Source organism: Pelodiscus sinensis, chromosome 22, assembly GCF_049634645.1.
Source record: "Pelodiscus sinensis isolate JC-2024 chromosome 22, ASM4963464v1, whole genome shotgun sequence".
Lineage (NCBI taxonomy): Eukaryota > Metazoa > Chordata > Testudines > Trionychidae > Pelodiscus > Pelodiscus sinensis.
In genome coordinates, this window is record NC_134732.1 from 3,461,021 (window position 1) to 3,602,632 (window position 141,612).

The 141,612-nt window shown below is 50.3% G+C and overlaps 2 protein-coding genes across 9 annotated transcripts in view; both read left to right on the top strand.

The window, feature by feature from the left end:
* The first annotated feature begins 4,562 nt into the window (after nucleotides 1-4,562).
* ARRDC1 (arrestin domain containing 1) lies at nucleotides 4,563-64,526 on the top strand. 2 transcript variants are annotated; one of them, XM_075906000.1, is made up of 8 exons: nucleotides 4,563-4,799; nucleotides 36,168-36,278; nucleotides 55,053-55,103; nucleotides 56,346-56,500; nucleotides 57,382-57,564; nucleotides 58,154-58,330; nucleotides 59,256-59,667; nucleotides 62,703-64,526. In XM_075906000.1, the coding sequence occupies exons 1-8, from the start codon at nucleotides 4,682-4,684 to the stop codon at nucleotides 62,765-62,767; spliced, it is 1,272 nt and encodes a 423-aa protein (XP_075762115.1). In that variant the 5' UTR covers nucleotides 4,563-4,681; the 3' UTR covers nucleotides 62,768-64,526. The 2 variants fall into 2 exon arrangements, with proteins under 2 accessions (XP_075762115.1, XP_075762116.1); XM_075906001.1 differs by lacking the exon at nucleotides 4,563-4,799 and adding an exon at nucleotides 15,861-15,885.
* Nucleotides 64,527-87,938: 23,412 nt separating this feature from the next.
* The window catches only part of EHMT1 (euchromatic histone lysine methyltransferase 1), a 179,104-nt gene continuing 125,430 nt past the window's right edge, over nucleotides 87,939-141,612 (top strand). For 3 of the 7 annotated variants that reach the window (XM_075905437.1, XM_075905436.1, XM_075905438.1), the window contains exons 1-2: nucleotides 87,939-88,017; nucleotides 96,191-96,275. Coding sequence is in view for 1 of the 7 variants with exons in the window: in XM_075905435.1 (XP_075761550.1) it covers nucleotides 87,997-88,017 (21 nt within the window). In the remaining 6 variants the exon portion in view is untranslated. Of the gene's footprint in view, nucleotides 88,018-96,190; nucleotides 96,276-117,795; nucleotides 118,894-134,462; nucleotides 134,559-141,612 lie in introns of those variants that run through there. The other 4 variants (XM_075905435.1, XM_075905439.1, XM_025178510.2 and 1 more) reach the window with 4 other exon arrangements.

Sequence of the window (141,612 nt, forward strand, 5' to 3'; positions counted from 1 at the left end):
GAATGATGTCCAGTGCTCATCAGTATATGAAATCCACAGAGCGTGCCAAAGCTCCCCCATCACATCTCTAGATCCACACATCATCTGGAAATGGCCCTGTGATTTGCAATTGCACTACAAAGAAAGAGCACCTGGATGGGCTCACATAACTGGCCTATGTGTATGTACTTGTCAGGCATGACGGAGTTATTTAGGGACATTTTTACAGCGTTTCTCACTGAGGTCGCTGGTTGCCTCACAAATTCAGCCTCACAGCCTCCCTTGGTAAGGTACAACACTCCTCCGCTTGTAGGTGGAGAAACTGAAGCGCAGAGAAGTGACTGACACAACTGGCCCAAGTCACACAGGAAGAGATGACTAAGGAATGGCACTTAGATCTGATTCAGAAGAAAACTCCTGAGCTTTAGCTATTACACCTTCCCCCTAGCTCCTATACCTGGCATAGCTCAGATCCCTAAAGGCGTGGGGATCTTGGGGGTGCAGGAGTGAGGAGGGACTCTGGGCAGTGGACTGGGTGTGTGGAGAGGAGAGGACCAAAGTCCCCACCCCCTGTCAAGATTTGTACCAGGTCTGCTTGCTCTTCCCCGTCCTGGCCCTGTCAGGAAGTTAGAGCAAAGTACACAGCTTGTCTGCCCCCTGCACTCCCAGCTGGAGTGAGGACTGTGGACTTTCCCCTTGCTCCCTAATGTAGGGGAACAGCCAGCAATGTCCCTGTATGAATCTGGGGGAGAGCTTCAGCCCCCACCTCTCCGAAAGGGCATTTGGGGGTGGAAGGCTCAGAGCTGGGGCAGTCCTATATTGGAGGGGGGTTGCATCCCCAGCCAGCCCCTTTCACGTACTTGGTGATTGTACCTCTTTTCTGTTTGGTTTTCTGAGAAGCAATCCCATTCCAGGCACATCCCACTTTTCTGGCACAACCAAACCCTTACGTTGCTGTAAGTTTGGTAAGAGGAAACTGTATACCAAATTTGGTGGTCCTAGCTCTTATAGTGTAAGAGGATTTCTTGAACAAACAGACAAACACTCTGGGGTAGATAGTAGATATACTAATAATATTTCACACTTATGACTCATCTTTGCACGTGTACATTGGTTTCCTCATCTTATAAGTACAGCTACTCTTTGCTCCCCAGGTAGAAGAAGGTGTGCTTGGGACCAAAAATTGTAAACAGATGTGGTTATTTGTTTTTTTAATCTGGGATTCTGACAAATTACATTTCTCCAGGAAAAATTTCATATTCCTTGGCATGTTTAGTTTTTCAATTAACTTTCCAAATAAAAACTTTGTTTTAGAATTCTTCCTCATATTTTTTTACATTTCTCTTTTTTTCCAGTGGGAAAAAAGCGGGGAGGGAGATGTTTTTAAAAAGAAGAGAAAGTGGGATTTAGACATACACAATCGCATGAAAACATTTCAGAACAATTTTAAAAAACATAATTTTCTGTAGACATTTTTGCCCCCAAAATGAGTAAAAATTCAAATTAAACAGAAAATATGTAATTAAAAACAGTGAACAAAACATCCTTTTGTTCACCAGCTCACTCTGAAAATATTATTCCTCATGCTTCTTTATGTGCTGTTAGATAAGCATTGAGCTTTCAGGGCATTCATGTAGCTGCAGATAAGCAGAGCAGATTTAGATTAAATCTCAAGGGAAAACTTCCTAACTGTAAGACCAGTAGGACAATGGAACAGAGGCCTCACTGGAAGTTTTGAAAGAGGAAACTGGATAGACCACTGTTTTGGGTGGTTTAGACTCATCAAGCCTGTGTCTTGGCACTAGGGGTACGTCTAAATTACATGGCTCCATTGATGGAGCCATGTAGATTTGTTTGTTCGGCAAAGGGAAATGAAGCCACGATTTAAATAATCATGGCTTCATTTAAATTTAAATGGCTGCCCCGCTCTGCCGATCAACTGTTTGTCGGCAGATCGGGGCAGTCTGGACGCTCCCCTGCCGACATGAAAGCCCTTTATCGACCTCCCCGGTAAACCTCATCCTACGAGGCATAACGAGGAGGTCGATAAAGGGCTTTCAGGTCGGTGTGGGAGCATCCAGACTAGCACGCTGAGCCAACAAACAGCTGATCAGCTGTTTGTCGGCTCAGAGTGGCAGCCATTTAAATTTAAATGAAGACGCGATTATTTAAATCGCAGCTTCATTTCCCTTTGCCGATCAGCCTAATCTACATGGCTCCATCGAGGGAGCCATGTAGTTTAGACACACCCTGGATGACTTAGTCCCTTCTACTATGGGCGGTGGGTGAGCGTAAGGTTGGGGGAAGCAAGCTCCCAGCTTCACCCCTTCTGCCCAAAGCCTCCCTGGAATGTGTCCCCAGCCTCCCTGGCCCCGGAGCTGCCCCAGCATCCGCAGTCTCAGCATGGCTGAAGCCCGTGGGCAGCAACACTCCACCCCCAGAATGCCTACTGCTTCAGCATGGCTCCACGTTGGCATTCTGGTGGCCCAGTGTGGGTGAGGCCAAGCCTGGTAGTGTGGGAAGGCAACATCTTCCCATGCCTCTTATACCTGCCGGCCCTGCCATCTCGCCCAATCATTCTATGCTTACTGACTTCCAAGAGTCCTGGTGAAGCTTCATGATTAGCCTTGCTAAAATGCCTTGGATGAAAGCCACTGGGGCTGGGATCCTTAATGGGACAGAGCCCTTTCTCTACTACTAGTGGGACTGTGCCAATGCTACTGCAATGGCAGGCGACTACGCAATGTGCCAGAAGAGCCAAGACTTCCATCCGCAGTGTGAATCCCGCCAGGTTGGTGATAATCAACCCAGCTAGTAGCTGCTAAGTGGGGTTTCAAGGCAATTTGTACTGGGGAGCTGCTCTCATCACAGGAAACCACCAGCATGACTCACAGTTCTTGCCTCCCTCCCATCACAGAGAGACCCAGGACAACAAAATAAAGGCTCATAGCGACTTGGAGCCAGGTAAAAGTCTGAGTTGAGGTTTTGAGCAGCCGGGGGAAGCTTGTACTGCGGCTACCTGTGCTGTACCTGTTCGGTGGATGAACAGAGTTTATTTATTCTTCCAGTGTCCACAATCTGCCAGCAAACACAGCAGGGATGGTGCCACAGGACAGGCAGGGAGGGAGGGAGCATACTTGGGGTATCCTATGCTCCCTCCCTCGGACTGGGGACAGAGCATACTTACAACCTGGCTCCTGCCCACCAGGGGGTGAAGCAGAAGGGTAGACACCTGCAGGGGAGGAACCAGCACCAAAGGAGAGAGGCAGGGCAAGTTTGTAGAGGGAGGTGTTAGGAGAGAGGATGAGGCGGGGTAGCTCACGTGATCAGAGTGGGGCTACTGGAGGAGTGGGCACAAGGGGGAGAGAAGGGCTGGTGGAGGGGGGCAGGTTGCAGGAGCGCTGAGGGCAGTGAGAAGGGCAGTGCCACTGTGGCCCCCAAGTTATTAATAAATATTTTTAAACCTTAACCTTTTCTCTCTGCTGCCATGTCTCCTCCCCTTGTTCCATCAGCTCCCCTGGTGCCTGCTACTTCCCACCCCAACTCCTCACCCTCCTCTGCTGTCATCCAAACAAGCCACATGAACTCAGTACTGGTGCACAACACAAAATTCATTCTGCTCATGGGAGGAAACTCTTAGGCTATTTCTACACTGGCGGCTTCTTGCACAAGAACATCTTGCGTAAGGGTTCTAGTGCAAGATCTCTTGTGCAAGCACGTCTACAGTGCCATGTGCGAGCTGTGCCATTTTAGCCATAGGGGTTTCTTGCGCAAGAAATCCCTGCCAAGCATCCACACTGCCCTCTTGCGCAAGAGAGCTTACACTTGTTAGAAAAGAGCATAGCTCTTGCGCAAGACGCCCTCTCTTACCACGCCGTACTGTAAATTTCCTTGCGCAAGAGCAGGCAGGCAGTGTGGCTGCTCTGTGGGTTCTTGCACAAGAACAGCTGTACTTGTGCAAGAAGCCGCGAGCGTAGACAGAGCCTTAGAGGGAACCCTTCCCCCAGCCTCTCTGCCCCGAGTTAATGTCACACACATTGGGTTAATGCAACTGCAGGATAGTTGCATGCGGGCGGTTTGGTGGGGGCCAATCTAATCCCTGTTGGTAGGCGGATGGTGGGAAAAGCTCTTGGAGAGGAGTGACATGACATCTTTTACTTCTGGTCATGTGTCCATCTTGCCCCCTCTGTGTTACCGCCAGAGGCATGGCTAAAAGGGGGGGGGTCAGAGGCGTGGCTAAGGGGGTGTAAGGGGGCGTGGCTAACAGGGCACGGGGGCGTGGCTAATGGGGCACCACCAAAAATTATACAAGCCCATGCATGGCAGGACCTGGGGCATTTGGCTCAGTGCCTTTGCCCCTAGCCACTGGGGCAGTTGGTTTGGTGCTTGGAAACTGGCTTGGTTCCCGGCTGGGTCCCGATCTCAGCCTGCCGGGCTGGGGTCCCTCCTCCTCCGGCCGCAGCGCGGGGATGGGGGGCGCGGTGGGAGGGACCCCGCGTCTGGGGCCACAGCTGCTAGACCCCCCCCCCCCCCCGCGTACCGCCCCGGGGCAGGGCTGGGCGGGGCGGCGCTGGCTCTTTAAGGGGCTGGGCCGTGGCCGGCTGGCGCGTCACTCGCAGCAGGTAGGAGCCTCCCCCGAGCCAGCCAGCGAGCAGCCGCCGCCGCCCGAGCCCTGCGGGGAGCAGCCGCGGGAGGCCCGGCCATGGGGAAGGTGCAGCTCTTCGAGATCCGCCTGAGCGAGAGCCGGGTCGTCTACAGCCCCGGGGAGCCGCTGGCCGGCAGCGTCACCGTGCGCCTCTCCGGGAGCCTGCAGTACCGCGGTGAGCTTCCCCGCCGCAGTGCCGCCCCCCCCCGTATCCCCGGGCAGCGGGCCCCCTCTGCCCCGAACAGCGTGCTCCTAGGGCTGCGAGCTTCCCCGCCGCAGTGCCGCCCCCCCCCCCCTATCCCCGGGCGGCGGGACCCCTCTGCCCCGAACAGCGTGCTCCTAGGGCTGCGAGCTTCCCTGCCGCAGTGCCGCCCCCCCCCCCCCGTATCCCCGGGCAGCGGGCCCCCTCTGCCCCGAACAGCGTGCTCCTGGAGCTGCGAGCTTCCCCGCCGCAGTGCCGCCCCCCCCCGTATCCCCGGGCAGCGGGACCCCTCTGCCCCGAACAGCGTGCTCCTGGAGCTGCGAGCTTCCCTGCCGCAGTGCCGTGCCTTTCTCCTCGCCCATTGCGTTTTTCCGGGTGCAGGACCCTAAGGCTGCGAGCTTGTCCGCCGCGGTACCTGCGCCCCTTACTTGGCCTCCCGGTACCGGAGCCTCACCGCTCGCAGGCTCCCCTGTTGCCCTCCGGGTCCATCCCTGCACTTAAAGGCTGAGCTCAGTGTGAACAGGTTGGGCCTCTGTAAACTGCTTCCCCTCCGCCCCCACGCCGCTTGACTAGAAGCTGCCTGCCTGGTGACTCGCAAGAGATGGATTTTCAGCGAAGTCTGCTGGGGGGGGGGGGGGGCAGTTTTGGAGGCATCCAGCCCATCCCCTCGCTGGTGGGGCTTTGTGTTGTTTCATCCCACCTCCTGTGGCTAGGACTTGGCCGCCCTCCTCCAGCCTCTCCTCCGTTCTCTTGCCTCCCTTTTCGTCTGGGGGTGGGGACGGAGGAGTTTCCCTTCTGCGTGTGGGGGGTTTTTTGTTTGGTTTTTTAAAAAATCTCTCACGGGCAGCACGAAGAGAACTTGCTCTAAGGGTAGGTGCGTGCTGGGACTCAGGATAGCTTTGGGGTGTTTAAGCATAGCCTGCGTTAGCAACAGTTTACTCACTGTCTGTCTCTCTCTGTTATTTCCCCTCCAGTTCATCTGAAGTGGGTTTTGCTGTTGATTCTGTATATTCTGCTTAGTCTCTAAGGTGCCAGGGGACCACATGTTGTTTCCCTGTGTATGTAATTTAATTTCTCTCCCACCTGGGTTTGGTGTGAGCTGTATCTGGACAAAGCAAAGGTGTGTGCGCATGCTCCCCTTTCAGACTTGGGCTGGAGAGCTGTTGCTAGGACCCTTCTCGATTTCAGGTGTTTCTGGCACGACTCTTAACAGCCTTTACTTGGGGGAAGGCACCTCGGATGCTGTAAACCAGGGGTGGGCAAAATGCAGGTCATGTCCAGCTTGCCAAGTCTTTGGATCCAGCCCGCCTGGACTCTCAGGCAGGCTGTCTGCCCGGTGCCTGTAGGCATGGCATCAGCTGGCCAATGGGAGCTGTGGTGAGCGTGCTGGGGGCAGGGGCCGCGCATTATGTCTCTCCTCCCCCATTCCCATATCCCCTCCTGGATCCTGCACCCCAAGTCACAACTCCCCCTCCTTCACCCAAACTTCCTTTCACACCCCACACTCTCTTCTGCTCCCCAGTCCCCTACCCTGGGCTCCCTTCTACACCCAACCTCTGGCCCAGACCTCACGCTCCCTCCATAGAAAAGTGCAGCTCCTTAATCACTTACCAAAATCTTGATGGAGAGCCACTCCAAGAATTCTTGCTCAGCCCTGCTATAAACCCTAAAACAGACATGTAGTGTTGACCCATCATCTAGCTGTGATCTTACTGGAGACGGACCTTGGCACAAGCAGTTAAGATCTGATTCTGAGCTTCCCCATAAAGTGTAGGGAATTCTTGGGGTTTGGAATGTAGGAAGTCCATGTACTCCAGTACTCCAGGGTCCATGTACTCCAGTACTGTCTCCAATATTGGCTGCAAAAAAATCCTACAGTACACTGAGAGAAACTGTCCTCTGCCCATTTCTCCCTCCTTCTCCTCCCCTCCTCCCACCACTAGACCTCTTCCTTTTAGCTAAGATCGGAAGCATGAAGTTTAATATCTGGGTGCTGGCTTGTTTCCAGTTTGTCCCAGCTTGTCGTAAGTCATAGCTAGCTGGGTTGGAGCACATGTTAATACTTGGTCCTAAGGTGGCATCTCTCTGTGTTTAGAGGCCAAACTATTGTGGAAAATACTTGAACTGTGACCAAGTGTTGAACCCTGTTGTCATTGTAGCATGTGTATGGCAGGAGAGGCTAGGTTGTATGGCTATTTGCTCTGATTTCTGTTGTGTGTTTTAATTGTGACTGATTTATGGGTTTGCTTTAAGAGGTTACTGCATCATCCGCATGGAAGATGCTCAGTCAGAACTGTTGGAAGTGTGTGTGTCTTGCTTTACAGCCAATAGTTCTGTTACAGCCCCATGTAAGGGAGTGGGGAAAGAGGCTGTGTATAGGGACCTTGCAGAGAATAGTCTCCTGCTCTCCCCCCCCCCCCCCAAAAAAAAACCCCAACCTAACTGCTTAGTCAAACATGAGATTAAAGAGATGACAAATTGAGTAGCTTAGAGACAAAGCCCATGGCTGGGTCCAGAGGATCCTCGCTCTTCCACTGCCCGTGCTGTTCAGTCTATGTGGCTTCCAAGTTGCAGTGGCCTCTGAAGACCTCTGTAGAAGCAGCTCCCTTGGTGAAGAGCTCATGCTCCAGTGTGCGGTGAAAGTCCCACTTCAGCATCTTCCCTTGGGACCAGTTGGGCTTTGACTAATAAACGAGAATCAGGCCTGTTGCTGTCTGGAGGCTCCTGATGTGTGACTTGGCCTCATTTCTCCCCTCTCCTTTCCCAGACAGCGGTGATGGGGGTAGGCAGCGTGGTGTTTGTGCTAGGCCCACTGGCTATAGTTGAGGAAGAGCCCTGAGTGCAGCTGCACCTCACTAATAAATTAACTACCACAAAACTCTTCTTAGAGTCAGTGAATCCTGTACTGTGTGTGCACTGGATTGCGGCCGATTGTAAGACTTTGACTTAGACTGGTCATTTTCAGAGAAGGATTCCAAACTCTAAGGCCCTGTCTATCCTGGGGGGACTCCTAAAACTTTTTTAAAAAGGAATTTAAACCCCTTCCTGTCATTAATGCTAAGTCAGCTGTGCTGATGTTAGCGACCTGCAGACACCATGGAATGGAACAGTTAGTGATGCAATGTTACCTCGGAGAACTTCCTTAGTATAAAACAGAGCTTCATCCTATAATCTATAGGCTAGAAGGAATGGTTAATTGGATGGGGGTTGGAATATGTGAGCTTGGTTCTTAACTCTGCTACAGGCTTCCTGTGTGACTCTTGTCAGTACCTGTTTCTCCTCTTTGTGAAGTATTAGCATCTCTCCCCCCCCCCCCCTTCATTGTTTGTTTGCAAAGAGCTTTGATCGCCCGCATGATACAGAAATGCAAATTATTCTTTCTTGCTTTTTCCCTTAAGTCTGAGTCTCTTTTCCTCTCCCCCCCCCCCCCCTCTCCCCCTTCCTATTCTCCTGGCTGCTGTCTTTGAATCTTGGGACTGTTTCCAAGTATTTAGATTCTTAGTCCTTCTGGTCAGGGGCCTTGTTCTGTGACCTTGTCTAGAAAACAGAGTTGCTGTAGACTTGAAGCAAGTATGCCTGTCTCATTTTAAAACTCCTCTCCCATTGGACCTTGGTGTTTTTCTTTTTTTCTTTTTCTGGCTTCTGAAAAAGCTATTGTACAGAAATAGTTAGAGGCTCGGTGATGATGTGTTTACATCCACTCTCATTAGGAAATGCTACTTTCAGCATGAGACTTCTAATGCAGTAGCCACTAGGGATGTTAAAATGCATTTCTTTGTGTAAATGTGTATCGCTGACATTTTTCAGCAGATAAGTTTACATGTGAGGTGGGGGCAGCAAAGCCAGCTCCCTTCCTCCCCCTGCTCCATATCGCTTCTGTAATAGAGCTGGGAGGTGGAAGAGGAAGTGCAGAGGGATTTTTGCAGAAGCTGGTTCCCTGCATGTATCGGCTCCCACCTTCCCCCTGCACTTCTGCCTCTGACACAAAGGTGCTATGGGGAAGTGGAGGGAGAGGAGGATTGTGTGTAACCGAGAGGGTTATTGGTTAACCCTGTTCTCAGCTACATGGTCACATCCCCAATAACCTCTGACTGCTCCCCCCTTCTCCCCCATCTTCTCTCTTCCTGAGAACCTACTCCCGCAAACAGGGCAGAGCCGTAGCATCAGGGTTCTGTCGAACTAGTCCAACGAGCCCTGATGCATTATTGGCCAACTGAGGTAACCATGGTTACCCCAGGCTACTGACTCTACTGTCGGCACGTGGAGCCGCCATTAGCAACGAGACTTTCTGCAGAAGTTTTCTCCCTTTGCCTTCCGTCAGGGTTTCCTTTGCCCCATAGAACAGAGCTCAAAGGTTCTATGACCCCTTGTTTGGAAAAAGTGCCCCCCAGCCCCCAGTTGTACTGTTTTTTTTTTTTTAAGGCCTTGAGCATGGGCGGTGGGTGAAGGCACCTCTGGGGGAGGCAAGCCCATAGCCCCTCCTCCAGCCCCACCCCTTCTTCTGAGGCCATGCCCCTTCCCTGCCCCCATGGGGAGCCAGGACAGCACGCTGTGTACGTGCTCCCCTCCCAGTCACAGGAGAGCAGGGCAGGGCCGGCCTTAGGCTGATTCGCCTGATTTCCCCCGAATCGGGCCCCATGTCCTGAACCCAGAAGTGTGCCAGGCGCCAAGCGAGTTACTATTCAGAGCTGGGGCCCTGCTCCAGCAATATTTGGAGCTGGGTCTCTCCCCCGGCTCTGCCTGGAGCGAGCCCGGGCCCCCACCTGCCGGCCCCCCCACGCATGAACCCACCCCACCCCCAGAGCATCCCCCTGAACCCCGTCCCTGCCATGCGCGGCTCTCGGTGCGGCTCCCCTTTGCTGGCGGCAGCTGCTGCTGCCATGTGCAGTGTTCTCAGGTGGACGGGGGGGACGCCCGGGCATGATGTGACATTACGGCCCGGGAATTTAAAAGTGCTCGGCGTGGCGTGGCTTAGCAGCTCTGGGTTTGGAGTGCAGGGCCTGAGTGTAGAGTCCAGGGCCTGCAAAGTGGAAGGCAGAAGGTAGGGGAGAGGGAAAACTAGGGGGAGCGGGGGGGGGGGGAAAGAGGAAGGGACCAAGAGACAGGGTGGAGGAGAAACAAATGCCAGGGGGGCAAGTGCAGGGAAAAGGGCAGGAGGGGAGGTGTCAGTGGGAGGGGGGGGACGACAGGGTGATGCTGGAGAAGGGAAGGGCATTGGGGGCTGGAGAGGGAGTTGCTGGGAGAAGGCTTGAAAGAAGGAGTGGGCATGAGAGGTGGGGATGGAGCAAGTTGTGTATGAGAGCACAGAAGGGCAGGAGGAGAATGGGGGCAGAGAGTGGTGAGGGGGGTGGGCATCAGGGAAAAAGGGGGCAGGATAGTAAGGGAAGGGGGAGGCACCAGGAGGGTGCCAGGCTAAGAGAGAGTGCAGGTGCCAGGGAATTCTGGGGGTGAAGCAGAAGGGCAGACACCTGCAGGGGAGGGACCAGCACCAGAGGAAAGAGGCAGGGCAGGTGTGTGGAGGGAGGTGTTAGAAGAGGGGATGAGTAGGGGTAGCTCCCATGATTAGAGTGGGGCTACTGGAGGAGTGGGCACAGTGGGGAGAGAAGGGCTAGTGGAGGGGGGTAGGTCCAGGAGGGCTGAGGGCAGTGAGAAGGGCAGGAGTCAGGACAGCAGAGGAGGGTGAGGAGTTGAGGGGGCAGCAGGCACCAGGAGAGCTGATGGACCAAGGGGAGGAGACATGGCAGCAGAGAGAAAAGGTTAAGGTTTAAACATATTTATTAACTAGGGTGCCACAGTGGCATATTGAAACAAGCCACATGAACTCAGTACAGGTTCACAACACAAAATCCATTCTGCTCATGGGAGGAAACTTTTAGGCTATTTCTACACTGGCGGCTTCTTGTGAACAAGTCCACTCTGTCATGTGCAAGCTGTGCTTTTTCATAAGAACATCCATGGCAGTGTGGATGCTCTCGTGCCCAAGAAAGCTCCAATGGCCGTTTTAGCCATAGGGGTTTCTTGCGCAAGAAATCCCCGCCAAGCATCCACACTGCCCTCTTGCGCAAGAGAGCTTACACTTGTTAGAAAAGAGCATAGCTCTTGCACAAGACACCCTCTCTTGCCACGCCGTACTGTAAATTTCCTTGCACAAGAGCAGGCAGGCAGTGTGGTTGCTCTGTGGGTTCTTGCACAAGAATGGCTGTACTTGGGCAAAAAGCCGCGAGCGTAGACATAGCCTTAGAGGGAACACTTCCCCCAGCCTCTCTGCCCCGAGTTAATGTCACAGACATTCGGTTAATGCAATTGCAGGATAGTTGCATGAGGGGGAGTTGGTGGGGGCCAAACTAATCTCTGTTAGGAGGAGGATGGTGGGAAAAGTCCTTCGAGAGGGGTGACATGACATCTTTTACTTCTGGTCATGTGTCCATCTTGCCCTGAACATGTCACCTCCAGAGGCCTGGCTAATGGGGGTTAGGGAGTGTGGCTAATGGGGCACCACCAAAAATTATACAAATCTGCTGACTCTGCCAGCCCTGGAAGTGGAGTTCATCGGCTGCCTGCGCCACGGGAGGTGTGAGTTTAGCGCAGGGTTTTCCTGTGTTGGGGGAGGGGGGGATTATTTATTTATTTATTTATTTATTTGCTCAATCAAAATTGCTGCGGGGCCCCGTCGAAATTGTTCGAATTGGGCCCTGCACTTCTGAAAGCCGGCCCTGGAGCAGAGGAGCTCTTACTCTCGCCGGCCCTGGAGAAGGGAGGCGGTTGGAGGGCGCACGGCATGGCCCAGCCCTGCCTCTCCAGCCTGGAGCATTCTGGGGGCAGAGTGTGGCTGGGGCTGTGCCTGGTGGGTTGGCAAGGCAGAGCCTTCCCCCGCTTCGCATACCGGACACCCATGGCCTTGAGCATAGGACGTTTTGGAGTCTTGCACAAACATAGCAACAAAAATAGTTCTGCCCCCCTCGCCACTCCTCCACCACCCTCTGTCCTTTCGGAACTTGAGTGGTGTTTGGTAATACACTGATGAGCAGTGGACTGTAATGGGAATGAAGTAGGGCTTTTGTCAAACTTGCTGGAAAGTGCTAGCTGATGAGGGCTGTTAGACAAGTTTGTTTTTCTTTATTTAAAAAAGAAAAGGGCAGGCAGGGATGGCCTTAGGCATAAGCCTCTGTTCTAGGCAGAAGGGTCCTGGCTGACTCAGCACTGCCTGGAGCACCTGGTCACCCCTCTGGCTGGAAGTGTGGAGGGAGGCTCTGTGGCCCACTTTCCCTTGCAAAGCTGCATGTCTGGCTCTGCTCTCTAGGGCAAGAGTGGAGCAGGCGTCTGTGTATTTTTAGACTCCAGGATTTGGTGTGATCCCATTGCCTGGCTGGTATCTGAATCTGTCCAAATGCAAAGCATGCGTGAAGCGGCAGCTGTCTGCAAAATGCAGGCTGTTCGGATTCATTCCTGCACATCCTCCCTATTGACGTGACTAATATCTTATTTATCAGGCCTGTGGTCAACCAGTGTCTTATCTCTGAGCAGCTGGGTTGGTGGGTGTAGTTTGCCCCTCGAGATTTACAACTTCTTCTGTTTGCCCGTTCTGGCTTCCAGCAAGGAGGTAGCTGTATGCCCACTGTAGGGACGGTGTTCTCAATAGATGTGTATCTAGTTTTTGTACTGCTGTGTCTAGGCCTTTGCTTAAGGCTCCAAGACTTCACCCTCTTCTGCCTTCCCCCCCATACACCAACCTTAGGCTACCTCATTTTGTCTGGCTCTCTGATGCTGTCTGATGCCACAATAAGCACAGAAGTATCTTGGGTCATTCGAGCTTGCCTAGCGCATGGGGAAACTCCAAGCCTGTCTTCTGAAAGAAGAACTTGGATTCCTACACCAGTGCGTTGTTTTGATCTTTAAAACCCCCCCCCCCACAATTTTCTGCTGTGCACACTTTTGGGTGCTAACCCCATAACTGGAGAGATTTGTGCTCATCCAGAGGTCTCCCTAAAGGCTGGTCCTGCAGCAAAGTCCTAAAGACTAACTCTGACTTCCTAGAAACAGGAAGCTGCCATCTTGATAACTGGAGGGTGAGTCAAATTGACAGACTCTGCTTCACGCGCAAGAGAAAATGGCATCAGTTTGAAGGAAAACACTACAAAGGTGTGAGGGTTTTATTTAACCTCTCGCTTCATGTATGGAGCTGTCTTTTGAAACTTACTGATTGAGTGCCATAGCAGACTGAGGATGGAAAGCAAGACTGAAACAGAGTTCCTCCTGAAAATATCATTAAAATAACAGCCCTGCTTCCTACACCATCACCAGGGAAAGACAACAGAATGAAGGAACAAAGTGTTTCTTTCTAAAAGCTGCTTTGAAAACTTCTGTCTCCTCCCCGCCCCTGCCCCCCACACACTTATTTAGCTGTTCAGATTACTGTAGGAATGACTAAGTGAGACTCTTGTATTTGAGTTTTAAAAGGTACAACAGACCTAAAGTGTGTATGTGTGCATCTTAGTCCTTGGATAAAAAGTTTGAATGTATTTTTTTTTTAGCAGTGATTGGGCATCTGATCTGGTATTTATCCTTATTGTAACCCTGTGAGGTGTTGTAGCACCATTTCACAGATGGCAAAACTGAGGTACAGAGATCCAGGACACAGAGGAAGTTGGTATTAGACCTGGGAATTGAAACATGTCCCTCAACTCCAGTGCTAAACACTAAAACCATCTTTCTGCCCGTGGCTTGTCTGCAGCCTTGTATATATTGGGAACAGAGGGAGGGGTTGTCCAACTTAATCTGCACCCATGCTAGGGTCAAAAGTTGCACTAATTCAGAGGTCCTCCCTCTCTCCTATCTATTTGGCCATGATCATCATAAGCATGAGCTGAAGGTCACCTTGCCCAGCTAAATGGGTGACTGATACTAACCGGAATGCACACAATGGAGCAAGTGCTGGCTGGCTGTGCTTAAAATGGCCAAATGATCTTGAAAAGATTGCATTGGAGTCAGGGCAGTATCTAAGACCAGGCCCCCCTCATGCAAATGGCCATTAACTTCTGTTTGTATTCCAAATCCACTCTACACAGCTCCTGTGTTATTGCATATCCTTCTGGATGTGGCAGTCAAGAAGTGGTGTGTTTTTTGCAAAATGGGGAGGGGGACAGAGCAAACCTGTTTCCTGTCCTAGAACAGAACAGTTGCATGCTTGAGTAGCCCAGCTCTGTGGCAGAATCTGTCTGAGACATGGAGCAAAAGGGGATTTCTGCCACTTTGGCTAGTTTACTGGTGGATCAGAAACTCCATGTCAATTATTGTGCCTTAGCTTCGCTGATCTGTTTCCATCAGCCAAGAGGAATTTGAGAACCGGAGCCATTGGTGGTGGTTGGTGCGTCATTGGGCACTTGGAATGTAGACCTGAGAGCTAGTGGCCTGCATCTGGTACGATGCCAAAGAGGTACTGGGGGATGACCGCTCCAGGGGATAAACAGGAGACTAAGCACATAAGAGTGGGCAATACTGTAGCTGATTGACTCTGCAGTGTGAAAGTGTTAGGCAGGGGAGAGGATTTAATGGCTCCCTTGCTTGAAGGAGTAACCTTTCTTACTGTTGGCTATTGCAAGTGCAGCTTTCCTCTCCATTAAAGGGAGTTAATCTTCACGCATCAGAATTGAGGTCCCCAATCTTGGGAATGTTCCTCAGTTTAACTCTCACTTTTCCATTATGGTGGAAAGATTTAAAAGTGGATGGAGGGGAACAGTCCAAATGGAGTTGATGAATTGTAGTGTAATGTCTGTGGCGGAGAGATACCTAGAGTATTTTGCAGGTGGTAGAGAGGATTAACCATTTCTTGGTAGGAAGTGATGTTGGCTTGGAGTTCTCATGGAACCTAGTGTGATTTGGGGAGTGACTGTAGGGAGACACAGGTGAGCAGATGTCATCTTCCAAACTAGGACTATAGTAAAAGGGAAGTGCAGAATGGATCTGATCAGTGACAAGAAAGGAGGCTGGTGGTAAAGGAACAGGAAGACCAGAAAAGTGATCAGATGGCTACTGGAAAGAAAAGTGACACCGGGGCTCTTGGCGTTATACTTCAGCATTCAAGTTTGTATTGTATCTTGCCCTTCAACGTTTAATACGAAACCGTTGCTGTGCGATCCTTGAGAATGGGGAAGAATCCACTTCCCCTCTTCAGTTTAATCTTTCCTTAATACAAATCTGTTGGGCTGTTCCAGGCTGCCTTGCCCTGTTGCAGGATAATCTCTTCATGTGGCTTCTCAAACTTTTGTGTGGAAGTGAAAACTGATGAGAGGAGAAATGTACAAAGGCTTTCTCTGACTGGAGGCAGTTAAGTTTTGTGTGTCTGCACAGGCTTTTCTCACTTCCTATTTGGTTTCTGGGATCTGAAACCAGAGACTAACTGACCTCTGACTACAAAGATGTCCCTTGTTTGCAGACAAAAGCCATTTACTCTGGCCAACTACATAGATGACACTTGAGTGTCAGATGTGATTTGACTTTTGCTGAGTGTCTTTAAAACTTGTCAGAAAGGAGTGCTACAGAATTGAATGGTTTTACTGTAATGGCCTGTGGGATGTTTGTAATGAGTTCTTAGATTGATACCACCTTGGATATTTGCATGCCACCATTATTAGAGTAATTTGTGCATGCACCTGAGTTGATTTGTAGAGCCTGATTGAAGCCATGTATAAAGCCTGTGATGGTGTCCATCCTCTGGAAAGCTGGGTGGCTGTAGAGGAGAGATACTGTATCCCAATGCAGTAAGGAATGTCTTTTTAAAAAAAGACTTTTGCAGGGGAGTGTAGAGGTGTATGATGGATAGGTGTGCTGGCCAGCATTTGACTCAAACATTAAACTCAGGTAGCTAGGAAGTGTTTGCAGGGAGCCAGGAGAGCTAATGGGAGATGGTGTTTGAAATTTGAATTGACAAATTATAGCTGCCTGCTACTTTCCTTTGTGGGAGTTTTGAGCTGGGGAAAGGAGACAAATTGAACCAGTTAGAAGGGCCATGCCTACAAGGAATACAGGACATGGAAATGGACTGGACCTTGAAGCATGGATTGTAAGTAGATAGGAAATGTCTATTTAGTCACAATCAAGTTATTTTCCTTGTTTGGTTAAATGTCTCTTTGCTAAGTCAGTCCATGTACTCCCCCCCCCCCCCCCCATGCACTTTTTAAGTGGTAGCCAGAGATACATTTCTGTGTTTTGATCTGTTCTTGACTCAGTTGCTCAAATACCCAGCAACCAAGTATGCTTCATCAAGTATATCTTTTTGTATTGTTAATAATCTGTGACTTCATCTCATTTGATTCTTGTGTTCTGGGAGGTAACCAAAGGTCTGTGAGCTGACCTCGGTCTTAGGCATGCAATCAGAGTACAGTTTTTCTCCAAGTTCTCTTGTGGTAAAAGAGCTTGGGGTACCCCTACAGAAGAAATTCAAGTGTTGCCTTAGGCTGCCACCACCAAGTGGGGAAAAAAAAAACCTTCTTCCTGGGTCTATTTGCCACAACCAGGGAGTCTTGGGGAGCTTTTAAGCAGAAGCCTATAGAGGCAGAGTATTTTTTTAAGGTCTCTTGTGGGCCCCCACCTTCTGCACTCAGAGTGCCAATGTGGAGAACAGCCTTGACAGAGTGAATTGGCGCTCTCACTTTCAGAGTTTGACTTTCAGCTCAAGAACAAAATCTTGGGCTTATCTATAACCAGCATTTTATGTCCACACTGATTCATACACACTAATTCTGTAAGTGAACAAATACATCGTCTCAACCTTTCACCTTTCACTTTGCTGAAGTGGATGCAGGTTATATCTGTGTCTCCAGCCATTTCTGCCCTTATGACTCAAGTCCTGAGGTGGTTGCTTGCTCACTGAGAACAGAAACTGTGAGAACCTATGGCTCAGAACTGCCCTCCAAGGCTGGCTGTGTGCTACGAGTGTCTGCCGGCAAAACTTTATCCCTCAGAAGTGCAAGGAGGTGGGATTCCCTGACCTGATAGATGCCCCTAGGGTAGAAACAGCTATGTTGTTAATCTGGGCTAGTACCAATATAGTTTGGATTTGCTGGTGGGGGCTCTTTTTGGGTCAGGGGGCACTGACCCACAGAAAAATCAGTTGGGGGGCACATTTAAGTGATGGAGAAACCTCACACGTGTCCTCCAAGTGAGAAGGAAGGGGGCATTCCCTCAGGCACTAGCCCCAAGGGGGCAAGTTTCAGGGCTTGCCTCCAGGGCTGGATTAACTCCTCTGGGGGCCTGAGGCTAGTGGATTTTGTGGGCCCCTCTAGGCTCTGGGGTGGGGTAAAAATGAGAGGCTCGGAGTGCAGCCGGAGGCAAGCAGGGTAGGGGTGCAGGAGCAGAATGGTGACGCTGGCCCTGTGCAAGGCTGTAGGGAAGTGCTCTGTGCGGGCACTAGTCCCGCTGCTCCACTGGCTGCGATTCCCAGTATGCAAGGGGGGGGAGGGAGTGGGGCCTGTAGGGAGTGCTTCGCTGCAGCTCACAGAACCTCTTCCTCCCCAAGCTGGGCAGAGCCCACAAGTTGGATCCAGACTGGGGCTTGTGATGGGTGGGGCCATGAGACTAGTGGGCCAGCCACAGTGCACCCCCCAACGTAGCTGGAGCATCCAGGCCCCAGGCTGTAGGTTCCCCACCCCTGGAATGTGTTACTAGTAACAGTGTCGCTTTGCTGGTATAGCTGTGTCCACACTAGGAATACTTGGTTGCTATGGTTACCACCAGTGAAGTGATCCTAGCATAGACATGGCTCCAGAGAAGGCCCTATTTCTCTGGGACCATCCGAGTCCTTTCATGATGGTGTCCAAGCAGCAGGCCTGATTGAGGCTTAATCTCTTCCGAAGAGGTGTTTAATGTCCTCTCTGCTCTGCATCTCTGTGATTGTTTAACGTTTCGGAGCATGTTAGCGCCTGAGTGTAGTAGCTGTAATGTGGCAGGCTGGAAAAAGGAAGCCATGCAGAAAGGATAGAGCAAGATGTTTGTGCAACTTCCTGGCCTATGATAGCGATTTAAATCTGACACTCCATGGTGCTGCTTTAAAAAAAAAAAAAGGGGGGGGGGGAGGGAGAACTGTGTCCTCACTTAACCGAGTACAGCACATCAGAGATCCAGTCCAACATGAATCCTGGTTAATTTGGATAGAAAAACAAACCCATGAAGTGCAAATCTCCTTTCCTTATTTAAGTCCTTTAAAAGTAGGTGGGCAAGGTAGCCGTCTTGTTTGGCAAATAAAGCCCTCTGGTCCTGTAGTTGTGCACAGAGTCTGTTGGTACCATATGGGGTCACACTCCTTGAACCGATGTCATGGTCTGCACAATGGCTGATGTAAAGGGGCAAGAGTTGATGGTTTTCTTCCCACAGCTTTCCTTACATCACTGTTGGCAGTGGCCAGATTTAAAGGACTTTGCTCCCAGAATGTCTGAGCACAACTTCTCTCTTGGACTTTGACGGGTTATTGCTGATCTCTCTCATTCAGTGAATTGTTGGCTTGTTCTGGCAGCCAGACAGGGTTGGGATGTTTTGCTTTGTGTTTCCAGGAAAAGAATAATACATGGGTAATGTGTTTGGAGGGGCGGCTTATTAGGCTGTAGACTTGACGGGCATTAAAGCACCTTGTGGGGGATGTTTGCCAGGGCTCTAGAGAGTCACTAGTGATCATAATTAACTGAGACTAAGAGCTTTTCTAAACGAGATTTGCACCACAATAATTTAAGGCATGAATTTAAACCAGTGCAAAACATGGTGTGGCTGCTGCTTGCAGGTTTTGCAACCTGTTTTGCTCTAATGAAATCTGACTTTTTTTTTTTTAAAGGACTTGAAGCTAAATCAGAATGAGCTCTTGATAAATCAAACTGAGGAAGCTTGGCTCAGTGGCTAGGATGCTCCCTGTGTGGTTTTGAGTTATGTCACTGTGGCTTTAAAACACCCTCAAACCTGCGGCTGTGAGTGTCAAAACCTGGATCAGCTGATTTAGCTCTAAAATTCAGCGCACAGCTCTTTTGCAACCCCTTAGTAGAGACCTAAGCCAGAACATCTCCATTGCTGTCCCTAGTAGGGATGTGAAAGGTTAATCGGTGAGCCTCACCCTTAATGGGTACAGACATTCCCCTACCCTGAAACCAGGAAATAATAGCAGTGCCTTGGCTCACAGGAGGGTGGAGGTGTTAGTGGGGCTCTGACAACCGCGATAAGGCACATAGATTGATATGGCTTTAACTAGATCTATTTAAACACAGTTCAGCTTATTCTGCTGCAACTTCCTGCTGTAGACAAGCCCTAAGAACCTGTGGGTGGGTACAAGTCTCCCCCCTATCCCCCCCCACAGAGCACTGTCTGCGTCTGGCACGCTCTGCAACCGGACAGCATCGTCCTGTTGAGCCCTGGGTTAACGCATAGGCCTCTAGTGCACAATATGCACCATGATAAATGCCATCAAACTCAGGAGGGCCACCTGAAGTAACAGGCTCTAATGGAACCTGCTCCTGGCACTAACTAAGGTCAGATCTGTGACTGGGCAAATACTGAACTTCTTGTAGAGAGAATCTTGAGCCACAGCTCTTGGATCTGAGCTTTCCCCAAGTTCAGGGGCGGCCTGATGTACAATCTTGGCTCCGGCCTGGCTCTTCTGTTGGTTAGTTTCATAGGGAATTATTTTCCTTTGTGGGGGTTCTGCCAACTTCCACTTCCCTGTAGTTGAGGAAGGCTTTGTTACCAGGGGTGTGATTCTCCACACCTAGCTCTATATGGGGTGGGGGTGGGGGGGAGGCTGTGCACAGGGGATAATCCTTGGGGTAGGCTGGCATTGCATTGTATTCCTACAGAATCTTGGTCCCTGCTCCTGTCCCTTCCACCACTTCTTAGACCAGGGTTGCACAGGAATATTATCCTTTGTAGACTCTCGTCCCAGGTAACTTTGCAGGGGAGGAGGGTAAAGGAAACATGGGCTTTTAGGGTCCAGCACAGAATCTACTTGATTCTCTGGAGTGTTAGAATAAAACCCCAGGAGTCGGGATTATTAGGCAGAAGGGTGGGTCAAAGTACAACCGATAGCATGGCTCTGTAGTTGTGTGAAAATGCCTGCTGTGCATGTCTGTCCGATGAATGGAGATCGCATGGGTCATACCCTTCTTTCAGGCAAAGCAGCTTCTCCACTCTAGGACTTCAAGGGCGTAGGATTTGAGACTACACCCCAGTCTGAGTTGGGGAAATCCTCATCTGTCTGGAGGGTGGAAAATCTTTGAAATCTGACTCGTGAAGAGCAATGCTCCTGTGCAAGTGGAGTGACAGAAGGGGGTTAAAATGAAAGCAAAGCAACTGAATGTCAGTTTCTAGACTCCAGCCCCAGAATGTCCCCTGCTTGCCACTGTAGTTTCTTAGCAACAGGCAGCTTCAGGCAGGCTTTTAAAATCATGAACACACCTTGGTTGTGCTTTTCCTTCCTTTCCTCCCTCCTTCCCCTCCCCCTCCAAGCTACCCAAAAAATCTAAGTGGGATGCACTGGTTCACTTCCCGTTCCCCACCTTGCAGTGTGTGGGAAGGAACAGGCTTGGTAAACATTCTCAACTTGGGTTGGATTTTTTTTTCCAGCTGTTCAAGGTGACTCAGTTTTAATTCCTCCTTGGGCAGCCAGTATGCTGATAAGCCGCACAGTGCTCTAAGTGTGGTGTTTAAGCAGGGAAAAGTGCCTGAGGTTGTAAACACGTGGACTCTTGTTCATAATGAACTCAGCACTTAACTTTTTTTTCTTTCCTGCCCCTGAGATACATGCAGAAGAAATCCTTTATGGGGACAACAGGATCTGTGGTCATGTTCAATTTGTTGGTGATTGAAGAAAATGCTTGGAGATTTGGGGAGGGAGGGAAATCTTCCCCCATGCTATATATGGGTTGAGCTGGACAAGTGACCTCTACTTTCTTCACCATGGGGTCTATTTGTTCAGCCTGCTGTTGGAAAAAGCTGCATTTGCTTCAGTCAAAATGTCTCCTTAGGTAGCATGGAGACGGTTACCCAGAAAAACAAACCAGTGCTCCACCTGAGCAGCTTCTTGGCATTCTGGACTCAGGCAAACCTTTCACAAAGTGCTGAAAGGCCAAAGAAGGAGAAGTGTGGCCCGGGGATGCTCTTCAGGATTCCTTTGAAGTAAAACCCAGGGAGAAGAGAGGCTGGCTCTTGCTAGTGTAGAGACTGCACAGCCCCAGATGGAATAGCCTCCGGGCTGTGCCTGATTGGAATATTCATGTATTCTCCAAACTTACTCTGCTACAGCCTTTGCTCCTATTTCTCTGTTGTGTGGGACAAGCGCAAGCTGCGTAAGCCACAAGCAATACAGCCCTGCAGCTCAACTCGACAGTTGATTTGGACTTTCTGCAGGCCATCGGTAGTACTGAATGCATACAGTCCTACAACTGGATGTAGCCAGCCCCAGCTAGTCCCATTTGTTCTATGTTTACTGGTGGTCTTCGAAGAGTAACAGTCTTCCCCTGTCACCTTCTCAGCTGCAGCTTTCAGCTGACTCTTCCAAACACCTTGCTTGGCCTGGTACATTGTTCACAGGGGTGAATGACAGCCATGCAGAAGTCTTTCCAAAATCCTACTTATTGCCTCAAAGTGGAGGCATAAATGGGGACAAGACCATTGGTGTCTTGTTGGTTTAGCCCTCTGCTTTTGAGTTAGCTTCGCTCAGGGTGGTGGGATAGAGTACAAGATCCTCATCAGAGGAGAATCTCTTCTGCCCCCCCCCCCCCCCCCCAGCTTTGGGTCCCTGCAAACTACTCTGACTGCAGCATTTTCTTCTAGTCACCATCTGCTCAGGTGTCTGTATAGCCGTGTGTGCATGGCCATCAGTGCCTGTCATCCAGAATCTGGTCTACTCCTTCAGCAGGTGGCAAAACAGGCATTTACAGCTGCTTCTCTTGCTCTTAGGGGTGTGGTGTCTGATCGACACAATCATGGTTTGAGGCTATTGTAGAGAAAGGGAGGGGACACTCTGGTCTGCTGCTTAAATTCATCCAGCCTGCAGCAAATCTCACTCCAAGCCGGAAGCCCCAGCATGTCCCTGTGGCCCCTAGGTGTAGGGGCGATCGGGGAGCTCTGTGGGCTGTCCTGACCCCAGCAGCAACTCCAAAGCTCCCATTGGCTGAACTGCTGCCAATGGGAGCTGTGGGGGTAGCTGCCTGGCCCCTCTGCCTGCCTGCATGTGCAGCCCCTAGGCAGACAGGGAGCCTGCCTTAGACCCGATGCACTGCCCATCAGGAGACGCTTCAAGTAAGTGTAGCCAGGTCAGAGCCTGATGCATGTCTGGCTCTTGGAAAGCTTAGGGGGTCTCTAGCCCTGGACTGTCCCTCTGTTGTGCTCTGTACACAGGTGATGGTGCAGCATCTCTTGGGAAGAGCCACGAAGGGCGGTGTAATAGTTCAAGCAAGGGGGGGAATGGGAAGCATAACCGGCTCTGACTACACGTGACCCCGTCAATCAGGAGTGAAAGTAGCCTGCGTCCTAGCCACCGCTTAATGCTGTCGTCCGACGATGTAATTTAGAAATGTCTGTTCGTCCATCCAAGTCCATTTGTTCAAGAACTCCTAAACGGTAAGAGTTGGGACCACCAAGTTTGGTAGGCAGCTTCTCTGCTTCTAACTTAAAGCAAGCTCAGGGTTTGGTTGTGCCAGGATAATGGATGTGGGTCCAATTTGTTTTCCATAAATTGGAAAGGGAGGGGTCTGGTAGGAGGGAGCTACACTGCAGAATGACCATGGGGGGAAGAGAAGAGGGACCAGGACAGCCATAACCCCATTAGCTGTCCCTTTCTCCACCCCTGCCAGTCCATCTATGAATTTCAGACTTGGTCTGTCCTCCAGCCAAGGAACATGCACCCTTTCCCGGCTATGCCCTCCTTCCATCTTGGCGGACTGCAGCGGCCTGCAGTCCAATGTCCCTCCCCATCTACCACCCTCCCCCCTCACCTCTCACACCCTGGAGCCCTGTACTGCCTGTGCTTCCCTGCTATTTCCCAGCACCTTCGCAGTGTGCGAATCACCTGATTCACGCTCCGTCCTTGCCCTTCCCTCCCAGAGCTGGAATGCCATGAACTGGCTGTCAGACGGGGTAGGGGGGAAGCAGCCCATGGACCTGCGGGGGGGGAAGCCCACAGGACCGCAGGCAGCCCACCACTGGAAGAGAGACCAGGTGGGTGAGGTAATAGTCTTTAGACCCACTTCAGTTGGTGAGAGCAACAGACTTTTCAAGCCACATAAGGCTCTTCCTAAGATGCTCCAAGTGTCGGAGCTAAATGAAAAGGATGAGAGTTAGTGCGCATTCTAAGCGGCTGCTCAAGGTAGAGAGGCCCAGTAAGCCTTCTGCAGTCACTGGACAAAAGGGGCAGGAGTTAGTGGGTTACAGATCACTGTAATGAGCCATGAATTCAGGGACTCTGCTCATTCGGTGACTTTTAGTGTCTAGCAGAATTCTGAATTTAAGCTCCCGGGCTCCTCTTTTGAACATGTGTTTTAGGCAGGTTTCCTCTGAGGATGGAGAGCCATCATGATCGCTCCATAACTGACCTTTGCGCAAAACCCTTTCCCACAGGTAATGGGTGTCTGTTTTTTCTCAGCAGTCTGGCTAGAGAACTATTTCACCCAGGAGGCATGTGATGGCACCTGATACAAATCTGGCTCCTGGCAAGCGCTCTGTCTTGTCACAATCAAAGTTCAGTTATCCCATCAAGTTCTTCCTCCCTTTCCAGTGTTGTAAGAGTGTGGGGTGACTAGTGTTCATCCCTTCCAGACCAGTGGAATCGGAATTCCTATCTCTACAGCAGAGAGATGCCAGGGGACTGGGTATGCATGGGCCTTCAATATAGTCTTAAGCACATCTGTCCCATTTTTGTAGAAGCATAAGCCCTGTTCCCAGAGCATGCTTTAAAGTGGGGAAACTATCCCACCCCCATCGCAGGTGATGGTTGGGATAAATTAGAACCTGGATCCAAACTGCTCTTGGCTTTGCAAAACCAAAATACTGTCGCCTCAGCTCCTCTATTACTCGGGACGTAAAATCAAGTTTAATCAGCCAGTTAAATATAATCCTTAAATGGGATCCACTCCAGTGGTGTGGGAGGCCCTGCTGGGCAGGAGCACCCTAGGCCACAGCATGGATTGGGTGGTGGGGATGCTCTGACCAGACTGGCCCACGGTGCAGGTGGGGGGATGGGACTGCTCCATCCTGGTCAAGCATCCCTACTTAATACAGGTATCTCTCTCCTTCCTTTTCCACCTTGCTCAGGTGGCCTGCTCTGTTGCTTCGGTACATAGGGCTTGTGTGTATGCAGGGCATATATAAGAAGTGACTGGACAGCCCTAGCTGAGTGGGGACAGTTAAAATTAATTAGTTATTGGTTAATTGGAGCATCTCTTCTCTTCAGCAATTTATGACCTTCCCAGCCATCTCTCCAATACATTTTTCTTCCTCCTCAGACATACAAGGAACGCAACCAAAAATGATTAGCGGTCTAGAAAACATGACCCATGAGGGAAGACTGAAACAATTGGGCTTCTTTAGTTTAGAAGAGAGAAGAGATGGGACATGATGGCAGCTTTCAAGTATCTAAAAGGGTGTTACAAGGGGGGGGGGGGGACATTGTGCTGCTTGTCCTATCATCCGAGGTCAAGGAGAATTAGGCTTAAATTGCAGCAAGGGAGGTTGAGGTTAGACATTTTTTGGGGAGGGAACTTCCCAACTCTCAGGGTGGTTAAGCACTGGAATAAATTGCCTAGGGAGGTTGTGGAATCTCCATCACTGGAGATATTTGAAACAAAAAACAGGGCTAACAAGATGGTTTATTAGGTGGTGAGCTTTTGTGGGCCAGACCCACTTCCTCAGACCAAATAGTGGAAGAAAATTGGCTTAGACACCTGTCAGGGATGATCTAGATAGTGCTTGGTCCTGCTGAGAGGGCAAGGGACTGGACTTGATGACCTCTCAAGGTCCCTTCCAGTCCTATTATTCTGAGGTGTCTTTTTTTAATCTGTGGGAACAGAAGGTGCTTTTAACCTTTGACGGTTAGAACTCATTTTGTGTTCGAAAATTCCACCAGTGGAGTCTCCATTATTTTCTTCTGCATGTTCAGTAGTGACTGAAAGCAGCTTACTTTTTACCTAACAATTTTTGTAGCTCTCAAACGCTCCAGTTTCCTGAAGTTGCTGTCTTGCTTATGCTGACAGATGGAAATCCAGAATCCTCAATTGAATTCCAGCCGTCTTTGCCTTTCCTACAGTGTTGGGATCTAGCTTACCCTCAAGCAAGAACTCTGAGCAACTTGTACTTTGATTTTTTTCGTGTCTCCGATTAATCTTTCAAGCTGCTAATATGTTGACACACGTGCTGTTTGTTGAAACAACTTGCTGAGAACGTTGTGGCATTGTGTAACCTGCTGCACATATTGACTCTTGTGCAAACTGGTGTGGATTATTTTTTCTGAAGCCAACTCTGCTCTTGAGAGGCTGTACAAAAGTCTGTGTGGAAAATATGTCCCTGTTGTGACTTGGCTGTTAAAGGACCCATTGTTGGTAATGATGGGTCACTAACACCTCGTCCTGTTTCAATCCCCTCAGCTAGTGCTAAATGTGGTTCTTCATTTGCTAATGTAGACAGAGGGATAAATGTCTTAATTGCACTACACGAGTCTAGAACATCCAAGATCAGTGCACCCCAACCAAAGAACTCAGTCTTGCTAGCCAAGCTAAAGACTGGTGGGTCACCTGAGGCCATGTTCCTTGTCCAAGGCTGCCCAATAGCCAAGCTGGGCACAGAAGTCTCCTCTCACGTTTGCCATAATGGTGCTCAAGATCTGAAAACTGCCTGTGCTGTCGACATGAGCACTTAATTTGCTCTTATTGCCCTACGGGGATAAGGAAGGACCAACTTACTGACAGCCCGTTTGCAAGAAGGTCCAGTTCTTGTGCAGCTGGGCCCGGATGTATAGTTGCTGTTGCAAAGACTCTGCTTATGAAGGAGCTGCTTCCCATTTGGTTCATGGATGTTTCTCCTGAGCACCCATACCACTAGCTCCTTGCCCTTCCAGGGACGGCTTGGCTTAGCAATTGGTGCCTCCAGCTGTTAACTGACTCTGAAAGCTTATCTCTGGGGTCCAGCTGCACTAGACACATGGGAGGCACTTCTGGTCTCCAGCTGCATCCTGTGTGTGCCCAGAGACTCTAACTAAAATGCAGTGCTAGACTGACTCTGTCATCCAGTGGAGGTGGGAGGAGAACTAGGCCCTGCAGTTAAATCCGGCCAGTGTTTGGATAAATCTCCACGTCATGAAGCTGAATTTCTAGTTTCCCAAGGCACTTGTATACTCCATCACTTGTGTACGCTCACTCCTGTTAGGACCCAGAAAAGCATCTCTGAGGGAGGAAAATGCCATTCTCCTGCTCTGTGGCGTGCTGGAAAGGTCCTGGAACGGAGACGATAGCTGGAGAGAACAGCACCCGTTGGCCAGAGTGGCTTACATGACAGAGGGAAGGACCTTTCCCAAGGTCACACCGCAAGGTAGTGGCGGGGCTGGGAACAGAGCCCTGGTCTCCTGACTCCTAGGCCAGTTGTCATGGGGACGCTCGTTCACATAAGTGGCTGTAGGAGGAGGCCCTGTCTGAGGAGGTTTAGAGTAGCTCGGGCAGAATTTTATTTTATTTTATTTTATCTGCATTTTATTTTGTTGCAGAATTTCCTGCTGAGCATTGTATGCCCCCCCCCCCCATGGGAAGCAGGAGAGATCTTGGCACCCCTCGCTTGCTAATCTCCCCCAGTTTGTCGCTTGGTGTCTGTCCCTGCTTTTCCTCTTCCCCGGAGAAGGAAATGGAGCTTCCCAGAGCTAGGCACCACAACACAAGCACCAGAGAAAAGCAATTTGTAGTCCCAACGAGACTTGGTGGTGCTTCTAAATCACCTGGGGGGCCCAATGACTCAAGCTCCTCTGGCAATGGTTTGTTCTTCATATGGGTCTAGATGGGGCCGATCTGTCTGCCTTCACCTCCCCCTCACTTCATTCTCCTATGTGCACCTGATTAGACCCAGGGCCTCACTGGAGGTCTAGCTGCCTATCTTACAAGTGCAGGCTACTTCTGAACTTTGCTCTGCCTACATACTGGGGCGGGAGAGACTGGGTGTGTAACTTCTGTCGAATCCTGGAACTCTTATTTGAATATCAAGTTCTGAGTGGAAGGGGAAGTGCAGAAACGTGGAGCCGTTTGGTGGCGCTTCAGAGGCTGTTTCTTTTCCAATGTGAGTTCAATAGCTGAAATTGGATCCTATGGGGAAATTTTACACAAACCTTTCTCCCTGACTATTGTCTGTGAAAGGCTGCTTGGAACTTCAGTGCCTCCGACTGCCCCTTGAGTACAGCACCTCCAAGTGGGGAATGATCCAAGGCGTACAGAGCCATAAGGAACGTAGCTGGAGTCAGCGTATTTAAGCTGAGCTTGGAGCCATCTCCACAGTGGGAGGTCGACGGGACGCGCTTGCGTCTACTTCCCTTACTCCTTGCGAGTAGCGGTGCCAATGGAGGCGCCCTTGGTGCTCACTCTATTGGGTCTCTTACTAGACCCACTAAATTGAATGCTGGAAGATTGACTGCTGCAGCAGCGATCGTCTGCAAATGGAGACATGGCCTGAGAAATGGAACTTTCTGCACCCAGTGACCTTGGAACTATTGTTGGGGTGCCACAGCCTGCCTTGAGTCACTCACCCCAAATCTCACTTGATCATTTAGGGGGAGTGGTGGATTTAGGTCAGCCTGACTAACTCCCCCATAATCATCTGCCTGTGTGAGATTTCAGGTGGGCAAGTCCAGCTTTGACTGCATGTCTCCACTTCAGCAGCTGGGGGAGGCTCCATTTACCCTGCTCTTACCTCTTACCCTTCAGTTATAAACTACTATCCGATTCCTGGTACTGCCTTACCCTTTGGGGGGTGGGTTTTTTCCCCTTTAAAAAGGAGCTGGATGATAAGTAACTCGAACCATGGAGCTGCTGAAGGCCTCAGGCTCGCACTGGCACAGGGCTGGTGAGTTCGAGATGCACATTAGAGAACTTGAAACTCATCGATCCATTCGATACTCCCTGTAAAAACAATGAGACTTCCTAACTTTAAGAAGCCGGACCTCCCCTGAGCAACACCTGCCCCCCTCGCATTCTTCTGTGCCTGACGCGAAGCGGCATACGCTGCCTCCTGCTGCTCAAGACGACCCCCCTGCCCCCACTGTCCATCCAAGTGTCTCTGCTGTTTAGCCCCCAAAGTCGGTGAGTGGCAGCTGCTTTGCCTGGGGGCGTGGCTGGCATCGATCTCACAAACTGCCCCTCCCAGCGGTGAACTTGCAGGGCAGTGTCCCTGCAGCCTGCATAGGGAAGGGAAATGATTCTGCGGCTGACTTTGGCCCCACTGAGAGAAACGGGATGTGACCGCCATCCTGAATAAGGGAAAATTCATGAGTGACCATGTGACGTGGTGTGGTGAGACTGGCCACACGTCCCAAATGGCAGGAGGCATGAAATCGTGAGCTGACAGTACAGGCGGGGCAGAGACACTCTTCCAAAAGCCTTTTTCTGTCCCCTCCCCAGCCCGGACAGCTCACTGGGGAACTGGGTTTTAAAGGAGGCGGACAGCTGTAGCTTTTCTTTCTCTTTCAAGGCAGGAGGGTTTTCCACTTGTCGCTGCTCCGTTCCCTCCAAGCAAGGGGTTTCAGGCCTTGTTCTTGTTCCGATTGGCTCACCAAGTTGGCACTGAAATGCCAGTGCCCCGTCTGCTTTGGAAACCCTGCTGTGTGCTGCAGTGAAGTGTACAGGGCGTGCTTGGCTGTGTGTGCCCTGTGCTCCCCAGGTGCACATCCAGGCCTAAAGAATAAAAACTTGAGCATGCAGGCGCTCTCATCAGGCAGGCCCGACCTACCAGGCAGTATCCCCTGCCTCCCTGTTGCAACAGATGCTGTTAGCTTGCAAGCTAAGTGTCCCATGGAGGTTTCTTGTTAAGAGGCTCTGATGTGCCCTCTGGGACTAGAGATTAAGTATTTGATGGGGAAAATTAACATCTTCATTGTGAAAAATGCAGCGGGGGTAGGAGGGGAGCAGGCTGGGCTTGGGAACAGTTGGCGTGTAACAGATGGGCTGGTTAAGCACTTGGTGTGAGCTTCCCCCTATGGGAAGGACTAAACCCAGAGACCATGGCAGCTGGCTTTGGAGGAGGAGAATTCCACCAATGGTGAGCAGCAGCTGACCCGAGGAACCCCCTGCCACACTGCACCTGCTGCCTCTGTGTTAGGGTGCTAGGTGGGAGCTGGTCTGTGAGGGGAGCCAGCTGAAAACCACTCCCCTTGCAGACTGGTTGCCTGTCACCCTGTGCTGCTGCCTCTGATACAGTGGCAGCAGCCCCTGTCTGGGGAAGGAGGGTCTGAGCTCCCAGACCTGGTGTGAGTCAGAACTGAGGCAAGTTGCTGGCCAGCCTGCCAAAAATGTACTGGTGGGGGGGGAGGGGAATGCATGTAGTCTATAGCATTAACCTATAAGCTTTTGCTTATCAGTTAATTGACTACACTATTACATCCCTAGTGGGCACCCCGTTCGAGGGTTAAAGGGTTGGGGGGTTTTCTACAGGATTTAGAAGTGCGCTTCCTTTGGGTTTTTAATGGGGGACCCTGTCGGGTCCTGAACTGGCTCAGACTGGGGGTGGTCTGTGTCATGGCTGATGGCCAAATGAGACTACCTGCTTAGGACCTATTGCATTGTCTTGGGGGGGGGGGGGGGGAGGGGATGCCTTCACCAGGTCTAGCTAAGCAGGACCGTACAATGCACTGGACAGCATATTGACCTGACTTCACGTGAATTGCCCTTCTAAGAACAGCCATACTGGATCAGTGCAAAGGGCTATCCAGCCAAGTGTCCTGTCCGACAGCGGCCGATGTCCAGAGCCCCGGAGGGAATGAACGGAACAGGCAATTGTTGAGTGTTCCTGTCACCCATTCCTAGCTTCTGGCAAACAGATACAGGTTGAACCTCTGTGATCCAGCATGAGTTTAGTTAGCTGGACGCCTGCTTACCGTGGGAGTGTCCAAGTTTCCCACAGTCCTGGAAAGTTTGTTTGCAGCCACTGTCCTGGTCTTGTGTTCTGTGCTGCTTAGTACTAATTGACCTCCTATGTGTCTGAGTCCAGCGAGCTGTGGAAGTGCTGGCAACGCTTCTAAGTGTAAGCAAGGGGTGTTTTAATGCTTTATTTCCTTGTTACTTAATCTTACTGCATTGGCACAACGCTAGCACTTTATGAAGAGAGCTGAGAAGCCTTGGCTAGGTGTAGGCTTATAGGGTGTATCAATACAGTTCTGTTTTACTGAGGCAAAGAAATGGGACAGTGCTTGCAATGCTGCTTGACAAAGACACACGTGGTACAATGTTGACATCCTGGGGTTTGGCAAATTCTCTGGCTCGACACCAGCGAGGGCCCAAGGGTGCTGGCTCAGAGGTTCAACCTGTACTTTCTAAAAAACTTCTGGTTTAAACAAGCCTAGTTGTGTTTACATGCCTTCCCATACTGCATGGGGATGGCTTTCTAGCTAGCTACTGGCTGGTGCAGAAAAACTTGCAAGGAATCATAGAATCATAGACATCTGTCAGGGATGGTGTAGACAGAGCTTGGTCCTGCCTTGAGGGCGGGGGGCTGGACTCGATGACCACTTGAGGTCCCTTCCAGTCCTATTATTCTATCTAACCTGTTCTTAAATATCTCGAGAGGGAGATTCCACCACCTCCCTTGGCAATTTATTCCAATATTTGACCACCCTGACAGTTAGGAATTTTTTCCTAATGTCCAATCTAAACCTCCCCTGCTGCACTTTAAGCCCATTACTCCTTGTCCTGTCCTCAGAAACCAAGAGGAACAAATTTTCTCCTTCCTCCTTGTGACACCCTCTTAGATATTTGAAAACAGCTATCATGTCCCCCCTTAATCTTCTTTTTTCCAAACTAAACAAGGCCAGTTCATGAAGCCTGGCTTCATAGGTCATGTTCTCTAAACCTTTAATCATTCTTGTCGCTCTTCTCTGTACCCTTTCCAATTTCTCCACATCTTTCTTGAAATGTGGCGCCCAGAACTGGACACAGTACTCCAGCTGAGGCCTAACTAGTGCAGAGTAGAGCAGCAGAATGACTTCACGAGTTTTGCTTACAACACACCTGTTGATACAACCTAGAATCATATTTGCTTTTTTTTTTTTTTTTTGCAACAGCATCACACTGTTGACTCATATTCAGCTTGTGGTCCACTATGACCCCTAGATCTCTTTCCGCCATGCTCCTTCCTAGACAGTCACTTCCCATCTTGTATGTATGGAACTGATTGTTCCTTCCTAAGTGGAGCACTTTGCATTTCTCTTTATTAAACCTCATCCTGTTTACCTCTGACCATTTCTCTAACTTGCTAAGGTCATTTTGAATTATGTCCCTATCCTCCAAAGAAGTTGCAACCCCACCCAGTTTGGTATCATCTGCAAACTTAATAAGCGTACTCTCTATCCCAATATCTACATCATTGATGAAGATATTGAACAGTACGGGTCCCGAAACAGACCCTTGAGGAACTCCACTTGTTATCCCTTTCCAGCAGGATTTAGCACCGTTAACAACAACTCTCTGACTAGGGTTATCCAGCCAATTATGCACCCACTTTATCGTGGCCCTATCTAAGTTATATTTGCCTAGTTTATCAATAAGAATATCATGCGAGACTGTATCAAATGCCTTAAAGTCTAGGTATATGACATCCACCGCTTCTCCCTTATCCACAAGTCTCGTTATCCTATCAAAGAAAGCTATCAGATTAGTTTGACATGACTTGTTCTTCACAAACCCATGCTGGCTATTCCCTATCGCTTTATTACCTTCCAAGTGTTTGCATATGATTTCCTTAATTACCTGCTCAATTATCTTCCTTGGGACAGACGTTAAACTGACCGGTCTGTAGCTTCCTGGGTTGTTCTTATTCCCCTTTTTATAGATGGGCACAATATTTGCCCTTTTCCAGTCTTCTGGAATCTCCCCTGTCTGCCATGATTTTTCAAAGATCATAGCTAAAGGCTCAGATACCTCCTCTTTCAGCTCCTTGAGTATCCTGGGATGCATTTCATCAGGACCTGGTGACTTGCTGACATCTAACTTTCCTAAGTGATTTTTAACTTGTTCTTTGTGTATCCTATCTTCTAAACTTACCCTCTCTCTGCTTGTATTCACTACGTTAGGCACACCTCCAGACTTCTCGGTGAAGACTGAAACAAAGTCATTGAGCATCTCTGCCATTTCCAAGTTTCCTGTTACTGCTTCTCCCTCCTCACTAAGCAGTGGGCCTACCCTGTCCTTGGTCTTCCTCTTGCTTTTCATGTATTTATAAAAGGTCTGCCGCTGCTTCTCTAGAACTGTAAAGTGGAGGGTGCGAGGGAAGCTGGGCGAGAGATGACCCCAGTAAGGTGCATGTCGAAGAGCCTGGCTGAGCAGCAGTGACCTGAGACTTTATGTAGCAGCAGCCTCCAGATCTTGCTGGCTTGGCTGTGTGAGGAGAAGGAAGGGCGGAGGAACTCCCAGGCTATGATCCTGCATGGCAGGGAGAAAGTTTACGTCCAGATGAGTGAAGATAGCAACGTGACTCCCCTCCTACTCCCCCCCCCCCCCCCCCACACACACACACACCCCACCAAGAGATTTCTGAGGCAGGCTTAGGTGCAAGATTGGATGGAAGGAGACCTGCTCGGGTAGGGCCAAGTAGATTGGAGCCAGCTGCTTAGTGGCTCCCGATTGGTGAGGCCCAGGATGTGAAAGTGGAACCATGTACATAGTTAACTGATAAGCCTGGGCTCAGAGTAACCTTGACTGTTGCACACAGGCTCCTGCTTTGTGCAGGGAGCTGGCTTAAAAGCCTCTCCTCCCCCACACTGCTGCTCCTGTATCAGAGGCAGCAGTGCAGGGGTAGTCACACGTTTACTTGATGAAACACATTTTCACATCCCTGGTGAGCGTGAACTCAGATGCTACCAAAGGAGAAACCTTGGAGTGGATGGGAACCTCCCAAAAAGCTAACGTTGCTACCAGCAAACCAGGAGGGGACCACATAAGAGACTGGAGATAGCCCTGGTCTCATCAGATTGTGTTCAGGTCAATTGGGTCTACACACACAACTTTCCGGCCGGCGGAGAGAGGCAGCACAATTGCTGTATAATGGGCATGTCTGTCTCTAGTTCAGGATATAAAGCCACACGCTGATTCCAACTGGGCTGTAGTTGGAAGGGCTCTGCCTGATGCCTTCTGTCAGAGCAGCCCCAAGTGAAAATCTTTGGGTTTAAATTGTCTTATTTCTGAGACACTGTCCAGAACCTGGGCCTAGAAACACAGCAGGCAATGGGTGCCACAATGGAGGTTCCCCCGGGTCACTTTCTGCACCCAGGGTGTGGGTAGCTGCATTTCAGTGCTATGGCTCCAGGCCTTGGCTCCTCGTTCCCCATTTGGGGGTGCTGTGTGGAGGGGCATTCGTGGGTGCCCTGGTTTCAAGCAGCCTCACTCAGAGCGTTCAGCCTGTGTGCGCTTCCCAGGGAGAGGAAGGGCAGCAGTAACCCTCCCATCGCGCTATCCAGTGTCAGCTATTTGAGCCACAGTTGAAAACAAGCAAGCAGCCTCTCAAATGCAGAAATGTGGAGCTGTTGGAGGCACTTTCCTGTTCCCCCTTGAGCTAGATATTCCAGTAAGAACTCCAGAATTCTGTAGAAATTGCATCCCTGAGCCCCCGTACCCTATGCACGTACAGAGAGCACAAGTGCTGTCCTGTGACCCGGGACAGATCAGTGACCTGGGTGTAGCTATGGGCGGGTGACGCTACTCAGCTAGAATCCTGCTGAGAGAGGACTGTCCGCTCCTAGCTCGACTCCCTCTGTAAGCAGATCCATAGGCCAGTTGTGAGAGGAGGGGCCTGTCTGTTCTGTATTCTGCTCTAGCCTCTGAGCCCCCTTCCTGAACCTCTGCACAAGCGCTCCAACTTGATGAAAGGCCCTACCGGTGGCACAAAGCACTGGCCTTTGTTTCAAGACAAGCCAAGGTAAACACGAGCCTCTTGCTTGGGTAGCTAGGGAACGATCTGCCGGCCCTCTGGGCTCTTGTAACAGAGCGTTCAGATACGACTCGTACCGCCCCCACCCCGCAAGAAAGCTTCCGATTCCCACTCTGCAGCCTGCCTGCCAAGAGGCTTTTTGCCTGGGGTAAAAAGGTCCTAGAAAGCTCTGCCCCGGGGCTGTCACCGACGGGTGGCATGGGGCAAGGCACAACAGACTGGGCCCAGCCTCTTGCTGCAGTGGTTAGTCTGGCCGGCTCAGCACCAGGCCCTGGCTGAACGCTAACCTGCCTGTGTGAGCCGTGCCCTAAGAGGAAGGGACGGCCTTACGCGCTTTCAGAACCGCTGGGACTGGGCAAAACCACCAGGGTGGGAAGGATCTTGTGCAGCATTTCCCAGATGCGACCCTGACTCTTCTCCTTCTCCGGTTCCTCCCCTTAAGGCAGGAGTGAAACCTACGGCCCAGAGACCGGATACGGCCCTGGGCTTGCCGGGACCCAGCCCCTCAGGGCTCCCCCCAGCATTGGGGAGCCTGCGCTAGAGGCTGGAGCATACAGTCTACTAGCCTGGGCCCCCCAAGACTCTGGTGTGAGGAATGTGTGGAGCATCTTTTTCCTCCATTGGGGGCCTCCTCAGTGAGGGTTTGGCTTTTGTTTTTTGGGGTGTGGGTGGCCCCAACTGACTTTTTTTCTGGGTCAATGCCCCCCCAACCCAGAAAAGGTTCTTCACCCCTGCCATAAGACATTGACTCTGGAGCACCAGGGCTGTATGGTCCTCACACATTGCCTGCAGCATGGGTGCAGAGGGTGCTGCTGTGGGTGGCGTGTTTCCCTCCGTGGGGCTGGGACATAGGTCTGGATCCAATGTCACTCACAGAATAGACCCACTTAATTGGCCACTTAAGGAAAAGGTCTGGGAATCCTGGTCTAGCGGACAGGATGTCGGAGTAGGAGTCTAGGTTTCAGTTCCTTGCTCTGCCATGGATTCCCTGTGTGACCTCAAGGAAGTTCCTTAACGTGCCCTGTGCTTAAGTCCCTATCTCTGCAACAGGGACAACCTCTCGCATGGTCCCATAGGTAGGTGTGTGAGGGTCAAGTCCATGTAATGTTGTGAGATGCTCTGATAAGCCCAGGAGTTCCATAGGTAACTATCGGACCATCTTCGCCCCTATCCCCTAAGTGGTTCTGTCTCCTGTCCTACTGGCCGAGTGGCGTTGCTGCCCTTTTGGACACAGATCAGCCACGGGTTCAGAGCCAGTCTTGGGGCACACGAGTCAGGCAGTTGCTTGGGGCCACCATTTTCCAGGGGCCGCCGCCAGAGCCTGATGGAAGCCCACTCGGGATACGCGGCAATTAAAGGGGCCACAACCACGTTATCTCCTCCGCTCCCCCCCCTCCCCCCCCCCCCCCCCGCTACACATTTTCCCTTGTGGATGCCTGGGGTTAGGACCAGCCCTGCACAGGTTCTCCTTTCTTCCTAGGATTGCTAGGTCAGTGAGCTAACTGACATGCTGTGCGGGGGCAGAGGGCGGTGTTAGTGGACTTGGTGCATCTGCCTCCTTTGAAGAGACAAACCCATTTTGCTGAGGTATGGGAGGGTTGTGGAGCTCTGGCCACTCCGTTAACCGGTCCGGATGGCATCCATTCCGGGTAGCGCTGACAACCTCCTGCCTTCTGGCTCCTCTGCTTCAGCCTAGGAATTGGGGCTGAAACTACATGTTACCGGGTGTGCGGGCGTGTTTGAGGATTAGTTGGACTGAGGGGGAGAGAACCAGAGAGACGGGAGAGGGTAACATTTCCCAAGGCTCCGATGTTCCACTGACTCTTCTTCCTGAGACCTGAGCTCTCGGTCGCTCTTGAGAAAATCCTACCAAGAGGCTTTTAAAATGCCTAGTGAGCGTGATGAGTAGCTTAGAAAATGCTTGCTGGAGAGAGGCTGCATTTAGACTTGGAGTATAGGGAGAGGCCTCCTGAACAGCAAACCACTGACCTCTGTCTTTCTCCATTCCCCATCTTCCTTGGGCATGTGTTTAAAAGGGGCTCTGTCAAAATCAATTAGTGCACCGCTCCTCTGCTTAAGAGCGAATTGACTGCGTGTCTCAGCAGAGAGCTCATCGAGGGAGCTGGAGGGACCTGACATGGGACCTGTGGATTTGTCACTGGTGTGGAAAAGCTGCTGAGAACTAATCCAGTATGTGTGTGTTTCTTCCAGCTATCAAAGTGAGCTGCGTTGGCTCTTGTGGCGTGTCCAACAAGGTCAATGACACAGCGTGGACCGTCGAGGAGCAGTACTTCAACAGCACCCTCTCTCTGGCGGATAAAGGTAAGAGCCGCAAGGGGTGGAAACTGGGGAGTGGAGAAGGGGTGTGTGTACAGTGACTGATTAGTAGGCAAGGCCTCCCCCTTTGGATTCCTCTCTTTGGGCAGGTTTTCTAGACTGCAGGTTCTGTGTGTGGGCACTCACCAGATACCGCGTGTCTCCATCTCCTGAAATACCCCCATGCTGAAACAGACTCAGCTGCGTGCAGAATACAGGTGACTTCATGTAATGTGTATGGTCCAGCTGACGGCAAGGCCTTGTCCGCACTGTACTAACAGGCATTGGACTGCCAGTACAACACCGCACCCACCTCAAGTGGCTTCCGAGGTTGCTTGCAACCGCTGGGCCACGGTCTCTAGTGGAGGCCTCGTCTGAACCGATGCAGGCTACGGTGACTCCTCTCCAGTACAGTCAGGAGGCTACAGGCCTTGCAGCTGTGCCCCTTTGCTGACTCAAAGGCACTGTACCAAAGGGCCAGTGCTGCGTCAGTGCTGGCCCTTCGTAGGACAGGTGCTCCGAGGAACAGCAGACCGCACCGGCCTACCCGGAGGGCTGAGGTGCATGGAATGATGGCAGCCGTCAGTCCAGAGCAACATGGGAAGTCCCTGAAACGCTTCCCTCACTCAGGTGCATGCTGGCCTAGTGGAGATGCATATTAGACAGCGCCTGGTATATATTCCTGCCAGAAGTCCAAATGGTTTGGGTCCACTCCAGACCCAGAGTCCCTGAATGAATGCTGCCTCTCAGCTGGTAAATAGGTCAGCAAACCACAAATAATTCACGCTGTATCGCTGTCCCCATTGAAACCGATCAGTACCCGCATTCACCTGCTACAGCAGTCAATCTAGCCGTAAATTATATGCAGAAGCAGGTGTCAAGGAAACTAATGGAATTGGGTAAGAGGCAGTAAAACAGGACTGGCTGCTGCTAAGTCAGCAGTTGGCAAGCGGAGCTTTTAGCAAGTGCCGGGGAAAGGTCAGTGGTGTCTTAGTGTAAACCTCACGCCAGCCCGCACCCCAGCAAGAGCCGCTGTCGGGGTTGCTTTCCTGCTGGGCTGACAGAGCAATATGCTGGAGCAGTGGGTTGAACCATGGCTTTGTTTTCCACCTGCAGCATGGGAGGGGAGTAGGAAAAGCCCTGGGCAATGGTACAGCACAAAGCCAGGCTGGTAAATATCTAGGCTGCCGAATCCCGAGGGACTTTCTAAAGTACTCCAGGTAGAACAGCCCTAAGTGAATGGACAGCTTGATGCTTTCTGTGCTTGATCTGTCAGGCTTTTGGCTGGCTTAAGACTCCACGTAGGTCGCTTTGAAGTGGCTACAGGTTAAAGGGTGAGCACTGCCGTGCCATGGGTTTTCATGCCAATGATTTTTGAGAGGATCCTGCAGGGGACTGGCTGCTACACTGAAAAATCTTAACCATGCAGCTGCCTTGGGGCGGGAGGCGAAGTAGCTTTATGGGCTGGGCTGCTTTGAAGTGCTCTCACCCAGAAGTTCAGTTGATGGATTCAGGTGAAATAAGCAAATGCATTTGGTCCTAGCAGGGCTGCTGCCATCAGACATAAAGCACAGGCTTCAATTACTCAGGCCTGCCCTAGAGAAGGCAGACCCCACGGGGGCATGCATGGCTCGTGAAACTGTTTCAGTCTTGACATCGTGGCAATCAAACCTGCGCTTCTGTCCAGAATAGACGAAACAGTGTGGCTTGGTGGGGGTGGAGGGAGCCATGCAGATCCTTGACACAGATGGGGAAGGCACCGTTGACGCTGTGACATGGCTTAGACTTTTTAACGTTTTCACAATGGAAATCTGGGCTTAACTCGCCAGCTGCTTTGAGCAGAGACGGAGCGAACTGCTCCCATGAGTTTCCCTGAGGCTGCTTCCTGGGCTCCGCTGACATCCCAGCCCATAGCCCTCCAATCTCTAAGGCCTCCCTGATCTTCAGAGGTGCCATGTGCTCACAACTGCTGTCGAAGTCAGCGGGGGCTGGAGATGCGGAATGCCTGTGAAAACGGACCTTACGGTCTCTTTGGCTTCATCCCTTATTTTCTGTGCCCTTGCTGTGCGCCTCCCAGGGGTGCCAGTGATGTCAGCGTTCGGCTTGGGGATGCATCAGGAGGTGGGCAAAGGAAACAACTGCCCTGGGGCCTGGTGATTCTAAAAAGCCCAGGGTCCCCTAAATTGCCACTGGAGCTCGGCATGGGTGCTCTGGCCAGCTCGAAGGGCTGGGTGGGGACTGGTGTGGTGCACTCTCACTGCCCCTCACCCAGCCCCTTCTACTATCCTTTCTGCAGGAGCATGGAGCTGCCCTCCGCTCCCTTCCCCCCCCAATCTTGCCAAGGGTCTGGCATGGCTGGCTGCTCCCCAGGCACTAGAGAGCAGGGTGACGTTACCCCTTAATTTTTGTGCCTTCTGCAATTTGTGCCTTCTGCAATTCTGTATTGCTAGTTCAATGGGTGAAGCAGAACTGTCTGAGCAAAGCAGCTTAAAAGCAGAGCTAGCGAATACCAACAAAGGTAAAATCTGGCCCAGCGTAAGGTGCACTCCGCATGGGGAAGAGAGGAGTGTCTCTTTGCTTCTATAGATCTGGAAAGCGAGGAGAGAAATGTCAAGCGCCTGGCTTGGAGGGGACCGGCACACGGGGGCCCTAGACACAGACGTGGGTGGCAGAACCAAATCCGCTGGGGACTCTGCTGTGTAACAGTGGGCATGCTGCTATTTTGTTGGCAGCAAGGCCGGTCCCAAGGTGGGTGAAGCAATGCCTGTTACTGGCCCAACATCTGTCCATGATCTCTGCCTATTCCTCAGGCGGCTGAGAGGCAAATACTCCTGGATGGGGCACCTGCAATACAGCCTAGTCCAGCACAGTCATTTAGGTGAATGTAGAAAACCACTCACTCACTCTCCTGACGTGTATTACTTGTTAGGGCACAAGTATCCCTTGCAAGTGTCTCTCTTTGAGAATCCTCCTGTATAAAGCTTTGCATGCAAGTGCCTGTCGGAGGTTTTTCCATGCTAGGATGGGAACAAACAATTCAACCATTCACTTTTTTTACTTTTAAACGGTCTGACACAGGCAGACTTCCTAGAGAACTGTCTCACGTACCTAGTCTAAATACTGTCGATTGAGTTCATGCTTCTGGAATCTGGAAAAAGCCTGGCCTTGTAGAGCTCTGTCCCCGTCGTGGTCCCAAGTCCGATGCTGCTCACCTCTTTGGATGACAAAGGGTGGCTTTTTGTGTGCAACCTGCCAGCCTGGTGAGATCTGCGAGTCAAGCTGGTCTCTGAGGTTTGCCCCCATCTTGCAGTTGTCACTTACCACCGCCCTTGTCTGCTGCACCATAAAGTGCAGCCTGGGGCCTGGAGTGGTGTTGGCCCTGCGGGGCTGACAGGAGTACAAAGCAAATGGTGCAATGTCAGTAACCTCGGCGGAGCGTCTGCCAAACACACAGGGTACAGATCCGTGAGGAAGATGGTTTGGATGTTTGTTGCTGTTCTTATTGGGACTGCACTCGACCGCAGTCCCCAGTCACTTCTGTCCTGCAAATGCATCGTGCAGCTCTGGGAAGAGGCTTCGTGCTATTCGAATGGGATACCCAGCTGGGTAGCAGGTATTCGTGACACAGTGACATCCGACTGAATTGCCTCTTGCGTCTGAACCACCGTGGCACCATCGGTGGCTGTTCCCCACGAAGCATGGGACAGAGGCACTGGCTGTGTGGAGTACAACAGCAGCACAGCTATGCCACTGCAGCACTGGCGCTGTAGCACACTCACGTAGGTGCTTCCTACAGTGACAGGAGTCTTCATCCCTGTAGCTGACTCTGCAGGGGAAGCTTTCATTGACCCTGCTGGGACTACACCAGGAGTGAGGTTGGCATAGCAATGGATTCAGGAGGTATGAATGTTTCTCTCTGAGCGCAGTAGCTATGTCAACCTAACTTGCAAATGTAAAGCCGGCTTAAGAGTGTGCAGCATTGGCGCATTGCTTCCCTGACCCTCGGGTTTGTCTTCTGTCCCGTTTCCCAAGCACACCTGATGAGGCAGGGTGTTTCCAGCCCCTAGCTCTAGTAGTCACCTGCTCAGCTGCTGTCCTCTTGGCCACCAGTTTGCAGTCCTGTGGAAACTGACCAGAGATCTGACTATGTAACCTGTCATTGGGCCAGCCGGCTATGTTGGTGCAACACGTCCTGCTGCCTGCCGACAGGGCTACACTGAAATGGTTAACTACTGATAAATGGTATGCACTAGGACTGCAGAGTCACTTAGTCATCCCGCCTACATGCCTAGAGAGGAGAGACTGCAGCAGACGGGGGCTGTAAGACGCTGGTACTTCCAGGTGGCAGGGAGTTGTGGGTTCTTGCATCTTGGCTCTGTTCAGACAGTGGGCTAAGATCACTTGATGAGCTCTGCAGTCCGGTTCCCAAGCCTGGGAAAACAGAGTTCTTCTTTCCCCCTTCAAGTCACACGTGGCTTCCTGCTGCACTCCAGTCCCTTCTGCCCCTCTAGTCTGCGGGTGAGCCCACGTCGGCCGCACAGCTCCTGTTTTCAGAGCCCGGCACGGAGACAAAGGTTTGTCTCTGCATCTTTAGCTGCAGAAAGGTGCTGTGGAGCTCCCTGGCCTATCGCTGCAGGGTTTTGCACAGCTGCAGGGTTTTGCAAACAATCCATAGCCACAAAAATGAGCTGTGGATGTGGATCCTTGCAGCTATAAAGCGCATAGCTGTGGATTTGCAGGGCTCTATTTTTTTGCCATCTCAGCCTGAAGATGGTGTCAGTTGTAAGCAACTGGACTAAGTTGGGCTCCTCTTCTGCTTTGGGCACTGTCAGGGGAAACGTGCCCTGCTCCACCCAAGCTGGAGCTATTCCTGATAAGCACCCAAGCCTTAGAAGGGATGGTGGAGTAGGCTAGTATGGTCCTGTCCTTCATGTGTTCAGAAGTGTCCCTCGGCTGCAGTTGCCATTTAAAAATTAGGCTGTCGAGCGGCCTGTGCTCTGTGACGGACAGTGTGAGGCCCCTGGCCTGGTACGTGTCTCTTGACTTGAGCCTGAATTTCCATCCTCTGGCTGGAGGACTTTATGATCCTCCAGAACCACAACCAGGGTGTTTCATGCGAGGCTGAAGCCTGGGCATCGGTTCCCCTCCCCAGGGGTTTCCAATCTCCTTACCATAGTGGGCCTTGCAGTCTACTCTGTTAGAGTCCCAGCGACACACTAGGTAGGCAAGCAGAGAGGATGGAGAGAGGCGGTGCCAGAACAAGGAGCAATGGGCTCAAGTTACAGTGGGGGAGGTCTAGGTTGGATATTAGGAAAAACCTATTTCCCGGGGGGGGGGGGGGGGGGGGAGCACTGGGCTGGGTTCCCTTGGGGGCGGGGGGGAGAATCTCCATCCCTAGAGATTTAAGCCCCAGCTTCACAAAGCCCTGGCTGGGGACTCTTCCGGCCCGAGGATTCTATACCTGTGAGGGGAACTGTAAAGTCACGGGGTGGAGGAAAGGGGTTGGGCTGGGGTTTGGGATCCAGCCGAGTGAAGTAGCACTTCAAATTGGAGGGCTTTAGAAGCTGTCAGACCGGAGGGGAGACCTTTCCACTGCAGGCAGTTTGCATAGCCAGAGGGGAAACACTGCAAGGCCCAAAGTCCGCCCACCCAGAGACTAGGTGTAATTCTTTTCCCACCCACCAGATCTGGACTAAAGTGCAAGCTTAAAAAAAAAAAAAGGAACAAGAAGAGCAGGCATTGAATTTATTGCAGCTGTTGACTTCATCGCCATGGCTTATGGGACACGTGTACAAGGGTCATGTGTGTGTGTGTGTTTTTGGCAGGGAGGGGCATGTATTCTACGCATTTCTGGAACCAGGGACTAGCATTGTAACTGCACCGTAAACTGTCAATGCCATCGGCTCCCTCTCCCCAGTCTTTGCACTTCTGGGAGTGCGGGCTGCTGATGCTCAGATTTGGGTTTCCCAGAAGCCACTGTTCAGAGGCTCCCAGGAAATGGATGACGTTCCCTGTGGTTCTAATGGAAGATGAACCAGCTGGGGAAGGTTCTCATTAGGTCTCTGACTGCTCCGTCGTGCTGGCAGCTGGAACATCTCTTGAGAAGCTTTAGCTGATCTGACTTTCCTGCCTGTTCCCCCGTCCCTGCCGGCTCTCTGCCGCCGTGTGGGCGGGAGGGGTCTGCCCAGATCGGGTGCAGTGGAACAATGTATTCTCTAGCCGAGGTCTCTGTCGCCGTTCTCGTATCCCTGTCACTCGGCACCACCCGCCCTGCTACGGAATAACCTCCCCTCGCCGGGGCGCCCTCCACAACAGCCGCATTGTTTGTTTTCACTGGGCAAGGCACACGCTGGGCAGGCTGCTGAGCTGTGCAAAAGCTCCTTGACCTTTAACCGGTTGGATCTTAACTCCCAGCCCGGGTAAACCACCCGCTTGGGGAGCTGCTCAGGGAGAGTGGTGAAGCAGCAGGAGGTGGAAAGGGGCCCAGAGACAGGACTTTGCACGAGATCTTTCTCCTCCCTCCTCCTGCCCAACACAGATTTCCCCCTCTCAAAAAAGCGTTTGTGTACTAAGCGGGAGTGTTTCTGGAACTGGGAGGGGCAGGAGAACAGCCCCTGGAATTGGGTAACAAGCAGGAATGTGGCTGATAGACCTGATCAAGGCATCCAACCGGTCTCTCCTCTCTTCCCCCCCCCCCCCCCCCCCCAGCTTTGTTCTAAAACATGCCAGCCCTCTGCCTTTATTCCAGATTCCTGAGTGGAGCCAGGTGAGGCTGCTCCCTCCCTGAATGGAGGGGCAGTGGGAGAGGAGGGGCTGGCATTCAGAGAAGCCAGTTTATCGAGCCTGACAAGCATGTCTGTCCCAATTTAGGGGAGACCCAGCAGGGGGGCTGCAAGGCCAGGTTGTAAACAGATCTGCCCTAACAGATCAAGCTTGTGGTTCTTCTGCCCCCTCCCCCAAATCAGGAGGGGAAAACATGAGTTCAGGGAAGAGACTTCCCAGTGTGACACACACATTCTGGCTTTCTCTGCACTTCCCAGTCACTTTCTTCTCCACCCCCCTCAAAAACCAAGCTTGAGGGTTTTAGACTGGACACATCTTGAACACGTGTTCTGCTAGCCTGACTGCATCGAAACTGGCCCTGCAGAAAGATTTCTAAGTAGCTTGGCATCTTTTTCCCCAACTTCCAGCTGCTCTGCCCCTCCTGGAGATCAGTGGGGTGTATATGAGCTTTAGGTCTTGCTTAAACCTGGAGGGAGCAGCTGATGGTGAGGCTGGGGGGAGGGTCGTACTGACCATAACTATTTTGGTTAGGGGCAATATTTTTAAACCGTTTCATGCAGGATTGGTGTACAGCCCCTCTTACACCTGTGCAGCTGCCTCCATTCTAAAGCTAACTCACGTGATGAACTTAAACAACAAAAGGTCTGGTAGCACTTACAGACTAACATGTAGCTGGTGGTATGAGCTTTTGTGGGCACAGCCCACGGAAGTTCATGAGTCCTTAGATTTTTGTTAGTGCTGTGGAACCTTAGACTACTCATCTTGAAAAATGGTACACCTTAAATCAACCAGTCCCAAATACAGACCAAGCAATACAGCAACTGCACAGAAGCGCTTAGTCTGACCGGGAAAGTGTTGCTTCTGTTTCACTAACAGTGTAAAAACTATGGGGAGGGGGGGATTTTTATTTATTTTTTTGTTAAAGCCAACCCTCCTCGTTCACCCCCGAAAATGTTGCTGTGGGGGAGGGGAGTGAGACACACAATCTACAGTAGGTTTGAACTCCCACATCCTATAACTGCATGGGGGTCAGAAATGGGTTTGTGGCCTGCTGTGGTTTGAAGAGCGATGCCTTCAGTGTGTGATCATGTGCTGCATTCGGTCTGTTGCGTTGGCCTGTTTGCAGTAACACCAGACAAAATGGGCTCAGTCTCTCTCCACAGCAGTCGCTGTGGAAAATGGTGAGTGACCCCAGTGGAAGGGGTGGGGAGGGGGGGAGAGTGAGAGTGTGTGTGTGTGTGTGTGTGTGTGTGTGTGTGCTGTGGTTTTTTTTGTTTTGTTTTTGTTTCTTTTTTTAATGGACTTGGGCAGGAGGCTTTCTGAGCTCTCTGCTCTGAGTGCATGCTGAATGAAGTCGTCGCCCCCCTCTGACTACAGCGTTGCCCTTTAATGGAAGAGTTAATGTCTGCTTTCAGTAGCTCAAAAGGAGCACTCCCCTCTTCCACTGGGTCTGGCTGGTGGGGTTTGTCCAGCATGGACTCTCGCTTATTGTTCCATGGGTGGTGTGGCTCTTACACGCAACCTGAGCGCTTGGGTGGGGTGGGAGTGTGCTCATCTGAAGCACAAAGTGAATTCATCCTGTCAGTAGAAGCCTGCCAGCTGGTCCCCGGCTGGCTGGGCAGCTGGCTTGCAAGATGCGATGGGGGACTGCAGCCCCCACCTGCTGCCCAGGTGCGCTTCTGGGCTCACTCTTGCTGGGGCTGAGTAGCTGGGCGGCAGGTGTGAAAGCCATCCCCTGGCAACCGACCTGCTCTTTGAGGGGTGGTGAATGGTGGCGTCAGCAGCTTGCCCGCCTCCAGGTGGCTCAGCCCTGAGGTTCCGGGTTTCACAGCCACACAAGGGGACGTTCTGTGTCGGTGCAGGGCTGGAGAGCGCCTGATGCTACCTGCGCTGTTAGACGGATCCAGAGCTCTTCTCCCGTGACACGCAGCCCGGGGTGGGGGATGCAGGGGGGGGGTATGGGTGAGATCACCGGGTTGTGCCTATATTGCCAGCTGGTGCAGTTCTCTAGGTTACGGCTGCCTGTGAGCTACAGCCCAGGATCTCCCTGTTGTGCTGCAGCGCAGGAGGGGTGGCAGTGCTGGTGCCTGAAGCATGGCCCTGCCTCCGCTCCCCTCTGTGCTCCCTGCCATTGCTTGCCCTTATGACCGGTGTAAAGTGAGGGGGCCATGCCCCCCTCCTTCAGCACCCAGCTACCACTTACTTCCACCCTGCCCTGCTCCTTCGGCCAGCAGCTGCAAGCTTAGCCCCATGCATGGCGGCCAGACCTCCCAGACATAGACCATCCCTAGGGCTGTGCTGCTCCTCCATTGGAGGGATCGTGGCCTGGGTATGCCAGGGGCTAGAGCAGTGTCTCCAAGCCCAGTGTAATTCCTCGTCGGGATCTCTTTAAAGAGCAGGCTGACTTGCCTGGGGTCTCTGTTCCATCTAACCCTCGCGCAAGGCTGCTGAGCAATGGCCGGGGAGGCAGTGTGGCGGAGTGGCTAGAGCACTCGATTGGGACTTGAGACCTCGTGCGCGCTCTGCCACTGACCCTGCTGTGTAACCTTGGTCATGTTGCTTCGCCGCCTCATAGCTCGGGTTCCCCGTCGTTTAAAGAGGGGAGGAGCCCAGCCTCTCGAGCAGATCTCAAAGCACTGCACAAAGGCTAGTGACTGGCTGCTATCTGGCGGGTGCTACAGCCATCGCACAAACCCTCACTACAGCGAGCAGCCTCCCTGGGTGCCCCACGAGCAGAGCGGCCCCTCTAGAGACCGGCCCTCCGGGGCTGAGAGTGCTGCATCCCGGGGGCAGAGCCTGCTCTGCGAGGGAGGGCCCTGGGTCTGTCTGCCAGTGGCCCAGCTGATTTGACCTGAAGTTGCCTCAGAGGCTCTGACACGGGGGTGGGGGGGGAGACTACCTCCCATCTGCAGCCCTTGTGCTGCAGCTGCCTGGGAGCAAGCCCCGGGGTCCTACAAGCCCAGACCTCTTTACCTTGTGTGGGAGGAGGAGGAGGAACTGGAGATGGCATTTACTCTAAAGCCTGCCAGGTGGGGGATAACGTGGGGAACCCCAGCGTGTGTGTGTCGACCACAGCAGCCCGCAGGAGAGTGGCTCCGCGCGCGGAGACGCAGCAATTGTTCTCTGAATACCGAAGGGCTCTAGTCATCGGCTACGATCCCGCTGTGCCAGGCGCCCTGCAAACCCTGAACAAAAGCCCCAGTGTCTAGCGGCATCGCAGAACTCTGGCTTGGCCCAACTCTGTTTCTGGGCCCGGCCCCAAAGAAAGCTTGAAGTTCTCCTGCCTACAGCAAGAAGCTCTGAGGAACCTGCCCGCCCTAGAAGAGGATTCGTGCTGTGGCAGAGCCGAGGTACCGCTGTAAATACACTGTCGGCAGGAGCCTCTCCTGCAGTGAAATCTTCAGAAGTGGAGGGTGAATTGCACACAAGGAGGGTTGTGCTGAGTGGCAGGAGGACCAATGAGGCCCTGTGTAATTTTTTCCCCTCCTAAGGATTTGACTGAGCGTGTTAATGCATCATTCTGAGTAGCCAGAGAAATTACCCTGTTGCTGGGCCTGCTGTTTCTCACATGGAATCTGGACAGTCTCTTGCATTTTGTTTTGAAGCAACCGCAGCATTTCTAAGCATGGGGTGACTGAGCCGTGCTAACTGCTCTTGGGTAGCAGACAGCCTCGTGTCTTGCATGGTGGGGGCAGGGGTTGGAACCGGGCTGGTACCCCCAGCCTCTCCAACACAGGGAAGTCTGAATTGACAGTCCTGACCTGGTTCTGTTGCCCTTGGGCGGTGCCCACGCATGAGGATGAAACATTCAGCCTTATCTGGCCCAGGTCTGGGGGGGTTGCACGTGCTAACAGGACCTTGGAATCCCATGGCCCACTCAGCTCTGTGGAATAGTGATAGAAATGTAGCCGTGTTAGTCTGGTGTAGCTGAAACAAAAAACAGGACTAACAAGATGGTTTATTAGGTGATGAGCTTTCGTGGGCCAGACCCACTTCCTCACATCAAATAGTGGAGGAAGTGGGTCTGGCCCAGAAAAGCTCATCACCTAATAAACCATCTTGTTAGTCTTTAAAGTGCTACATAGTCCTGTTTTTTGTTTCAGCTCTGTGGGACTGTGCCAGTAGAGTGCTGTCTGGTGGTGTTTTTGCCCTGTGCCTGTGGTAGCTTTGCACTGCCCTCTGCACAACGTGTGTGAAACCCTGGGAGCCCTAAGGGACAGCAGAAGAAGAGCTCCGACTGCTCGCCACTTCTGCAGCCCCGAAGGCCGGTGTGACTGCTCCATGCCCAGCAGTAGCATTGTGAAAAGCAGCCGCGGTGTTTGGGAGGGTGGCCTTTCGCACGCCTGAGCAAGAAAGCAGCCATGTAGACTTGGCCCCTGAAAACTGCCTAGGGCAGCACCGCCCAGCCCAACTGGAGAAGGGGGCAGGTGGCTATAGCAGAAACCCACGTCGGAGCGTGAGAGATCATGCCGGAAGCCTTGTCTCCCGCCTCTTGTCGCTGTGCACTGCGTACAGCCGTGGCCGCCCGTCAGGCTTTGCTAACGGTTCCCATTCACGAGTCTCAATGCGCTTTGCAAATGCTGGTGGAGGAAGGGCTGGCCCATGCGGGGGAGGGGTGCTGGTGTGGTTTTTGGCTTCAGAGACAATTAACTGGATCCGTTCCGGCCAATCAAACTGCTGCTTGAACTGGTCACTCGCTAACTTGAAAGAATGGGCATAAGCAGCGTTTAAAAACCGTTCAAGTGCATCTACAGTAGGGAAGTGAGACGTTACCAGGTCGTGTTTACCAGCTGCGCTTCACCCATGGGGGCTGGCGCAGTTCCCCTCCCACTGCAGGCAGGGGGCTGCTCCAGCTCCATGGGGCCAGCTGCAGACAGGGCCTGCTCTGGCCATCCAGAGCTGCTTCCGTCTGGCGGCCTAGGCACCCACAAGCAGGGGCTGCTCCAGTCTGGCCAGAGCAACCCCTACTGGCGGGGCGGGGGCGCTCCAGCCCAGCTGGAGCACGCCCCCCCTGCACCTGCCCACCTTCAATGGGTTAAACAGTGCAACAGGATTTTACACTCGAGGCGGCTTTCTTCTGATGGAGGCTCGGTACCAACGTCCATTCTGTCACGCATGCTCAGCTGTGTGCGGTCAGCGCTCCATCAGAATGTCCCCTTCAGCACTTTGGGGGGGGGGGGGTTACCTTGGCTTTGAAACAATTTTCAGAGATTGTGAGGCGTGTTAAGTGCCACAGAAATAAATACCAAGGGGACAAAGTGGCTGTGTCTTGGAGCAGGGGGGTGGAGGAAGTAGGTGAAGTCCTAGAACAAGTAGCATCTTGTGCATGCCTTGGTATTACTCAAGGTTCCTGTAGGTCCGTCAAGATCAAGTGAAAAGCAGACTTGCCTTCGCTACAAATGCTGCATCGAAACAGACAAAATTATGGCCCAACAGTGTGTTTGGTACCCGAACGGAGACATAGCTCACCTCAGTGTACCAAGTATCACTCCATGGTCTGAAAGCAGCCCTCCCAAGGCGGCAGAGGCGGGAGTTCTTTGGAAGTTGGTGTGTGTACAGAGGAGCGACTTTCTGAGGAATAAATGGGGTAGCAGTGGGTATGTGCAGCGCTGGAGCGTAGACTCTCTATGCAGCGGTAGGAAGGGGGGGGTTCTGTCCTCTGTAGCAAGCCACCTCCTTGAGCGGCAGTGGCGAAGTCACAAAGAATTCTTCCCTTGACCTAGCCACATCTACACCAGGCGTTAGGCTGGCTTCACAGCACTTGGGGTGGGTGGAAAAATTCCCACCCCTGAGCAATGAAACTAGAATCTACAATGTAGATCGGGGCTAGGAAGAGAATAGGATGCAAAACCAAGGTATGGGGCTGGCTGCATTTTTGAAGAGATTACTGTGATGGGCGGGAGGGAAGGATGCAAATCCAGTCAAGGTCAGTCAGACAGAGGCCAACCATCGATGGCCACTTGACCTCCCTGTGCTGTGTGGTGCTCTGTCGGCTCGCCAAGTCCTCTGCCCAACCTAGTATTTAGAATAGGCTCAGTTGGCTAACTACTCGTGAGGCTTTTACTAGGTGAGCTTGCAGTAAGCTATTAACTTATCTGGTGTGAGAATTTTAGGTATCCATTAAATACTTGCCCTGTCACACTGTATATTGGATGATTGATTGATTGCTAATTGGGCTCCTGAACGGCTGAGCTTGACACGTCCCGGGATTAGAGGCTTGCAGTTGTGGCTGTGGCAGTAGGGACTGAATTTGGGCAGGAGAGGAGGGTGTTCTAATGGGCACTGTACCTCTCATATTTCCTTCTGTTCGCCTCTGGTGGCTCTTACCTCTACATAGATTGTAAGACTTTTTGGGGCAGGGATCTAAGTTTCCGCTGCCTAATAAGCCCCACACAGGGACTCCAGGAAGGTGCCGGCCCCACCATCTGGACTCAGCTGCCAGCCGCAAGAGACCAAATGTGAATACCAGCTGTGAAACTGACAATGTTGGTTTCACAACAGGGACCCTACCAGCAGGGAAAGAGCCCCTTGTCCGGCTCACAGCTCTGGTTGTCCCTCTGTGAGCCCTGCACACCTGCCCATGCTCCACTCAAGAAGGACATGCACCACCAGGTGGACATCAACAGGCTGTCTAATTATTGTGGTGGCTGTAGGTCGGCCTAGTTTTGTGGTGTAGACGAAGCCTTTGCTCTGTCGGTAGAGGAGATGCTTCAAAGGCCACCGCTTCTGCTCTTCAGCCTGGAGGAAAAGTTGCTGCCTCAAGACTGAGCCCTGCTAATGCAGCTATTGCTGCCTAATGACTTTCTCAGTGGTATTTTTAGCTGCATGTAAACTTCAGGAAAAGCTGCGGTGACGATACAAACTGCACCCTTTGTTCGGGCTTCTGGGAAGCCAGCGTTAGTCACTTGCCGAGGGTGGTACCACGCTCTGCCCCTTCCTCCCCACAGCTCTTATTTTAAAGCGTCTCTTAGGAGCAGAGCAGGATCGTGCAGACTAGACAGTGTCGAGAGGAGACGCTTTGAGTCCCAAAACTGGAAGGGGGAAGAAATGGAGCTGAAGTTGTGGGCTTTCCGTAAAGCCTGTTCCACTTTCTGACTCGGAGGAGCAATCTGCAGACGCTCCCTTGACATGCGCTTCTACCAAACAGCCCCTGACTCCTTCTCCGGTTGCTCTAGAAACAAATCTTCCAGCCCAGCTGGCTCCAAGAAACAGGATCTTTCACTGCAGGCTAAAGAGGAAACCTCTTCTCTGAATCTAATAGGGAAAAGTGTTTTCATCAGAATGTACTTACCTTTGGCTGGGAGCACAATACAAGTAAGGTCTAGCACAGTTTTTTTTTTTTTTTTTTTTTAATACTGGGGGCCCAAAGGCCCCAGTTAGAGAACTGGGGGTGTCATGGGGGTCTCCCTTCCCATTCCACCATCAGTGATCTGTGCCCCCATGTGGTGCTCGTCATCTGGGCCTTCCTCCTACCAGCAGGTCCCCTGGACTCGCTGCCTGGCAGTCAGTGCATGACAGCTGCTGGCTGATTGTAGTAGTGCAGCATAGATGTGTCCTGTGCTTATAACGAGAACATGTCACCTTCTCCTGGCTTCCCATTCAGCTCCTGGTACTGCATGAGGGCCGGGCCTTGGTCTTCATGGGATGCTGTGGCCAACAAGCCCAAGGGACACATGCGGGCACAGGAACAGGACCCCTGCTTACCTCGCTGAGCTGACACTCCTGATGGTCAAACGTGGCTCTAACGCATCCTTGAGCAATGATGACGGCTCCAGAATGACCAGCCTTATTATAGCTCCTTGTCGGGTGGCTGCTGTGAGGGTCTGGAAAAACAACTGCAGGCGAGGGATGTAACAGGACAAACGATTTACCGATAAGTCTGGGCTTATCCGTTACCGTGAACGGTCACACACCGACTCCCCGCCCTGGTGCCAGCTGCCACGCTGCACTGCTGGCTCTGTCGGAGCTGGCTGCTGCCCACGCTGCGATCTCTGCATTATAAGCTCTGTGCCCCAGCACCCGCAGGATGCAACCACAGAGACTTTCATCAGTTACAGGATTATCAAACGAACCGCTCAACATGCCTCCTTCAGTCAGCGGCCGTTGACCTGGCGGCTGGCGCAGACTAGTGTTCGTGTGCGGGGCCCTCCTGGTTTTGGTGATGGGGCACCCCAAACGGCCTGCTTGCATGTTGGCTGAGCACCGCCCAGCCGAGCTCCCTTCTCCCTGCCGTGCTCCCTGCGGCTTCATCGCTTGCCAGAACGAGCACAACACGGCCCTTTCTAGGAGGCAGTGTGGCAGTTGCAATGTGTTACTGACTCGGCTCTTCAGAGCCTTGCTGGCAGCAAGGGCCTGGTCCGCAGCCGGGGGAGGAGCGAGCTGGCCGGCCTCCTTCATAGCCGAGGGCACGAAATGCCAGACACCCCTCCCCCGGTCGTTCTCCTCAAGTCAGCGCAGCCCCTGGAAACCCTTTGGGGCCCAGGTGCCTCTCCAGGGAAGGAGGCTGCCTGTCTCTTGGGTCGTCTGTTGGGAAGTGCCCAGATAGACAAGCAGACTGAATGCAGCTCTGCTTCCAGCCGGCGCTAGCCTGGGGAGCCAAGGCTCCGCATCTGGGTCGAGAGCTTGGTATCGTCAAACGACTCCTGGCAACCACACTAGTGCGGTAGGGGAGGCTGCTGCCCCACTTTACAGGGCACAAGGGTAACGATTTGCCTGAGGCCCTGGGGTGAGTTGGCGGCAGAGCTGGGGACTGGCAATCGGTCTCCCATCGCCCAGGCCTGTGCTTGGCCAGCCATGGATTGCGGTGGGAGAGCCGCGGTGGGGGCGGGGGTTGGTTGGTTGGTGTTTTTAAATGGCTTCAGTGCTGCGGGGTCTCTTAGCGTGGATTGCCAGCGCTGACCGCCACAGGAAGTGCAGGGCGAAGAGGGAAGTGAGGGGGCTACTCCAGGCGTGTGCGCACGTCCTCCAACCTCTCCTAAGATCCAACAGTAACCCCTCTCAGCTGTGGAGGCCCTACGGTCGTCCCCAGCAGAGTGTTGCCACAAAGTGCCCCCTAATGCCCAACTTCCTGCCCCCCCGCCCCCACACACACACACCTCAGTGCGGGGTTGGGGAGCTTTTTTGGGTGGAGGAGAGCACAGAAAACCCCTCAGGAGAGCATGTCTCATGGGGGATTTGCCTTCCTGCTCTGTGGGCCCAGGTGCGGACACCAGGGGCTGAGATCTTGTTCCATCCTCTACCTTTCCATTGAAGGTCAGCGACGTGTTGACTTGTTTGTACCCAGCTGTGTGCAGCCAATTGGTTTGTTTTGTTTTTTCTTGCACAGCCCCCACCGCGTGGCTGCATGACTAAAGAACCGTGGGAAGGGTTCCTAGCAAAGCCTGCAATCCGGCCAGACCTTGACCCCCAGGTCGGGGGAAGAATGCAATCTGGAGTTGGGACGGAGGCATGTCCTTAGGCAGCATAGCCTGGAGCCGGGCCGTCCCTGATGGCAGAATGAGCGGCCCCCTCGGGTGGGCAGTAAGGGGTGAGCTCAGGAAATAGCCCCCCTCTCGACCAACTCCTGCAGGGAGACCGAGGCAAGGGAGCTGTGACCCACAGAGAAGAGACTCCTCTGGGGAAAGCTAGACAGGAGTTGAGCTTCAGGCTCAGGTGTCCTAGAGGCCAGTGCCGGAGGGCTGAGCTCCAGCCGGGAAGAGGGTCTGGGACAGGAGGAGAGCTGTGGTGCGGAGTGGCGTATGGAATCCAGTGAGGCGATGGACTTTAGTTTGAACCCTGCGAAGGGTTAAGAGCTCTGTTTAAACTGGCCCCAGGCAGGGATGGTGGTGGCCCAGAGAGGAGTCTGTGCGGTTCTGGGGTGGCCCTGAAGCGGGAGGGGGAGGGAGACAGACTGAAGCAGGGGGTTGGCAGAGACGCCCTTGGTCCCAACCAGGCGTTCAGGAGGTGGCCAACCCAGGAACAGGATTCCAGCCTGCAAGACGGGGAAGTGGCTCTGTTGCCGTCCATATCCCTTCCCCATCTGTGCCCAGCAATCCGCAGACCAGTGGGGTTCTCCTGCCGCACTACCATGGCTGGCTGGCAACCAGGAGTGGCCCGAGGCATCAGCTGCGGCAGCCGGCCCCAGGCGGAAGGTGCGATTGGCGCCCCTGCCTGCACAGCCATCAATGGCCGTGACGTAATCACGGGGCACCCGGGCGCCCTGTGACGTCATCGGGCGACCGCCTAGTCTGCCTAGACTCACAGGCCGTCCTTGCTGGCAGCCCTTTGCTTGCATCAACAAATTAGCTAGCTCGGTTCTGGCTTTTGGCAGGTGACTCCTGCCAGCAGAGCAGAACCTGCGCCACTTCAGTTGATAGGTAGCAGTTTCCTCTTGCCACACGGCCCATTCCGAACCTCCCGTGTACAAACACCAGCTTGGTGAAGCACTCTTCCTTCTGGCTGCTCACTACCAGGGATCAGATGGCTAATAAGGGCGGGTAAGTGCTATTGTTCACCTAAGTACAACTTCCTAGCTGCTGCTGCCTCCAGAAAGAGACTTGCCTGTGGAGTATTGCTCCGTCTGGCTTGTGAAATTTACAAGGTGGAGTTTGCTAATTAGCCAGGCCTGGCTTTCGCAGTCTGGGCTCTCTGCTGCTTGTTTCTCCCGATGGCAAAGTGCTCTTCGAGTAGGGTACAAAGCCATGAGCGCGCTCCAAAGACCTTCACCAGCCTTGCTGCATGGCACCCGCAGCTAATGTAACTGTGGGTTTGGAAAAGGGGCAGCTTGTGGCTGGAGTGGCGAACTTGATACTAAAGAAAATTAAATCTGACCCCTTCTCCCAGTGCCTGATCTGCTCCATGTGTGGCTAATGCCCGTAACGAAGGCAAACTGCCAGCCTGGCAGTCCCCTCGCATGCCATGCTCTCGCCACTGCAGGTCCCGTCGATGGAAGGGAGAGGTGGGGGCTGGGGGAGCTGCCGCACCCTCTGCCTCGTGGTGGCTTCCATTCTATCCAGGGTAGTTGGGTTCAATAGCTCTCAGCACCCCCGTACTACACCTCCGCCCGGAGCCCCTCCAGCTCTGTCGGTGAAGGCCGGGGGGGGGGGTTGGTGCCAGGCAGAACTGGGGGAGGGCAGACGGCACAAGGACCGTGTCTGGGATCAGCAGTCTGTCTAGGCCTGGTCGTTCGCTGTGTGATCCTTGCGCCTGGCTGTGGGGCAGAGCCCAACCACTGCACTGAAGTTCTCGCACCAATCCACTTGGCCGTGTCATCTTAGCCCAGGGCCAGACCCGTAGGGCCCTGCATAGGGCCCGGCTCTGCCTTCGCTCTTGGGGCTCCGGGGTACCAGTTTTGGCCCATGGCTGCTGAAAGCCAGAAATGGTGAAACTCCCTGGTGGGAGGAGGGGAGTTGGAGACCAGACAGGCTTCTTGTAGGGGAGCCTCATGCAGAGAGATTGCGCTGCCGGACACAGCAAGGCAGGGCTGTGGGCAGAGCAGGCTACACACCCTGGCCTGCCTACCCTCGCATCTCCTTCCTAAGGCCACATCCTGCTGCTTGGGAGGCTGCCTTTGCTGGCTCCCACAGCACTCGCTGTGGCCAGCCACTGGCTACCAACGTTGCTCCTCACCACAGCACCTGCTGCCCGAGGGAGCCTGCCTGGTCCCTCCCCGGCTGCTGGATCTTGGCCGGTTACAGGCCCGGAGCAGGAGGGTGCTTCAGCTGGGGTGAGGGGAACCCCGACGACTCTGCAAGTCCGAAGTAGTGTGACCTGCCACAGGCTTTGCGAACGCTCTGGTCTGCAGCCCGGGGCCGATAGGCACCATCTCCGGAGCGTCCTCCAGTGAGGCTGCTCCGGCTTTGTGCCAGTGAGTCCTGTATGTGGGTTCTTAGCTGGCAGGTTGGTTGTTTTTTTTGGTGGGGAAGGGGGTGCCTGTCATCCTCACTTCAGGCCATTGGTGCCCAAGCTGCTTCTGGGTTAGTATCGCCTGGGTCATTTGCCTTTCTCTGTCTCTTGCAGGGGTTCTGACAGCTGGCGAGCACACCTTTCCCTTCCAGTTCCTGCTGCCAGGTACGGGGGAGACACTGACTGCTTGGGTGGCTCGCTGGGCCTCGGGGCAGCGAGAACATAGTGACTCCTTTTGGGGAGACACCCCTCTCTGGCTTGTCCAGTTAAATCACCCGCTGGCTAAGGGGGGGACAAGAGCCTTCCTGCCAAGCACCGCCGGTCCTGCAATGGAAGGACAGGATTGATACTGGATACTTCTACTAGAGGATTTACCTGGTGTTGCTCGGGTCCTTAACTCAAATACGTTCTGTTCTTCATTGCTGGGGCTGAGGGTTCAGGATGCAGGCTGCTTCGGGGGGAGGACAACCCCAGTCCTCTCTCATCACAGCAGCTTGGGGCCCAGCGAAATGCCTCTCTGGCTGCTGCAGAGGGTACAGTTGGGGAAGGGGTGCATGTCACCCTGGCTTTGTCTGTGCGTCTGTCCATCCCCCCCCCCCCCCAAGACAGACACACACAGTAGATAGCTGTCCCTTTCTTTACCCCTGCCCCTGGTGGCCCAGTGGGGTGATAGCTGTTCCAGCCCCCATCTCTGGCCCTTGCTCTCCCAGCCTCCCCTCTTCCCCATGGTCATTCTACAGGATAATTGGTGTCCCTCCTATCAGACCACTTCCATACCCTTCCCTTTCCATGTTATGAGAAACAATCAAATTCCAGGCCTATCCCATTGTCCTGCAGAACCAAACCCTGACTTGGCTTCAAGTTAGGAGAGGAAGCTGCCTCCCGAATTTGGTGGCCCTCGCCTTCACCATTTGAGGCGTTCTTGAACAAACGGACTCGGACGGACACACACGCAGTTTCTAAAAATACACTAGATGGTAAAAATGGGATGCTGCCGCTGTTGCGTTGTCTGAGTTTGTAAGCAGGCGGTTAAGTGAGGTGAACTGTGGGGGTGTGCAAGGAAGCCAGCCTCGTGAAAGGGGTACAGGAGTCTGGAAAGACTTGAGCCACTGAACTACACGTGGCATAAAAAAGACGGAAGCTACTGGAGTCTGCCCACATTAGCATCCCCCTGCCCCACCAGCGCTGGGAGGCGCACCAGTGGGAAAAGGAAGACGCAGTGGTTCCAATGGACCAGATTTGGTCTCCGATCTTTCAGGCCCAGGCTCAAATGCACTTGGGAGATCCAAATCCAGATAGTAGCTAGGTTCTGCCTCTTCTCTTGAGCTACCGGAAAGCGTTGCAGACTCGGGGGGTAAGGCCTAGCTCCCTCAAGGGTTTCTTTTGACGTCTGCCTTTTGAATGCAGCCTCAGCCCCCACATCCTTTGAAGGCCCTTTCGGAAAGGTGGTCCATCAGGTCAAAGCCGTGATAGACACGCCCCGATTCGCCAAGGACCACAAGTGCAGCAAGCTCTTCTACATTCTCTGCCCACTCAACCTGAATGACATCCCTGACATCGAGGTAAGAGCGCAACTGTGGGGGGGCCCAGAGGCTCTTGCCCCCTAGAGTGGCCCCTCTTGGGATAAAGGAAAAGCCAGTCGTTCCTCTCCCCCATCCAGTGTTGCCCTGCCAGGCCAGGGCAGTAATGGCTAACTCGGAGGAGAGGGTCACTCCTAGAGCTCATTGCATAGGAGGAGAGGCAGTAGAGGTTAGCGCGTTGTTGCCTAGAGCCCGGCAAGGTGTCATTGGTCCAGGCCCTAAATCCATGGGCCTGTTCCCTCTGAAATCTCCACTAGCACCTACATGCCTGAGAGCTGCGTGAACTCTCCTTTCTCCGGGTGATCCCTCTGGGCATAGGCCTGGAGAAGCATGTTCTCTGCCCTGCCCTACAGGTGGCTCTAATGACCCTTGAGTCTAATCACACCATCTGGTTTGTGCTGGCCTGGAATTTTCCTGGTGCATGGACCCTTGTCCAGGCTCACTGCTGGTTGAGGAAAGCGATGCTCCCGGCCTGGCGCCTACCCTGAGGTGCTCGTAGCCTCTTGGAATGTATCAAAGGGTGGCACTGAAAGAGGCACATTTCCTGGGACTTGGAGGTGAGGACGAGGGCTTGGCAGGAACAGGGGGACTCGTCCAGGCCTGGGGTGGGGGAGTGCCCCAAAGGCAAGTGTGGAGAAGCAGTGGGACCCAAGGGAGCCCTTACACATGACGGGGAGGAGGTAAAGAGCGAGCGAGTGAGCCGGATGCCTCGCTGATGGGTGTTACCAATGCCGCGTAGAACGCACAGGCTGTAGCAAGACCAGCTGTTCAGGATGGGGGAACCCCAAATCCTCTTTCCCATCAACTGCTTTTCCTGCAAACTCCCCCTCGAGCCCCACGCCTGACCTGCTGCCCTCCCCTAGCAACCCAACACCGCGTGCATCACTAAGAAGTTCAGCTACAAGCTGGTGAAGAGCGGAAACATCGTCTTAACCGCCACCTCGGACCTGAAAGGCTACGTCATGGGGCAGGCAATCCAGCTGCGCACCGACATCGAGAACAAGTCTGGCCGGGACACAGGCACCATCGTGGCCAGTCTCCTGCAGGTAAGAGTCCTCGGCAGGGGCTGGGACCGCTGGCTTGGATGGAGCCACAGCCGAGCAGTGGCTGGAGACCTGATTTCCCTCCTAGGCACAAGGATATAAATATTAAATAGAACTGGCATCTGCTACACAAGGATTCAGAGTTTATCTCCCTTCCCCAGGTGCCCAATAGTGGTGTGGGGGGAGGAGTTCAGCTGGAGACCCTACCTTTAGTGGGGAAACAGCATTAATTAACTTGGGCATGGGGGAGAGAGATTTTTCCCCTTCCCCCCCCATGTTGAACTTGTGTAACTCTGAGCGGGCAGACGGCAGGTGAGTCCCCCAGCCCGCTCTGTGCCCACACCACTGAGTCGCTGGGCTTTCAGCTCTGAGTTACTCTCCAGTGTGTCTGCGGCAGCGGCAGCTCTCCGGTAACTGGCTGTAGCCACAAGGCAGGAATTCCACGTTGGGGCGTCTCATGCCAGACCTCAGCTTATTCGCTCCCAGCATGGAGCGGGTTGCTAGCTCCTGGCTGCCTCCGTAGGCCCGGAGCGCGGCTGCAACCCAGTGAAACAGCGTAGAAATCTTAGGCCCCTTTTCTGGCCCCATGCAGAAGGTGGCGTATAAATCCAAGCGCTGGATCTATGACTTGCGGACCATCGCCGAGGTGGAGGGCTCGGGGGTGAAGGCCTGGAAGCACGCCGAATGGAAGGAGCAGATCCTCGTCCCTGCGCTGCCGCAGTCTGTGCTGCACGGCTGCAGTCTCATACACGTGGACTACTACATCCAGGTAGGCGCTGCCCCTCCCCCATCAGCAGAACGCTCTGGGGAGCTTCCAATGGGCTGGAGCGGCCAGAGGTCCTGGTGGGGCAGCGCCAGAGGAGCTGGTGCCTGGGGGAAGCGCTCCAAACAGAACTGTACTCCTGGGAGCAAATGCCACGAGCCCTGGAGCAGCCACCAGGGTGCTGGGCTTGCCTCTACGCCGGGGGTCTCGGACTCTTTGGCCCGTGGCCCACCCCGCTCAATACAAACCTTTCCATGGGCCACCAGTCACCCACCCATGATAACAAAATGGGTGCAGGAGGGAGTGTGTGTGTGGGGGGGGGGGGGGACATGAGTGGGGGTCTGAGTAGACGGGGGGTGCTGCTCTCAGCAGTGTGGGGGGGGTAGGGGTTTGAGCATCAGGAGGATGGGGGCACTCACCTGGCTCTGCACCCCCTGCTACTTCCAGGCACCCCCCATTGCTCTCATTGGCCAGGATTCCAACCAATAGGAGAAGTGGGAAAAGCCTCCAGGCAAGAGGATTCCAGTGCTGCTGCTTATCCCCTGCCCCCTCCCTCCTGCCCCAGCCAGGGGAAGGGGGAAAACAGCTGTGCATGGAGTTGCTGGCTTCCCCCGCAAGCCAGATCTGGCCTGCGAGTCTTGGGGCTCCCTGTCCCACAGCTGGAAGCAGACACTGGCACTCCAACCTTGTGGGTTACCGGCACGTGTTCCCCACTGCCCTGAGCTCACAGCCCACCTGCAAGACTGTCCTGGACTACTCGTGGCCTATGGACCACACTGAGAACCACTGGCCTAGAGCTGTAGCTGGCTTGTTAATCTCCGCTCGGGCTGGAACTGCCTGTGTTTGGCACAACTAGCCCCCTGGCAGAGCCTGGCCTGCCGGACTCCTTGGTTTTGTGGCTTTTTATTTTATTTTATTTTATTTTCCCCAGGTTTCCCTGAAGTCGCCAGAGGTTTCTGTCACTCTGCCCATTTACATCGGCAACATCGCTGTGAACAGGGCTCCTCTCACCCCGTCCCGGTCGGTCCAGCACATCCCGTCTGTCGTGGTCCCATCCGCCCCGCCAGAAGAGGAGGAAGCAGCTGGTGGCTACCACCCCATGGACAATGTTTCAATCCCCACCAAATGCCATTCCCAACATCAGCCGTTCAGCTACGCTCCGGGATTGAGCTTCCAGGACCTAAGGCCGGACTCGGACCAGGCCGGCTCCCCAAACCACCCCATGCTTTGCTTGTCGACAGGCGCGACCATCCCCTACTACGCGGAGGGGACAGTGGTTCCGGTTCCCACGGCCAGTTCTCTCATCTTGCCTCCGGAGTACAGCACGTGGGGTTATCCCTATGGTGAGCGTGCCCTCCCGGAGCTCCAAGGCCCGCTCTCGAGGTCTGAGGGGGAACTGGTGCAGTGGCTCTTGGGAGTACAAAATTGTTCCTCAGCCCGCTGCTGTGCGGTTGTGGAACCCCTGCAGCGTGGTGGTGGTTCTGTCTGTGGCGGCCAGGTCAGCATGAGACTAGGCTACACGGCCTGTTGGGAAAGCCATGGGGTCTCCAGAAGCCTCTGAAAGGGGTCCACCCCCTCCCTTATAGCAATGACAAACGTGTCTATCAGGGAGGCTGCCTACCCCTGCTCTTGGGCATAGAGAATCTCTTTGCAAGGGGGGAAAAGAGGGTGCCGGCCCAACACACTGGTGTAAATGCTGTTGGTAGCAGGGCTGGGAAAGTGACTTAATAGGAGTCTTTCCTTTGACGTGAAGGGGCATTTGGTCAGGCTCAGTGGGGAAGCTGTGTGTGTGAGAACTGGGGAACTCATTAATGGATGAGGAGAAGATTCAGGGAGCACTGGCTGTGCCAGAGAACTGGTTGGTGAGGGAACAGATGCAGACCAAACCGATAGCCTGAGGCAAGAAGAACACCCTTCGTGCCCAGGTAAAACTGAGGCACAAAGCGTTGTTTTGGCTGTAAAATTGGCCCAAGATGTTTCTTTGAGACCAAATAGCAGCAAACAAGCAGTGGCTGAATGGCCAGGGGAGGGGTTGAGATTAAGGGGGACTAACAAACCATTGCATAGATACACAAAAGCATGGTGACTGGGTGGAGTGCTGGTCCCTCTGTACTGCACACACGGATATGCGTGCCACGCACCTGAGACTTCTTGCTAGTAGTGTCTGTGGGCCTGTCCTCATGCGCCGAACCAAAGGAATAAGGGTTGGTGCCACCGGTGCCCTCTCCAGTTGCTTCTTACCACCGCATGGGCGGAGTTGGATTGTGTCCAGTGCGACCCGTGTTTTCTGTCTTGCAACTTGTGACTAAATTGCAAGGGGGGCTTGGCTGAAGAACTGTATCTCCTACCCCCTCCCTCCTTCTCGGGGAGCATTCAGTAACGGCTGCCTTTGCTGCTAGGAAGAGGATCTGTGAAATGTAGCGTCTGCCACTCCCCCTTCTGAAACCTGGGAGGGAGGGGGGGCCCTCCAGCAGTTGAGGGCTGAGTGGGGTTCCTTCTCACTCCTCGGCTGATACAGAAGTTACCCCCCCCCTTCTGGGGTGGTGCCCAGGAAGCTGGAAAGCGCCATGCTACCCTGGCTCGTCTCACTTGCCAAGCCATTTAGAGCCCAGTCTTCTAGGGCGAAGGCGTTTTCTTCTACCTGCCCTTAGCTTCATGTCGCGAACTCCCCGACCCTCTTTACAAAACGCTTTCAGCAGCTATTGGGAATTGGTCCCTGAAGCGTCAATCTTCAGCCGGCCCAATTCCCAGGCTTCCCTCGGGCCGGCCAATGGCTGACACACGTCTCCAAGTGGCAGGGGATGCCGCTGAGGTGGCGTCTGGCGGGGTGGAGATGGGGATGCTGGCGAGGTTCCTCGGTTTTGGTGACACTGTTCTGGGTTTGTCACAATGTCTCGTATCACTCAAGTTCTCGCACTAGCGGGAAGTCGGCCCATCCTTCGGTGCGCGTAGAGACCCCAGACCGCCCTCTGCTCCCCAGGCGTGTACGCTTCTGCCCTGAAGAGAGCACGAGTGTCCAGACCACAACGGCCGCCTCCACTGACCTACCACCCAGCATGCGAATACCCCAACACCGCCACCACCCAGGAGTAGCTTGGGGCGGTGATCAAGAATAATCTTCTCTGGAAGCTGCCCCCTCAGACGTTCAGCAGCCACCTCACCCTCTCTGCCCACAATTGGAGGGTGATTGCAATGGACAAGTGGATATTAGAAATCCTCCACTCTGGCTATTCTAGAGAATTCCTCTCCCCTTCCTTTCGGGCGCCACTCAGAGGAGATGGTTTTTCCATCCCACAAGGGGCCGTGGAACAGGTCAGCCCTCAGGGAAAGGTTTCTACTCCCCATGCTGCCTAGCACCTGAGGAAAATGGAGGCTGGATCGTTAGCAATTGTTTTTATTTGCAAACCAGTGCACCAAACGGTTACCCTGGCATAAGTAAGCCCCTTCCTGCAGGAGCGAATGGTGTTCACCGCTCTTGACCTGAGGCTTTCATCTGGCTGTTCACCTGGCGCTCCATCCATAGCTCTGTGAAACCTCATGCATATGTCCAGGCCTTGGCTGCAGCTGGGGGGGCAGCAGTATTAGACTTGCACCCTTTCTCCCTCCGCGCCGATGAATACAGCTTCCCACTCACCCGTGGGTGGCGTACAAATAGGAACCCGTGCTCTAAGAAATAATGGCGGCTAATGGTCTTTGAGATGCGTGGTCCCTATCAACCCTGCTGTGTAGTCTATGTGGCTGTAAGAGAGGAACTGGAGAGGCGTAGGTCCGCACCTCCTCTTATCCCGCATGGTCTGAGCTTGTGCGGTCACCCTCCTCCGAGCCACCGGCTGCTACTTGCTGGGGTTCACCACTCTCAGGCGCACTGGGATCCAGGTTGGGGCCCCCTGTAAAACTGAACGTTAATCCCTGCCAGAGCCGGGGTTGTGAACCTTTCAATAGCTCTGAAGGGCGAGCTAGTTGGACCAACACAGGCCCGTAAGTGGATTCCTTTGTGTGGCACAGACAAATGAGGGGTAGGTGACTCTTTCAGTAGCAGCAGATGGCTCTCGATAGCCTCCTAATCGACCTTCTTCACATATCTCCAGGGCATTGGGCAGGGCCGGGGGCTGCGCACTGGTTTGTCTGTAGTCCACGCAGAGGCATTCCTAGCCTCCCTCCTGCATCTGTGCCCTGACAGGAGCAGACTGGCAAACCTGGCCCCCAAAAGTCCCTTGCTTGTGTGTGTCTGCCTTTCTGGGCTCTGATCCTGCAAACCCGGAGACTTGTCAATGGCGGGAGTGGGATTTGGATCGGGCGCTAGCTCGGGGAGCAGAGAGGTGGGAAGGAAGCTGCACAATCTGACTCCTAAATTCTCTCCTTTTTCTCTCCCCTGCAGAGGCGCCTCCTTCCTACGAACAAAGCTGCAGCAGCGCCAACTCCAGCCTCAGCAACGGCACCTAGCCCTGTGCTCGGACCCCGGAGGGGCGCTGCTCGGCGCACGCCGGCTCCCCGTCCGGTACCACGCAAAGCGGCTTACACCTGCGGCCAACCAGCAGCCCCAGCTAGGCCCAGGCTGACGCTTCTAAGTCTCTGGTTTTGTTTTGTTTTAAATAGAGTTGGTGAGAAGCTGTGTGAGGCGTGTCTCCGGGGTGGGGGGGCAGAACCATCCAGCCCCCTCAGCCCCCCTCTCCTGTCACACCCCCGGGCCCAGCCGCTGCCTGCCCTCGGGCCGCCTTGCACAAGGGCCTGCGTTCCTGTACTGTAACCCAACACTTTATCTGCTGCTTTAGTATTGAAGCACCTGTGATGCCTTATTGAAAGTGCTACTGACGTGTCTGCTGTCGGCATCGGTGGACTTGTGGGGATTTTTTGATGACTCTTCTTATGGGGTGGGGTTTTTTGAGGACTGTTTCTAGTGGGGACTGGGCTCAGGAGCCTCTGTCCTCCTTAGCTGTAGCTGGCTTCCTCGGAGCCCTTCCCACCTGCTCTGCACCCCCCCTTCACCCTAGTCACTGGGCCAGGCCTGCCATGGAAGGAGCTCTCTGGAGGGGACAAAGGGTCTCCGGTGGAAGCTGTCCGCTTGGCCATGCTGCAAAGCCACCGGCCTGCTTCCAGCCAGCCATGACCTTGGTGAGCTGGGCTCTCCTTAGTAACTCTAGCAGGGCTCGTGCCGGGATCATCCCGGATGGCCGGGGGAGGGGAGAGGAGAGGACTATACAATTGAATAAGTTCTAACCTTTCCATGGCACTTCTGAAACTCGTCTCCTGCAGCGATAGAATTGTCCATAAAAACAGTGTAGGACTTTCCGAGCAACACCTGCTGCCCCCTAGTGGCTTCGTCCTTTTAAGTGCTGTGGACTTGGGACTAAGCCCTGCCACGCCAGTCAAATCCGCTGGGGGGCTAGAAACCTCCTGGGCGCTTGGCCTCCACCAAGAGAGCTACCGTGACCCCTGTGCTCCTCCTCCCCCTGCTCTCCACCAGCTGGAAACCGACAATCACGCTTCAAACTTTAACGCTACCTCTGAACTCTCCCAAGGCGCCTGCTGGGGTAGCTGCCTCCCTCTGGAACGATCCGACGCCAGAACCTTGCTTGCAGGAGCTGCCGGGCGTGCAGCGGGAGGGAGTGCCGGAAAGGCCCTTTGCCTGTGGCCTACTCCTGCTTCTCCCCACATCCAAGCTGGCTGCAGCTCCCAGCGCAAGCTTGTGCTGTCCTGGGGGAAAAGGCTGACCCACAGAGTAGGGTCCCCTGGCTCTGAAGGAAAACTAGCTTTGCAAGCTGCAGTGTGAACCAACAAGCATGCCCTAGGGGGAGAAGCTAGGGCACCCTTTTTACAGTGAGCCTTTGGCCTGGTTTTTTTGGGGGTGCCCCTGTTGACCACCCTACCAGCCGCAGGCCTTTTTCAAAGCCGGTTCAGAGAGCCGTGGCCTTTCTTACTTCTGCCGCCACCTGCCTCTGCCAGTCCCACCACCGGTTACTGGGGGCCAGATCCCTTTTCTGTGCAAATGTCGTCCGTACTGTGGAACCGCTTTGGGGGGCGGGGAGGATGGGAAAGGCCCGTTCCCTAGCAGCGTGGGCACGACCCCTCCCTCCGCACTGCGGGTTACCCAATGATTGTCCAGGGGCGCACAGAGCAATCTCTGAAGTTCACCTTTGTTTTTAATGACTGAATTGGACATATTTTAAAGCTGTATTTAATAAATTATTCTGAGAAAAATGGAGTGATGCTCCCACCAGGGTGGTTTCTGTATGCGCCTGGCGCAGGCCTCGGCTCCTGCGAGGGGGGGTCCCGGGCGATGTGCCTGGTGCTCTGAGGGCAGTGGTAGGGAGGCGCGGCTCAGACACAGCGCTTCGCTCTGCAGCCGGATGGGCGAGGGAGCAGGTATGTGTCTTGAAGGCCAAGTCACGGTTCCTAGTCACTAGCGAACTGCCTCCCCTCTAACGCCGTGGAGTCTGATCCTCGGGTGCAGAGTTCCCTCAACTCCCATTGGCTCGGCTCTGCCGGGGGGGAATCTGCTGCTAGGTTAGTTCACTAACTCGATTGCATGCCAGCGGGTGTTGTCTGATCACTAGTGAAGTCACCGCTCTGTAACTTAGCATGTGGGTTCAATGCAAACCGGGGAATCAGGAGGAAAATCCAGTCGTGAAATTGGAGGATGGAGTTGGAACAGACAAGTCCTGGGAGAAAAGATTGGAACCTAATCAGTTTGTGCCAACTTCTGGGTCAGCACTCCTAGAAGTGCACTAAAAACCCCCACCAATCTTCCACCTGCATCCTCTATGGATTTCCTTTAGTTCTGCTTTTCTCAGACAGGAAATGCTTTATTATCCAGAAGGCGCTGGGATGTGAGCACACAAGGGGCATGGCCCCTTTAAGAAGGTTTTGATGACGAGTAATATCTCCAAGGCTGGGGAGAGCAATTGCACATTAAGTGGCTTTTCTGTGCTAGTTTTTTGAAGGCTGGCTCAGGCTCCGGAACCAGCGCCAGCCTCTCCAGTCACAGCTGTCTGCCTCCGTGCTAAAGGGGCTGCTCCCAGTAAATATTCATGGGCTGCTGCCAGGTGAAGCTCACTTAGAGGGAGGTTTGTCTTCTCTTCTCCCTCCCACCCCCACCCCACTTTGCTGTCCCTTTTTGTATGTTTGCACCTGAATGCTGGCCAGGGCCTGTCCCCCACCTCCCTGCAGTGAGATGCTACTTGCGCCCTGAACATTTTCTCCTGAAATTGATGCCCACGGTCTGAGCACCGTTTTACACCATGAATGTTGGCTGTGCTGCCGTTCCTTTCCTGCACCCCTTTTGCTGCTGCTTGTGTTCCGCTAACCCAAATTCCATTTAAGTCCATTATCTATATCCTGGCACCTCCCAGGAGCCCCTGCTGGGGTGCTGGTTTTGGGCGAGGTGCTGTACAGACCACAAAGACCGTGGCAGGAAACCTGCTGATGTGACTGGGCTCTGGATTAGCGGGCGGGTTTGGGCATGCTGCTTGCCTCTGCCCCATGTGGGGTTTTGGAAGAAGGCGGCCGTGTGAGCTGCCTCCACTAGGGCTCTGGCTGAGCCCACGTACCTGTGGCAGGACTGCTTGCTGATGGATGAGCCCGCCTTCTGCTCCGTGTGAATCCCCGGGGAGTCTTGCTGTATCTGTGTGACGCTGATGCTACTTGGGTGCTGCACGTATGTGACTCTGGTTCTGCGCGGCTACACAATTCTGTCTCCGCGGAAATGAGCCCCGGATGTCCATGTCCGTGGTGGCAGATCCCCGTGGATATCAAGCGGGGCATTTGCAGGGGAGTGTGCTGCTTCTGCTGGAGCTGATTTTGCAGCTGGGGGGCTAAAGGCCAAGCTCTGGGATTCCCCTGCAGCCCCTTTGCACTGTGGGGGAGGGTTGAAATGTCATGTACCTTTGCTGGTGCGAATTGGGCTCTTGTGCTCTGGGCGTGGTGCCTTGCACGTCTAGCTGCAGCGTGACTTTGGCATGGGAGCTGCTGCAGAACTGAGCCTCAGGCACATTTTCCCCCTTATGTGGACAGCACTTGGCTTCCTAGATTTCCCTTTGAAATAAAGCAAGTCCTTCCGCCTCCTGCACAGGCCTCCAGGCGGTGCTGGTGTGAGAGGCCTGCCTTGTCCTCAACCAGCAAGTCTCAGACTGGGTGGGGACCCGAAGTAGGCTGACCCCCCTTTTTAATGGGGTTGCCCAGGCTGGCCTAGACTTGCTGAAGCCTATGCCCCACCCCCACCCCCTGCCCCGGGGTTGAAGCTGAGGCCTGAGGGCTCTAACCCTGGGCATCGACAGGCAGGTTACAGGCCCCTTCCTGGGGTTGTGGAATGATTCAAGTTTGATTCACCATCTCCTGAGACTCCCTTGGCTTCTCCCAGACGTCTGTGCTGGAGCTTGCTCGTTGTGTTGGCTTCCAAGCCCCGTTGCCTTTGATGGGTTTCCACTTTCCCAGTACGGAGCAGAGTAATTTGCCTCAGGTCGTGTCGCCTGTGGAGCAGCAGCTCTGTCTGCAAGCTGTGGGGGAGTGTTGGGGCATCTGATCTCTGGCTGCTGCCAGGAAAAGCTGCTGCCTCCCTTGATGCATCATTCTGGGAGCCTTTGCTCTGTTCCCCCCTTGAGCGGCAAGCTGTCAGAATTGGCAGGAAACCTGGGTGAGCCTTCCCTAGATGGGTGAGTCTAGAACAGTGGTTTTCATCCTATTTCCCTAGGGGGGCGGGGAAGCCCTGGGCTGGGTTCCCTAGGGAGGGGTGGGGGGGAATTGCCATCTCTAAAGGTTTTTAAGTTCTGGCTTGACACAGCCCTGGCTGGGATGATTGAGTTGAGGTTGGTCCTGCTTTTGGCAGGGGGCTGGACTTGATGACTCCTGAGTCTCTTCCAGCTGCTTGTGGGTCACATCCAGTACTGCCCGTATGTCCTGAGATGTCACATGGGCTTCAGCTCCTTGCTGATTGGGCCACAAGTGGCCTGTGGGCCACAGGTTGAGAGACTGGTCTGAAGTGGTCCCAGGGAGAAGGGCTTTCCCCTCAGGCAGGCTCTCTGTTGCTCCAGCTCAGGATTACTTGGGGCCTAGTCCTGTGCCCCGGGAGCTCGGGTTGGGTGGATTCCTGGAGGCGTCCTCACATGGCGTCTTATAATTAAAAGATGGAGCTTTAATTGCTGGGGGCTCCAAGACAATGTTGGAGGGTTGACAACTCTCCATGGAGCCTATTGGGTAGAGGGGTGGGAACTGCTACTGAAGTCACTGTGGGCCAGTTTGGATCATAAGTTTCTATTGCATGACACTAACCTAGCTTATAAGCAGCAGCAAAATTCATAGGAATTGTCAGACTGGATCATGGTCCAGCCAGTCCACTATTTTTAGAGCCCTGCAACTCTGCAGGTATCTGCTTCCGTGGACGCAGCCGTGGCTCACTTTTGTGGATGTGGACACAAACTTTGTGCCTAGAACTCTGCGAATTGGTGGATATCCACAGGTATCCGCATCTGCAGATGTCAATGCAGATAGCTGCAGCTCTTTTTTTGTGGGTATCAAGCCAAGCTTTGTGTCCACGTGGGGCTCTAAATCTGGCTCGTGATGAGAAGCCGGAGGACTTGTATCCCTTTCAATACTAATCTTTTGGCTAATCTTTACTGTTAAGTCTCCTTATCTGCAGCAGGGTTACTCTGGAAGCCCCGGGGGCCACAATGATTTTCATAGCACATGCCGAGGGCCGCAACTTAAGCATGATTGCATGTGCATGCAAATATATATGCAAATAGCTTCTTTCACAGGGACGGGCATGAATACAAAGATTAACCCTTAAGCCACAGCACCGGACCCAAATGTGGTCCGTGTGAGCCAGTCAGCACCTTGCAGGCTCTGCCTATAAGGTTAAGCAGCCAGCACTTCCCACAATGCCCCTGGGCTCCCGGCACCTCCTCCCTGGGGGCTAGACACGCCGACACCCGGTACCTGTCTGTTCCAGCCAGCTGGTCCACTGGCATCTTTCAGTGCTCACCCCGCCTGGGAGACGCCTCGCTGCTGCGCAGCGTGTTCCGGGCGGAGGCCATGCTCAAAGGATCCCAGCCACAGGCCCCATGTTGAGCCCCTTGTAAACCCAAACTGCACGGCGGGCTGCAAACCAACGGGCCGCAGGTTGAGTAGCCCTGATCTACAGAAACAGCCGATCTCCAATCGTTTTTGAGTCCTACGAAAGTCATAGCCTCAGTCTGCTGGGGCCGCGTGAATGGGCATTTGTGTGGGAAAAGTATTTCCTTTTACCCATTGGGAATTCATTCATCCATTTGTTCTGCTGTGGGAAAGATGAATGGAAGATCAGCTCCCCTAGTCCCTGTATTAGTTTGTTACTTTTACCTTGTATCCTCTCTCGTTTCCTTTCGAGTCAGTCCCAATCCTTTCGGCCTCTTTTCATGCTGAGATTTTTATCCAAGTCCTTGGTCTTCTGCTCACTCTCTGAACTCCGTCACTGAGGCAAAGGGCCTGTACCTTCTCCATTGCGGTTTCTGGGCAGTGTCTGGCATCCTAGTGCGTTGGGAGTCATTTACATTCCTGGAGCAAACTTATTAACTGTTCTATTTCAAATGGAGAGGAGAGGGAAAGGGTGGGAGGGATTTTTTTTTCACGCTAATTGTTTCCATATTGAGCATTTATTAGCGAATACCAAAAATAGCTCCTCTCTCTTCATTTGCTGCCTCCTTTTCTTTGTTTGTTCCTTTCTTGCCATCCAAATGTAGAGCCCATCTTTCCAGTGTTGTGTGTGCTGCTACAGGCTGTTTTGGCACCTGTCGCTCTGTCCATGAGGGAAAAGGGGCTTGGGGAGGGCCCCGGGCTCTCAGATCTGTGTTTTCTCTTCCTTGAAGGAGCAGTGTTGGTTTATTCACCACAGGCATGCTTCCCAATGCAGTTAGAACTGCCCGGTTTTCAGCCTCCCTGCTTTGTCAAATTGTAATCCCATGTCCCTGCGGGGTGGGTAAAACGAGGTGACCAGATATCCCGTTTAAAGCCCTCCGGCAGATGGCCTCGCCCATTTATAAGAAAAAGCAAGTTATCCCGTAGTCTCCTCCCCCACCCCCAACAGTACTGGGTGGTCCTATTGCTGGTTGGGACCTGCCCACCAGCAGAGGGACTGGGGGGGTTGCCGTGGCCAGCGATGGGGTGGGGCATGCAAGGCTGGTGGCAGAGCAGAGCTACAGCCCATGGGACCATCTGCTCCCCCAGCAGGGCCCACTCCTTGCCCGGCATCTGGCCCCGCACTGGGAGTGGTGGTGGCTGCCGTGTGCGGTCAGGTGCAAGGCAGTAGCACTGGCCTCCCCCTGCTTTGCCCCTTCAGCCCACCCCTGCTGCTCGTGCATATCCCTGCAAGGGGTGTGTCCTGCCCCTGGCGCTCTCCAGAGGACCAGCCCCTGGACAAAGCACTGAACATACCGCCGGCCTGGCTGGCTCCTTCCTTCCCCCACTGCCTCTGGTGGGAAAGCTCAAGGCACTCCAGCCTGGGGTGCTGGCCGGGAGGAGCCGAGCCCCGCCCGTGTTCTGGGGAAGCCTCGCTGCTCCTCGGGGAAGCTCTGGAGGGGCAGGGGGAGTAAGCAAGTTCCAGCCCGTTCGTGCCCCACTCCACAGCTGCTCCCTGGACAGGGGCTGAGCACATTATTTACCCCACCCGGCCCCCAAGGAGTGTGGGGCAGCTCTGTCTCCTAGGCACCCTCCCCTGCTTGGCCTCTCTGGCCGGTTCCAGGAAGCCCCTGCAGTCTGGTTCCTTAGGCCCGGATGCACAAGGCGTCCTGAAGGGCCAGCCCCTTCCTGCCCACACTGTAGCTGGGGGACAGGCAGTGGCTGGGTTGTGGCGGTGGCCAGCCGCAGCCTGGAGGTGTTAGCTGCTTCTCAACGCTCTGCAGGCAGGAGGGGGGCAGCTACTTTCAGCCACAGGGGAGAGGGGCTGGGGGGAGAGGTGAGCTCTGCCAAGACATGGGCCAGTCATCTCTTCCTCCCCCCCCCCCCCCCCCCCGCAGCTGGAAGCCGTTGTTCCTGTCTCTTCACTCCCCCACAGTGCCACAAGGCAGCTGCTAGCCACATGCTGGTGTGAACCCTGGCGGAAAGCTGGGGGTGAAGGGGGTGAGGCTGCAGGCCCCTTCCCTTTTGCTGTGGGAAGATGCAACACCGGGTATCTGGAGGGGCCTGTCTGTCCAGCCAGGAACGGAGGGTCGGTCACCCCGCCATATGTGAAAGGGGGGTACAGGTGGGTGGGTGTGTGGCCGCTCCTCATGTGAACCTTACAGACATGAAGGAAAATAAAAAAGATTCCAATGATGAAGTATTTTTGCTACAGGGGCTCAGACAAGTTGCTGTTAGCTTGAAGGTTTGTACTGCATCCCTTTGATTTGCCCTAGACTGTAGCCTGTTGGATTTTTAACCTTATCTCTAGGGGCTTAAGCTATGAGGGAGACAGTGCCTTCAAACAACCTGAGCTGTCCCCCTTTAATAGGGTGGGGTGGATTTTGCTGCTCCTCTTCCCCTTCCCCCACGCTCTATTTCTTGGCCCGGAATTTTTAAAAAAGCTTTTTATTTCCAGAAAGTTTCAGTACAATGTAAATATCTTTTGCTAGTGACTGGAGAGAAGCGAAGCTCCTTGACTCTCCAGAATCCTCTAACATCTATGGGGTGTTTTTAAGGGGCTGTATTTTAAAGTACTTCTCTGTTCGGATGGTGAAAATGTTTGAATCTCCCCTGCTTATCCTCCCACCCCATCCAGCAGAAACGCTCCTGCTTCAGCAACTCTCATGGGTTTTAATGCTTCATCGCCCCTTCTCCCTCCCCCTTTTGGGTTCTATACAACAGGATTTGTGATGAGTTTGCACTTTGGCACACTTATTGCATGGGGTTTTTTTAATGGATAGTTTCACACACTGCAGTGTCTTTTGTCCTGAGTTTGTAAGGTACTAAATGTAACAATCACTCTCATTCCAGGTGTAAATAAAATTCTTGTTTTGTAAGAGAATGTGTTGGATCAAGGTTAATGTGTCTATTGACTCTCCCTCCTGCCAGTGGAGGGATGGAGGGGGAGTTACGCAGGGTATGTAAAATGCTATAGAACTGTGGTACACATTCAAATACGCTCCTTTAGCATCCCTCAGCTGGGGTCTGCTGGCTTCTATAGAAGGCCCACGAGCATCCACAACAGGCTGATTCAGTCCACCATCTATCATACAACTCAAGGTAATTGGAATGGGAAAATCGGGGATGCGGGAGATCGAACTGACCTGTGCTGTTTTAGGTTAGTTTGTTTATTTACAATTTGTGGGGAGAAAAAATTGGTTTCAGTTTCTCTCCAAGCAGACTTTGCCTGCAGATACAACCAACTGGCTGGATATGAAATGCCCAGCACTAGTGCTGGCCTAGCTACTGGTCTGTCTTGGCCTGCCACTAAAGATATTGGAGCTGTCTTGCCTAGTGGACAGTGCAGACCAGGAACAGTGCTAAGGATCAGAGCCGGAATCAGGCTCCTCAAGACAGTTCTGCTGTGGTCTTCTTTCACCTCATTGGTCTGCTGATAAAACTAGCTATTTCCACCTGACTGCAGGAGACCAATGAGGTTTATGTGTGACCCTGCCAGAGTTGTCATGTTAGTGGATTTTTAGGGGAGCAGCCAGATCACTGCTGCACCCATGGGGGGGGGGGTTGTTTGCCCCAAAGTGTATACAAAGGGGGCCATGTGAGGTATCACATGAAAGCTTCTGTTCTACAGGTTCTGTGGATGCCATTCATGTAATCGTGTAATATCTGTATGTGGAGTTATAAACATGTACTCTGGATGGATGCTGGAAAATTGTCAGACTGTGACTGAGCAATGGGCAAGGAATGCTCAGAAGATGGCTATGCTAATTAGCAAGGAGACAATGAATCTCTAGGTGCCAATACACACCTCAGGAATGTAACTGACTTGGGACACCAGGATAGGTTGATGGACCATGTGATCTGTTCTGGCCAGGAAGATGCCAAGAGAGGTGCCATGTGGCACCCTCCATCTTAGTCTTCAGCTTGGCTCTTGATCCCAGAAGCAGCCTTGCAGGGAACCACGAGCCAGAAAGAACTGTGGACCTGTCCTGACATAGAGACTTATAAGCCAGCAGTTTATAACATCTCTGTATCGAGAACTGGGCAATTCGATGCATGTAATGTATTATCCTTTAACAACCTCACTCTCATGCTTTTTTTACTCTCATGCTTTTTTTTTCTTTTAGTAATAAACCTTTAGATTTTAGATTCTAAGGGATTGGCTCAGCGTGGTCTAATGGGTAAGACCCAGAGTGTAAATTGATCGGGATCTGTGGCTGGTTTCTTGGGACTGGAAGAACCCATTCGGGGGAGGTGGGATTGGGTTCTATAACCCCTCACCTGTGTGCTAGGCCCGGGGCTGATTGGGCCACAGGAAGAGCTGGGATATCAAGAGGGGTTTTGCTCGTGAGGCTTCTGGCTGGCCAGGCTGGCAGCTGCAGCTCTCGGTGCGACTGGTTTGTGGCCTATTTAGAAAAGGCCTCCAGTCAGGGGCAGTAAGGAGCCCTGAGTTTGAGCAATTTGCCCTGCACAAACACCCTCAGCTGTGCCCGGACCCGGCCCGGTCCGTCAGAGACCAATGAGCTTTGTGTGGCCCTGCCGGAGACTCACTGGGTGACTCACATGGGCCGCTTCTGCTCACGCTTCCAATACTGGTGTCTGGTTTTGGGTGACCATCTTGGGAGAGCTAGGCCCGTGCTCGCAGCCCCCGCTGCCTTGGGTATATCTCAGCCGGAGCCAGCCAGAGAGATCCGCCTGCAAAAACAGTGGTTAGAATTGCCCAAAGAAACCTCCGCTAACTCTGTGTCAGGCTCCTAGGCCATAAATGTTTTACGTCCCAGACTGTGCATTGAACGGGGCGGGGGAGGGAATAAGCTAGAAATGTTAATATGTGGAAAACCCCGGCAGCACTGCAGTGTCCCTTTAAGGGGACAGCATCTTTCATGCAAATCCTCCTTCTCTGGCATAATCCTACTCTACCCTCGCGTAACCTTTTCATCCAAGGATTATTCCACCTTCCCAAGCCACTGGCTGATAGGCGGGTAGCTGGGACCGCTGTGGACCTGGAAGAGTGTTCTGACCCCTGAGATGTATCAATTTTGTGGACACAGCATGTGACCGGAAAGTTGGGGGCTATTTTAACTTTGGGAATGACTGTATCAAGCTAACGCATTGGATGGTAGGGGAGGGGACGGTTGTATGCCTGTAATATCCACGTGTAAAGGGATCTTTGACCGAAGGTGATGGCCAAGCATACACTTGAAGCACAAGAGGGAAAGCTGTTTGCTTTGTGTAGGGTTGCCACCCATCCGGTTTTCACCCAGACAGTCTGGATTTTGGCTGTTGCGTCCAGGTGCCATTTGACCATCCTGGATGTCCATGGCTTTTTTTTTTCTTTCAGTTGGGATGGAGCAGAGGCAGGGCCTGAGGGGGAGCAGGGGTGGAGCCCAGAGGGAAGAGATGGAGAAAGGAGCAGGATGTTGGGGGAGGAGGTGGAGCAGAGAGCCAGGCCTTGGGAGATGGGATACCAGCCACTCGCCAGCCCTCACTTCATGGATCCTGTCCAGTCTCCAACAAGGAGCCATCCTTGTTTTACCAGGGCTGGGAGTTGCAAGATCAAAGGAGGGTGTAAGAGGCTTGATTCGTGACTGGAGGGCTGTGGAGCACCCAGGGGAGCACCCAGGGGACTGCACCTGAGCACTAACGGGGAGACAAGCTGGCTGAGAGACAGGGGCTCTGCAGACGAGGCTGCAGGGAGTTGGACCCACATCCTCAGTGATGTAGGTGCCATTGATTTCAAGGAGAGTTAGGTGCCTACACGGCTTTTGGAGAGTCTGGGCCTTGAAAGATGGGTAGCCAGCGGCCACACTAGATGTGTGTAGAGTGTCCTTTATTGCTTTTAAGGCCTCTTTACTTTGAGGCTGTTTGGTCACTGACTAGTGCTGTCCGTACGCCGGAGAGAACAGGGCTGCAGGGTCTTGGACCTGCTGAGTGAGGTAAATTATGGTTGATACTCAGGCAACTGCAGCAGGGGCCTGTGTTAGAAGTGGGAGAATTGCGAATCCAGCTAGAGAGCCCGGTGGTGGCCTGAGAGCTAGAGGGTTAGGGCAGGAAGAGCTGGAGGGGCGGTTACCTTGGTAAATGGGGGAAACTGGGTACAGAGCCATTACGGGCCTGATCCTGCAACACTGCCGCTGACTGAGGACACCAGTGCGAGCAGGATCAGCCTTCCAAGAGCCAGATTTAAAGTACAGCAGGTGCTGAGCTCTTCTCAAAATCAGATTCCAATTGGGCATGTCAAGCTCTTGGAAAACCAGCCCCGATCTCTGGCCCTTAGTGACTTGGCCTCATCTGCCCAGTAGGCCAGTGGCAGACCAGGGACTAGAACCCAGACCCTCACATCAAGTCCCCTGTCTTAGCCTCTAGCTTCTTCTCCTTCCCTTAGTAGCAGCAGGAAAGAGGAAATCAAGGAAGAAAATGCATTTCAGAAGCGGTTTGGTGGGGGGTTATCTTGGGACTAAGTTAGTACTAATGGGGAGGCCAGAAGCATAGGGGAACACTCCAGATGTTTGAGGTGTGAAAGGGGCACAGCAGGATAAAATAGAGGCCTCTGGCTTCTAGTGTTTGAAAATGAAGAGAAACACGGATTAATAGTTTCCGAGGCCAGAAATATTTAACACTTCTGCCTTTTCTGAATTATTAGTGATAATTCTATCACATCCATCCAGTACCATTGTTAAGAATCATTTTTATATGCAAACATACTTCTTATTGTCCTTAACTCTGTTGGCCTTAGGTTTCCACTTGTGGCCTTTTGCTTTCTGGCTTATATTCAGTACTATCAACTTCTGTTTTTCTTCCATTTGTTACATAGTTCCTTTCACTTTCACTCTCCACTCGGTCAGTTTTTTTAACCACTATGGTCGTCCTCGACACTGCAATTGTTTCTTCGGCATCTACTAAGGCAGTGGGTAGTCAATTATTTTTTTTGTCAGAATCCAAACATGTTGCTTAAAGTAGTCACGATCCAGACTCCAGAGAAACATTTTTCACACTGCAATAAGTGAATAAACATTTTTTGCAGTTTGTTTAAAAGTGTCCGGTGACCCAGATTTGGCCTCTACTTCACAGACTACCCGTATAGTAATTGGGAATCATTTAAGAACATCTGATCATTCACAGTCTGTTACATTCTTGCCCCCAGCTGATTTGGTTCATAATTTGTGTTTTCAGCAGTGTGAAACCATCTCTATTAAACCATCAAGTAACTATAACTTGTCTGTACTTTATTCTGCTTGTACGTTGTGTGATCACCACGATCACTTGTACCTAAGCTACTGTGAATTTTTCAGTTCTGGTTATCTGTGATAAAATGGACTAATACAGAATGCCTCATGTTGGCTGCAGTGAGACCTGTAGCATGTCTGTGGAATTAAAGGTTCCCCTATGATTAAACAGCCTTTTTTCCTACAGTCGCCCTGTCCCCAGCATGAGTGGCTGTGGCAGACAGTACCTAAAGCACACCTTATCTGTTAATACACTGATCCAATCACCTTTAGAATAATTTTCTTCCAAGTTATCAGTGACTCAAAACGAGGTCAAGTCCTCTTTAACCTTGAGGGCCGGGCCCCTTTTCCCCACTGGATCCTTCCTGAGTAGATAAGTCTTTGGTTTTTTAACACCCCACCAGGCTTCAGCAATCCCAACTGGATCCAATTTAGGCTCATAAATGAGCAAATCCACTTCCTCTTGCTTGTCACCCCGGGCTCGTCACATCACTGCAGAGGCCAAGAAGGGCTTCTCTGCGTGTCCTTTGGTTCCTGGATTAATTTTGACATAAACTTGCCCCTCTGCATGAGGCCAGGTAGGCCCCTCCCTTGGGTGCTTTTTTTGCACAGAGAATTGTCTTTGGAGGATGCTCTAGAGGTTGAGGAGTGGCTGGTACGGAACATGAGCTGACAATGAAAGATGCCCACGTGTCCTGCATGCCCCCGGGCACCCTCCCTTCCCCAAGAGGAGCCCCTGTGTTAACTGCTGCCAAGCTCTGAGAGTGGAGGGGAGGGAGGAGAGTTCTCCGGAGCAGAGAACAACGCAGGAGTCCGATCTAGCTGCTGCCTGAGTTGTGCAGAATAGCGGCAGCACTTCGCCGTAGTGAATGCAAGAGGCCTCTGGCCCTCGGGGAGTAGGACTGGGCTCAGCCTGAGCACGCGGCGCTTGGGGAGATGAACTAGCAAAGATCAATGTCAAAGCTACCTCGCCCCAGCAGCTCAATTGATTTTCCTGTAGCCTCCCTTGAAGCTTTCGTGCTCGCTGTTCGGAAGGAGGAAGCCTGAGCAATTCCACCGTGATCGCAACTAGCTGACCCCCCCGGTGCTCTTGGATATCAGCTCCGTACGACATCCGGCCTGCTCCGCTTTTAGCCTCACTTTGCATTGATTCTCAGCAGGCTTCCTCTCCCCTCCCCTGCCTTTGCGCAGAACAGGCCAAACAGACAGCTGTCAGGTAATTAGGGCTCCACGGCCTTCTCTGGGAGAACAAAAGAGCAGGGGCTGGGCTGACACGTGTGTGCGGATGCCCAGTGTCCTCCAGGGGCTGGGCCCACGGATCCAAGCTCACCGACCCCCTTGCGCTGCAAGGCGGGATGAGAAACCCTCTAGACCCGTTGCAAGGGAGCGTCCGTCAGGCCCCAAGCCCCTCTTCCTAGTGCCCTACAGCTCCAGGTCTACCCTGAGTCCTTCTCCTGGGGCAGATGGCCTTCCCCTTAAAGACTCCAGCAGCAGCTCCTTCCTCTTGGCCTCCCACCCCTTCTGCTCCGCTCCCGGTGTCCCTGCTCTGGAGGGCTGGCTGGCAGGCAACGCTCCCTTGTTCTCCTGCCAGTTGCAATCAAACATGGGGCGGGGAAGGACTTTTATTTTGACTGCCGCCTTCCCTGCTCCTTCTGCTGAGCTGCCATGGGGTGGCAGCAGCCTGCCTCTCTTCTCTCGCTCTTTCTCCTCTTGCATGGCGCTCCGGGGCCTAGTTAGGCTGGGGCACCCAGGCCTGAGGCCTTCTGCTTTTGTGCCTCTTGCCTTCGGCAGAGGCTCAGTGGCTTTCCCCTTCCCCCCGTTCTCGGGGGATTCTTGGGTGCCCCAGCAAGGGGATGGAGGGAAAATCGGAAGAGAGGCTGCGGGCTGTGTCGTGAGCCGGGGCACCCACCCCCGAGCCCACGCCGGGCGGGTGCAACCGGAGTTTGCCTTTTATGCCTCTTCGAAAGGCCTGGTCCCGGGGGGAAGGACGGGCGTGTTGCCAAGGAGGGGCAGCCGTGACCAAGAGTCCTGGCCGTGCCCCAGACCTGTGCAATCAGCGCCACAGAGAGACGGTGCTGCGAGCTGTAGAAAGGGGGTAAGAGACCAAAGCAAAGGAGCAGGCCCTGGGCTGGTTTCCCCAGACCCGCCTTTTTGGTGGGATCCAGGGCCACCTGCATAAACCTCGCTGGGAGCCAGGGCCTGCTGTCCTCCCGTGCAGGCCTGGCTGAGCCGTGTTCAGATAGAGAGGCTGCTGCAGAGCTGGGGAAATAGCCCCTGTTGGGCTTCAAGCTAGAGCCTGGATAGAGACCGACCTTGAGTGGACTGATGGCTGGATTGTGGCTCCTCTGGCAGTCTTGGATGGGTGGGGGGGGGGGGAGGTTTGGGGAGGCTGTGTTTCCAAACACACAGGAGCCCCCCCACCCCTGCAAAAAATGGAATGGGCTGAACATTCGGCTCTGCCTCTAGATATACATAGTAGAAGGCAGACTGGTCTAGTGATTAGAGCAGGGGGCATGGAGTTGGGATGCCTGGTTCTCTTCTCAGCTCTACCTCTGGCTCATTGTGTGACCTTGGTCAAATCATTTAACCTGTCTGTGCTTCAGTTGCCCCATCTGAAAAACCAGATGCCATCTCTCCTTGTTCAAGGAGCTGTCAATTTTTGCTCAGTAATGGTGGGGAAGTAGTTTGGCATGTTTTACCAAAGGATCAGAGAGAAGCACAGGATGTATTGAACACACCCAGCTGGTTTGGGGTTTCAAGCGTTGTCTTTGGCTGGCACATTTGAAATGCACAGAATGAGCATCCTGATCCTCTTCCTTCCTGGCTGAGCCATTTCTCCTTTGGACTCACAGAAGCAGACCCAGATGTAAAATAACGAGGGGCAAGCGGTTGGCATTGTACAGACGGGCGTCAGGCAGCCTGTGGCCTCATTAGGGGTCTATGGGTGGCCCGCGAGACGTTTGGTTTACCGTGCAGGGTGGCCAGATTCCACTGGTGTCTGTCCGTGTCGTCGTCTTCCTGGTGTTGCTAAAGTGACACGCCCATAACTCAAGGGTGCGGGAAGTCAGGTGCATGCTGAAGTCAGGTGCATGCTGAAGTCAGGTGCATGCTGACTGCACACAACAGTGACTGTGAGAGCCGTGTGCTCGCTCGACAGCCAATCCCAGCGCTGCTACGGTTCAGTCGGCATGCTCTGAAAATTCTAGTTACACAAGCCCAGTGAGCAAAACTACCCTCGCCCGGAGAATGTCTTGGTCACGCCAATCCTGCGGCCCATTCGCTAGTTTAGGTGGCCCATTGCTGCCATAGACCTGCTTTTGCTGAACCCTCCCTGGAAATGACGAGGCGAGAAGGAAAATCTCTTTCCCCTGAACTGGCGTGCTTTGAGCTGCTTCTGGAAGGCACTGGAGTCACGCTGAGGCTCTGAGCGAGACTGGGTGAGCGGCTTTACCACCACACTGGAATCAGTCCAAGAAGTCTTGCAGCAGCAGCAGCGTTCAGGCAGGGGCCGAGCCCCGAATCCTCTTCACGCCCAGCCTGCTCCTTTCTTTACCTGCTGTTTCTGGAAACGCAGCTCATCACAGAGCAGGGGAGGCGGTGATGTCTATCCCTGCCGAGAGACGCTTTCTGCCTCTCCCAGGCCCAACGAACAAAGAGCCTCTTGCAACCAGAAAAGGCAGCCGCCCCATCAGAACATTCCCAGGGCTTTGGCTATCCCAGAATCGCTGCTTCCTGCAGTACTGAGTTCACAATGAAATGGTCCCAGATGTAACTGGCTGCTGGGTCAAGAATTGCAGCCAACTTGCCCTGAAAAATACAGTTATTCATTTCAGGGGACAGTGGTTATAGATTTCAGGCGGGTGCAGTTTTCTACGTAAGACACCAGAGGCCATGTTTATACTAGGAGCACCTCCTTGGTATGGGTATACTGGTGCCAGTACACTCTATTTCCAACGTTCTCCGGGGCTACTTCTACACTAGCAAGATTTTGCTCAAATACTTTTTAACGCAAAAGTTTTTGCGTTAAAGTATTTGCACAAGAGAGCGTCTGTACTGGCATGTGCTTTTGTGCAAAAGCATCCGTGCCAGTGTAGACGCTCTCTTGCGCAAGAAAGCTCCGATGGCCATTTTAGCCATCGGGGTTTCTTGTGCAAGAAATTCCTGTTGCCTGTCTACACTGGCCTCTTGCGCAAGAACAGTTGCGCATGAGGGCTTTTTCCTGAGCGGGAGCATCCTAGTTCTTGCGCAAGAAGCCCTGATTTCACACATTAGAATGTCGGGGAGTTATTGCGCAAGAACACTACCAGTGTAGACAGGCAGCATGGTTTTGAGCAAAATCATGCCAATGTAGACACAGCCCTGCTGTTTAGCTTATACTGGCAAAGCTGGGCCAGGAGTAAAACCCCCCAGGAGTAAAACAAGCTCTACCAATAAAAGCTCACCTCTGCCAGAACAGCTGCACCTACACTAGGGATTTCTGCCAGCAAAGCCGTGTTAAGCAGGGATCGCACCTCTTCTCAGCCTTGGCTGACTTGGCTATGCCAGCAGAACTCTGTAGGGCTGGTCTAAGGCCCGATTTTCAAAGGCGTGTCACAGGGAATTTAGGAGTCTTCTGCACAACAGAAAATCCAGCGGAAAACGTCTCCATGTGCAAACACCAATGTTGCAGCAGCACCTCAAATTGGTGAAGACTGAAAATCTGCCTGTTTCTCTCAATGCTTTAGTTCAGCCTGGGATTTCACTCAAACAAGCAGTCAGCCAGGGGACTTGGGCTTGAACAAGTCTTTCTTGAATCTAAAGCTTTGGAACTCTGTGCACACAGCACAGACAAGAAGAGCTTATGGTTGGCTGTTGAGTTAAATTCCAACTGGTGCAAACTTTTTCTGGTTGCTTTCAGTTTCACCAGAATCAGAAACAAATGTATCCCTTATTTTGTGACTAAGATCTATCTGAATGCTATAGAACAGGGTTACTCAGCTTTGGAAGCCCCGGGGCCCACCCTGATACTCACAGCACATGCCGAGGGCCGCAACTTAAGTGCGGTTGCATAGACATGCAAATATATTTGCAAATAGCTTCTTTCACACTGACAGGCATGAATATAAAGATTAAGGCAAGTCTACACAACATGCTGGCCCCATTTAAATCAGTTGTGCTGATATTAATAAAATGCACTATTCACCTGATTTCCACCCATATGACAGCACTTTTAATGAGCAATGACCGTTCTGGAATGTAACTACTAAAATGCATATCAACAGAAGACCATTATATTGACTACTTTTTTGTTTTGGCTCCCACCTGCAGGCCGCAAACAAATGGGCTATGGGCCACATGCTATAGGGTGTGGGTTTTTTTTTTACATTACCATTGGTGGAAAACACAGACCAAATCACGCTCTTAGCAATTCCAATGTAAATCGAGAGCGAAGCCTTTTAAGACCGTTGTCGACAAAAAGCATAGGAAGGAATAGAATTTGCCCCTATAATGCTAAGTCCCGGTCTATGCACATTTGCACCAGTTTCACTACATCACTTTTCTGCTTATGAACTGGTGCAACTTCTGTACAAGCTCTACCCGAGCAAAACTCTACAGCAGGGGTCTCCAACCTTTTTACGCTTGAGATCACTTTTTGAATTTCAGTGCAATCCAAGATCTACCTGAAACCCAAGTAGCCCCGCCTCCTTTGTGCCCTTTCTCAGAGACCCCACCCCTGCGCACTCCCTCCTCCCTCCCACTAGGTTGGGGCAGAGGGTTGGGATGCAGGCTCTGGACTTGGATTAAGGGATCTGGAGTGTGAGAGGGGTTCCGAGCTGCAAGCAGTTGAGGTGGCGGAGGGAGTTCTAGGTGCAGGCTCTGAGAGGGCATTTAGATGCAAGGATGCTCGGATCTAGGGCGGGGCATGGAGTGTAAGAGGGGGTTTATGACTGGGGTGGGGTTTCAGAATGTGGGTTCAACTGCTGGCCCTGCACCACTCCCAAAAGCAGCCAGCAAACTCCATCCCAAGTCCTGTTGTGTCCCCTCTCTGCTCTGTGGAGATAGGATACAGGGTAGAAGAGGGTATCCTGACAGCAGCACCCCCTCTTCTCCCTCCCCTGCCCTGCACAGAAAGCAAGAGGCTCCCAGGGGAAGGAACAGTTCCAAGGCAAAATGCAGGAGATGGGCAACAGTGTGGGGAAGGGCACTTGATAGCCTCTTGGCCAAACCAGTCAAGCTCACCTGTCAAAGGCTCCAAGATCTACCAGTAGATTCCGATCGACTAGTTGGTGACCACGGCCCTACATCTACAGCTGTGGTTTTCAACCTTTTTTCTTCATTTGTGGAGCCCTAAAAAATGCCAAATGGCGATGCAGATTCCTTTCGCAAATCTTAGGGTATGTCTAGTCTACAGGCTTTTGTCGACAGAAGTTCTATCGACAGATACTGTCGACAAAGCTTCTGTCGACAAAGAGCGTCTAGACTACAGCCAGTTCTGTCGACAAAGCAAGCTGCTTTGTCGACATGGCGGTGTAGACACAAAGGACAGTGTAGATGCAATAAGAACTCTGTCGACAAAAGGCGTTATTCCTCATACAAGGAGGTTTACAGCCATCGACAAAACTGCTGAGTTCTGTCGACGTTATGTCGACAGAACTCAGTGGCAGTATAGACGCAGGTATAGTTTTGTCGACAAAAGTGGACTTTTGTCAACAAAACCATGTAGTCTAGACACACCTTTCGACACAGTCTAAGCCTTCTCTTCCCACCCCCCCAGGAGTGAACCACTGCTCTAGAGAGACTTGTTTTGGATAGGGCGACCCTGTGGTGTAAACGCTTGCTCCATCACGATGTCCACGTCTCTTGCGAAGGGTAGAAAGGGAACTATCAAGATCGACGGGGAGTTTCTTCAGGAAAATGCACAAGGCCGCGCACACACAAAGAGCTGCCTGCCTTTAATGCCCTCTCTTCTCCCAGAGAATTCTTGGTGAGGTCAACTGGCCAGATAAGCTCCGAGGGAGGTGAGCTGATTAGGAGAGGATGTAAGGGAAAGAAGATGGGATTCTCCTGAGTCCCCTCTAGCCTGACATGTTTGTTCTGCATCATCACTCAATGACAGAATGGCAGCCGTCACTGGGACAGGTGTGTGATCTTTCCTCTCTCCTGAAGGAGCTAGAGGAGGGGTGTGAAGAGCTGGAACAGGCGGACAAAATGCTTAAGTGTGAGGGGCCCAGTTCTGATTCTCCCACTCCTGAACTTTGGAGTGGGGAAGCTAGAGGAGCTTGCAAGTACGAGACAGAATCCAGACTGCTGCAAAGTGCCCATACCTTTCTAATGGCCCATAAACCCAGGGCCGGATTAAGGCATGGGCTAGCCGGGCAGCTGCCCAGGGCACCAACCTATGGGGGGCGCCTGATGGCAGCTGTAAGGGGTGCATAGCGCCCCTTATAGCTGCCCTCAGGTGCCACACACCCAGCTCCCGGATCACGGGCTGCAGCAGCTCCCAGTGGCCACCCTGCTGTAGCAGCCCGGAGCGGGAGCCACGTTAACCCCCGCAATGCTGGCCAGCAGCGCCCTGCCCTCCCTGCCACAGCCGTGGGGCCCTGCACGGCCAGGCTTGGCCCGCCTCGGGCGGCCCCAGACTGCGCGCCAGTGGCGGTACCCGGGCTGGGCTGGGCCGGGCCAGGCACGTGTGTCCTGCTGCCTCCAGCTCCGCACACCCACCCCCATGTGCTGGGAGTGGGCGTGGCCATGCACGCGCCCTCTCCCATGTGCCAGCGCAGGTGTGGGGCTGCGCATGCGCCCTCCTCCAACCCGGGGCGCAATTAAACTGTCTGCCCAGGGCACCGGAATGGCTTGGTCCGGCCCTGCATAACCCCTGCCGTGGCATCACTCCACAAGTGGGGCATTGGGCATCCCAATCTGCATTTGGTGGGGTGCGTCCATCTCTAGTGAGCCGCAGCTCCTGGAGAAGCGGGGATGGTAAGTGTTTGGGTTTTTTTAAATTAACTTAGCTCCATATTGTACCAATTAAACTCGTCTCTCAGCACTGGCGTTACAGTTCAGAGGCCCATGATAAGCTTCTAATCTGATGCATAACATGATAAGTAGCCAACAGCACAAGCCATGTGACTGTGGAAAGAGAATGAACACGCAGGGCAGTGAGTGACTTTTCATTCTGGGTTTGTATAGCACGAGGTCCTGGTTGGTGACTCGTGCTCCTAGGTGCTACCTTGAAACGATGATCTAACAGTAACACTACACAGAAACCTCACCATCTGCCAAAGTCAAACATGGGCATCAACATGATGTCGCCAGCCTTTTGCTGTGGCTGCACAAAGACACAAACCTCCCTGCCCCCAAAGGGCTGCACGCTTCAGGAAATAAATCCATCGATGGGGCGAGAGGGGAATATTGTTTCCTGAGGGACCTGATGTATGCATAAATCAAATCCATGTGCTTGACGTTTCTCACTTCATAAACTGGAAACCCTGAGAACAAGAGAGACTTCTTCGTAGACGAGGGGAACTTGTGGGGCTGCACCTGCTATCTACTCTCAGGCTACGTCTACATTGGCATGATCTTGCGCAAATACTTTTAACGCAAGAACTCTGCGTTAAAGTATTTGCGTAAGAGAGCGTCTACACTGGCATATGCCTTTGCGCAAGAGATGTGCTTTTGCGTAAGAGCGTCCGTGCCCGTGTAGACGCTCTTTTGCGCAAGAAAGCTCTGATGGCCATTTTAACCATAGGGCTTTCTTGGGGAAGAAATTGATGTTGCCTGTCTACACTGGCCTCTTGCGCAAGAACAGTAGGGCAAGAGGGCTTATTCCTGAGCGGGAGCATCATAGTTCTTGCGCAGTAAGCACTGATTTCATCCATTAGAACGTCAGTGTTCTTGTGCAAGAACTCGCGGCCAGTGTAGACAGGCAGCAAGTTTTTGCGCAGAAGCGGCCGTTTTGGCGCAAGATCGCGCCAATGTAGACACAGCCTCATAGTTTATCACTGGTGTTACTTCATTGATTTCTACTGTTGTTGGGAAGACCAGAATCAGGCCCAATGAGCTAATTCGGCTGTTAAATGTACCGTATTTATTCCCCTGTTTGCAAAGCCTGAAGTGTCCTTGTCAGGATACTTGTAAAAGAGCTAATTGTTTCGCATTAGTGGATTTACACTCCTGTGGATTAGGGGATTCCTTTCAGGTACTCCCAATGGGAAAGCTGCTAACTTTGGGGGCTTTCACACCACCATTGTGAAGAATGTGACAAATGCAGGTGAAAATCTTATACAACACCCCTCTGGTCCTGAAAGGTTGTGTGGGTTTTCCTGAGCCGTTCTGTATGTTCACAAAAAGCTATTAATACATTTTACCCGCTCTTTAAAAAAAAATGTGGGGGAGGGAGAGAGCTGGAGGGGATTGTGCAAAAATTCAATATTCTCTGCCTGTGACAAAAGGACGGGGGAAACTATCCAGAATTGCAGAAACGAATTACAAGGTTTTAATTGAGGATAGCTTTTACTCAGGCCTTAGCAGCTCTCTTCAGGATACCATCAGCTAAACCAACAGCTAGTGCTGGGTAATTCTCAAATAGCTTTGAATTTTAGAGACTTTTATTAGTCAGCGACATTAACATCTGTATTTGTTTAAAATTAATGGATTCCCCCCATTTTACTCCTCCCAAAACAGGCCATCAGCCTTTTCTTTGCCAGGGAATGTTTTGAATGTAGGTAATTTTCCATTCAAAGACAGTAGTTTATTATATGCAGCAGGCATGAGGTAGGATCGATTTTTTTTTTTTTTTTTTTTTTTTTTGGTACAAAAATCAAACCTTGGCTCTCTACAGCAAAGAATTCTGAGTGTCTTGTGTCCAAGGAAACCCCGGCTGTGAAATCAGAAAAGTCAACATTTACGATTTGAAAAAATAATGATGTTTAAAGTCCCAAGGTTACTATTTCATTCTTTTAGCTGCTATTGCATACGTTTTTCCCATACTGACCTCAGTGGATGTTGCCGTGTGGTTTTTGAAAATCTGTCCACTTCTTCGAGCATGTAAATAGATTTAGGATCCCAAGCTGAAAATCTTGGCCCAGGCCATTGTGTGGTGCTCATGGGGAAAGCAACATCATTAAGGACCAGAACCTGAATCTGGACACTAACTGTTTTATAATTAAATAACAAGCCATCTTCATACGAAAAGCAAAGCTAATGCCGTTTACCTGGAAAATGTCATAAAGGCTCATAAGAGAAATGATTGCCTAATGCACTTGAGTGTGGTTGTTGCATATGCCTCAAAAAATGCCTCAGCAAACAATAAAATATATATTCCTGTGCTCTTTTGATTATTTTTTGCATAACCTGTGACCAATCTCTTCATCTTTCATAGGAGAAAATGTTTTGGCCCAAATGCTCCCTTGCTGTGCAGCAGGTTGGGTGGTTTCCTCCTTGCACGCAAGAAATGGCTGACTTGGTTAGGGTGCTACACAATTTGCTAAAATATTTGACATCCTTCACTATTAGGTTGCAATGAAATCCCTTAATAGGTAGCAGGTTTAAAACAAACAAAAAGAAGTACTTCTTCACGCAGTGCACAGTCCACCCGTGGAACTCCTTGCCAGAGGGTGTTCTGAAGGCCAAGACTATACCAGGGTTCAAAAAAGTTAGATAAATTCCTGGAAGATAGGTTCATCAAGGGCTATTAGCCAGGATGGGCAGGGATGGGGTCCCTAGCCTCTGTTTGTCAGAAGATGGGAATGGGCAACAGGGGATGGATCATTTGATTACTGGAGCTGTTCATTCCCTCTGGGGCAGCTGGCATTGGCTGCTGTTGGAAGACAGGATACTGGGCTAGATGGATCTTTGGTCTGACCCCCTATGACCATTCTTATGTTCATATATATACAGAGAGAGAAGGAATTTGCTATGTTATGGGCTGGAAGATTTAATAAGAGTATACCAGAAGGGGATAGAGTAGGGAAATCCGGGGTAAGATTTTAAATGTTTCATTAAAATGATGCATGTTAAAATGTGTTTAATTAAGTAACCATGTAACTGCTTAAAATTTCAGCAGTTACAATCAGGGTGGCAGGCTGAAAAGCTGGCTCCCTGCCTTTACCAGCTCCCACCTGACCCCTGTGCTGCTGCCTCCTATACAGAGGGGCTGCATATAGACTGGCATGATTTTGCGCAAATACTTTTAACGGAAAAGTTTTTCTGTTAAAAGTATTTGCGCAAGAGAGCATCTACACTGGCATGTGCCTTTGTGCAAAAGATTTGCGTTTGCGCAAAAGCATCCGTGCCAGTGTAGACGCTCGCTTGCGCAAGAAAGCTCTGATGGCCATTTTAGCCATCGGGCTTTCTTGCGCAAGAAATTAACATGGCTGTCTACACTGGCCCTCTTGCGCAAGAGGGCTTATCCCTGAGCGGGAGTGTTGGAGTATTTGCGCAAGAGCCACTGATTTTGTACATTACAAAGTCAGGGTTCTTGCGCAATTACTTGCGGCCAGTGTAGACAGGCGGCAATCGTGCCAGTCTAGACGCATCCAGGCAGCAGGGCTTGCAGCAGGTGGCTCCCTGGGAGCTGGTGTAACAGTGAAGGTTAGCCCATGTGCCCAGGCTCATCGGTTAACCACGTACACAGTTACTTTCACATCCCTAATTGAAACATGCAGCAAATTCCTTCATCTGAGATTTTTTTTTAACTGCCTTTTCCGGTGCAGAGTTTCTTCTCCACGCTGCAGCGTCGCAGCGGTATCTTTAAAAAGGCAACAGCTACAACGAAGGCAATATTCTCAAACGCTTCCCAGGGGTGCGCCGCCCTAGTCTGGACCTGGAAAACCTCAAAAGCCAACCAACCGCCTGGCAGCACCTTGGGGACTAACAATCCACGTAGCCGGGATCCGTTTGCAGCTGCGGTTTGATGTGGGAGCGGGGCCGGGCCGATCTGGGGCGGACAGTGCATGCATGGCCCAGGCTGGGGTGCAAACCCGGGGGGGCTGCAGCCCCGGCACGTGCTCGCCCCCCTGGAGAGGGGGCAGCTGCAGGCGGGCGGGCTCGGCAGCCGCAGCACAAAAGGAGACACTTGATCCCCGGGCTCAGATGAAGGGGCTGGAGTCCGCCCCTGGGTCCCAGCGCCCGCCCGCCCGCAGCGGCACGTGCCGCCTCGGCCCATGTGTGCGGAGCTGTACGGAAGCCGCGCTGCTGGAAGCCGCCATGACGCTTCCCGGAGGGGAGGGAGGGGGAGGCAATGGCATGGGCGCCGCCATGACATTAGGCGCATGCGCAGTCGCTCTAGGAGGCTCTCCATTGAGAAGTACCCGGGGAGGGGGAGGAGCTGAGGCGTGAGGCGCCGCCGGAGGGGCGGGGCTAGGCTCCGGGGCTCCGGCCATGGCCACTGTGGATACCGAGGTGAGTGAGAGCGGCAGCGTCCATCTACCCCGGGCGGGGGAGAAGGCGGGGAGGGGGGGGTTGAGTGGTATCGCCCAGGGCCAACCAGGCTCTGTGCGAGGGGAGGAGAGAGCTCTGCCCCCCCACCCCATGGTTCAGTCCAACTCCGCTGAGGGGAAGAATGTGGGAGCTGCTGCCATTGTGTGTGTAGGGCCCGGGACTCTGTATAAGTAACGCCCCTGCCCGCCTAGCCAATGGTATGGGCCATACAGGTGCCGGGGCTGCGGTTCCGGCGCCCACGTGGCTCTGAGCCCGGCGGAGCCGGCACTGAGCTGAGCGGCGTCCGGAGCCCGCGGGGGGGGGCGCGTGGTGGTGGTACGGCCCAGGGCTCCCGGGGCGGTCACGTGGGGAGGCGTGAGCCGAGGGGCCGGGCTCGTGAGGGGGTCGCTCGTCCCCAGCCCGCGCCAGCCGGGCCCTGCCCTCAGCGGGCATTGGGGGGAGCTGGGGGCCCCGTGAGCATTGGGGGGGAGCTGGGGGCCCCGTGAGCATTGGGGGGAGCTGGGGGCCCCATGAGCATTGGGGGGGCGTGAGCATTGGGGGGAGCTGGGGGCCCCGTGAGCATTGGGGGGGAGCTGGGGGCCCCATGAGCATTGGGGGAAGCTGGGGGCCCCGTGAGCATTGGGGGGAGCTGGGGGCCCCATGAGCATTGGGGGGGCGTGAGCATTGGGGGGAGCTGGGGGCCCCGTGAGCATTGGGGGGAGCTGGGGGCCCCATGAGCATTGGGGGGGCGTGAGCATTGGGGGAAGCTGGGGGCCCCGTGAGCATTGGGGGGAGCTGGGGGGCCCATGAGCATTGGGGGGGCGTGAGCATTGGGGGGAGCTGGGGGCCCCATGAGCATTGGGGGGAGCTGGGGGCCCCGTGAGCATTGGGGGCCCCAGGAGACTCCTTTGCTGCCCCCCAAGTGGTGGTTGGACGCTTCCCATTGGAAGTGGCACTGGGAACAAGCCGTGTGTGGCTCGGGGTGGGGGGCGAGCCAGCAAGCGGAAGGGGTTATAACTCGAGGCCTGGGGGGGGCTCAGCGTTTGAGGGTGGCTGTGTGTCTCTGAACGCTCTGCCTTGCCCTGTTCCGTCCTGGCCAGTTTTGTCAGAGCAGTTCCTCCTCCTGGCTTCCATGAAATCTGCAGGCTGGGCATCTGCAGGGTGCTGAAGTGGTGACTTTGCGTGTGTGCCTTCAGCACCGTCTTCTTCACTGGGCCCATCACATATTGAGATTGGGGTGCCACTTCTGAGGACCCTGTCCAGGCAATAGAAGATTTAGTCCTGGGGACCATTAACCCCAGACATCACTAGGGACCGGCATGGTGGGGGCCCCAGTAGTTAGTTATGAAAGGAAGCTTGATTGCTTCTGACTGCTGGGATTTTAAGCACCTCAGAGAGGGGGAGATGCTCACCCCACCCCATTGGCGATGGTTGTTATCCACTTACCCTCCACCCATGCACACATTCAGGGCTTCTCTCAAGACCAGTTCTCTTTACCTCCAAAATAACCTTGTGACTAATATGTCAGTATCACCAAGTTCCAAAGTAACTTAGATGGTACTGTGTCAATACTCTTCTGCTCTGTCCTTCACCCCAATTGAAATCAGTATCAAATTTCCCGCTTCCAAGTTGACCAGTGAGTACAACATGCACAGCCAATTAATCAAGGTATGGAGAGATTTTGGAGGGATGCATTTAAAATAAATACAGCCTCTATTTTTCCTCAGTCAGTAAAGAGAAGTTGGAAGTGGTGAAAAGGAAATACGTTTATATTAAGCAGGCCCATTCCAAATTACATTGAAGAAATGAGCATTTAAAAAGAGCAGAAGCTGGAATCTTGAGCAGAAGTGATGGGATTGTGGGGAACGGGATAAGCACATTTTCCATTGGAGAAAATAACTTTTGGGACCAGGAAAACAAAGGAGATTCCAGGCTGCTCTTTGGTTGCTGACTGGGTATCAGTTGGCTTTCTTTCCCTTTCCCTGCTTGAAAGTAGTTGAGATGTGGAGGGCTCTACAGCGAATTCTTTTCCTGGTGTCTGGCTGCTGGATCTTGCCAATATGCTTAGAGTCTAAGGGTATGGCTACACTACAGAGTTTTATCAGAAAAACAGCCATTTTTTCGACAAAACCCAAGTTACGTCCACACTGCCATCACATTCTTCCAAAAGTAAACCCAAAGAATGGAGGGTTTTTTCCAGCGTTGGTAAACCTCTTTCTACAAGGAAGAAGCCTTTTTCCGAAAGAGCTCTTAAGGAAAAAGGTGTGTATGGACGGGGAAAAGGAAGTTCCTTTGCAAGAAGAGGAAAGAGGAAAAAAGCACAGGTGCCCTGGTGGCCACTCCGTCCATAGTAATCACAGCTTAAATGCAAGAGAGCGTCCATTCAGTCTGGATGCTATCTTTCGAAAAAGCAGATCGCTTTTTCGATGCGCGGATGTGTATGGATACTCTCTTTCGGAAGAAGTTTTTTCAGAAGCTCTCTTCCGAAAAAAGCTTCTTCTGAAAGAAGCCTGCAGTCTAGACGTAGCCTAAGAGATTGGGGTCAGGAAGGAATTTTCCTGTAGGTCAGATTGGCAGAGACCCTGTTTTCTTTCTCTCTTTCTCTGCATCATGGAACATGGGTCAGTTGCAGGTTTCTACTAAAGTAAGTGGTGGATTCTCTAACCTTAAATCTTTAAATCAAGATTTGATGATTTCAGTAACTCAGCCAAAGGATAGAAATCTATTGTAAGATTAGGTTGGTGAGGTTCTTTGGCTTGCAGTATGCAGGAAGCGAGATCACGTGGCCATGATAATCGTCCTTTCTGGCTTTAAAGTCTGAGTTGGGGCAGCAGTCTTCACAGTCAGGAATATGTTGTTCAGAAAAAAGTGATGTTTGAGGCCTGGAGAGCTCTTTGGGTCATACAGAGGGTGGGAGGTTGTGACACACTTTCCATGGGAGGTGGAAAGTTCTGGGACTTTGTCAGAGATCCCTCAGTGAACTCTGACTAAAGTTTCCAGCCAGGAATGTTTTATTTGAACTCAACATTCACGCTGAGTAGTTTGAAATGGACTGAATCTGAAATGCTAGGGAATTTATCAAATTCAAATCCAAAATCCCTGAAGAGGTTGATGTTTGCCAACTAACCTCACCACAGGATAGAACTTAGTCATCAGATTCATGACTCTAAATGTCCCCAAAGATTACACAGATTCAAAGCTCTAAATGTCCTGATAAGGGAATACAGGCATCATCACACTGAGCAAAGATGCCTTTTGCTTGCTTTGCCACTGAATGCAAGACTAAAACTTTTCCCTCAGATTCTCTTTTTGAATATAGTTTCAGAATATATAAGCTGCACTGAAGTGAAGAGTAAACGCTAGTTTGCATCAGTGAACCTTTCATGTTGTAACAGAACAGACAGGATAGTAGTGCTGTTGCATATTTATATATAAACTGGGTACAAATAACTGCTGCAGATCGATAATTGGATGCATCGTCATATCCACTAAGTACAGTTAATGGTCAGTATTCTCCAACGGCGTGGCTGCACCTGACATTTCAGGTGTGCAGAAATATATGCTTGAAATCTTTCATAGATTTCATATGGTTTAATCCTGTACTCAAAGTCCTGCAGTGTGGCAGAGGGAATTTCATCCCCATGTGGGATGGAGTGTGTGGCAGAGTTATACAGATGCTAACATTAGCAGTTCTTTGTAAAGTATTTGAAGGTGGAAACATCAATCTCAACCTTGTTGAATGAGAACTTGAATTTCTTACTCAGGGAATACCTTCATTAACTTCAGTAGGCATTTTGCTTAGGTAAGGATCATACATATCACATTCAGTCACAATGCAGTCTCATGGCCTGATCCTGCTGCCCTTGTTCATGTGAGTAATAACAGTTGGGGATCAGATATTAATCTTGTGGTGTGATTTCAAAGTTCATGTCAAGGCAATTCCATCATTTTAATAAGCCAAAATCTGCCTTCAGCTACAGGGTTGTGACCTCATTCATTGATGTGGCACTGAGGACTCTTTCCCCAGTAATTCTTCATAAATAGTTTAGACTTGCAAATAAAAATGTACACATACTATGGGGAAAATCTCCAAGGATCTTGGCTGAGAAGCTGTTGTGTATACAATTTTTTTTGGAGAAAATATTAAATATTACTGCTTTGAGGGCACTGGCTTAGTATCTACAGACACAACATTGAGACATGGGTTGGGGGGTAGAATGATGAATTGTTTGGATAATGCCCATAATTCAGTCTTTCCTTCCTCTGTCCCTGCTCGCTCCAAGAAGTTTAGGGACCAGATTGTCCCCTGATTTATATCATATGTCACTGACACTAGTGGGGATGGAGTGCATGTATATCAGGGAAGAATATTGGAAATTGATGCAGATTTTTAGACTACAAACTAGTATTGTAGTTTGGTTTGTAAGAACAAAAAATCCTTAGGAGGAGTGACCCTTACATCCAGCAACTGGAATGGGTAAACTTAAAAAAGAACAAATGGTCTGGTAGCACTTTGTAGACAAACAAAACATGTAAATCTACATGTTTTGTTAGTCTATAAAGTGCAACCAGACCATTTGTTCTTTTTTAAGTTTATCCTGTACAGACTAACTCGGTTACCCCCTGACGCTTCTGAACATGGAATGGGTAAGTGGGCACTAACAGCTTCTCTGTCATCCCATGATCAATCTGCATTGCCAGATAATAACAGTAACAATAACACTTAGCTCTAATGTCCTCAGTAGATCTCACAGTACTTTACACCAGAAGTAAGCACCTAAGTGAAGAAGTTGAGTGGCTCTGCGTTGTGGCCAAAGGAGTTGTGGTTTGTTCTTTCCAGTGTGAGCTTTGTGCTCAGAAAGCAGAGTGTTTCTGGTCTACCCTGAGCAAAGAACAAATATTTGTAATCTAGAACAAATGTGAGTCGTGTCCACACCAGCCTTGCACTGAAAGGCAGGCTTGTTTTCCAATGATTAGGGTGGGATTCATAGATTCTGAGGCCAGACTGGACCATTGTGATGATCTTCTGTGACCTCATGTATAACACAGACCAAAGAACATCTCCAGAATAATTCCTAGAGCAGATCTAGAAAATAGCCAATCCTGATTTTAAAATTGTCAGTGATGGAGAATCTACCACAATGCTTGGGAAATTGTTCCAGTGGTTAACTACCTTCACTGTTAAAAATTTACACCTAAGTTTCAGTGTGAATTTGTCTAGCTTCAACTTCCAGCCATTGGATCATATTTACCTGCAAGAGTAAAGTGCCAATTATTACAACGTTTTTCTCTATGTAGGTACTTACTGACTGTAATCAACTCACCCCTTAGTCTCTCTAGTAAGCTAAATAGATGGAACTCCTTCTGCCTATCAGTGCAAGGCAGGGTTTCCAATCCTTCAGTCATTATTGTGGTTTGTCTCTGAACCTTCCCTAGTTTATTAATATCCTTCTTGAATTGTGGTCACCAGAAGTGTACACAGTATTCTAGCCATGGTAGTGCTGGTGCCATAAACAGAGGCAAAATAACCTCCCTGCTCCTACTTGAGACTTCTCTATTTATGTATTCCAGGGTCACATTAGCTTTTTGTCCATTGCTGTGCATTGGGAGTCATGTGCAGTTAATAAGTCACCACAACTCTCAAATCCTTTTCAGGGTCACTGCTCCCTAGCATAGAATCCCCCATCCCATCGGTATGGCCTATATTCTTTGTTCCTAGATGGATATATTTACATTTAACCTATTGAAATACATTTTGTTTTCTTGCACCCGGTTTACCAAGCACTCTAGCTCACTCTGATTCAGTGACCTGTCCTCTTTGTTATTTACCACTCTATGAAATTTTGTGCCTTCTGAAAACTTTATCAGTGATGATTTTACATTTTCTTCCAGATCATTGTGTAGGGCCAAACATGGGTCCCTTCAGGAGCCCTTTGGAAGCATACCTGCTCGATAATGAATGCCTCTTTACCGTCATATGTTGAGACCTATCTGCCGAATTGTAGCTGTGCCCCGGTAGTGTCTGTAGTGTAGGCATGCACTAAGTTTTTATATTACCTTGAGTAGTTTATCTGCACTGTGGTAGAGAGCGTGGTTAGTGAACTGTCCTGCAAGTATGATAGGGTATGTCTACACTACCCCCCTAGTTCGAACTAGGGGGGGTAATGTTGTCATACGGAGTTGCAAATGAAGCCCGGGATTTGAATTTCCCGGGCTTCATTTGCATAAAGCCAGCTGGCGCCATTTTTAAATGCCGGCTAGTTCGGACTGCGTGCCGCGCGGCTACATGCGGCACGAACTAGCTAGTTCGGATTAGGCTTCCACGAGGCGTACAGCTAGTTCGGATTAGGAAGCCTAATCCGAACTAGCTAGTTCATGCCGCGTGTAGCCGCGCAGCACACAGTCCGAACTAGCCAGCATTTAAAAATGGCGCTGGCCGGCTTTATGCAAATGAAGCCCGGGAAATTCAAATCCCGGGCTTCATTTGCAACTCCGTATGACTACATTGCCCCCCCCCCCTAGTTCGAACTAGGGGGGTAGTGTAGACATACTCATATAGACAGGATCCATACAGGGGATGCCTGCCTGATACTTTTCTGGCAATCACTTTTGTCCACTAGAGGTTTTGACATTAGGTTAGTTTGATTCTTTAGGTCTTGGACTTTAGAGTCAACGGCATGCAGAAGATTAAAGTTTGGGTCCATGACTCGCTTCTTATTCCCACCAGTTTTATCTTACCACAGATGCAGGTCCATTGAATTCGGTGAAGTTACTCTTGATTTGCACCAGCATGAGTGAGAAGAACCTCAAGCCCTGGATCTTTTGGAAATGTGCACTTTCTAAAATGCTAACTTGGGGTAAAGCTCCCCCACAGAACATGGAGCCCAGGCAAAGCCCACAAGGGATGCATTTTATCTGTGATGAATAAAGAGTGGGTATGCTCTAAGGGATGTTAAATTTTGATTAATTAGCTAGTAGAATCGTCAATGGGATTTCCATTGACTATTCAATTAGTCTATAAGGGCGCGTTGCCTTTGAACTGTAGCAAGAGCCCGGCAGGGAGCACAGGAACAGCGGAGGCCTGTCAGGGAAAAGCGGAAATCCCGCTGGGAGCGCGGGGCCAATGGACTCCCGCTGGCCCAGCACTCTCTGTGCCACCTGAGCCTTTGAAATGTACAAGAGTCCCAGTGGGGCTCTTGTACATTTCAAAAGCAGAATCGCAGCAGAAGTGGCGCGAGTGGAGACTGCTTCTGGCCCCGCTCGTGCCGTCTCCTGCTGTGCCTCTACCTCCGCTGGCCCCCATGGAGACGGTGCTGGGGAAACCGGCTTTGAAGATGGCTCCCCCCCGCACCAGCTTCTTCTCTCTGATAGAGACAGCAAGGTGGGGGAGGGGAGGGAAGCGATTAGTTGCATCACTAGTTGACTAGTCGCTTACATCCCTAGTATGTCCCCTCCCCCCCAGATATCTGTGTCAGGGCCGTGTCAGTTTGCTAGGCAAGGCATGTCTTCCAAGGCCTGTTGAACAAAGCTGCTGGCCCATCTGTTGTGTGATACTGTTACCAATAGGTTCTGCAGTTTTCACCTTGGAGCAGTAGCCCTTACATAAGCATGAAAACAAGTAGATGCCAAGCAAGGATGCTGTTTTTTTTTCTGGGTCCAGAATGAGCTGTGAAAATTGATGTCTCATTCTGTGCTGAATGTATGGTTTGAATAAAGCATCTCCAGTTAGAAATGTTTTTTCTGTGTCTGTTCATCTGTAGGATCTCTCTTTTTGCAGATGCTTTTATCTTTATAGACAAGCCAACCCAATAGAGCCAGATTCTCAATTGCTCAGCATCCCCCATTGGGACCAGACTGTCTGAGGAGCTCGGCACCTATGGCTCCCACCCATGGCTAGGTTTTCAACAGACTGCCAGCATGCTGAGCGCTTTTGAAAACGTGGCTCAGTGATAAGACTCAGCCCTGGTTTTGAGACATGCTCTTAACGCCTGAGCCAGCCAGGGTGCTATCTAAATAAGCTGCACCAGGGTTTCTGGTCCCTGGCCTTGTCTAGAAGGACAATTCTGTGAGCGAGTATAGGGGTGCAGGAAGAGTTCTGAGCAGAAAGAAACGCTGACTCCACATAGGTGACTTCCTCAGAGTTTCCCACTTTCAGTTTTGCAGGTGACGTGATCTCCTGTGGTTCTTTCAGTCTGCTGTGCTTCCCAGGTCCATTCCTTTTAACAGGCAGGCTGTTTCAGGTAAGTTGAAATAAGAAAGCTTCTTGGATTCCTCTCTCTTTTTCACAAGAATCTAGAAGGCCATGTCTTGATGCGCAAAAAGAATGACCATAAGAACGGCCATGCTGGGTCAGACCAAAGGTTCATTTCGCCCAAAGTATCCTGTTTGTGGCCAGTGCCAGGTGTCTCAGAGGGAATGAACAGAACAGGGAATCATCAAGTGATCTATCCCCTGTTGCCCATTTCCTGCCTCTGGCAAACAGAGGCTAATGTTTTCTTTAATTGTGTTATCTCACTAGAGTAAGCTTAATAGTAAATAGCAGTGTGAGCTCATTTACACAGGCCAAAAATGTGTTTTTGTAGCCATATTAACTCCCCTCTAGGCTAAAATGTGGCCAGTTAATCCAGCTTCCAAAGTTTTAGCAGCACCTGTGTTTTCACTGGGAAAAAATGTGATTTTTGCCTTTTTATGTGTTTACCACAAATTAGCTAATGTGATAAGATCCTAATGTGGACAAGGTAGTTTGTAGTTTTCACTCATGTTAGCGAGTCTTGGTAAACTCTGAGGGGATGCCTAGGGTTTACTTAAAACTGTTAGCATTTGGATTTTACAAGGTGTTAGCTAATGTGTTAGTAAACCATGTTTTTTCCAAACGTGGATACCCCTGATGGGGCTGTAATCATGATAAGCTAGCACCATTTTCTTCCCATGTATACAAGCTCGAAACTATAATAAATTCATCTAATATGAGCTCAAATGTGTGAGCCTGTGTTTTAAGGGGCATTAAGAAAGGCTAATTCAATTGAAAAGCTAACTCAATTGAGCAAATGAAATTGAAGAAAGCATCCTTTATGCCCACCAAGACAGAGTGAAGGAGGTCTGAGAAATAGGGATGTTAAGGACTAGTTGATTTGAGTAGTCTTTTGACTAGTCCACTAGTCTATATCCCCCCCCCTTGCTGCCTCTATGAGATAGAGGCAGCAAAGGGAAGTGGAAGGGTTGAGCAAATGAAATTGAAGAAATTATGCCCATCAGCTGTGTGGCGGGCTGCCCCTTTAAAACGCCGCTTCTGTGCGATTCAAAGGGGCAGCCCAGGAGCCTGGGATCAACTCGGGATTCTCCAGCTGATCTCGGGTTCTGGGGAAATGCTGCAGGGAGCCCGGGCCAGCCGACTCTGGGCTCCAGGGCTACCCCTTTAAAACTCTGCCTCCATGCAGTTTAAAGCGGCAGCTGCTGTGGAGCCCAGGGTCAGCTGGGGACTCCTAGCAGGGTCAGCTGGGGACTCCCAGGCTCCTAGCAGCATGCAGCAGAACATGGAGCCCAGTGGGGGCTCTTGTACATTTCAAAGGAGGAATGCGGAAGTTCCTACTGACTAGTCGACTAGTCAATGGAAATTCTATCTACTAGTGGACTAGTTAATGGAAATTCTGTCGACTAGTCAATTAACCGCATTTTAACATCCTTACGGAGAAATCTTCCAACAAGTGAGAAATATTCTTTCAGGAGAAGTGCTTACGTTCTTAAGGTTATATCCTAGACCCCTTTTTATCATCCTGCAGTCTGCTTCTATATTACATGGTTTTGTCGGAGTCTAAATTTAAATGTAGTTTGGTTCCTTGGGATGACACATTGCAGAGGATTCCTTGCAGCTCTGACAACACACAGATAACTACTGAACAAGATGAGCAAGTATGATACAGGGAATAAACAATAAAGGGAGGAAAGTTGCAGGTGGACAGCTGGGCAGGTGTGCAGTGGAGGGAGGCAACCAGAATCAGATTGACTTGGATAGACTAGGGCAGTGGTCTCCAACCTTTTTACACCCAAGATCACTTTTTAAGTCTCAGAACAGGCGAAGATCTACTGCCCCGCCCCTTCCTTGAAGCCCCGTCCGCTCTATTCTCCTGTCCATCACTTGCTATCCCCAGCCCTTATACACTCTGTTAAACAGTTTATTTTTTAATTATGCAATATATAAAAGTAAAATCACATTTATAGTTATGAAATAAGTGGTCTGTTTTTAATGCATGCTATTTAAATGTCAAATGAAGCATTTACAATTATACATTTTGTTCTCTATTTTGTAAATCTAAAATGAAGTATTGATAATTATATATTTTTTTCTTCCAATAACAAAGTCTCAGTGTGACACCTGTGACTGAACAGTATCTGCCAGTGTCTTGAAGTCTGGGTTGTAGTCTGAGATTGCTAGTCGTATACAGTCCATCAGATGGGCATCTGTGATCCTGCGCTCAGCCTGGGAAGCTTGCTTCAGCACAGCTGGAGTTAGACGCAGCCTCCCTGGGCTGAGTGCAGGGCAGCTGGGCTAGAGGGAAGAGAAGTGGCTGCCCAGCCAGCTGGCCATGGCGCTCAGCCAGGGTGCACCAAGCTCCACGTGGGCAGGCTCAGAGGAGAAGCCGCCGATCAGCTGGAGCATGGGGCAGCCTCTTTCAGCTGAAAGCCACAGTCAGCTGGCTGGGGTGTTTCAGCCCTTCCAACCTCCCAGCTCCCACTATTCCTCCCAGCTACTCACCTGTGTTGTTGCTCGGTGAGTAGCTGCTCCTCAAATGAGGAAATCTAATGTAAATGTACTGTGCAGGCGCGCAGTTCAGAGAGGGCTCAAGAGCTACTCTTAGAGCCCCTGAGATCTACCGGTAGATCGCAATCTACTGGTTGGTGACTACGGGACTAGGGTTATCTCCAGGAAAAGGGGTTATTGCTTCTCAGGGCAGATAGCACAACATGCTGATTAGGAAAAGGATTTGGAGCTTACAGTGGATCGAGCACCCAAAACCATCAGCACAAAATTTGGAGCTGAATAAATAGAGGTAATATTGGTGCTAAACGGCTATAATGCCAGTGATGTTAGAGACAGACAGCTGAGTTTTGATATGGGGTGTTTTAGCACAGTGCAAGAACCCAGTGATTCTGCATGGGGTGTGATGTGCTCATTTGTGGTTGCACTTTAATTAAAAAAGGAAGGGGACACGGGGATGACTCAAAGTGTGGAGAAGGAATAGTAGAGAGCAGCCAGAATTAATCTGTTCACCTGGGCAATACAGAGAGCCATGGACACCCAGGACTGAAATGAGGGGACCTAAGTGAGGAGCTAATGGCCTTTGAATGATTTGAATGGAACAGAAATGCCTTGTTTAGATTACGACTCAAGGTGTATTTGTAAAACCTATTACCTTAGATTTTAACACATTTTAAAGCTCTAGTGTGGGGAGGGCAAGTTTTATTTTAACACATGAGTTGGTAACATAGTAAAATACAAATTTGCAGTGTTGCAAACTCATATGATATTTAATGTTTTTTTCAAGTCCCAGCTCCTTGAGTCATGTGACTAAGAATCTTTCTTTCTTTCCTCCCTCCCTCTAATAGGGAAGGAAGTTTGAGGGTCCTGTTCTGTGCAAGGGGACTTACAAATTGCATACTATCAAAGTGGCATGGACACTGATTGGTTTATCTAAATCCATCTGGTGTCCTATTGCCCTATAATTTATTTAAGGAAAGATGTCCAGATGACTAGAACATAGACTATGAGTCTGAATAAAGTGTTAATTAAAGGGCATTATGAATTTTTGATAAACTAAGTCAATATTTCAAATACTTTGCACAGAAGCACCAGCAACAGGCTGCTGAATTGGTGCCTGAGATACTAGGAGTTTTAAATCAGATGCTGGTAAATTATAATCAGTGTCAATTAGTCTGCGTTCAAAATATTAAAGGAGTTTGAATTCCTTGCATGTGGAATTCCCCTCATGGTCTCTGGAATGGGAGAGGTGCTTTTTAAGACAGCCAAGTTGTTGGGCTAAAATTTGGTGCTTATAACAGTCTTCCCCTTTGTTGTACATAAGCAAATATCTTACAGCCGTGGTCACCAACCAGTCGATCGCGATCGACTGGTCGATCCTGAGGCCTCGACCAGTTGATCGCGAGGCGTTCTGGGCCCTCCATTTTCCCCCACCCCCAAGAAGCCCCACTACCTACCTTGAGCAACAGTGGAGGTAGTGGCTACTTCCCGTGGGGTGGACGGAAGTCCTACAGCTGCGCATCACTTCTGGGGGTTCTGGAAATGCGCTAGCTGCTTCCTTGCGCCAGCTCCCTGGCGTTCCGGGAACTTACCGGGTAAGTACCCAGAGGCGCGCGCTGGGACTTACCTTCTCTGCCGGAGGGGGGACTCAGGCCTGGAGGGGGTGTGTGCATGGGCTTCCCTGCTCCACGGGGGGGGGGGGGATTCAGGTTCGGGGGAGGCGCACAACGGGGCTTCCTTCCTTTGTGGGGGGGAGGGGGTTGGCCCCGGAGGGAGCACGCACGGAGGCTTCCCTGCTCGGCGGGGGGGGGGGGGAGTCAGGCCCGGCGGAGGTGCATGACGGGGCTTCTTTCCTCCGTGGGGGTGGGGGAGGTGGGCCCCAGAGGGAGCATGCAATGGAGGCTACCCTCCAAGGCTGGTGTAGGGGACTCCCTGCCCCCACTGGCACCCTGCCCCTGAACCCTGTTCCCTCTCCCCTGCCCCGAACCTTGTCCCCACCCTCCTGCCCCCCTGTTCCCTCTTCCCTTCCCCCAGCCACAGAACTCTGTTGCCCTGTCCCCCCTCTGCAGAAACTTGCCCCCCTGGTACCCTGCCACCTACTGCAGAAACCTGCCCCCCCAGCACCCTGTCCCCTGCTGAAGAAACCTGTCACCCCCTGGCACCCTGTACCCCGCTGCAGAAACCTGTCCCTTGCTGGCACTCTGTTCCCTCTCCCCTGCCCCAAGCCGCAGAACCCTGCCCCCACTGGCACCCTGTTCCCTGCCCCAGCACCCACTAGCACCCTTCCCCAGTACCATGTCCCCTGCTCCCAACTAATTTTTCTGTGGGTCAGTGACCCCTGACTCAAGACAGGTTCCCTGCCCTTTTCATAAATAAAGACAATGCAGAAACTTTTTGTGTTTGACATAGTATTTATTTAAAAATGAAGCCTGGCCAACAAACCCCCAATTGAGGCCAAGCCCCCATCTGGCCACAACCACTCCTGCACTCCCCCTTCCCCCAGACCCTATCTAAGCCTATCATACACTGGAACCCCCTGCCCTGAGCCCCTCACATACCCCATCCCAAATTCCTGCACCCTCACATCCACAAGCCTGTGGCTTGCTTAGTACCCCAACACTGCCCGGCCTGGAGCCCCCTCCCTGAGCCAGCGTTCCCTCCTCCTGCATCCCAATTTCCTTCCAGAGCTTGCACCTCTCACCCCTTCCTACACCCAAATCCCTCATTCCCACCCCAGAGCCTACACATCCTGTCTCAACCCAGCGAGGGTACGGCTGGAGTTTTTCAGGATTCTGGAGATATCCCAGAAACATTCTTTTGCATCCAGGGATGCGTTTGTTCTTCTGCTTTTTTTAGTGGAAGAGCAAACATGCTCTTTTGGTCACCCCTATATTCCTCTTTCCATGCGGAATAAGGGGGCTTCCAGTCTAGACAGGCCAAATGTTGGAAAAAGCAGCAGTATAAGGATTGGGGATAGCAAATGATGGAGAGGAGGTGAATAGAGAGGGTGGGGCTTCAAGGAAGGGGCGGGGCAGTAGATCTTGGCTTGGTCTGTCATTTAAAAAGTGATCTTGGGTTTAAAAGGTTGGAGACCACTGTCTTACAGGGTTTGGAGACTTCACCTGGAATATTTCAACTGTTCCCTCAAACACTGAGGATAAACAACTAACATTTGTTTAAAAAGTGGATCTCACCCCCCTACGAAAGCAGGTGCAAATTGACTTTTCCTACTATCTCTTCATGTGCAGACGACAATGCTGAGACAGGGGTGTGCTGCCTGTGTTTTATCAAGAAGCTTTCACAAAGCCTTTCACCCTTCGTGGCATGCAGGGTGTCCTAGGGGTGCATGTGTTTTCAGAGAGGAGAGGAGAGAGGTTGCATTATTTGTCTGTTTTACTCTTTGAAATAAAACCTGAGCAGGCAGCACCAGCAGGCCAGCAAATTTATGTTCAGCACATTTGAGGTAAATTAGCCAGGATGGTAGGAATGGTGTCCTTAGCCTCTGTGTGTCTGGAAACGGATGACAGGGAAGGGATCATGTGAGGGTTAACTATTGTGTTTACTCCCTCCGGGGCACCTGGCATTGGCCACTGTTGACAGACAGGATACTGGGATAGATGGACCTTTGGTCTGACCCAGTCTGGTTGTTCTTGTGCTCTTATGCTTCAGTCCATGAAGAATATACAGTATATAGAATAGGGATGTTAAATAGTGGTTAGGAAGGTAATTGAGTAGTCAATGTAATTTCCATCGACTACTCGATTAGTCGATAAGAGGGTTCGCTGCAGCTCTGCTTTTTAAATGTAGTAAGAACTGCCAGGCTCTTACTACATTTAAAAATCAGAGCCACAGTGTCTGGGACCTAGCGCGAGCTGGGATTGCTCAGTCGCGGCTCGCACCGTTTCCCCTTCTGTACCTCTGTCTCCCTCCCGCCCCCCATGGAGAAGTTGCAGGGGGAAACCAACTTTTAAGTATTGATTCAACTACCCAATAAGTCTAGGTTTATCGGGTAGTCGACTAGTTGCTTACATCCCTCGTATAGACTCTGGCTATGTCATTTGAAATGGAGGCGAATGTGTGAGTTTGTTCCTTCATTCTCAGCGCAAATATGGGCGCACTGAACTTTTGGAATCAGCTTGTCAGCTTCAGCTTCGATAGCATCCTCTCCCAAACAGGATACCCTAGATCCTGGTGACACAGCTGCGTGGCTGGTTTCCTAACAGTCCCAGCCTCTTTCTTGTTGCAGCGTGATGGTTACATAGCAAAGTGTTTTAATCATTCATGGCCCATTGATTTTATTTCTTTCCAAAGTCTTTGTTACTAGACTGAAAATGCTGGAAAGCTTTTTGAAGACATGTTTTTGCACTGTCCCTACCCCCCATGAGGTATTACACCAGAATGTCTAACAAAGTGTTAGGATTAAAATACCGCTTGGTTTTGCATCTGCATTAACTTAGATGCCCCCTATTATTATTATTGTGTTAGTGGCTAGAGGCCCCTGTTCTAGGTGCCGTGCACAAAGGTAACACTGAGGTCGTTCTTGCCCCCCAAAAGTTTACCGTTTAAGGGTATGTATGCTGCAGAAAAAGGTGGGTTCTTAACTCAGGCGTGCTAGCCCACATTAGCTATCTCAGCTTAAAATAGCAGTGAAGACATGTAACTCAGCTTTTAACTCAGGTGTGCAACTCGAGCTAAAGCCTGTGGGTTGAACTTGAGCTGTTAACGCAAGTTAAAAGCCAAATAATGTGTCCTCATTGCTATTTTAACCTGAATTTGCTAACTTCAGTGAAGTACATACCGTTTTTTGCAGTGTGGATACACCCAGGGTTAATGACTTCATCTTGCTGTACCATTGTCACAGATTCTATGCAGTCTGGTTAGAAGGGAAAAGATCACAAAGAGATGATGGGCAAGTTTGCATCACCTAAGCTACAAGCCAGAAGATGCAAGGGGCATATGCACGAATTCAGATATGAAGCACTCATAAAGACTTCAGATGTTTTTTCAAATGACAGAAGCTCACTCATCACCAGTGAGAATGGAGCGATCTATAATTACTACTTGATGCCACAATATCCTTTTTGTTAAGGATAACAAACAGTGACATGTAGGCCTGTGGTTCCCCTCTTGTTTTGATGATGAGTTATATGGCTTAGCTTGCTCTGCGATGGCAGTGCGAGTGCTGCCACTGTTCATTGCCAAAGCAGGGAGTCCATGTAAAGGCATTTGAGAATGTTCCTCCCCTCCCCTTGCTGGCCATTGATTAACATTTTCTTGCCACTATCTTGTGAATAAAACACAATTTCTACAGCAGTGTAAATTGTGCTTTGCAAGTGTAGAGCAGGAACTGTGTGCTTCCTCAAGAACTTCTGGTCTGTATTTTGTACAGGAAGTAAAATGTTGATAAGCTGACTATGCTTCTTAGCACTGAAAGGAAACCCACATTTGTCTTCTCTCTGTTAGAAGATGGGGAGCTTCAGGGCTGGTCAGTAGCTGTGACTGGAGATGCACGAGCAGAAAACTAAGGGCCATGCAGAGCTATCAGGGAGTTGTGTGCAGGCAGAGCCCTGAGGATGGAGGATTGTATTTCCAGGCTTGCAATAAGGGCAGATCAGTGAACTAAAAATGTTCCTGGGATCCGATCCTATACCCTTGACACTAATAAGAGCTTAGCTATTGACTTCAGTGGGAGTAGGATTGGTCCCTAGTGCGTTTAAGCATCCAGCAATTTATAACAAAGTTTGATCATTTTCTCTTTTCAAGGAAGATCTGGTTGGCTGAGCCTGATTATGAGCTTTAGAATTTCTCTCAACTGAAAAGCAGCTGTGTCCAAAATATATTAGTTGACTTGTTAAATGCAACGTTTCTGCTAATTGACCTTGCATCATCCTTGCATTGCTTTAGTCTGTGGCAAACTCATCCTACCCTGGCAGTCCGTAGTGCAGGGTCTGAACGTTCAGCAATGCATGGACAGCAGCCGTTCATTTGGAGAAGAGGGGGTGATACACTGTTTTCTAGGAATTTTCTATTTTATGCCAATAAGTTGGATTTATTTATTGCTGTATCTATAAGTCCAGATCTGTGTATTTTTCAGTTGGTGTCAGTATCAGTTTTGTAGTTCTGTGGACACTAGCAGGAGTCTTCTCCTTGTTTGACCTTAAGCAAGTCACTCAAAAGCTTCTTTATAAGATGTGGATGAGTGATATGGGCAGAGAGCTGGGATTCAGGATGTCCTAAGGTCTGATCTAATGGGGAAAAAGCACTGTCTTGTGGCTATGGCATGGACAGGCCACTGGCAGAGCTGTGATCTGTGCTCTGATCTGCCCTAGCCGCCTTCTGTGATGAGGGACAAGTGATTTAATCACTGTGTCTGCGTCCGTTCTGTATCTGTAAAAGGGGATATTTCTACTATGGTAACTGAGCGCAGAGGGGCTTAATTCATTTATATGTCTAAATTGCTTTCAGATCCTTAGATGGAAGGCGCTATACAAGTGCAAACCATTATTTTTATTTGTTATTTTGTTTGTCTACTACAGATTGTACCTCCCTGGCCTGGCACCCTTGGGACCTGATCAGTCCCGAACCAGGGAATTTGCCGGGCCACTGGACGTCAGTGCCGGGCCCGCTGCTGCTCCCAGCTGTGGTGCTCCACAAGGGGCCAGAATTCAATGAGGGAGGAGTGCTCGGGGTAGCGGCAGGGTGGCTGTGCAGCCCCGGGAGCACCCTCGGAGATGCTGGACCACAGATGTTGCCGGACAAGGGGAGTCCGGATTATAGAGGTCCAACTTGTATTATTTTTGTTATGTATTAGTCAGCCTTTCTCGGCAGCTGATGGCAAGTCTCACTTAGCTGAAATTTTTGCAGAGGATCACTGGTTTTATGAGCTTCGGTTTTTGGCTGAGACATCTTGGGCCTGAGTTCCAAAAGTGCTCAGCATTCACAACTCTGATCAGGGCCAGTAGAAGCTGCAGAAATGCAGCACCTCTGCATGCAGGCTCTCGGTGTCCAAATTTGGGTACCCAAAATCTGAGCCATCCAATTTAGAGTTCTCTTTTGAAAATGCTGGCCAAAATCTCTCGGTGTTTCTGTAAAATGAAAATGATAATACAGCCTTGCCTGAGAGGGGTGCTGTGAGGATAAGGTAGTTTATGTCTTCAAAGCATTTTGAAGGCGAAAAGAGCTACATACGTTCATTGGCTTCTTCTGTTATATATTAAAAAATAGTCCCCCCTTGCAAATATGGTGACTATGACACATTGGATACCCCTTTTAACACTGATTATTTAACCCCCCTCGCTCGTGAATTAGCTCTGAAATACTGTCAGTGATTTTCCAGGGCAGCTGGAGAAATGATGTATAGAAAAGTGTCACTTTGAATGCACTGCTCAATTAGCTATTTAATTTCAAATGCTTCTTTCAAAGTGTACAAGATAGTTGTATCCAAAGACCATAACCATTGCAAAAGGCTGTGCGCCATTGGTCAGAGTAACCTTTTTGCATAGAATAAAGGCCCTAATATGAGTTCACAGTACAGTAATTCCTCATTTAACACGTGCCTGCTTAACACGTTTTCGTGATAGCACGATTTTTTTTTAGGGAACGTTTTTTGAATTACACGACTGTCCCCAGAATAACACGATTTCCCCAGCCAGCCCGTTGCCGGCAGCTGCATGGGACTTCCCTCAACTCCCTGCAAAATGGCGGAGTGTTCGCCGCTTGCTGTGCCATTCCCCGCTGACTCCCCTTGCCGGACGCCTTGCCCTCTCTCCTCTGCCCCTGCTTGCAAGCCGGCGGCTGGGTTTCCCCAGCCGGCCCATTGCTGGCAGCTGCGCAGGGCTTCTCCCGCCTCCCTGCAAAATGGCGGAGGGTTCGCAGTTTGCGCTGTTCCCTGGCAACCTCCCCTCGCTGGATGCAGGGGCATACTCCCAACCCAATCCCCCTCCCCTCTCCTCTCCTTCCCTTCCCTTCCCCAGAGCCAAACACCTCCCCTCCCTGCTGTAACCCAGTCCCCTTTCTCCCCCAACCTTATGTCCCCGTCCCAACAGATACCACCGCTTGAAACGCAATCCTCACCTTTTCCATTATTTTCAATGGGAAAATTGACCCCGCATAACATGTTTTCACTTAATACGATCATTTTCTGAAACATATCTATAGTGTTAAGTGAGGAATTACTGTACTTCCTTTTATTCCAAAGATGTCAAAATTGTGCATTACACAGCTTCATATAGCTGAAATTCAGCCCTGAGCAGAGCACCAATGCACGACTTAAATTATAACGGACCACCAGGTCTACTATAATTATGGTCTAAATCTGCTCTTGCTTTAAAGCTGGTCTCTTTTATGGTAAATGGTAAATTTTCAGAATGGAGAAGGGTAACTAGTGGTGTCCCCCAAGGGTCAGTCCTGGGACCAATCCTTTTCAACTTATTCATAAATGATCTGGAGAAAGGGGTAAGCAGTGAGGTGGTGAAGTTTGGGGATGATACCAAACTGTTTAGGATAGTCAAGACAGAAGCAGACTGTGAGGGACTCCAAGAAGATCTCACCAAACTGAGTGACTGGGCAACAAAATGGCAAATGAAATTTAATGTGGATAAGTGTAAAGTAATGCACATCGGGAAAAATAACCCCAACTATACGTACAGTATGATGGGGGCTAATCTGGCTATGACAAATCAGGAAAGAGATCTTGGAGTTATTGTGGACAGTTCTCTGAAAACTTCCACACAGAGTGCAGCGGCGGCCAAAAAGGCAAATAGGATGCTAGGAATGATTAAGAAAGGGATAGAAAATAAGATACAGAATGTCTTACTGCCCCTGTATAAAACTATGGTACGCCCACATCTTGAATACTGTGTACAGATGTGGTCTCCTCACCTCAAAAAAGATATTTTGGCCTTGGAAAGGGTTCAGAAAAGGGCAACTAAAATGATTAGGGGTTTGGAACGGGTCCCATATGAGGAGAGGTTAAAGCGACTGGGACTTTTCAGTTTAAAAAAGAGGAGACTGAGGGGGGATATGATAGAGGTATATAAAATCATGAGTGGTGTGGAGAGGGCGGATAAAGAAAAGTTATTTATTAGTTCTCATAATAGAAGAACTAGAGGACACCAAATGAAATTAATGGGTAGCAGGTTTAAAACTAATAAAAGAAAGTTCTTCTTCACACAGCGTGCAGTCAACCTGTGGAATTCCTTGCAAGAGGAGGCTGTGAAGGCTAGGACTATAACAGAGTTTAAAGAGAAGCTAGATAATTTCATGGAGGTTAGGTCCATAAAAGGCTATTAGCCTGGGGATAGAATTGGTGTCCCTGGCCTCTGTTTGTCAAAGGCTGGAGAGGGATGGCAGGAGACAAATCGCTTGATCATTGTCTTCGGTCCACCCTCTCTGGGGCACCTGGTGCTGGCCACTGTCGGCAGACAGGATAGTGGGCTAGATGGACCTTTGGTCTGACCCAGTACTGCCGTTCTGATGTTCTTCTAAGTGCTCTAACATCTGCAGTTACTTGCATTGCCTTGAAATTGAGTGTGACTGATGGGGGTGCAGGCTAAGGTAAGTGATCCAAATCTTAGTTAAGACTTATTCTCAGTCTTTGTTCCACGAGGAGTAACGGTTGTTCGAATTAGAGATCCTAATTCAAACTACCTACTCCGTGCCGCGTGTAGCCGTGGGCATGGAGTTCGGACTAAGGGACATTTAAAAATGGCGGCGCCCGGGAAGATGCAAATGAAGCTGGGGATATTTAAATCCCGGGCTTCATTTGCTACTTCGAATACCTACATTAGCCTTCCTAGTTCGAACTAGGGGGCTAATGTAGACATACCCTCTCTTGCATTGCCTTGAAATTGAGTGTGATTGATGGGGGTGCAGGGTAAGGTAAGTGATCCAAATCTTAGTTAAGTCTTATTCTGAGGAAGGCTTTGTGCTGGCCCTTTCTTTAGTATTTCTTTTGTGAAGTAATACTCTGTAATGCAAGCAAATTAAATTGCGTGTAGGGATTATTATTCTCAACACAGCATTTTAAGAAAGTAGACATATTTGACTCAGGTAAAGGCGCTCTCTGCTCCGCAAGGCAATGTTAGATTACCGTCACCCATCCGCTCAGGAGTGGGCAATCATTTTTGCAAGGGAGACACCCCAAGAATGTTGGTAACTGATCATGGGCTGCACTTTTCTGTTATATTATTGGAGGGGTGGGGTGGAGGAGAGAATGCAGGGTTTGGATGCAAGAAGGGATTCTGACCTGGGACGGGGTCTAAGACAAAGTTTGGGGATTCAGATCTAGGGCAGAAGATTGGGGTCTGGAAGGGGGTGTGAGGTGCAGCCTCTGGCCATGGCTAGGAGGCTCTTACCATACATAGCTCCTTGCCCGTGGTACAGCGGGGCAGTTGGGCAGGAAGCCTGCATGCCATGGAGGCCCCCCAGCTGCTACAGGCAAGTGTGTTTCTGTGCGCCTCTTGGAAGGAGGGGGGCAGCGGGTCTCCCTGTGCAACCCCCACTCCCAGCACTATTCTCACGCCTCCCATTGCTCGGTTCCTAACCAATGGAAGCTGTGGGGACAGTGCTTGTGGGTGTTGACAGTTCACAGAGACCTGCGCCCCTCCCTCCAAGCACTGTCTCTGCAGTTTCCATTTGTTGGGAACCAGCCAATGGGAGGTGTGAGGATGGTGCTGGGCGTGGGGGCTGTGCATGAAGACCCGCTGTCCCCTCCCCTTTTAAGGGGCGCTCAGACATGCTTGCTGGCGGCTCCCAGCTGTGGGGTTTCTAGGAGTGGAATAGCTGCGGCAGTGGCAGGCAGGCAGACTCCCTGAGCGCCTGGCTGCATGGTGGGTTGTTTTCTTCCTGCTTAAGGCTGTTAAAATGCAATTAATTGACTAGTTGAGTGGTGGATGTAATTTCCATCGACTAGTTCACAGGCACTTCCGCATTCCTCCTTTGAAATCTACAAGAGCCCCCGCTGGGGCTCTTGTAGATTTCAAAGGAGGAATGCAGAACTCCGTGTACAGCCCGGGGCCAGCGGGAAGTCCCGCTGACTCCGGCTACACGTGGTGTGCCTGCTTTGAAATGCACAAGAGTCCCCTGTGGGACTGCTTGCTGCTAGGAGCCTGGGGTCCGCTGGAGACTCAGTTGGCCCTGGTCTCTATGGCAGCTGCCTCTTGGAAGCATGCAGAGGCCACCTCTGCATGTTTCAAAGAGGCAGTGGAGCCTGGGGTCAGTTCGGGACTCCCCATCTGATCCCGGGCTCCATGCGGCACTTCCCCGGAACCCAGGCTCCACGGCTGCCCCTCTGAAACGTGGAGGTGTCATTTTAAAGGGGCAGCCGCCGCACAGCTGATCTCTAATTTCTTCCCTTCCTCTCCCTTCGCTGCCTCTATCTCACACAGGCAGCAAGGGGCGGGGGGGGGGGGGGGGGGGTATGTCGACTAGTCAAAAGACTATCTGATAAGCAAATGCTTACCAGATAGTCGACTAGTCTTTAACGTCCCTGTATTCGTTAGTTGTTTGGGATGGCAAATGCACGTGGGAGAACAGACGAGTTCCCAGTTGATTCAGGGAATGTCAGAAGCAGGCCACCTTTGGGAGTCGCTGTTTGTTTTGTAAGCGGATTTTCAGGGCACAACACAGCCATTTCCCCAGATTCTTTCTACAGCTGTACACTGTTTATATTTTTTTTGCCCCAGGAACTTCAGGGTGATGTTGTCCACAGTCTGATCTCAGAGCTAATGGTGTATTCATCTACATGCTGTCATTTTCTGGGTTATTCTTTCCCTTCCCGTGCAGTCCCAGTGCAAACTTTGCAAGCTGTGATGACTGTCTTCCTTGACACTAGAATGCTGCCTCTTGGCTGGGCACCTGGGGCGGGTAGGATGTTGGGGAAGCAATTACAGTGTGTACCCTCCCCAGTGGATACTTGGGTCACCTTCTGTGACAATTGCAGCCTCTTATCCGATAAGGGACCCTATGTCACTTGTAAACTATCTCCTATATTATCAGCACAGCATGGTACTTGTGACGGAGTCATGTGACCTGTCTCTGGCCAATTATGTCTGATGAAAATACAGCTGAAAATGTGAATGAAGAGCACGGTCTTTCTAACCAGATGCTACAGTGTAGTTCTAAGCTGGGTGGGCATGGGGCTTTCCTGCATGCTACTGAGTTTCATGCCCTATGAATACATTACAGTGACAGGCAGGCATGGCCTGATCTTGCAGGCACTTAGGCACTTGGGTAGCACTCATGAATGTGCCTAGGGCATGTTTGCACTGCAGCCAGTACAGCGGCATAGCTCTAGCACCGCAACTTTGCTGCTGTAATGTAGACTGCCTGGGTCGACGGTAGAGATCTTTCTGTCAGCGTAGGTAAGCCACGTCTCGGAGAGGTCCAAGCGTCCTTCTATTGACCTAGCCACATTGACACTGGGAATTAGGTCAGTCTAATTTGCAGTGCTCAGGGTGTGAACTTTTTCACAGTTTTGTAGCTAGGTTGATCCAAGTTGTAGGTGGACACCAGGGCTACATCTACACTGCAGGCTTCTTGCGCAAGAACTGTTTTGCGCCAGAGTTTCTGCACAAAAATTCTTGTGCAAGAACGCGTCCACAGTGCCATGTGCTTTTGCTCAAAAGATGTGCTTTTGAACAAGAGCGTCCATGGCAGTGTGGACGGTCTCTTGCGCAAGAAAGCTCTGATGGCCATTTAGCCAAGGGGTTTCTTGCGTAAGAAACCCCAGTTGCCCATCCACACTGCCTTCTTGCGCAAGAAAGCTTATTCCTCATGGGGAGAGGAATAACTCTTGCGCAAGAAGCCCTCTTTTCCGACACTTTACTGTAAATTTACTTGCACAAGAACGCACGTGCAGTGTAGATGCTCCACAAGTTTTTGCTCAAGAACGGCTGTTCTTGTGCAAAAATCCTGCAGTGTAGATATAGCCCAGGCCTTCTTACTCACTGGATCAGGCCTATAGAGAACACTAAAACCCAGTGGCCTAATGGCTAAAATACCCACTTCCTAAATTAGGGACTGTGAATTTGAATGCCAGCTGGCCTATTAAGGGAGTATTTTCAGCAACAAATGATTACCTTTCAATCACAAGGTATTGGGTTGGATGTAGGGACCACCAGATGAAATGTCAGAGTAGGTTTGTAAGGGTCTATGACTAGGAGGCATATGGCAAGAGTATGAATGAAGAGTACAGATTGGAGACTTGTGTCCACATAACTTTTGAGTGTGGATGCAGTTTTGCCAGTTGTACTAGTGCAACTGATTCCTGTAATGTGTGGGAATAGGCCATATTGATATAATGCCATTGTCCCAGTATAAATACTTCATTATAAATCATCCCCTAACCAAAACAGTTACATGAATACAACTGCTATGTGGAGACCAGGCTGAAATCCAGTCAGATCCTTGAGTGAATTTTCTTTCTCACTCCCTTTCAAGTCAGTTGTTGTCTTCGCATGGATTTTCACTCATTCAGCTGAAACAGTGAGAAACGTCTGTCTAATCCATAGGAGAGCTGAGTGCCTGCCCCCAGCGCTGGAGGCCAACCGGTAGCCTGTTCCCTTTGTATACTGGGGAAAATGTGCATTGCTGAGCAGAAGAGATGTTCCTGGAGCATGGTGTCTGAGAGGCCTCAGGCTGTGAGGCTTTGGGAGCATTGGGCCTGATTTCCACCCCATGTGACACCTTGTACATTCACTGCATCGTACACATGAGCACTAAAAGACACTAGGAAGGGCCCGTGTACTGTTAGTAAACTAGAGGGGCTTGATTCAAAGCCAACTGAAGACAAAGGCAGTTGTTCCGCTGATTTCTATGGGCTTTGGATCAGGAGATGTCAAAAACTTAGGGCCAAATCCTACAGTCCGTACTTGGGTCTGAATCCCCCTTGGCTGGCTGCATTGAGAGAGGCGGCTGCTAAAGGCTGTGCAATTTGACCATTTTTGTCTTATTTCCAGTGCTAAGCAGTTGGTTGGTTTCTAATCCATGACTGTGAGCAACTTACTTAACCTTTCTGCCTCTATTTCTAAGATTGGGGGGGGGGGGGGCGCGAGGGGATACTACTTGCCTCCATCGCTGGCCAGATTGTTAGTGGTGATTTGGTAACATGCATGTAGTGCTTTGAAATGTAAAGGGCTGTCGAATGGCTAAATAAGAGTATTAGCTTGAGCTATGGATAGCTTTCTATTCAGTGAGCCTCCAGCTTTGTTTTTAGACTTTTGTGCAAAAGTATTTGCCTTTCCTAGACTCTGCTAAACCCCTTGTGACCCTTGGGTTTTGTTTTTTGCCTTCCTCTGCAGTGTGTGGGTGGGGGTAACTTGCCAGAATGATCTGGGTACATCTCACTTAACCTTTCCCTTTCTCTTTCGAGACAGAACACAGCCAGACTCGGAACAGTAAGTCCCCAAGGGGTGTATGACATCCAGGGATTTGGAGGGTCATCCCTCTCTTCCACATTTTTCCAGAATCCAAACCTTTATCTCAGATGACATGCCACAATGACCCACAACTACAGTGGGCTGATTTTGGCAATAAGCTGTAACCGGATCATGTAACAGCATAAAACACCCCAATACTAATCCTTGTAGTTAAAGCTGCCTACGTGCATCTTGAGTCCAGTCTTCTGAAGATGATTGCAGCAGCAATAAGCAGGTCCCGAGCCAGGATGAGGGTTCTACAAGGGTTCTTGCATTATTCATTCAAGCAGTTAGGAGACCCCAATAATGGAAGAGCCCTGGGTAGGTAGTTGAGATCTCGTCATATCTCACTGGGCGATTAGTATTAACTCCCCTGCCTAATGCTCTTCCTGGATTTGGACCTAACCCCAAGTGTCCTATCAGGGATGCCTCCATGAAGCCTCCTTCTGCAAAGATTACTCACTACAAAACCCAGTTTGCTTATCCCCACCCGATGCACCCGTATATACGCTACCAGCTATCAGTGTTTCAAGCCTCGATGCTATGTCCAGGCTGAGCACATCAGAATGCATCACGGAGACTGCAGTGCCTGAGGGCAGAACAGCCTGGAGCAGTGATAAGGAGGGCTCACCTTATGGAGAACCATGCTGTCACATCGCACGGGGGTTGTGTGTTTCTGCTTGATCAGCTGCATCAGGATTGACATCAGCCTCATCAAATCCATTGTGGTTAGTGGTTGGACCCCTACTAACACCACATGGAGGAGATAAATGCATTGGCCTTGGCCTTGTGCCTAGGCAGAGTGGATGCAAATCACTGCCAACTCAGAGCTGTCTGCTCACTTATATCAGGGAGGGTGTTTCACACCCTCCACACAGTATTCAGGGCTGTGGGGAACTGAGTCCTTTAAAGCCTACCCAGCCCCTTTTGCCAAGTCATATTCACTGCAGTGCACGGGGACTTTATCTTATTCTTAGAGAAGCCATTTGTTCCCATTTTATGTCACTGACCTCCGCCCCAGAGAGCATTCACTGCTGTGACCGCTTGTCCAAACCCAAAGAGGAATGGATCCCAGTGGTCATGGAGCTGATTTTAAAAGAAGGAAGCACATCACAGGTGGCTAAGAACACCCTCACGAAAGAGTCACAAGCGCATTGGCAGTATGAATGGAGTATCTTTACAGCCTGCAGTTCTTCAAACCAAATACTCATAGATAAACCAATATTGCTGCCTCAGCTGTGAATGGATAGCTCCAAATTTCTCTTGGGGTAAATCATGGAAGACTGAGGCCTTGTACCTGACAGACTCACGCCATCAGGAAACAAATGCCTTAACTTACCGGCATTATCAACCATTTTACAGACTGCACATCCAGCAAATGCACTTACCCAGAGAGGCTGAATGTCTTGACTTGTCATTCACTTATCTTCCCTAGAAAAAAGGCAGCAAGTTCTACCTTGGAAAAACGGAAGGTTTTATGGAAAATTATTTTGATTGATCATCTAACCAAGGAATCTGCTGCTGTTCTGCAGTTTGTGGGATTCTGTCTGCGGGGCTGGCATTTTGTGGCTTGCTATGAAACAGTGATAAAAAGACAAATGCCTTTTTATTTTTTGCATGTTCCTCCATGCTTTGCCATCATATAGAGTACTGAACTAAAAGACTAGGTTAGGTGCGGTAGATGTAATCTGCTGCAATTTTATGGATAAGAGGAGGAAGAGAGATCCTTGCTGATTTTGGCATGCCTTCCCATAGTGACATGGGCTATGTCTAGACTGCAAGCCTCTTTCGAAAGAGAGCGTCTAGACTGCACGTTGAACTTTCGAAAAAGCGGCTTGCTTTTTCGAAAGAAAGCATCCAGTGAGTCTGGATGCTCTCTTTCGAAGAAGCCCTATTTACATTGAAGAACGCCTTCTTTCGAAAGAGGAACTTTCGAAAGAAGGCGTTCTTCCTCGTGAAATGAGGTTTACCGCCATCGAAAGAAAAGCCGCGTTCTTTCGATTTAATTTCGAAAGAACGCGGCTTGAGTCTGGACGCAGGGGAAGTTTTTTCGGGAAAAGGCTACTTTTCCCGAAAAAACCCCTGAGTCTGGACACAGCCATGTTGTCCTAAGCAATGACGGAAAAAACACCAAAAAGAATTCAGGTAGTAAATGGGTGAAGTCCCTGCTCTGTAGTGATTGGTTATAACAGCTCACAATATATAACCCACTCCATCAAGTGAATTCAGTCAAAATGATACAGTTAAATCATCTCCTCTTCTGCACCTGTTCGCAGTGTTGTGGTAGCTTTACTGGTCCCTAGACATTAGAGAGACCAGATGGGTGAGGTAATAGTTTGTATTGGACTAGCTTCTGTTGGTGAAAGATGCATTTGCGCTAATGCAGAGCTGCGTGTAAGTTCGACAGCGTGTCTCTTTCACCAGCAGAAATTGGCCCAATTAAAGATACTACCTCACTTGCTTTGTCTCGCCATCTTCACCTGGACATTCTTCCCACAGCTATGAAAGTCACTTAAAATTGAGGCCACAAGGTATGACCCCCCCCAATGCCTGCATTTTATCGGGTGAGGAATTTTGGTGTCCCCGTTCAGTGAAGATGCCGCAGTGAAATATATGTTCTAGTATGGAAGAAGGGGTTGAGCCTGCTTCCACTGGAGTTAGTGGTAATCTTTCTATTAATTCTAATGCGAGTAACATGAAGCCCCAAATCTCTTTTCGTCTTCATTATCCAAGCAGTCCGTGGAAGTCAGCGGGGCTGCTGGTGTACTGCAGATTTGGTCCTACTCATAAAGTGCTTCTTTGGGCTCGCCTTTTTTTTTTTTTTTTTGGTGTGTGGGGGGGCAAATTCCATGCCCACTTTAGAAATGGCAAGCTTTCCCACTTCCTCTCATGCAGTAAGACTTGGCAGAGAGGAAACGGTCTCACTGCCTCCAGTAACAGGAGCAGAATGAAAGTAACAATTATTATTTGTACAGTGGTAGCATCGCTGGGCCTTAATAATGGATTATGCTAGGCACTGCACCAATGGATGTGTTTTATACAGCTTCAGCACCAAGAGATCCTGGTCTGGGATTGTACTAAGCGCTCTTGGCAGTGGCTTAGTGCCCCACAAATTATACAAACCATCCCTGTTCTTTGTCTGGCCCAGGGGGGGCTTTTCAAAGTCATCGGCACCTGATAGCGTGACAGGGTCTCCTGGGGCTGGTTCTCTTACTTTGGTGGCACCATTGTAATTCCCCGTTAGTGTCAATGGTTTGTGCTGAAGCAAGGGAGAGACTTGGAAGAACAGAGAAATGAGTTTCCAATAAGAGGAACTGGAATATTGATTTTATTGGATTGAAATGCACTGCTGCAGAAGAGAAAAATACCTGAGTTTGGTTGGCCTGGTGCCATGACACACACTTTTAGCAGTAGGCTCTGGGTTGCCGCTCAAGAGTTAAATGCGTCAGAGCGATTAAAGCATAAATGGTGAACATTTAACAAGAGCCACTTTATTCTGCTCTTGCTCTGCAACTAATTATTCCAAGGGGAGAGGTTTTGTTTCCTTCCCCGTGTCGTCCATTCCACACCCAACTAAAGCTTTCACGAGATGCCAGTGAAAAATGAGGCACGTCCTGGGCTTATTTTACAGCATCAGCCATAATCAGCTTGTTTGATAGGTTAGTTAGGTACAGATTTGCTCATTTGCCAGCATATCACTGGCTTGGTTGCTCTCTTCAGCCAGGTTCAACCAGGTTTTGTAAATGCTGGTATTTTAAAATTGAGAAGGGCTTTGATTTATTGACCCATTGCCTCTGCAAATCGAGTTGTCTGGGCTGGCATCTGCAGATAAGAGGCTGTCGAGTAATTGCTTATTATTGATGGATTGCCAGCATGGACTGTTTGCTTGAAGAAGAATCAATAGCAATCAATCTTCAAAGTATAAATTTTCAAGGAGTGTGACTCATTTCCAAATTGGGAGCAACGGGTCAGGACGACACCATATCTGACCTCCCCGACTGTGTTCAGCTGTAATTCTGATGCCATGGAGGAAGCACAGAACAAAATCATTTTCTGCCTGCTTTCGAGTCTGGGATTTTCCTTCTCTGCATTTCTGGGCCAGATTATGCATTATTGTAAGCTCTTCCTGCAGCATACAGAGCGTTCTCAACTCCTGTGGATATTGATAGGAGTTGAGGGAGCTCAGCACCTTTCTGGATGAATGCAGCCGTCAATTTACTAAATCCCAAAATCATGGAAAAGGGAAGGATGGTTGAACAGCCTGTGCTATGACACATCAAAACCAACCAGTTAGAACACTTTATAAATAAAACAAAACATCTATTTTAATGCATGGTAACAGAGGTTTCCTTCCTGCGGGTGACTCTATTTAGGTGATAGCAGAGCAAAATAACCACTGTCACCAAGTGTTCATCGTTCCTTATGGATGCTGTCCTTCTGCTTTGTGTACATTTTTAAAAGGACACACAACCCTTATTTAGCACTCCTCTGACATTTTGGATTTTTAGTGCAGTTTCGTAGGAATAGTTTAAAAAAGAAAATGAGATTTGTGATATTTTAAGAATGTAACAGTCTTTAAAATATTTTAGATTTTTAATATCAAGTGGGGAAGGTTGAGGGCTGGAATCTGATCTCATACTACTGGGTTCAGTTCAGTTAATCCAGATTTACACTTGATTAGAACCTCTTCCCTAAATTGTCTAGATTGAAGCAGCAATCACAACTCTGAAATATGAGTATTTTATGATGGGAGGGGGTGTTTGGCTGTGAAGCATAATTAACTGGATATAAAATAGATGAAGAGGCAAAGGAGGATATATTGATATAATGATGATACAAGAAGATTAAAATGGAAGAAAACACAAGATAAGTCTTTGTTGTTCCCTTGCAATGTTGTCATTTTAACGAAGAAAGCTGACTGAGGAACAGGGCTATAGAGTGAGGGAGAGGGAATTAAGTTGCTGCTACTGTGATATAAGGTAGGATGGCCAGAGAATGAGTGGACAAGATTATTTCCAACTGTCTTGTTTGTTGCCAGTAAGCAAATCCTCATTTGCATTGGCCTTTAATCTGTAGAGTTTAATGTGTTTGTTGGGAGCTGTTTGTTACTGTGCTGCGCTGTTGAAAACCATAGCTTTAAAGCTGTTCCTTTTGAATAAAAACACTTCCCTCGTCACATCTTCTCTGCCCTTTGTAAAAAAGCAGAGATGAGCCAAGAAATGATAAGATGGAAAAAACTGCTAGAGAAAGGGAGCTCTTTTGACTGTAGCTTCATTAGAGGCACCCTCCACCAGTTTGTCAGGACAAAGTCAAGAGCAGACATTTCAACTATGTGTTCTGTAGGGAAACCACTGTAAAAAATGTAGGAAAGTGCATGTAAAGCAGAGGGTTTTTAAAGTCATTGGAGGTAGGGCGTGTCAGAGACGCTTGCTAGAACTTCAGAAAGGGATTAGCACTTGTTTATGGGGCTATTCAATGTGGCATGTAGTCCTGAAATGGCATTTCCTCATGTCTGCAGCAGCCCTCACTTCATGAAATGGATGCAACGGCTGAAAAAAGATCTCGCGTGAGCATGCTCACTGGAAGATTAATCCTTTAGAGGGAGTTGGAGAGTTAAGCTACTGTAATTTCTCTGCAGTTGGCTGCAGTAAACAACTAAAGGCACGAGGAAAAAAATTGACAGAGGTACATGGGACTAATGTACATATCTTTTTGTGTTTCTACTTTAACAGAGAGGGGTTGATAAAGGTTTTCTCTGTAGAGAACTGGGGAAGAAGGATCTTTGCTATGATTTTATGCATAACCTTCATGTTGTGGGTTTATTTTGTTTTCCAGGCCACTGTAATCCTATTTCGTTGCAAGGCCATACTGAGCAGCTGGTTTACTTTCTAGAATTGGGTAGAGCCCTGTTTTGCCTTCATGTTGGGCTAAACGAATATACCAGTTGAGGCCTGCTGCACATTGTGCTGTGTTGGCAGGAAGGAACTGATAACACTCCTTACCTTTCACGTGTCATCATAGCCCAATGTGATTTATTTGTGAAATATCATGCTTCTGCTGAAAGTCAATTGGTAAAGAGATTAGTTTTGATTGTTTGCAGAATAAGAGTATTTTATTGCATTTAAAAAATGCATGAAGCATTGCCAACTGGTTATATCAGTGAGGCATCTTAGCTTTGGTCTGAAGGGTGATCACTTTTGAATGTTGAGGGATGTCTGTCTTGGTTGCGTGGTAAGTGTTGTGTGCACAAGGATAGTGTCAAGGTGAAACCGGGCCATTTTGTTTTTCAGTCGCTCTTTTGTGGGTGCAGCCTGAAAGAGTGAAACCCTTTGTCAGTTGTTAGTGAAAGGACCGCATGGTATCAGCTCTTGCCATGTGTGGATGGAGGAAAACATTATTCACCATCCTCAGTACTTTAATTAACAGCAACATCAGCTACAAGAAGCTTAAGATCAAGGGCTGACCTGGGCCCTGCTGTAATTCCATTGAAGTCCAGCCCAGTTTAGTTTCTTCTTAGGCTGATTCAGCATTGTGAGAGAGCTGGGAAGGGCAGAGCTGTGTAACCTACAACTTGGGTGTTTACCATTGAAAACTTCTACCTAATCCTCGCGGGGGATGATGGCATCGAGGTGCACTGATTGTCACTGAAGCATGCTGGGGGATATTTTTTGGAGTGGGGTGGCATTGACTATTACATCACTAGCTTTAGTAATTCACATGTCTTCTGTAGCAAGAGTGCTTACGAATTGCTTCTTACCTGGGTAGATCCAGGGCGGTATTACTGGAGCCAAAAGGGGGAAGGCTTACTCCTACTTCTGAAGAAGCCAGAGTGTCTTGCAAGATGATGAGAGAGACTGAACAAGAGGCAACAGATCTTTTTTAGTGTCTTCTATGCCATCGAGAAGCTGTGGCATTGCTGTTAATGAATTTCCAACTGCAGCAGGAGTATGTGTGTGTAGTGCTGCTTATTGGAAAATGGCTACTTACGCCCTGGGTGGTGTGAAGATAGGGATAGTGTTTTAACAGGTATGCAAATATCGATGGCTCCCACTACATTCTTCCTGCAGTAGCTGTCGGCTTATATGCAACATATAGGTGAAAGTGAATGCAGTCAAATGAGTTCAAAAGGGCATTTCTACCACAGACTAATGAGTTTGGTACACTGTGTTTTTAGGAAGTTTTTGATAAGACTACTCTCAGGTTTATTTTTTGCTCAGAACTATTTTCTTTCACTCCTTTCCGAGAGCCCTGGCTAGCACAAATTGTCAATGTTCTGTGGACATTTTTAGGGAATACAGTTGGGTGTGTGCGTAGGGGGAATAATTAGTTACTAAATGCATGTGACTTGCACTTTACTGTTTAAAATGCCATTGTAGTCTCTGTGAGGTTGGGTTAATTATGTCTTCCTTTTGTTGGGTGCGAGGAAAGGGTTTTTATATGGATGGGGAGGAGCATTGTTTTCAGAATGTTTTCAAATGTGAAGGAACAAAGCCCTGTTTGTCATCTTGGAAGGGCTACAGTTCTGCTGGGATCCCGCAAGGCTGCCTGGTTTCTCAGTGCATGTGTGTTTTCTAACAAGGGGTTTTTATCTTTTGTCTCATGCCAGGAAGGATCTGCAGGCACTAGAAGGATTTTCTTGATGAGAAAAACCACTCAAGCTGAGGGGAAAGTGCAATTGGCTAAAGCAAAGGGGGCTGTTTTCAATTTTGTAAGATAAAATACAAGGAAAAGCTGAAGCAAGGAAACGAAACCAGGACTCACAATCTGATTATTTTGTTTGTGTGTGGGCATAGCAATCATCTTGCTCTAACCCAGCATGTGTAAGTGTTGGCGTGTCTTGCAAGTGTAGGATCCAAAGGTCTCATAACACCAGGGCTGTGTGGGCCTACGTTGAAGGAACCTCCCGCTGATGTAGGATCCATACATCACTGTGCCTCTCCCCAAGTGCAGACAGTTCTTGTTTCCTTTTTCTTTCTGTAGAAAGTGATTATAGTGCCTGGACCAGTGCTCTTCACCATCCTCATTCATTTCAATCTCATCTTGGTGCAAGAATTAACCTTGACACTAAAACAATTCCAAATGTTCCTCTCAGATCTCTTCCAGCCTCTGGCATTTTCTCCTCTTCCTTGTCTTGGCAGAAGGTGGCCTAGGATTATAGCGTCTGGCACTGGAAACTATGGGGAAGACTCAACGCAAGGAGAAATATGACACTTTAGCACACCTGCCTTTTGGCTCAGAACCAATCTCCTCTGGTCAGCTTACACTGGGGTAGGACCAAGGCTTTGATCTGCTTGGTTCAGACTAAAAAAGCAAAATGAACAATTTCAGCTTATTTAGCAAAAAATCCAGTGCTGTGGAGTCACTAAACATGCAGCCTCTCGGGGTGTCCAAGTGTCCTGGTCAAGGCTTGGTCTGGTTTGGTGGGACCTCCACCTGACAGATCCCCAAGTGAGTTCTCCTTCCTGTTGTTCAACCCATTCAGGGCAACTTTCTCTTTTCATCAAGGAGGCTGGACGTCTTCTCCATGACAGAAAAGGCCCTCCCACTAGTTCATTTGAAGTGAATTAGCCACACCCCGACTGCCCTAGCCCGTATCTCCTCCTCGTGCCCTTTGAGGAGGCTACAGCTGCACATACCCAGAACTCTGCTGACAATCAGGGAGCAAGGGGAAAGTGTGCAGCTTGTGTGCCTTCCTCACTCCCAGCTGTTCAGGGAAGGGGCAGAGGATGAATCCAGCAGGCTGTGCGGGGGGTGCAATACGACAGTACCTGTAAGACACTTAAGTTATTTTCACTCCCGGTCTGGACTGAGTTTCAAAGGTAACTAACATGTTCTGAAAATCTAGTGTAGACAAGTTAGCATAGATTTTAATAGGTGCTAAGCTGGTTGAGCTGGACTTCTCTTTCTCCTCCCTCCTCTCCCTCCCCCATGGAGCTCTGCTGCTGGGAGAGCTGGGTTAGACTGATTGCCATAGGCAGGTTAGCCACCAGGTTGTCTGGACCTCATGGCCGTGTCCAGACTCAGGGGTTTTTTCGGGAAAAGTAGCCTTTTCCCGAAAAAACTTCCCCTGCGTCCAGACTCAAGCCGCGTTCTTTCGAAATTATTTCGAAAGAACGCGGCTTTTCTTTCGATGGCGGTAAACCTCAATTTACGAGGAAGAACGCCTTCTTTCGAAAGTTCCTCTTTCAAAAGAAGGCGTTCTTCAATGTAAATAGGCCGTCTTCGAAAGAGAGCATCCAGACTCGCTGGGTGCTCTCTTTCGAAAAAGCGGATTTCTCTTTCGAAAGGTCCGCCTGCAGTCTAGACGTGATCTTTCGAAAGAGGCTCTTTCGAAAGATGCTTTCGAAAGAGCCTCTTTCGAAAGAAGCCTGCAGTCTAGACATAGCCCATCTGAGCAAGGTAGGAGAACACAGTGATTTAATTACCCTCAGCTTGTTGATATTAGTGCGACCATCTTTGCTCTCATAGGTGAAGCTGAACTATTCCTGGTTCAGTGCTGGGACGTTGGAAGAGCAGGCCTTGATGTCTTTTCCAAGACACCTAGACTCCATTGTACACTCCACCCCAGGAAGCGAGGTGCCAAAAGCCATTGACTGGTACCCAACTTCCTTCGGCTTCTTTGCAAATCCCAGCTTCAGGGCCAGTTTCTGCTTGTTGTTTGACTAGTGCACCTGTGTTTAATGCAGCAGAGGAATTGAAAGTAAAATTGGGCCTTGCTGACTAGTAGATACCTAGCTCTGTGGCAGAATCAGCTAGTTAAAAGTAGTTCATAAGAAATAAAGTGGAACTGACTAAGCTTTCAGACACTTGAGACCAGTTCTCAGAAATGCCGTAGGGCTGTCGCAGTGATCCAAAGGGAAAAGTAACTCACCAAGTAGGGTATATGGCACATACTCCTCAGTCATTACTAGCCAAATAGTGACTGTTAGGGGCCTTTGCTTCAGTATCTTAATTCCTTCAGCCGCTCGTTATCTGATTGGTAACGACCTGAAAGCCAGACATAGGGCTTAAGCTGAATCCTCTTTTTGCTGGGAACCTATTTAAGGGTTTTCTTTAAAGAGTTTGTCTGTGCTTGTGCCTTGTTGTGTCTTGCACTAGAAATGGAATCCTTTCCCCCCTCTGCTCAGACACTTGTCCTGGCTTGCTGGCCCTTTTGGAGTCCAATTCAAAGACAGCATTCAGCTTTTCAGAGCCCTCAGAGGGCCCCTTACTGCAGCAGTCCCTCCATTCTGGCAACGTTGCTAAGGGCCGCTCCCTCCACCACGGGGCTGGGGGCGGGATCAGAGTCCGACCTACTCTTTCACTTGTGCTGCTCATTCCGTATGGCTGTCCTGCCTGAGTCAGGTCCCCGCCTTCCCAGAGCATGCAGGAGCTCTATGGAGTGTTCTGCAATGACCTGTAGTGCATGAGCAAGAAAAATTGAACTGTATCCTAACCAGTCATGGGAGCTCTGCCCAGGAAAATGCTCAACCTCCTGGTGAGATGCCACCAGGAGGGGACAGAACAGTGGGTGGGGTACACTGGCTGGAAAGAGGACCCTCGCCTGGACTTCTCAGGGCTGGTATAAAGGGCAAGTAGTTTAGGGCAGGGGTTCTCAACCTTTTCTTTCTGACGCCCCCTCTCCCCAACATGCTATAAAAACGCCATGCCCTCCTGTGCCACAATAACTGGTTTTCTGCGTGTAAAAGCCAGGGCTGCTGTGAGAAGATAGCAGGAAGGGCAATTGGGTGGGGACCTGTGTAACAGGAGCCCCTGCAAAGCTACTTTACTCAGCCCAGCTTCTGCCCTGGGTGGCAGCACTGAGGGCCTCAGGCTTAAGATTCATGCCGTGGGGCCTCAGCAAGTCTAACACTGGCCCTGCTTGGTGGACCCTCTGAAACCTGCTTGTGGCCCCCCAGCAGGGCCTGGACCTCTGGTTGAGAATCCCTGGTTTCGGGGCTCTCTCTCAGGGACAGAGAGCCTTTTACACATCTGCAAAACAAGGAAGACAAGGCCTAATTAATTAATGAGCATAGGTAAAGTCACTTGGGGTTCCTGGGTGGAAGGTGCTGCAGGGGAATGAAATGTGTTTATTGTCCATACAGTATCTCTGAATAATGATGTTGGTGAAAGGAAAGGGGGAGAAAGTGCCCTTTAGAGATGGGTGTGGCAACTAACGGGAACAATAAATAAAACAGCAAAGGATAAAGTAGGGGAGACAGAAAAGACCCAGGAAGGGATAAATGGGTAAGATGTAGACTAGAGGCAGGAACAGTCAGGTGTTTAAGGTAGTACAGGCAGTCCCCGGGTTACGTACAAGATAGGGACTGTAGGTTTGTTCTTAAGTTGAATCTGTATGTAAGTCGGAACTGGCGTCCAGATTCAGCCGCTGCTGAAACTGACCGCCAGTTCTGACTTACATACAGATTCAACTTAAGAACCCCAAGCGTCCCCAAGTCAGCTGCTGCTGAAACTGATCAGCGGCTGATTCCAGGAAGCCTGGGGCAGAGCAACTCTGCCTCGGGCTTCCTGTAGTCAGCGCTGGTCAGTTTCAGCAGCGGCTGACTTGGGGATGCCTGGGGCAGAGCAGCTGGGGTGCTGCTGGGTTGCTCCAGTAGCACCGCTCCTTGGCGCTACTGGACCAACCCAGCAGCACCCCAGCTGCTCTGCCCCAGGCGTCCTGATTCAGCCGCTGCTGAAACTGACCAGCAGCGGCTGAATCAGGACGCCTGGGGCAGAGCAGCTGGGGTGCTGCCGGGTTGGTCCAGTAGTGCCCAGAGCGGCGCTGCGGGACCAACCGGCAGCGCCCCAGCTGCTCTGCCCCAGGCGTCCTGGTTCAGCCGCTTCTGACACTAGCTGCCCCCCCCCCCCCAGCAGACCAGGGACACGGGGAGCAAAGCCGCAGCGGCAGCGGGGTGCCGCGCCTCTGAGGCTTTGCTCTGGCAAAGCCTCAGAGGCGCCGGACCCCGCCACGGCTGCAGCTTCGCTCCCGGTGTCTCTGGTCTGCTGGGGACCGTCTCAGCAGACCAGGGACACCGGGAGCGAAGCCGCAACGGCGGCGGGGTCCCGCGTCTCTGAGGCTTTGCCGGAGGTTGAGGTGGCGGATCGCTGCCTGCGAGCTCCGGGGTGAGAAAGCCCCGTTCGTAAGTGCGGATCCGACATAAGTTGGATCCGCGTAAGTCAGGGACTGCCTGTACTGGAGCAGCAGACATAACAGAGTGGCTGGTGAAGAGAAGGAAGTGCATAACGAATCATTCTTAGAGCATTGGCTGGTCCCCGACCTATTGCTGCCAAAGGGCGGGCGGGGAAAGAAAGTGAAGTTCTCCATAGAAAAGTTACAGATCTGACTTTCCAGTCTGCCTTCTCCAGAAACTCTGCATCAGCTTTATGGGGAAGGGGAGAGGCAGATTTCTGGATTTTACAGTGAATCCTTTGGAGAAAGCAGGAGGGTAACCCCTGGGCCATGTTTTTCACTCTGGTGTTATGAATCATGATACCGAAGGAGGACAGTATTGGAATCCTGAAACCAGGCTCAGATTTATCTACCAACTTTGATGTGCAAGCCCCTTAATGCAAGAACAGCTCTTGCCCCACAAACAGCACAGGTGTTACTTAATTGGCTTGCCTGGGGATACATTTCACTATGACACATTATGAGCGTCTAGAAATTATCCGTCCCTAACCTCCTTCATATTCATTGCAAACTAAAAGTCTGCTTTACTCGCCTCTGCGCCTTGAGGAGCCCTCACTAACTTGATATATCTTAATCTCATTTTATTTTCCAGATCATTTGATTTCTCAGTACTTCTGCAATCCTTAGTGTTGTCAGGAATCCTTGGGTCCATCAATCGTTATCTCATCATCTTGGTTTCCTGGTTAGGCCGTAGCAGCCTTGAAACAAAGTTTCCAAACTGTTTGTCATATATAACCCAAACGGTTTATAACCTGGACTTTATCAGTGTTGTGTGTCCAACACTGGTGATCTATTTCCCCCTTTCCTTCCTCTATTCTTGGCGATTGGGAAATAAATGCCAAATATTTAGTAGATCTGTGTTTGAAGGTCACAAGGGGTTTCAGACATCCCAATAACTAGATTAACCACAAAACGGAGCACCAAATATCTCTCAAATAGTTAAAAAAACAAAAAAGAGTAAGCAAATGAAACTGAAAGCAACACCCTTCTTCTGTGCATGCAGCTCCAAACCATTGTCCTAGTAACTTTCCTCCTGCACTTAATTTAAGTACAGATTCCAATCTTCTCTTAGACTGATGGAAATCCAGTCAAACTGCAGTGACTTCAGGTGGAGTTACTCCAGATTTACACCAGAGCAAAGGAGATAAGTTTGTCCCTTAATTTCTACATTGTTCTTTACTTTCTAAAGAGCAGCTAAAATTGGTAATAATAGTGTCTGAAATGACAATAATCTCTTTGGGGATGTCAAATTTCAATTAATCAGCTAATCAAGTAGTTGATGGAATTTCCACGACTACTCGATTAGTCAATAAGGGAGGCGCTGCGGAGATGGTTCTGAGAGGAACTAGCTTTTAATCTGGCTCCCCCCAGCACTGGCTTCTGCTCCCCCCACCCCCTCTTGGTGCCTCTGGTACAAAGGCAGTAAGGGGGGAAGCGATTAATCTGGTAGGGATTTATGCTTATCAGGTAGTCGACTAATCACCTCCCTAAATCTCTTAAATGTTCCTCAAGCTGATTAAATATGGGGAGTGGCATGGATGAGCTCACCCAAGTTATTTACCTCCAGACATTCTGTAGTTGCCTCCCAGATGTCGTCCAAGAACACCTTGAATAGGAAGGAAAAATAAGAAAGTCCCCTGGTTTTCGAAATTGTCAGTTGTGCTCTTGGCTAAGCTGATTATTTTATTTATTCAAATAATCCTCTCTCCCAGAATAAAAGAGAATTAATTGTCTGCCTATTTCTGGAGTGATTTACCCTTCAGACAGAGTTGCTAGGCAAAGTGTTTAAAACCTGGGCTGAAAAGATGGCTGAGTGTTTAAAATCACTGAGCTGCTATGAGAGAGGGTTTGGCTTTGAATAGGCTAATATTCAAGTTTCCACAGAGTGTACCATTTGCACAGTGTTCTGTAGGATTATAAAGTCCTTTCTCTACATATTAAAAATGGGGTCAAACTTGTTGTGATAGATAGTGTGACTTATCTAGGATTTTGGTGGCAATATGGATTGGCTGGAATTGAAGCCCTAAAATTATACAGTGTTAAACACAAATGATATATATTTTTTGAAATGTGGAGCATTGTCATTGTTTCTCACTGTGTTTTCTTGTCTGCCTGCTAATTGGGTTTCAAGTGCATTAAACTTCGTGAAAGCAGTTAAAGATCTATTTCAGTGAGCTGTGATAGGACATGAGACTTTTACTGTGTATCAGACCTGCCTCTTCAGACAGTTAAATATAACACGATTTCTTGTCTGCACAGGGAACATTACCTGGTTACTGCAGCACAAAGCTGTATAGCTTCTTGGCAAAGATCAAAGCAATGTCATAATATTTAGTGAGGAGAGTAGCTACTGCAGAGAGATATAGGTCAGTGTCTGTATGTGGTGAAGATGAGAACTCAATCATATTGTCTTTGATCCAGCTGCTAAATTTTGATCTCCGTGTATAAGAATGCTTTTACCCTGACATTGGCACCAGTGTACCTCCAGTGACATTAACTCCAGGTTCAAACAGGTGCAACCGTGAGGAGATTCAGCGCTTCCCTTTTGCCACTTACATACCCCAGCCCAAACTGCTGCATCTAGATTTCTTCCTGCCTCTGCCACCAGATTAAATTCAACACAGAACAGAATGATGCATGGGCTGAACCCACAGCTTGGCTACTAAATAGCAAACTAGGCTTCTTGTGGCAGATATGATCAGCCACCAGCCATCCATGAATGCTAAGTGCTCCGGCCTGCGATGTCCGCTGTACTTGCCAGGAATACTTTCGTTTGTATTCCAGTCAGAACGTGAACCCACATACACGGGTGGTGGTTCCTGCACACTTAGAATTGTGCTGAGCTGTCGGAAATACCAAAAAGCTTAATACTGCGAATACTATCAGGGCCCCAGGCATGACGGTATTAGGGCAGGAGAAAAGAATAAAGAGGGGTTGTTTGTCCAAACTCATTCACTTTCCTCACCAGCATTACACATACAGGGCTGAGTTGAGACGTGGTATAAGTGGAAATGCTCACTTGCACCAGGGGCTGAAACCTCCCTCCTCAGCTCGCTCCATGATTGTGAAGCAGCAAGGACAGAGTGTTAGCAACTCCAGCACAGAAGAGTACCAAGCAGCCACCTTGCAGTAAATCCCTCTTATCTGTCCTGTGTGTTTCCACCTCCTGTTTTTGTGAGGCTGTCCCAAAAAAAACTGGAAGCAAGAAATCCATCATAATAAGGAGCAGAGTAGGAGTTAGTTAATTTCCATGATTTTCATGTAGCACTTAGTCCAGCTCATAGTAACTGTTTCACTAGGCTGCTACAATAATGCCATAAAGGATCAAGTGCCCAGGAACAGAGCCATCAGCCCAACCCACAGGTGAGAACCTCTTCTATTTCCATGCACAGTTTGGCCCTCCCACCACGTATGGGAGAACAAATCCCTACCCCCTTCATTGAGCATAGGCCTTTTATTTTTATTTATTTTATATTTAATTAAACGCCATAAAACTTTAGCGAGGTTCCTATTAGTGTTCCACTTGCCAAAGAGTGATTTAGAATTGGCCTAGATAGCCCAACAGAACTCTCCTTCCCATTCTGAAGTTCTCAAGGGATTGCTGCGGCATAAAGCCGTCCAATTCTGTCTGGGGTTTTTTGGCTGCTTATGATGATGATTTGCTGAGCACTGTTGATGTGCTTGGCAATGAATGGGCATTGAGGAAAACGTTGAAACTGTGAGTTCCTCAGGGCTGGGACACAGTCTGCTCCCCTGGAATTCAATAGGAAAGTTCCCACTGACTTCACTGTTTCAGGATCAGTCCCTTAGTTAAACATGGGGCCAGTTTCCCTGCTCAGATAAACCAGCTGAGTTTCCCTGAAGTAAATGGAGCCATTCTGATGGATATCAGCTGAGGATCTCACCACAGACAGTGTATTTTAGGTGCTCCTGATCCACAGGTTGGAGGCCGAGTCCATAAGCCAGGCATGGTTTTGCTTCAAAAAGATGATCTGGACTTGGTAGGATATTGCCAAGAACACTTTTGTGTAACCCTAGCGGCCCAGATGGAGTCCACTCTGCAGGGCAGCTTTGGTCGAGAAAAGACATGCTCAGCAGGGAAAGGCACTTCTACCTCAGGGACCTGTTGGACACCCATGGACTCACCCCCTCCATTGCCCCACCCTGGAATGGTACAGTGCGTGGAAAGGGAAGGATGGAGAAAAAACAAACAAGCTTGGGAGAGCAGTAAAAGGGGTAACATCCGACACAAGGACCCGTGGAGCCAGGGGTGTCACAGTGGGAAAGGCTGGATGCTAAGCATTGTGCCTAGACTGGGAGGTTAGAATTCCAGGCCAGCAGTGAGTCTTGGGTGCTCCTGGTCATTTTCAACGCCAATAAACTTTCCCCAACAGACCCCTCTGGTGCCACTTTCTGCTGCTCTCTGGAGACGCACCCAGAACAAGCACCTCCCTCCTTATTTCCAACGCAAAGTCACAAGCCCCACTGCTCCTGCCCTGCACAGTTCTGGGCACTGGTGATACTGGGTCCAGCTCCAGTTTGTCCTTCCCGGGTGATTCCTTCCTGGCATGGTGCTCCCTATGGCTCCCATCCTGGATGGCTGCTCTGTCCCTCCTGGGTTCCAGGCTGGTTCTCAGCTGGTTTGTTACGTGAGGTTCTGTTCAATGTAGGCACTCTTGCCTGGAGCCATAGACCCCACAAGCCCTGTCCTCTCCCTCTCTCAGCACTACTCCTCCTGGAACAAGCAGGACTTCCCGTCCTTCGGGAGGAGGTTTTAAAGATGCCTTGTTCTCTAAACCCCAGTTGGTGACAGTTGGAAGGCTTGTGTGTTCCGGGGGAGATCATGTCCTGGTGAAATGTTGACATTTATGAGATTCACAGCAGTGACCCTGAAAGAGCAGAAACTTGTTTTAACTAAAATGGATTGGTACATTTTGACATCTGCAAAACAAAGAGTAGAGAAGGTGGGTGGAAGAGGCCAACGTTTGCTAGGCACTGCAGACCTTCTCAGGACTCAAGCTTGTGTCCCTTTCAGACTTCACTAGTCTTTTCAAAGGTTCAGTGTTTTACGGGTACCTCTCTCTTTCTGCCAAGTTTTTGGTAGTGCTTCACTGCTGCGCCTGCTGTAGCTAACTGCATCCCATTACTGGTCCGATGGAGAAACACCACTCCAGCGTGACACTCCTGTCTCGTGTTGCCTTAAAGTGGCTGCCACTCTCCTACTCTGTTTCCCATGCAGTGGTACCAGCACTCTCTGAGTTGGACTCTGACCTTTGTTCCACCAGTGTAAATCTGGAGTAATCCACTCAAGTCAAGGGCCTGTTGAGCTGATGCACCGCATCTTGTGTAAGCATATGTAAAATGGTACCAGACTAGGATGCAGTGTGTTACACACACAAAGAGAATTGGGCCTTGTGTGCTTAAATTGTAGATTTATGGTTGTTTAACAGAGCTCAGACTCTGTACCCTGCACCCCAGTTTAACTCCTCAGCTATATTTTAAGACGTAGAGATCACTGAAGGATTTGGACTGTTAGTTTCAGCTTTGTTGCAACTGATGCAGCAAGATATTCACGGGGCATACAACAGGAATGTTCCTGCATTACACCCCTTGGTACCTTCACATCGTTCTAAAGGAGAAACGGTGGACCATGAACCAAAGCTTGTATACCTGGGTGTTACACAGGGCTGTACTTTGACTTGCAAGGAACACCTTACCAAAACCTTGCGGAAAATTGACAAGAAACAACCTGATCAGCAAACTAGCTGGTCCTACCCCTGGAGCCAGTGTGGAGACACTAAGACATTCTGGGCTGGCTTTCTGCTATTCAGCAACAGAATATTGCTCCATGGTATGACTCAGCGTTTTTCACACAGGACCCATAGATAGTCAGTTGAATGAAACCATTTACTGTATATAGTAACAGGCACCAAGAGACTGACCAACCTAGTTTGGCTGCCAATTCTGTCCATATCATCTCTCCGGACATCAGGCAGCAAGTCACCTTGCAGAATTTTTTTCCCAGAGTGCCACATCTATCCTGGTTTAAAAATGTGTTTGTTTTACTGAGCTGCTGGCTCAGGTCCAGGCATCCTTGGAGAGTTCCCCTCAAGAACCTCCGGCTCACTTCCAGGTGGTGAACTGAGTAGCAAAACCAACCTTCAGACATAGCCCGGGCCTGCCTCCTGACAGATCCAGCAGTGCCTCTGCCTGGTTTGGACCTTTCACTCCATCTTTGGGTAGAGATCAGTTGCCTCAGAGGTGGAATAATTGTGCCTCTCCTTTTTGCTATCGTGTCCTATTAAAAGATACAGGCCACATACGTGCAGGTTACACCAGTCAACTGCTGGACTTGTACAATGCTCTTCCCTTGGCTGTTGACAGGTTAAGATGTTTAAAATTAACATGCTTGACTTGACAATCTATGTAGATGTCTTACCGCCGCATGTTCGCTTTCTCCTTTGTCTGTTCCCGAACTCATCCTGGAATCTATGACGTGTTATCCTCAAACCCGAATACTGCAGGATCTGTAACACAGCTGCCCATTCTTCGTCCCGAGTGAGGCTAGGATGGGCTCCTCAGTGGGCAGCATTGCTTATTTTTCTGGGGTGAGGCGTGCATACCTGTCAAAGAAATAAACTTGCTTCTGAGGCATATTTCTTTCATCAGCATAGGAAGGATCAAAAAACATAGTGGGGCTGGCATACAAGGAAGGGGTCATGATATAAATGACCAAGCTGTGTAGGGATTGATAGGCATACAGCTCTACAAAGCCAATGGGGTTCTACACTATCATTTATCCTATAGTCATTATTTCTAGCTCCCCTGCCATCCAAATTTTGAGGGACCCAAATTTCGAGGTGTACATTACTGCTGGGTATCCAAGGATACCTCCTCTTGGTCACAGGCTCGGACTGACCATAGCAGGGGGTTAGAGTCTGACACCTCCTGTGTGAGGGGACTATGCTCTGCTCATGCGGAGAGGATGGATTTGAGGATCCAGTAGATCTCTTCCATCCCTAACTACTCAGGTACTTGAAGTGGATCACCAAACTGCATTCTGCTCTTTCTCCTCCCAGGCCCCGAAGGTGTGAAAATGAGCAGGCATCTCGGTAGACAGAGAATCTTGCCAGGGCTGTGCATGTAGCTTCTTTTCTAAGGCTGTGGCTACATTGCACACCTTGCAATGGCGTGGCTGTGCCGTTGCAGCCATGCATGGTAAGGTGCACTGCATGGCTGCTCTTTATCACCAGTAGAGAGTTCTAGCAACCAAATAAAACCACTGCTAACGAGGGTGGTAACTTCAATGCCAGGAGCGTGGCCCCTGCTGACGAAGCACTGTCTACACTGGTGCTTTGCTCACTACAGCTTTTGTTGTTCGAGGTGTGTTTTTTCACACCCCAGAGTCACAAAAGTTTTGGTGACGAAAGTGCCGTTTTAGACATAGCCTTAGTGAGCAAGAAGAGATTCCTTGTTAAGAAACAGTCATGTCATTTTTGCGTATTTGTAAGAGAGGCCCATTTCGACTCTCTTTCAGGCTTAGCCATCTAGCCCGTGTATTTTTCCAGTGGGTACCTTCTTAATGCGCCCTTAGCATCTCTGGGTTATAAGAATAGATCCAAAGGTATAACCACACCCTATGCATGAATTTTAGGCGAAACAGAAAACCACTGTGATAGTACACTCAAAGAGTTTTTTCTCCCTCGAGTGTGGTGAAATGTATCTCCATGATTTTCGTAATCTGTTTTTTCCCGGATTGTGGGTTTCTTTGTCTCCATGACAGCTGCACCTTCGACTTTACAGTTCTGCATAGTTCTGACCAGTTGTTTGCAGGGTGTGGTGGGATTGTTAAACAAACTACTTTGTTTTCCAGTAATATTTCAACTGCTGTTTGCCTCTCAGTACTTTTACTTTGGGTTTGAGAACATGCTGCAGTCCCAGTTCTGCAGTCTGATCTGGACAGGGGGACCTGCAAAGGCACGGTTGGTTCTTCGGTCTACTCACATGGTTCAAATTGTAGGATTGTGGCCACAATCATTCTTAACACAGAGCTGTCTCATCAAGATTCAACTGGTTTAGTTTTTTTGCTGTTCTGAAAACCCAAGACTGAGAGTTGGAATATATTTTTTTTTGAAAAACCCAGACTGAATGAACGAACTTTCTTTTCCTCTTTCCGAGTTGCCACTGCACATTAGAGCAGGTGGAAGTGTTCAGATGGCTAAGATCATGGCTTTGTGACCTTTTTCAGGCTACCGAGGCTCAGAGAAAATGGGAAATGGATGCCCTGGACAGGAAAAAAACCAAACACTTTAACATGTTTCAGTCTCTTCCCCCCAATGCTCTTTTTAAAGAATTACTAATGCATGTTGGCATAGAAACTACGGAATCTGATTGAAGCATGCAAATGTAAAAGAATCCTTTTCTGTGTGAACAACATGGATTGAGTCTCAGAAAAAGCTGGCTAAAGTCTTTTACAAGCCAAAGAAAATTGTCCAGATGTTTCTGGAGTTATAATAGCACAACATATTTAGGGGGGTTAATTTACACTTAAAAATAAAAAAGGATCTAATGTAGGGAATGCAGATATGTTCCCATTGGGTGTGTCCTTCCCCCCATCCCTTTTTTTGAATGTATGGCCTACAAATATTGCTAAAATCTGCTTGACTTTGAATAGTGCCAAATCCTCATTAAAACATGTGGCTATTCCTGTGGTTTAATTTGTTGGAAATATAGCTGAGATCCAGTTATGTTAAATTAAGCAATAATATTGGCTTGGATGTTCTTTGAAATATTCAATGCGGCAGTCGGAACACCAAGCAAAATGTTTGCACATTTTAATCACTTAATGATTAATCTCTTAGTTTAGTCCGAGACATGATCTGGAGCGCTTAAAACTGTCCCAGCTTTTCATTTGGAAGGGAAATATTTGCTTCCTTTCCCCCTGCAACACCCAAAGAGTAACACAGTATCTCCTGCACCTTGCTTCCACTCACTTCCTCTTCTGCTGGCTAGCACAACTGCAGGGCCATGAGCTGCATGAAGCTGTGGAGCATTGTAAGAAAGCTCTCACTGAGCATGCTCCTCAGCACCTACCGTGGGGTTGGAACTCATGGACAGACCAGTGTAGGCCTCTGAAATCCTTGATGAAAATCTTAAAAGCCAGCACAGCCAAATAGAGGTATGGATCATGTCAAGCTTTATTTAAGAGGTTTTTGCTGCTGATTCTTCAGTCCTTTGGGGTTTCCTAAAGACTGTCTTAGAGGAAATGCTTCTCTAAACTTACATGGCTTAGCAGCACATATCAGTAGTTTGTGTCTCTGATATTTTATCTGTTCTGCTGAAGGCCAGGCTAGTTCTTATGGCATGGAACCTTTGCACTTTTCATTTGTGCCGTGTAAGGTGGTATTTCTAGGGTGCTGTTTTTTGCTTGCATGCTGCTGCTGTTGGATATATTACCTTTTCATGTGTTATTTTTGAACCAGGTAAGGCCACAAATTGCAAAGTCAGTTGATTTTATTTTTTAAATTCCCTCCAAGACTTTCTCTTTTTAATGCAGCACAATTAAGCAACACTTCATCGTGTGGAGTGTCGAAGTAGGGGTAGGCAAAGAGAACCATGAAATGCAGCTTATAAACAGCGCTGCCTTGGGATACATTCATAATGTATGACATGGAGAAAAGAGTAGGGCTGGGTGGATTTGTTGCATAGCATTTTGGGGACTGTTTACTTTGGATGTTACATTTTCCAGAATTCAGTGATAGTTTTATTTATTATTTCCTTTTTTAACTAGAGAAATGAGGGTGATCATGGTAAAAGAGGCCCATTTAAAAAACAACACGTTGTGTCCTTATTTTGGATTTTTGCCTTGATTTTCAGATTCCATTGTATTAAAAAATGGGCATCTGGATGAAAAGTCTGTACAGTTTCTTATATACAGTAGCATCATTCTAGAATTATGTCACTAAACAGCTTTGTGTTGCCACTGCCTCATCTGAGAGTTTATAGCGTGTGCACCCCTTCAATTGATAATGTGATCGCTGTGATGTAAAAGGGGCATGATTTAAGGTCAATAAACCCATAATTTGATCTGGATTTTTCTCTGTTTTAAAACGCCATGCAGTTCTTACTATTTGAGGGTTTGGCATAAAATAAATAAAGCATCAGTGCAATTTCCATTTTTTTTAAATTTAGAAATTGGCATCAGTAGCCTAGTTCTCATGAGCAACCCTACAATGATAAACCAGGTTGTTAAGTCAGAAGGCTGAAAAGTCAATCAGTGTGTCTTTTTGATACATATAAGGCATCTGGTGGTGGCATCACTCTTTCAGTAAAACCTGCAGTAACAAACCAGCAGGCAATGGAGGAAGCAAGCCAGTTTCTGGAGGGAGCTAGGTGTCAAAGGATTCTTCCTGATGGCTGTGAAATGTACCAGAGCTTTGCAGCACTGATCCTTTCCTATGAGACATAGGTTCTGAAGGGGTACTGGCTGCAGTTCATCTCTCCCATCTTCCCCCTTTCTTTTACATACCACACAAACCACAATTAATTGGGCTTTGTGCCGGGAAAGCCGCTGGGGATGGGGGAGGGACAAAATCCACCCTAGAGACAAGCATAACTGCTTTTCCATTCTGTGGACTGGTAAGTGGTCACAGTCTATCCATGCCCCCATGTGGGAGTTCTGGTTACTGTATCCAAGTGCTAATCCAGGAGTCCCTCTGTGGCAGCCTAATACTGCTGAAGAACCCCCAAACTAATACTGCTGGAGAACCCCCAAACATGGACCAGGTTCCTGCAAGTTGCTGATTTACTTTGCCCGGCCCAGCAAACTACTTTAAGGGCATGAACAATCCTCCTTAAAGTGCTGCTTAACTGGCACAATTGAGCCCATGGTGTGCAGGGGAAAAGGATGCAGCAGACACATTCTGTGTGACCATGTTGCCGCCTCCCCACACAGTGACAATGTGAGGCATAGATGCTGACTTACCCACCCCGTAAGTGTTGGAGTGTTTAATTAGATGGCTTAGGCACTATCTTTTGGAATCTTTAGTCTGCAGTGGGATACTCACGTTGCCTGTGCCCTAAACCAGTGTTTCCCAATTTTATTTGGCTACGGAACCCTTTTAAACTCGAAATAATTTTGCGGAACCCCTAATAACAGTCTAATATATGGAGCTGAAAAAATAGACTGTAAATAAGTAAGGATAATAATAAACAAATGCAAAACAAGGCCATGAGATCAAGATTTAGTTTAATTGCACATATTTAAAAACAAAAATCACATAATAATAATTTTTAAATAATAAAATGTTATCGTAATGGAATTTTCTCACGGCACTCTTATTTTCTACTCGCCATGGGTGAGTAGATTGCATTATTTTCACTTTGCGGAACCCCGGGGTTCTGCGGAACTTCGTTTGGGAAACACTGCCCTAGAGTCAAACATCTGATGTCACAGGTAGGGACTGTGACCTAGCAGAGAATCCAGACAAATATAAATGAACAGGAGCCCTGTGTGTGAGAGAGTCTTGCTTTACAAAAGCTTGTTTGAGGGTCTCTTTTAATTCCAATATTTATTTCCTCCTCCAACTTTTAGGGAAACTTCCCAGCATAGTTATAGCAAGAGAATTATTCTGCTACAAACCAACAAAACAAAAAAAACCAACCAACCAACCAAAAAACCAACTCAAACCCAAAAAGCAACCCCCTTCCAAAAAAACCCGAATAGTAGCACCCGAACCCTGCTCTTCCGAGTTGCAACCTACTCGCCACGGGCAAGTAGATTGCATTATTTGTCGAGCCCTGATAATATACATATATTTGTTAGTTTCTAAGGTGCTACAGGACTATTTTTTTTAAAGTTACAGACTAACATGGCTTCCCCTCTGAGTCTTACTCTGCTACAGTTATACTGGGATAAATCCTGGCCTTGTAAGCAGAGTAATTATACTATAATTCCAGGGAGTGTATTCTCATGGGGACATATACTGATATAAAGAGAGCAATAATTATTCTGGTGTAACTAGCCCTTACTAATGGCTTTCCATTGCTCTAAAGGAAAAAGTTTGGAAGGGCTTTAAAAAAAGCCAGGAGCCCTTCCCCCTTTCTTGCCCATACACACGCATTTTGCTGTTTGGACACTTGACAAGGAGGAAGAGCTATGTGTATCCTTAGGCTAAATTAGAGAAGGGAATGTTCTTTGAAATCCTGTACATACAATGGGAGTGGGACAGAGATCCTAGTATGCTAGGCTTCCCCCTCACTGACTGGTTCAGAGCAGGGTATATGAGTGTTTGGTGGTGCAAATTTTACAGATTTGGAGACCAGGACAGGGGATTTGGGCGGGTTTTCAAGCAGGCTCACCTGATTTTGAAAGACCATGGCTGGCCAAACATCTTCATCCCCCGCATTTTGTGGACAAGCAGGATCTTTACTCCAGCTCTACTTGAAGGGGTCTGTAGGAAGAGAATTAGAAATAGAGTGGGGAAGGGGGAGGAGAGAGAGAAAGAATGGAATTGGGAGAAAAGAGGAAAAAAAAGGAAAAAGGAAAACACTGAAGGTAAAAATAGGGGAAAACAGGTCAGATCAGAAAAAAAACTTGACATAGAGCAATGAGGAAGAAGAGAAAGGCACTGAAGCATGTAAGGGCAAGAACAATAATAGATAAACTAGTCCTAGAGGAAGCACAGATGTTTTAAAAAAAAGAGTGAAGAAAAGACACCTAGAGGTACAGACAGACAGGTGGCGAATGGATGAAAAGGGCAAAGAAGGTGGGAAGGGAAGAAGCAAGATCTAATGGCTTATCCCCGTATTATGTAACGAAATGTTTGCTTTATCCATCATGTGAACCTGTAATTAAATGGTGATTTGGCTGTTGAAAAAATAAGTCTGAAAATTGTCCTGCCCTTGGACTAGGAGGAATGACCCTGCCCTTCCCCCAACCTGACCCTCCATGGAGGCAGTATCCCCTCATTTAAGACACTACAGCTGGCTGAGGAAAGTCTTGATGCTTAGAAGCCCCAATAAAGTATGTGAATGGCCATGTGAAAAGAGATGTTTATATTCTGTGCTAGTGAATACATAGTCTGTGTAACTCATGCTTCCTAGGCATGGCAGTAGCATGTCTAACTTGTTCTCTAACACTGTCAAATAAGTATCACAATCTTAGGCTGTGTCTTGACTGCCAAAAGTGGTGTGTTTTTTACATCAAAATAGTTGTAGTGAAATTCCTATCTTGATGTGAGATTCTAGCGGAGACAAGATATAAGTCGGTTTAACTTAGTGGGCTTAAATTGAAGCAAGGGAGGGTTAGGTTGGACATTCAGAAAAACTTCCTACTTGTCAGGTTGGTTAAACAGTGGAATAAATTGCCTAGGGGCATTATGGAATCTCTCTCACTGGAGATATTTAAGTGCAGGTTAGGGAGATCCGTCTGGGATGGTGCTAGGTCCTGCTGTGAGGGCAGGGGACTGGACTTGATGACCTCTCAAGGTCCCTTCCAGTTCTTGTGTTCTATGATGTAGCCTAGTGCAGGTCAACCTTATATATCCAACATGGAATTTACCTCAACTAGCAACATCAGTGTAAAAATGACAGTGCCGTATCTCTAGTAGGATTTTGTATTGAGCGTTCTCAATGTCAAACATGCCTCTCTTTTTGCAGTGAAGACATAGGCACAATTAAAAACCTTTTCCTGTCTCTGGTAGCGCCCCTGGTTTCAATGAATGTAACATTTACAGAGGATTTGGGGAACCATGCAGCGGGAGAGTTGGATTCGGAAATGAAGTGTGCTCTCAATAGGCACTACAAGGAAAGTTGCAATGTAACAGCACAGTGAAAATGGTTGTCTGGGTGTGATACCTAATGGAACAGTCATCTTAGCCAAAACTTTGGCTGTTGCCCTTCTCGGTGCATTCAGTAAATCAGTCTGGTTTAATATTTTGCATGGAAAGATGAGTATCAGTGTGTGGGCTGATACAGAAATGTGGGATTGGAAGGGAACCTCAAGAGGCCATCAAGTCCAGCCCCTTGTGCTGAGGCAGGACCAAGTAACCCTAGACCATCCCAGAGAGCTCTTTATGTAAACCAGCGTTTCTCAGCCTTTTTTTTTTAAATAAAGTACCCCCTTAAAAAAAATAAAATTAGAAGTACCCCTAGTACCTACAGTTTTCAGACACACACAATTTTTGTTGCAACACATTTGTTTAAACAACTTAATCGAAGCTGGGCAGGCAATGACATTTTTGGGTATAAAAAGTACAAAAATAAAAGTGCTATAAAACTTAGAACAAAAATTTAGTTTTCTCCACATTTCATTTGTGTTAAAGTGCCCCCCCAGACTTCTCTCGAGTACCCCTAAGCATACTCGTACCACTGGTTGAGAAATACTGGTGTAAACTGCTCTTAAAAATCTCAGATCACCAGGAATTCAGCAGCTTTAAATCCATCATGATCCCGATGAATCCCTTTTTGGGTGTGGTTTTTTTATAAACCAAGTGGCAGCAGCTATTTTCCCTTCCTTTTCCTCAAATAGAGTTACAGACACCTAGGCTTAAATGTAATGGTGTGAACAGTGCAAGGGACTCCCCCCCCCCCCCAAAAAGCTGTAACAAAAATGAAAATGTGCTGGAAATGGTGTGAAAAACCCACTGGACTTTCTCAGTTGTTTAGCATGTGCATGAGTGTCCACTTTCCAGAATTTAGGTCTGAACAGAATGTCTGATTTAGTAGCATCCCTTACTGCAGAGAGAGAGTTCTGCTTTATGAAGATGTGGCGGTAGCGTTTCGCTATAGACTGGGGCGTTAGAATTCTCCTGAAGCAGGGATAAATAAAGGTCTTTATGACTGTGAGCCATGTTTCTTTTGTTTCCCGCTCGTGTGTTGGTATGGCTGAAGGCTGCTTGTTGAATTCATGACATCCATTTCAGTCTCCTCTGGAATAGGGCTTACTTAGATTAGATATGTAACATGCAGCTCTGAACCAGAATTCCAGCAAAGCTTTATTCACTCCAGAATGGATGAAGAGCATTGAATGTTTTCTGAAATGACAGGCATCTTAAATTGCCTTAAAACTCATCTTTCAGAATCCTTTGAAAGGAGGATTTAAAAAAGTCTGCAGCTCCAGGCATATCAGTTTACTGACCTGTAAATATTCACCCTTGTAGGTTTCACACCAACATCTGAGGCCTGTCAGGAAGGGGGAATATCAAAAATCGTAGCACAGTAATGGCAATGCCCAAGGGATGTTCCCATTATAACCATTTGAGTTGAGACCGTTGTTATTTTGGCGGGCCTGAGTAGGCCTCTTCCCTACCCTCCATTAAAGAGAGAGAAAGAGAAAATGCTACTCAGCAGCCCCTCCCATAGCTACAAGATGATTCCTGACAAGCATTCAAGATTTAAGGTTCATTTGCATTTTGATCATGCATTTGCTGATGACTTAAACCCCAATCCTGCAAGAGAGATGCATGTGGGGTGTCCGCCCACCCCCATGTCTGAGCAGCCCAGTTGACTTTGATTAAGGTTCCAGGTAGAGTCTGGTGCCTGCTGCCATGATTTCCTTTGGCAGGACCAGGGCCTTTTTAAGGTCTGTAGTTTGGGCTTTTTACTCGTGAAGTGGAATGGTGCAAACCATACGCTGGAAAGAATGAAAAAGATGATTTTACTTCCTGCATTGGTGTTTCACTGTGGAATACATTTCGCCAACCCGATCCCGAGGGGTATCGTTGCAAGCTGTCCCATAGATTTCGGTGGGACTGTTGTTGAGGAAGGTGCTATGGAATGTGAGCGAGGTTGGCAGGATCGATCCTCATTTACGTGTGTAGTTGAGGCTGTGAGGTGCTTTGCCAGGCCCAATTCTGCTCAGAAGAGGTTTCTGATTTGCGTGTGTTTTATTGCTGACTGTATGAATAGGATGGCTGGTCCTGAGAATCTTTCTGATTGGCTCAATCCTACCTTCAGAGGAGGAAGTGAGGACATGATTTAACCCCCTAAGTACAATAGGAGCGACTAGATCAAAAGCCTACGGGTATAAATTGAGCAAAGCCATTCAGTCAGCTGAGTCTGAAATATCCTCACTAAGGCTATCCTGCTTCTCTGGACAAGATTAACTGAGAGAGTGTCAGAAATGATCCAGCTACTAATAAGCCTTATGTAAAACTGAAAAGCAATTTGGGGACCAAGTGGGAAAAGTTACCCAGCTGCTGGAGGAAAGCGAGCTGGCTTGAGTTGGTTTC

Bases quoted from the DNA above. Each gene is read 5' to 3' on its own strand.
- ARRDC1 (XM_075906000.1), top strand. From the start codon at position 4,682: ATGGGGAAGGTGCAGCTCTTCGAGATCCGCCTGAGCGAGAGCCGGGTC. The intron at 4,800-36,167 runs GTGAGCTTCCCC...TGTTTCTTCCAG, and splicing joins CGGGAGCCTGCAGTACCGCG to CTATCAAAGTGAGCTGCGTT. The intron at 57,565-58,153 runs GTAAGAGTCCTC...GGCCCCATGCAG, and splicing joins TCGTGGCCAGTCTCCTGCAG to AAGGTGGCGTATAAATCCAA.